Raw genomic sequence first — 144,179 nt, 5'->3', positions numbered from 1 at the left:
AATGGATTTTATGATGTTAATATACAGTTGGGGAAGAACAGCTGTTAATGCAAACAATTGGTAGTCTTTGCCACAAAATTCCAAAAACACTGCATTCTCAGCACTACCTAGTCTTTAAAGCGACATTTAATTTCTTCTTCCAGGTTTTTAAAATGAAAATATAATTGTTAATAAATAAAGACACCATAGATATCATCCTTTAAATTAAATTTCTGAATTATTTTTAGTGATAGCCGGTAAGCTACCAAAAGAGAAGGGGAGAGGGAATGAAGTTTCTATCATGTCTATTTAATCTCAAAGGGGTTATCTACATCTATCACCTTCCAGGTTGATCCTGAAAATGAATTCCAGGGAGAACCATATTTTATCTTTTTTACTCTAATAGGTTAATTCTAGCACATGGGTTCTTGAGAGATTTGAACATTTCCTGTTATGAAGAAATGGCTCAGATTGAATTAGCCCGCAGACATGGATGGATTGCTGCTTTTTATCATGATCGTTAGCCTGTAATGAAGGTTATGCAAGATCTGTCCCCAATATACCTTTCTAGGCCTGTCACACACAATTCTTTTTCATGTATCTTTATAAAATTTATGACATTTTGCAAAATGTCAAGTGTTATATACAATTTTCTCAAAGAAACTAGATCTATTGTGCCACCCAAATATATCCTATATCTTAATTTTTTGCCTATGCTTACGCCACCTCAGTAGAGTGACCCCCATCATACCCAATCTAACTTTATCCACTCATCTAAGACTTAAAACAAAGATTTATTCCCTTTTTCTTTCTTTTTTAATTTTTCCCCCTGTCACCATTTATCCCCTAGACCCTCTTCCAGCTTCACCCACCTCCCTCCAGCACTGTAATCACCACACTGTTGTGCATGTTCATGAGTTCTTTCTCTATTTTTTCCTCTCAATCCCTCAAAAATTTACTTCCTTAAAAAAGCTTCTCTAGAATCCCACAATCACAAGTGATTTCTCTAAATCCAATATAACTGGATTCCATAGTCATTCTTTCCTTTATTAATTCCCAATACCTACTATGTGTCACTGTGCTACATTTCATTCATGGCATTGACAGCCTAGTGTGGGACATTAATCAACTAATATTTTCTTATGTATATACCACGTTGTATTTCTATTGTTCATCTTGATAAACTTGCTTTCAGTGCTTTAAGCACTGAAAAAAACAACAACCTATAAAATTGTGTCTGGTTATCTGTATATCCTTTTGACACCTAATACTGTGCCTCGCACTGTTAGTTATATGTTCAGCAAAAATATTTGATGAGTGAATATTCTTGGTGTGTTTTAGTTACTGCCTCCCCCCTTCCTCCAGAGAAGCAATTCCAAGCAAGTACGTTACCATTAAGTTAACTGCTGTAGAAAAATTCATTTAAAATCGAAGCACACCCTTTAAAATATGTGCGTGTATCTTCATTACTGGAGTGGTGAGGATGGAGAAGAATCTACAAGATGAAAATCCAGCCTTTGCCTTATTAGAAATGCAAAGTGTTCGAATATAAGATTATGTGAATTTCAGGAGACAGTGTCAGGTGTCCAGACTTGCAAAAAAACCCAAACAAACACATAGATAAAGCAAAAGTCTGTCTACTCTGTATCTGCCTTCTGTGATTAAGAGACAGAAAGAACAAACCATAAAGTGATATATCCAGGCATTTCTGGCAATACTTGCAGCCTGCTATAATCACTGTATAATATGTTTTCTGGCTCAGCAGCCTTTTCCTTGTTTCTTATTTATTCAGGCTCCAGACCTGTGGAGAGGATCATAATTAGGAGTCTGGTCATTCTTTTCCCAACTCGGATTCAATTAGCCATATGTTACAGGCAGCACACACAGTGGCTGGCAAACGTCAGCAATTACCAAAGGGAAAAGAAGGTTGTGGGGTCAAAACCGTGGACTTATAAAAAGCTGTTGAAGTACAGGCGACTCCTAGTTATGGAGCATTAATCAGAGTTTTGTCTGGTCATTCATCAGTCATCTCTGTGGACCAGCTCTGGAAATCACAGCCTCTCCCACACGTAGGACAGAAGTGTAGAGCTCTTGGAGCAAAGGTATCAGAAAATGAAACGAGTAAATATGCCATTCTGTTTACATTCTTTATCTCAACAATGAAGAAAAATCAATAGACATTTAGAAAATGGCAACTGCACTTTAATTTTATTTATTTTTTAAATACATTTTTATCAATTTTAGAGAAGAAGGGAGAGAAAGAGAGAGATAGAAGCATCAACGATGAGAGAGAATCAGTGATCGGCTGCCTCTTGCATGCCCCACACTGGGCATCGAGCCCCAACCCAGTCATGTGTCCTGAGCAGGAATCAAACCGTGACCTCCTGGTTCATAGGTTGATGCTCAACCACTGAGTCATGCTGGTGGAGCTGGCAATTGCACTTTTAAATGAAGGCAGGAGGTAGTTTTTTGTTTTGTTTTGTTTTTAACTCATAAGGGCTGATTCCAAACAAATAAATGATTTACTTACTACTCATTGTGGAACTCTTTATGCTTAATTGGGGCCGTGCTGGGTCAACCCTGCAACGGGAAAGCCTTACCGTGGAGGGTCACCGTTAACTTCATGTTAGTTGGAAAAGTGGAATTGAATTTAAGCATTTGGAATTCAAAGCTGTGTCACTTCAGAATTTTTCTTCTCTGTTACACGCTGATTTGTTAGAGAAAGGGGATTGGAAGCCCTGAGGGTAGATACATTTTTCAAAAATAGTTAAAAGAAAATGAGTATTGAAACATGTCCTTGAGGAAAAACTCACATAATTAGAGAGGCTTTGTGAAGAAATCCACTGCTTTTTAAAAATACCTATTAATTTTTGGCTAACCTAACCATTTATGCTCTTCTCCACAGAAGGAGGAACCGAGTTACAATACAGCCACACTCCACTTAAAATAACACTTATTCCACAGCAGGTCTGCCTCCTCGGCTCACCTCCTCCTAGAAAAGGCCAATCACAAATCCCAGTAGTAGTTCCATGAGTTCTACAGAGAGTGTTTCTTCATGGTGGGCTTGAGTATTTTACACACTATAATTTAAATGTTTCATATGATGTCACTTTCAGCGGTTCTCAACCTGTGGGTCGCGAACAATGAAAATACATCATGCATATCAGATATTTACATTATGATTCATAACAGTAGCAAAAGTACAGCTATGAAGTAGCAATGAAGATAATTTTATAGTTGGGGGTCACCACAACATGAGGAACTGTATTAAACGGTCGCAGCATCAGGAAGGTTGAGAACCACTGGAGTGGTATCTCTGGAGTTTGCTCTAGTCTGGAAATTATCTTCATTAAGAAAGCTCTGTAGTATTTAAGCAGGAAATTTAAAAAAATTGCTTAAAATATGTTTTCATTGATTTGAGTGAGAGAGGTAGGAGAGGGAGAGAGAGAGAGAAACATCAATTGGTGGCAACCCGACCCAGGGACTGGACCTGCAACCTGGGTACATGCCCTGACCAGGAATCAAACCAGCAACCTTTTTTTTGCCCAGGACAACACACAACCAATTGAGCCACACCGGGTAATTGGTTAATCTGGAATTTTGTTATTCTGTCTTACCTGGCATAAAAAATATGTCCTTTTCCCACAACCATGATCACTGAACTTTATTCAAGGAGCCAATTTGCTCTAGCATGGTAAAGATGGTTGCCATTTCTTCATCAAACAAGTGAATTTTAGCTCAATTTACTGAGCACATAAAAATTCCCTTTCGATTTCTTTCGCTCTAAGTTTGTGTCCTTGTCTAGATACTAGTTTTGAGAATTTGCTCAAGGAAAAGTTGAGGTTTAGTTGGGGGAGGGAGAGGACCAGTGAAGAGGCTTTTTAAATATAGATTTTTATTTTCTCCTATCAAATAGAGATTTTTTTAAACATTGAGAGGTTAAACTTTAATCTGGTAGAATGGAAATTGAGGAAACTAATAAAGCTACAAAAATAGAGGTGTGAAACTTTAGAATTTTTTCTCTTTGAGGTAAAAAAATTGGGAAAGCATCTTGCTAAGAAGTCAGGGCACAGATTTCTGAGCCCTTTAAGAACTACCAAATGCCTTAGCTTTAAGCACTTTAATTTTCATAACTTAATTGGAATGACAAAGGAGGTGAGGGTTGCCAAAACCAATACATTAAATGCCTGTCAGGACAGCAGGCTGCTCAGCGGTAACAGATAATTCACTCAGCAATGGTGCTCCCTCCTGTGATGCTGGCCACAGGGATGCGTCCTTGCTGTTGGCCCTCGTTGGTTTTAAATGTGCATATTGACAGTTAGTTTCCAGAAAGCAGAGCCTCCAGTGGAGGTCCTAGAGGGCCCGTAGATGGAGTAGCAGAAGAGAATTTTTTTTTCTACTAGGAGAGTTTAATTAAAACTACATGTGGTTCGAATGGTTGCTGTTCTTTTTCTTCTGATAATCCTTGCAAATCGCCTTTCACAAAGAGAAAACTCTTACTTATGTCCTTTATTTAAATCTGTGAGATGATAGCTTTAGTAAGTATTGTTGTGCTGGGCTTTAATATAACATTACTGAGGGTACAACACCAAGGCCAGGGCTGAATTTAACAGGTCATTGGCTGCAAGTAGCAGTGTCATTGACACGAGCAACTGGTTCATGTGGCCAGTTTCCTTAAGTTTTAAAATTTTGAAATTTAAAACACATGCAATGACATCCTGCCATTTGTGACAACATGGATGGATCTTAAAGACATTATGCTAAGTGAAATGAGTCATACAGAGAAGAACAAATACTGTATGATCTCACTTATATGTGGAATCTTAAACACACACACACACACACACACACACACACACGAAAAATAAACAAACAAACCCCAACCCATAGATACAGAGAACAGATTGGTGTTTGCTGGGGAGTGGACTGGGCAAAAGTACAAACTTCCAGTTTTAAGATAAATAAGTCTGGGGATGAAATGTATAACATGGTGACTACTGTATTGTATATTTGAAAGTTGCTAAGACAGTGGATCTTAAAAAGTTCTCATCACAGAAAAAAAAATTGAAATGTCTGAGGTGATGGATGATAACTGAACTATTGTGGTATTCATCTCTCAAAATATACGTAAGGGTTTTAGGAGCTCTCTGCCAGGAACTAGGTGCAGAAACCAAATATATATTTTTTATTATGTTATAGTAGTGTTATCTCATTTAGTATTAGTTTACGTTTCCCTGGGTTTATATTAACTCATGAGTTGAGTGCTTTTCATGTGTTTTCTTTAAATAAATATATATATATATATACACACACACACACACACACACACACACACACATAAAAGAGAAACATGCAAATTGGTGTCACTCCGCTACGCCCACCAGCCAATCAGAGTGACTATGCAAATTAACCCAACAAAGATGGCAATTAATTTGCATATGCAGGTGAGGAGTGAAGACTGAAGATTGGAGGCTTCTCCGCTGCAGCCGGACCAAAGGCCTGGGTCCTGGGTGCCGGAGGAAAACCGGTGCCAGCAGCAAGGGGACGGAAGTCCTATTGTGTGAATCTCTTCATGCAACGGGCCTCTAGTATAAATATATATTTGGCTTCAGAGATGAAGGGAGAGGGAGAGAGATAGAAACATCAATGGTGAGAGAGAATCATTGTTCAGCTGCTTCCTGCATGCCCCCCACTGGAGATCCAGCTCACAACCTGGGCATGTGCCCTGATTAGGAATTGAACTGTGACCTCCTGGTTCATAGGTCAACACTCAACCACTGAGCAACACTGGCTGGGCTATGTAGTCATTGGCTATTTGGATATCTTTTGTAAAGTGGCTGTTTAAGTCTCTTGTCCATTTTCCTATTTGGTTATCAGCCTTGATTATTTTTATTTCTTCTTCTTCTCACTCTTCTTCTTCTTATTATTAATTTGTAGAATTGTTTATGTGTGTCAAAATATTGTGTTCCACTCTGTGGCTTACTTTCTACTATCATACTGGTTTCTTGAGAAACATAATATAAATTTTAATATAAATATAGTAAAATTTAATATAAATGTTTCTCTTATGATTATGCCTTTAGTGTCTTGTTTATGAAGACTTTCCCTGCTCTAGGTCATGAGAATCGATTCCTATATTATCTTCTAGAAGCTTCAGAATTTTGTTTTGCACATCTAAATTTGTAATCCATTTGAAGCTGTTTTTTTCTGAATTGTACATGACTGGGCTCAAGGTCAATTCTGCCCCTTTCTCCCCAGGATATCCAATATGCTCAGCAACATTTATTGTAAAATTCTTCTTTCCCTTCTGAAGTCCCATCTGAGTCATTCAGGAATCTTTATATGCATAGGTCAATTTCTGCAATCTTGTTTTTATCCCATTGTTTTGTCTGTCCTTTTAACATTACCATAATGTCTTAATTGCACATTAAGGGGAATATCAATGTCCTGTAGAATAAGTCCTCTTGCCATGAACTTCTTCGAGAGTGTTCTCACTATTATTAGTCCATTGCATTTCTATTTTGGAACCAGGCCAACCCATTACATTTTAATATATTTTCTAGAATCAGCTTTCTGAATTGCATAAAACAACAAAAAACAAACACGCATACACATAAACATGCACAGTATACATAAACATACACATAAAATAAATGTAAAAACATGGAATTTTAGCTCAGAAGCACTGAATGTATAGCACAGTTTGAAGAAAATTGGCATCTTCACTTGGTCTTCACACTCATCACCAGGGTATGTCTCCATTTAATGTGGTCTTCTTTAATGTGTCTCAGTAATATTTTATAGTTTTCTTCATAGAGATTCTGTGTATATTTTGTGAGATTTGATAATCTTATATTTTCTGCTTTGTTATAAATGGTATTATTTAAAATTCTTTTTTCCTGTTAATTGGTGATATAAAGAAGTGCATTTTAGTGCATTTGTAGCTTCTAAAAATGAACAGGGGAATATTCTTCATGACCTTGGGGAGGAAAAAAATATGCTCTCTGTATTTTTATGTAACAACCTTACTAAACTCTCTTGTTAATGCTAACTATTTATAATTCTTTTGGAATTTCTTTTTTTCCCAACATTACTGAGATGTAGTTGACATATAACATTTTGTAAATTTAAGGTGTACAATGTCATAATTTGATAGATGTGTATATATACATTTTTTTTATCCATTTGTCTATTGACAGACACTTAGGTTGTTTCCATATCTTGGTTATTATGAATAATGCTGCAATGAACCGAGGGGTGCAGATATCTCTTTCAGAGAATGATTTTATTTCCTTCAGATAAATATCCAGAAGAGGAATTGCTAGATCATATGGTAGTTCTATTTATAATTTTTTTGAGGAACCCCCATACTGGTTTCTACAGTGGCTGCAAAATTTACCTTTTTCTTTTGGAATTTAATAAACACACGCATATATAATCTATGAATAATGAAGGTTTTACTGGTTTATGTCTTTCTTTCCAATGTTTTCTTCCTCTATGTTTTCTTTTTTCTGTATTAGCTGTGTTCCCTTTCCGCACTGGCTGGGACCTTCAATTCACTGTTGAATGGGAGTGATGATAGTAGACATACTCATCTTGTTTCAAGTCTCAGTAGCAAAACTTCATTATTGCACCACTAAGCTTAATGCTTGCTGTGTATTTTCTGTTGATACTTTTCCAAAATAAAGAAATTCCCCTTTTTCCTGGTGTGCTAAGAATTTTTATTATTAATAGATGGTGAATTTTATTCCAATGTATTCTCCATTTATTAAGATGGTCATATCATTTTGCTCTTTTATTCTAGTAAGGTGATACATTCCATTGATTAATTTTTATAAGTTCAACCAGTCTTGCATTTCTGGAATAAACCCCAAATTTTATATTTTGGTAAATTTGATTTGTTAATACTTTTTGTAGGATTTTTCTATCTGTATTCTTGGTAATATTGGCTTGGAGTTTTTCTTTCTCATAATGTTTTTGTCATGTTTTGATTTCAAGGTTATGAAGCTCCCTCAAAAATGATGGGAAATAGTCCCTCATTTACTGTTCTGTAGAAAAGTCTGTTTAAATGTTTGGTAGAATTCACCAGCAAAGCCATCTGGGCCTGTTGTTTTTCTCTGTGGGAAGGAATTAAACTGAGAATCCAGCTTCTTAATAGTTATGAAAAATTTTCAATTTTCTATTACTATGTTAGATGTGGAAAATTATGTTTTTGTTCATACATCTAAATTTTAAAGATTATCACATGAAGCTTTTCATAACATCCTATTGAGATCATTTTAATGTCTGTAGGATCTAAGGCAGGGGCCAGGAAACCATAGATCTCAGGTCAAATTTGGCCCATGGCCTGCTTTTGTTTGAACCCATGATCTATGAATGATTTTTATATTTTAAAGGGCTATTAAAAACAAACAACAACAACAACAACACACACACAAATATTTGACAAAGGCCTTAATTCCTGCTCTAATAGTTCCTGCCCTTTTATTTCTTTGATTTAATTTCCTATTCTCAATTATCTTCTTGAGAGGCCAATTTTTGTAAATAGTTATGTATATTGGAAGAGATTAAATTTACTCTCATGTTATTGGAAATGTTCTATATCTTTACTGATTTTTTGTTTCCTTATTCTATTAGTAAGAATTGTGTTAAAAATCTGTTTTATTGTGGGTTTGAATACTTCTCTTTGTAGTTCTGATAGTGCTTTTCTCTATGTACTAGTACTTTGAGACTATGTTATTAGATTTATATAAATTTAGAATTGTCATACCTTTTTGATAAGTTGAATCTTTTATCATTATTAATTGGGATGATGAAGTGCCTTCTAAGTAGTGGAACACTAAACAAAGCACAGATAAAAGAAAATGTGAAATATATTTTGGGATAGGAAATAATACCACTTAATTGTATTGTAAGGTCCACTTAAAAGGGGAAAGGAAGCTGTAAAATTACAAGAGACCATCAGTCAACTGAATACAATTGACATCTACAGATTATTTCATCTAGCAAAAAAATACACATTCTTCACAAGCTCCCATGAACCATTCACTAAATCAGACCATAAAACAAACCTTAAATAATTCAAAGAATAAAAATAATACAATATTTTCTCTGAGACTCTAATGGAATTAAACTAGAAATCAATAACAGAAAGATAACAAAAAAATCCTAAAATATGTGGAGATTAAGCAACACACTTTTATTTTTAAATATATTTTTATTGATTTCAGAGAGGAAGGAAGAGGTAGAAATATCAACAATGAGAGAGAATGATTGATTGGCTGCCACTTGCACATCCCACACTGGGAATTGAGCCTGCAACCTGGGCATGTGCCCTGACTGGGAATTGAACTGTGACCTCCTGGTTCATAGGTCGATGCTCAACCACTGAGCATCACCGGCCAGGCTAAGCAACACACTTAATCCGTAGATCAAGCAAGAAATCTTAAGAGAAATAAAAAATTAGTTTGAACTAAGAAAAAATGAAAATACAACTTATCAAAATTTATGGGATGCAGAGATAAGCACCACTTAGAAAGAACTTTATAGTATTGAATGCATGTATTAGGAAAGAAGAAAGATATAAAATCAATTATTGGAGCTTCTATTTTAGGTAACTAGAAAAAGATGAGCAAATTAAATCCAAAGTAAGCAGAAGGGGAAAAAGAATTAGAGAAGAAATCAATGAAATTAGAAACAGGACATCAATAAAGAAAAATCAATGAAACCAAAGCTGCTTATTTGAAAAGATCAATAAAATTGGTATGTCTGTAGCCAGGCTAACTAAGAAAAAAAGAGAGAGCACAAATTACTAATATTAGAAATGAAAGAGAGGATATTAACACAGATCCTATGAACATTACAACAATAATAAATACTACAAACAATTCTATACCCACAAATTTGATAATTTGGATGAAATGGACCAATTCCTTGAAATGTAACAATTTGCTAAAATTCTCACAAGAAGAAGTAGATTATCTGAATAAGTCTATAACTATTAAATAAATTGAATCAATTATTAATAACCTTCCAAAGAGTAAGCACCAGTCCCAGGTGGGTTCACTGGTAAATTCTACCACATATTTAAGGAAGAAATTATACCAATTCTCTACAATATCTCCCAGAATATATAAGCAGAGAGTACTTCTTAACAAATTCTATGAGGCCAGCATGATCTAATTACCTAAACCAGACAAAAGCATTACAAGAAAAGAAAACTACAGACCAGTATCTCTCATGAATATAGATGCAAAAATCTTCAACAAGCTATGAGCGAATCAAATCCAACAATGTATAAAAAAGACTTACACACCACCACCAAGTGCAATTTATCCCAGGTATGCAAGGCTGATTCACCATTCAAAGCTCAATGCAATCCATTACAATAGGCTGAAATAAAATAAAAAATCACATGATCTTATCACTAGATGCAGAAAAACCAAACACCCATTCATGATAAAAACTTTCCTAACTTTATAAATAACATCTACAAAATACCTACAACTAACCCTATATTTAATAGTAAGAAACCTGAAGCTTTCCCAGTAAAATCAGGTTCAAGGCAAGGATGTCCACTCTCACTACTTTTCCCCCCAATATTTTACTGGGAGTTTTAGTTAATATAATAATTGAAGAAAATAAAATAAAATACAGGCTGAGAAGAAGGAAATAAAACTGTCCTTGTTCACAGATGACATGATCATCTATGTAGAAAATCTGAAATAATTGACCAAAAAACTCCTGAACCTGATAACTGGTTATAGCAGTATTATAGGATGAAAGGTTAATACACAAAAATTAATTGCTTTCTTATATACAAGCAATGAATAAGTAGAATTTGAAATGAAAAACACAATGCCATTTATATTATCACCCCCACAATAAAATAGGTATAAACAACAAAATATGTACAATATCTATGAGGGAAACAACAAAAGAAAAATTAAAGAAATGGATAGGTATTCCCTGTTCATAGATAGGAAGACTCAATATTGCTAAGATGCCACTCCTTCCCAATTTGATCTAGAGATTCAGTGCAATCCCAATCAATAGCCAAGTAAATTATTTTATGGATATTAACAAAATGATTCTGAAGTTTGTATGCAGAAACAAAAGACCCAAACTAGCCAACACAATATTGAAGGAGAAGAACAAAGTCAGAGGAATGACATTACCCGACTTTAAGACTTATTATAAAACTACAATGAGCAAGACAGTGTGCTGTTGATGAAAGAATACTCAAATGGATCAATGGAATAGAATTGGGAGCCTAGAAAGAGATCCACATAAATGTAGTCAGCTGGTCTTTGACAAGGGAGGAAAGGCAATACAATTGAACAAAAATAGTCTTTTCAACAAATGGTCCTGGAACAAGTGGACATCCTCATGCAAAAAAATAAAATAAAAAAGAATTTAGATACATATCTTATACCTTTCATAAGAATTAATTCAAAATGGATCATGGACCTAAATGCTAAATGTAAAATTTTAAAACTCCTAGAAGATGACATAGGAGAAAATCTATATGACCTTGTGTATGTGATGCCTTTTTACATACAACACCAGAACAAAATAATTTATAAGCTGAGCTTCATCAAAATGAAAAGACTGCCCTATGTAGGACACTGTCAAGAGAATGAGAAGACAAACCACAGACTAAGAGAAGACAAACTCTTAAAATTCAACAATATGAAAAACAACCAGATTTAAAAATGGGCAAAAGTCCTAAACAGAGACCTCACCAAGAAGATATTCAGATGGTAAATAAGCATATGACAAGATCTCCAGATCACATGTCATTAGGGAAATGAAAATTAAAATGATGAGATATTACTATTAGAATGGCCAAAATCCAAAACACTTACAACCCAAATGCTGGTGAGAATGAGAGTCCTTGGTGAAGCAACAGGGACTCCCACTCATTGTTAGTGGGAATGCAGAATGTGACAGCCACTTTGGAAAAACAGTTTAGTGGTTTCTTACAAAACTAAACATACTCTTACCATATAATCCAGCTATTGTGCTCCTTTGTATTTACCAAAGGAGTGGGAAACATATGTCCACACAAAACATGCACATGGTTGTTCATTCATAATCGCCAAAAGTTGGAAGCAACCATGATGTCTTTCAGTAGGTGAATGGATAAATGAACTGTGGTCCATCCAGATAATAGAACATGATTCAGCACTACAAAGAAAGGAGCTATCAAGCCATGCAAAGAGATGACAGGAGCTTAAATACATATTACTAAGTGAAAGAGGCCAATCTGAAAAGGCTACATCCTGTATGATTTCAACTATTCAAGATCCCGGAAAATGGGTTTTGCCAGGGGTTGGAGTATAGGGATGGATGAAAGGCCGAGTACAGAGAATATTTAGGGCAGTGAAAATATTCTGTGTGATACCATAAGAAGATTACAGGTTAATATACATTTGTCCAAACTCACAGAATGTCCACCACTGTAAGTGAATGGTAATGTAAACTATGGGCTTTGGGTGCTTATGATGTATCAGTGGAGGTTCATCAGTTTTGCTAAATGTGTCACATTGATGGGGATGTTGATAATGGGGGAGGTTATGCATATGGGAAATCTCGGTACATTTCCTTCAATATTGCTGTGAATCTAAAATTGTTCGAAAAGATAGTCTTAATTTTTTAAAAAAAGATGGAAACTTTATTTTGGTTGGCTTTAAGCATTAGAGGGAAGTGTTTGCATTTAAGCCATTCAGAGAATTTTGAACCTAGTTTTTCTTTCCTAAACTCAAGCTGGTCATAATCACAAGCAATAAGGGAGACTTTAAGGCTTTAGACATCTTTTTTACACATTTAACCACAATAAGTGATCTTAAGCATTTAATCTTAAACATTCAGTTTTAATGTTTATTCTACCCTCTCATCTCATTTTTCTCAAGAAGCCAGGGAGGTAGTAGAAATTTTTAAACAAAAATAATGAATGAGAGCCTGTTTATCATCCTTTTGTGAAAATACTCATGCTAGGGTTTCCTTTGTTTTCTTCTAAACAATGACCTTTGAAATGAAAAAAAAAAAAAACTGATGGAAAAACCAAGTGAAAGTCTTGCATCAGAACTGACTCAGTGCAGAGCTGCCTGTGTTCTAATCTTTAAGAACGGCTGTGGTGTGATTCTGGTTTGGTGGGTGGAGATGCTACATTAAGATTCAAGATGCATTTAGCTCTGCCAGAGTTGCAAAGTGACTTGCTCAACAACGCTAGGGTGGAAGCTAATTAAAGGAGGGTATGGTGCAAGGGCAGCAGAGGAGGGTCCCCGAAGGCTTTATACACAGTTCACAGATGCTCATCTAACGAACAGAAAGATGCTCGGGGCTTTAGACTAGTCTCCACTCCCGTCTCAGCTAACAGCCACCAAATCCACAGCAACCATCACTGCAATGATTTGTCTGAATGACTGAACTCTTCATTTTTTACTTCTCTTAATGGGACCCCATCTTCCCAGCCTTCCATCACTCAGTGCTAAGGGTTCAGAAGAGAGCAGGTTCCAGCTGGGATGGGATGCTGGTGTCCTTATCTGACAGGAGAGATATCTATTATATAACCAGTTCTATTCCCTTACGTGTAATGAGACCACAGATAAGTGCTTTATCTGCCTCTGCTTTCTTTTCTGTATCTGTCATCTGAAGATAATAGAGTTATACCTCCTCCTTACACACTTTAGTGACACACTCGTGAAGACAAATTGAGGCTGAATGGTAATGTATCTGCAAAGTGCCAAGAGCTCTGGGAATAAAGGCTATGTATAAATAAAATTTATTATGAATGCCCGAATATTAATAAAGGCCTTTATATTTTACCCTGATGACACTCTACAAAGTCACAACTGTTGAATCTCAAGCAGACCTCGCTACCCGCCCAAATAACACTTTCCAAATTCTAAGTTAGTCCCTAGGAAATAGCCATGAAGAAGATAAAATCTGTCTCTGTGCTCCCAGGTCCCCCTTTTCCTTCTCAGGAGGATGCACCTGTGCCAGCAAATAAGTTCAGGGGTTTCATGGACTTTCTACTGAATACCCTCTCAGCCAAGGATTTCATAAATGTTTCCACTGAGGTAGAAGTGATGGACACAAGCCTAATGTGTTCTCTTTCAGTATTTTTTAAATTTTGAAATAGTAGACAGTCTTTAGCCAAGTGGTTTGATCTAAAATGAGATTTATCAGGTTTCAATCTAAGTATCAGGAGGAGGTGTCTCTTTCTTCTTCTTTCTTTCTGATGGTGGTAGGGGTGAGGAAAGAAGGGAAAGAGCAAGTTGGAGCTTCTGAAATCTTACTGCGTAGGTGCAGGTATTAAAAAATAACTGCAGTATTGAGCACTTTATCAACCACATTTATATACTATTCAATGTAACTCTCAGGTAGGTAGGACTTTCTTCATTTTATAGAAAAGAGTACAATAGTCCTCCCTTATCCATGGGGGATATGTCAAAACCCCCAGAGGATGCCTGAAACCATGGGTAGTATTGAACCCTATGGATACTATGTTTTTCCTCCCACATGCATACATACCTATAATAAAGTTTAATTTATAAGTCAAGCACAGGGAGAGATTAAAAACAAAAACAATAATAAAATAGAACAATTATAACAACATACCGTAATACAAATTATGTGAATGTGGTCTCTCTCGCTGTCTCAAAATATCTTATTGTACGGTACTCACTGTACATACTTTTCACTGAAAGGAAGCACTTTACAGCTTCTCTTTGGCAGCACCACTACTCCGGCACTTTGGGCTCATTATTAAGTAACATAGGGGTGACTTGAACACAAGCACTGAGGTGATACCGCCACACTCAGTCTGATAACCTAGATGGCTACTAAGTGATTCACAGGCAGGGACTGTACACGTGTAGATACTGGACAAAGGGATGAGTCACATCCCAGGCGGGATGCAAACAGACAGCATGAGATTTCATCATCTCATTCAGAACTGCACACAGTGTAAAACTTATGAATTGTTTATTTCTGAATTTTTCCATTTCATATTTTTGGACCTTGGTTGGCTATGTATAACTGAAATCTCAGAAAGGGAAACCGTGGGCAAGGGGGGACTACTGTACTGAAGCTTGAAGAGATTAAATAATTATCTGAAGTCACACAGCCAGAAAAGACTTGAGTTGAGCTCAAATTTGAACCCAAGCTTGGTTGACTCCAAAGGTGCTTTTCTTTAAAAAAAATAAATAAATTTTTTAAAAATTGACTTCAGAGAGGAAGAGGAAGAGAGAGAAACATCAGTGATGAGAATCATTGATCAGCTGCTTCCTGCCCGCCCCCTACTGGGCATGCAGGAGGCATGTGAGCCCTAGGCATGTGCCCTGATTGGGAATTGAACCGTGACCTCCTGGTTCATAGGTCAATGCTCAACCGCTGAGCCATGCCAAAGTGCTTTTTTTAAAAAACAAATCCTAATTATGTAAAACTTCCCCTAGGATGAACTTTGGACTCACCTCCTTCCGTTTTGTTCTTACTGGTTGAGCACAGATCTTTTGATCCTAACAGGTCTCTGTGTTCCTGACTCTGCAGTTCTTGTAACTAAAATAGACATGTGTATACTCAGCATGTTCTCCAGAAATAATTATGTTGTGGTGAAATGTCATCAATACATCTTTGGTATCTCCCAAATGCTTTTCAGTATTTCATCAAATTTAATGATGAATATGTTTCATTATAAATCAGAAAAAAATTAATGCTGCTATAATACATTTATGTATGACTCAATCTGAAGTCCTTTTCTTCATCAGCAATTTTCTTGACACTGTGCAGCATTTATCATGAATCTCTCTTTACTTCCATTATAGTGTATGTTTTTACTTCTCTTGCTCCTTCTTAGTGTTTCCTCGTGTTATTTTTTGCTTGCTCTTCTCTCTTTAACATGTATTCCTCCCAAAGCTCTTATGTAAGAATTCTGTTATGTTTTTCTTTCCCAATTTTCCTTAAGTGTTTGCAATCTTTATGTAGGCTTTTATTTCTTTACAGCATGAACCTGGATTCAGGCAATGTAGACTTGAATTTCCATCCATTCTCTCCCCTTGTTTTTCTGTATACTTATGCCTGTCTCTCATACACACATAAACACATACACCCCATTCAGTCCAATCTCTGTGTTTCCCATAGTATGGTAAATTACTATATCAAAGAATTCATAACTTCATACTTTTTTCCTATAACTTTTAAAAAATTAAAGTGAGTCCTGGCAGGATAGCTCAATTAGTTAGAATGTTGTCCTGATATGCCAAGTTTGCAGGTTTGATTCCTGTCAGGGTACATACAAGAAACAATCAATGAATGCATAAATAAGTGGAACAACAAATTGACGTTTCTCTCTCTCTTTCTCTCTCTCTCTCAAATCAATCAATAAAAAGTAAAATAAAGTGATAGGGATATATGAAAGTTAGATTCCTAATAAAATCAGTGATACATAGTAAAGTTTATTAGTAAAATTAATAACTAGTATTAATTTATTAGAGCCATTATCAAACTTTGTGAGTGTACAGTTTCGTTTTCTTATGTTTGATTTTTCAGAAATGCAGACTGCTACATGCAGCTCCTCATTTGCATGTGTCCGGAGCCTTGGAAGCTTGACTACCCTACGTTCTCCTACAACTGAACATGGAGAGCTTGTTTGGAGGTTCTAGTAGGGAAGCACAGCTGCTTGTATACCCTTGACTGAAGAAGACCCTCTCCTCTATTGGGTAAGGTCATCCTCTACCACCAAGCTTGCAGCCTGAAGCTTCAGAAGGGATGCACATGGAGCAGTGAGGGAGGAAGGGGACACCTGCCTAGCCAGCCAGAGTGGCTGAATCAACCATGGCCATCAATGGGGTGACAGATGTCACAGCCAGATCACTCTCACATTCTTCTTATGTGATCCTCTCTCATCCATAGGCTTCTTTCTACTTTTTTACAGTTATTCACTGACTGTCATTTCATGGCTCAGCTGCCTGTCAACAAAAGGATTAATTGGGGCCATTGATGACATGTCCTCTTGTCACATCCACTCAGTCCACTGCCATTACTCTGATTGTTTGGTCTTTTATCCAGAGCTCTCCCTCACTTAGAAAAATTTAAAAATTTTTTTAGGCTTCACAATATGTCAAGTGTAAAACCCTTGATTTTATCTATTAATATCCTTCTCACTAGCTCTGTCCTAAAGGGAAGTCTCTCACATCAATAACTATATATTCTTTTCTTTTAAAAATTGGCTACCATTTTCCAAGAACACCCTATTTAAAAGAGAAAATAGTTTAAAAATGTTTCTTTACAAGTTCTGTGGTCTATTTCTCCATGTAGCAGAGAAACACCCTATTAACTTTTCCTTTCCCATGTAGTTCCATTGAAAATTATCTTGTGAAGACTCGCTTTTATCTCTAGGGTATTCTTTCAACTACACTAATTATGATAAATAGAACTTGCACATTCTAAGACTGTAAAATAGAGTGTTAAGACCCAACAACTATTTGCCATAGGTAGTTGTTGTTTTTTAATTTTTTAAATTTGATTTTTAGAGAGGAAGGAAAGAAGAGAGACAGGGGGAGAGAGAAATATTGATCTAAGAGAGATACATTGTTCCACTGCCACTCACACATGCCCTGACTGGGGATCAAACCTGCAATTTAGGTATGTGCCCTGATGGGGAATCGAACCCCGGTGCATGGGCCGAATATCTGAGCTTCTTCACCTATTCAACTGAGCCACATCAGCGATAATATGTATATATATGATAATATGTATATATATATATATATTTACCATTTCACACAAAATGCTATAAACTACTCTTGTATTCATAGATTATCCTGCAAGATACATGACCTCCATCCAAAGTACCAGAAAGAAAACTTACTGCTTCTTCCCTTTGATGTTCTTCCCTCTTCCTACACACACTTAATGAAGACATCTGCCTGACAATATTCAGCTTGTCAAATTAGACAAAAAACAGCCCAATCTTCCTTGTCATTTGCAAAAAGAGTAAACCAAAAAAAGGATGTCAGAAATATATACACTCTATCGTGCCCTTAGCCCATTCCTTGCTAATTATAAGAAGATTGATGGATGCTGAATGGTTTTTACAGTTCTCTTAATTTTGATGCTCCCTCCTGAAGAATGGATTTTTTATTACTAATGAAATGCATGTGCAACATGCAAAAAATGAAGAGAAATTGCTAGAGAGGAAAGTGGATGATAAAAATATCTGGGCTTCTCCACCTATTCAAATGCTTGATCCACTATGCAGAAAACTCTACCAGTGGTTCTCAACTTTCTGGCCCTTGAAATACAGTTCCTCATGTTGTGACCCAACCATAAAATTATTTTCGTTGCTACTTCATAACTGTAATGTTGCTACTGTTATGAATCATAATGTAAATATCTGATATGCAGGATGGTCTTAGGCGACCCCTGTGAAAGGGTCGTTCGACCACCAAAGGGGTCGCAACTCACAGGTTGAGAACTGCTGTAAGAGTAAAAGAAGGAAGTTGAATAGAGAAAAGAAAGCATGTTCCCTAAAGGGCTTAAAATTAATTCCAAATATCTATAAATAACTAGACCTGCAAATTACATATATAAAATGCTGACACACTCATATCTGTTCTCTATGTAGCCTCTCTTGTCTTTATCCCCTACCCAGTGGTCGGCAAACTCATTAGTCAACAGAGCCAAATATTAACAGTACAACGATTGAAATTTCTTTTGAGAGCCAAATTTTTTAAACTTAAACTATATAGGTAGGTACATTGTTATTAACTTAATTAGGGTACTCCTAAGGCTTAGGAAGAGCCACACTCAAGGGACCAAAGAGCCGCATGTGGCTCGTGAGCCGCAGTTTGCCAACCACTGCTACCCCATTCAAATTTATTCCCTCTCTTCTCTCCTTCTCCACAACATTTTCCACAGCAGCCTACATGTACTGTAGAACAGAAACCATCTCTTGTGCACACTTGGGAATTACTTGTTTGTGTGGACCAGTGATTTCAACTGCTTTGCTGCAAGAATTTTTAAAACATGCATTACTTGACTATTTAGTTAGGGGCACTGACCTCTTTTCCCTTAGATTGTCAAATGGAAAAAAAAAGACCACAGCCAACACAACAATAGTTGTCCAGTGTGAATGACGTGTCTTGAACCATAAATATATAGGTCATATAACAGAGTTGCATCTTATTGGTCACTTTGCATAATAAGGTTGCATCTGATACCAGAAATCGTTATATACAAGTATAGGCCCCTGATTTTTTAGAACAGTGTTTTATTTTCAATTACAGTTGACATACATTATTATATTAGTTTCAGGTGTACACCCCAGTGATTTGACATTACATAACTTACTAAGTGACCATCCTGATAAGTCTTGGACTCATCTGACACCATACATAGTTATTAGAATATTATTAACTATATTCTCTATGCTGTACTTTACATCCCCATGACTATTCTGTAACAACCAATTTGTACTTCTTAGTCCCTTCAGAAAGCAATAACAATTGAGACAGAATTTCATTTTTAGGTATTTTAGGCAATAAGGTGATATTAATCAAAGGTGAGGAAAACTGAAAATGAGCTGGAATAACATCCTCACCTACAGCAAGACTTGATATAAAAAACATCTACCAGTTGAATAATTTCTGTAAGGAGTATCTATTCAGTATCAGCCTTGTCCATTTCAATTTAAGAAAATAACTACCCAAATGAGAGTCCTTTTTCCATTTAGTGTTCCTCATTTCACTTTCTCTTTCTCCATTTCTCGTTGGAAGATCAAGTAATCTTCCCTTTATAATTTCTTAGATTTGCTTCTATGTTCCTAAAAGTTTGTCAGATATCCTTTCTCAGGATTTATTCTTACAGTTGATTCTTTGGTCTTTTCAAGTTATTTCACAACCTTCACATTGGTTGTATTATAAGTATTTTTTAAATATATTTTTTATTGATTCCAGAGAGGAAGGGAGAGGGAGAGAGAGATAGAAACATCAACGATGAGAGAGAATCATTGATTGGCTGCCTCCTGCATGCTCCACACTGGGGATTGAGCCCACAACCCAGGCATGTGCCCCAGCTGGGAATCAAACTGTGACCTCCTGGTTCCTAAGTTGATGCCAAACCATTGAGCACACCGGCCAGGCTATAAATATTATTTTTAAAACAGCAAATAATCTCATCTACTCCTGAGGCAGCTTCCCTTCAGTAATAACTAAGTTATCTCAGCAGGATGGAGTGAAAAATGGCATCATAGCAAGAAGCTTATATTGCGCTAGTTAAGTACCAGGAATGACCGGTACTTAACTACTAGTAGTACATAATCAGAGATAGGAGACTAAACAACAGTGGTAGCTATATGGGAAAAATTCCTGCTCTATTAATTGTTATACATTTTGATAGCAACTATACATCCCTAATAATAAACTACAAGTGATCAAATTATGCCTCTCAATCATCATGATAACACAGGAGGACACTGTGAAAGCAGCAGCTATAAAATGCCCCATACTATCTGAGTAACCAAAGAATTAGGGTTAAGAAATCAGTGATGATGGAAAGAGCCTTTTTTTTTTCTTTCTTCCTTGCCTCTACTTTCAAAAATTTCTGTTTCCTTCCCAAACCACTAGGAAAATGCCTACTAGATCTGATTTTTTTTCCTAACCCAGGTAGTACAAGTCTTGAGAAATGAAGTAAAAAAAAAAAGCATAAAAAATAGCATTGATTTTAGAGAGACAGATGAAGAGAAAGAGAAAGAGAGAGAGAAAAACAGATTTGTTGTTCCACTTATTTCATGCATTCATTGGTTGATTCTTGTATGTGCTCTGACTGGAGATCGAACCCACAACCTTGGTGTATTGGGATAACTCTATAACCAACTGAGTTACCCAGCCTAGGCCAATGAGAAATCACTTTAAAACAAAGCACATAAAAATAAGGCACAAAATAAATTTAATGTAAGGTTCTCATTGAAAATTACTTCCTGTATGTCAGGAAACCATTATCAATTTATAGATGTCAAACAAATGATTAAACATAATGCAATTATACTATGAACACATCCAATCAATAAGAACTTACTGAATGACCACCTGCCAGGTATTGCTCTGGTGGCTGGAAAACATAGCCATAAACAAAGCAAATACCTTGCTCTTAGGAGCTTATGTTCTACTGGTGATGAGAACATAGAGAAAATCACTAAACAAATACATATACAATGTATTGGATGGTGGGAGTACTACAAAGAAAAATAAATTGGGAAGAGTGAGAGAAATGATGGTAGTGGGTAGGAGCCAGCTATTTATACAGAACTAGAGGCCCGGTGCACAAAATTGGTTCACTTGGGGGGGGGGGTGTCCCTCAGCCCAGCCTGCACCCTCTCCAATCTGGGACCCCTCGGGGGATGTTGGACATTGGACATCCCTCTCACAATCCGGGACTGCTGGCTCCCAACTGCTTGCCTGCCTGCCAGCCTGATTACCCCCTAACTGCTCCCCTGCCAGCCTGATTGACGCCTAACTGCTCCCCTGCCAGCCCGATTGCCCCCAACTCTCCTCCCCTGCTGACCCGGTCACCCCTAACTGCCCTCCCCTGTTGGCCTGATTGCCCACAACTGCCCTCCCCTGCCGGCCATCTTGTGACCATAGGGGGCGGTCATCTTGTGCGAGGACATGATGGTCAATTTGCATATTACCTCTTTATTATATAGGATTACCCAAGAGGATCCTCGGTAAGAATATGGCTTTTGAGCTGTGACATGAAAGAAGTAAGGGAGTGGAGTCATCTATGTGGATATTTGCGCAAAGGGTGTCCAGGCAGAGGAAACAGCAAGTGCAAAATCTCTGAGGAATAAGCACGCTTAGTGTTTGAGAGGAAAAGAAAGGAGTTCATGTGGCTGGACCCGAGTAATAAATAGAAAAGTGGTAGGAGATGAAGTAAGATAGATAGGTAAGTGGGTGGGGCAGGCAGGTCAGTACTCATGTAGGAATTAAAGCTTTAAAAGATCACCTGGCTGCTATGTTGGGAATACACTGTTGGGGCTAGGGACAGAGAAGTAGGGAGACCAATGACAGGGTGTGTGTCTTGGTTCCATAGACTGAGTGGCTTATAAACCACCAAAATGTATTTCCCACAGCTCTTGAGGCTGGAAGTCTGAGGGCACCAGCATTGTTAGGTTCTGGTGGGGCCCTCTTCTGGGTTACAGAGTGCTTGCTGTCTTGCTGTATCTTCAAATGGCAGAAAGAGGGACAGGGAGCTCTCTGGGGTCCCTTTTATAAGACCACTAATTCCATTCAAGTGGACTCCACCCTCATGACCTAATGACCTCTCCAAAGGTTCCACTTCCAAGAACCATCACATCAGGCGTTAGGATTCTAACATATGAATTTTGGGGGGACATAAATATTTAGTCCACTGCAGGGAGGATTATAATAAAGCTGGAAAAATGTGACTTGGACTGGATTTTTTTGAAGTGGTTGGCTGTTACAAATGAAACTTCTATGAATATTCATGCACAAGTTTTGTATGAACATATGCTTACATTTCTCTTTGGTATAAATACATTGGAAAGGAATGGCTGGGTCACATGGTAAGTGCACATTTAACATTTTAAGAAACTGCTAAACTCTTCCAAAGTGGTTGGTCCATTTTTGCATTTCCAACAGTAGTGTGTGAACCCTCCAGTTGTTCCACATCCTTGCTAATGTTTTTTATACTCTTTAATTTTAGCGATTCTATCTAGTAGATATTTAATGACATCTCATTGTGGTTTTAATTGACGTTTTTCTAATAACTAGTAATGTGTCTTTTTATGTGCTTATTTGCCACCCATATTTCTTCTTTAGTGAAGTATCAGTTCAAATCATTTGGCCTCTTTAAAAAAAAATCAGATTGGCTGTTTTATTGTTGAGTTTTGAGAGTTCTGTATATAATCTGTATTCAAGTCCTGTATCAAATATGTGATTAGTAAATATTTTCTCCCAGTGTGTTGCCTGTCTTTTATTCTCTTAATATCTTTTGAGGAGCTAAAGTTCTTTATTTAAATTTAAAAAATGAAAAAAGAAAGAAAAGAAAAAAATTGGGTCCAATATTTAATCCAGGATACAGATTCTAGGTTGGTGGGTTTTGTTTTCTTTCAATGCTTTCCTTACCTTTTATTTTCTGGTTTTAATATAATATGCCTATGTATATATAGTTTTTTGTTCTTTTAAAAAATATTTACCTTGTTGGTGCTCTCTGAGCTCCCTGGACCTATGGTTTGGTGTTTGACATTAATTTAGGACAATTCTCTGTCTTCATTGCTTAAAATTGTTTGTGTTCCTTTCTCTCTTGCTTTTCTTTCTAGTATTCCCATTATGAACACCTTTTGTAGTTGTTTCACATTTCTTAGATATTCTGTTCTGTTTTTTCCAGTCTTTTGCTCTTTGTTTTTTCAGTTTTGGAAGTTTCTGTTGTCATATCTTCAAGCACAGAGATTCTTTCTTCAGCCATGTCCACCCTATTAAATCATTCTTCATTTCTTTCTTTTTTTAAAAAAAATATTTTATTGATTTTTTACAGAGCGGAAGGGAGAGGGATAGAAAGTTAGAAACATCGATGAGAGAGAAACATCGATCAGCTGCCTCCTGCACACTCCCTACTGGGGATGTGCCCACAACCCAGGTACATGCCCTTGACTGGAATAGAACCTGGGACCTTTCAGTCCGCAGGCCGATGCTCTATTCACTGAGCCAAACCGGTTAGGCAATCATTCTTCATTTCTGTTACAATGTTTTTGATCTCTAGTGTTTCTTTTTTTTATTGTTTTTTTTTTTTTTTTTTTAGAATTTCTATTTCTCGGCTTACATTATCCATTTGTTTTTATACATTGTCTACTTTTTCCATGAAAGCCCTTAGTATATTAATCTTAGTTATTAAAATTCTTAGTCTGATAATTGCAATATTCCTGCCGTATCTGACTCTAGTTCTGATATGGTTCAGTCTCTTCAAACTGTGTTGTTTGCTTTTTAGTATGTCTTGAAAGTTTTTGTTGAAAGTTGAACATGATGTACTTAATAAAAGGAACTGTGGCATACAGACTTTGAGTAATGTAGCCATAAGGTGTGGGGAGAGGGGAAGTGCTCTCTGTGAATAGGTCTCAGTCTTTTGGGGAGCCTGAGCCCTGGACTGTAAACTTCACTACTGCTTCTCCTTCCCCCTCCCCTGCATCCTTAGATGAGATAGGATGGCTAGAGGGGGCTGGAGTTGTGTGTTTCCCTTCCCTCAGGTCAGGTAGGCTCTGATAAAATCCAATAGTTAGGCTTTGGTAAAACGTCCTTTCTTGAGGGCAGACCTTATTAAAAAAACAGATTACTTGGGTGTATTTCAAATGGTTCCTTTCCCCTTCCCCCTGCTAGAAGCACAAGGGGGCCTTTTTCCTCTTATGCACTGTGAGGACCTGGTAGAGCTCCTGAAGGTAAAACTCATAAAAGTGTGCCCTTCCCTTGACCCCCGTTATTGGGTCTTGTGAAATTTTAAACTGTTAGCCTTGTGAATTACTGTACAGGTTTTCTTCTGTTTTCTGTGGAGGTTTGTGTTGAGGGTTTCTGATCTGTTAAGTTATGATTCTTGGTATCTCAACCTGTTGTTTCCCAGCAGCAGTTTGCTCTGTACTTCATTTCAATGACTGATCTAAGCAGAGTTGATTTTTTTTTCAAGTTTGTTTAGCTTTTTACTTGTTGTCGGGATAGAGTAGCAATTTCTAAGCTGTTTATGTGTTAGAAATGGGAAGTCTAACCATTCTGTTTTAAAAGATCAGTAAGTTAGATGATGGCCCTGGCTGGTGTGGCTCGGTTGGAGCCTCATCCTGTGCACAGAAAGCCGGTGGTTAGATCCGTGGCCAGTTGGGGCACGTACAGGGGACAATTAATTGATGTTTCTCTCTCTCTTCCTTCCCTTCCTCTAAAATCAATAAATAAATCCTCAGGTGAGGATTTAAACAAATAATAATAAGTTAGATGATGAAGCAACTTATTGTGAAGCTAACGGAGCTTACACATCAAGGCCCTTCCTTGCACGGCTCCTTCCAAGGTCCTGGGTATGGCCCTAGCAATGTGCTCACATGGTCAGATGGTTTTGTAAGATCAGCAAACGTTTACCTTGGTTAAGACTCCTGTCTTTACTCAGGCTCTCTCTCCCTCACACTTCCTCTGATGTCAGGCATTTTAGGGATGCAATAACTGACCAGGAAACTTCTGCTGCCCACATGACACTGTGACACAAACGCGTAAGATCAGTCCCATTGTGATATAAAATGTGTCCTAATGTGGACAGTGGGAATGGAAAGGCTTTTAAGAATAAGAATACTAGTCTATGGAAGATACTTTTACTCATCAGATTTGTAGAATTGTAAGCAGAGCATCCGCTTCTCATCATCACCTAATCAAAATAGTTGTTTTCTCCTGTCAGGAATATAATTAATGTTTAATGTAGTGCCTACAATTATAAAGTACCACAGTTTTTTCTTTTTTTTGGAGGAGATCACACAAAATAAAATTTATCCAATCATTTCTGTATTTATAGGTCATAAACGTTAGCAATATTACAAGTAAGTCTCTAGACATACTGCATATAGCATTCTAACATGCCAGGTCACTTCTTAGGGTATCTGAAATACCTTGTCTTTAGAAAGTTAGGTAGTTCCAGATGAAATAGTACATAAAATTGCCAACCATGGAAATACAGACTGAAAAAAAATAAGTGCTCTGATGACAAAATACCTGTATGTAGTATGGGAATACTTTGAGTATACATTTATGCAGCCCAATATAATGTTGCAACAACTTAATACTATATTTTAATTACTTTTTGTATACTTTTTCAAAGAAGCCAAAAAAATAGAAAATGTTTATTAGAGAAGTTTATCAGGCAATTAATAAATAAAATATTATGTTATTTTTCTATGTTGTGTGATGTTTAATTTATTTATTCATTTTAAAATTGTATATTGTATTTTGTTGTCATTTATTTTCTCTTTCTAAACATATATTCACTTTTGTTCCTAATCTTACATTTTTGATTTTCTTAAAAAGTGCCCCTTTTAGTTGAAAAACTTGAGGACCCACAAAAACTTGATCTTCTTAAGGTTAGATAAGCTAAAAATGTTTCTGTCCAACAAAAGTCAGGTGTTTTACTGTTAATCATACAGATAATTAAACAAAAACACATACTGCCCTTTCTCAACGATATTCTCCAATATTTATGAGGTAACCATTCAGCTTTCGTTTATGTTGTATATGTTTGGATTATGAATTCACAGAAATTGGGCCAATGGAGAACTTGTAATCCTTCCCCCTTTCTTTTTCCTTGGTGAAGGTAGGCAGCATCCAGTGAAAGGTGAGTCGTGGTTTGAGCCAGTCAGAATAACAGAGGGAAATGGGGTTGGATGAAGCACTAAATTTTAAAAAGTGAACATAGCTAGAATTCTGCTATTGAAAGGTATTAAAAATATAGCTAGGCCAGTGATGGCGAACCTTTTGAGCTCGGTGTGTCAGCATTTTGAAAAACCCTAACTTAACTCTGGTGCCATGTCACATATAGAAATTTTTTGATATTTGCAACCATAGTAAAACAAAGACTTATATTTTTGATATTTATTTTATATATTTAAATGCCATTTAACAAAGAAAAATCAACCAAAAAAATGAGTTCGCATGTCACCCTTACACGCGTGTCATAGGTTCGCCATCACTGAGCTAGGCCCTAGCTGCTTTGGCTCAGTGGATAGAGCGTCGGCCTGTAAACTGAAAGGTCCCAGGTTTGATTCCGGTCAAGGGCACATGCCTGGGTTGTGGGCTTGACCCCCAATGCGGGGCGTGCAGGGGGCAGCTGATCAATGGTTCTTTCTCATCATTGATGTTTCTGTCTCTTTCCCTCTCCCTTCCTCTCTGAAATCAATAAAAATATATTGAAAAAAAAATTTAAAAATATAGCTAGAAGAAGTGCAATAAGTCAGAGAAAGACAAATATTACATGCTTTCACTTATATGTTGAACCTAAAGAAAATAAACAAACAAAATTGTAATAGACTCATAGATACAGGGAACCGACTGATGGTTGCCATAGGAGAGGGGGTGGTTGCAGGACTGGGTGAAAGTGGGAAAGGGATGAAAAAGTACAAATTGGCAGTTACAAAATAGTGATGGGGATCTAAAGCACAGCATGGGGAATATAATCAATAATCTATAATAATAAAAGGGTAGTATGCTAATTAGACCGGACGTCCTTCCGGACGTCATTCCGGATGTCCTTCCAGGATGAAGCCTGGGTCCTGGGTGCCGGAGGGAAGCCAGTGCTGGCAGCCAGGGGAAGGAAGGCCTACTCTTGCACGAATTTTCATGCATCGGGCCTCTAGTGGTGTAATAACTATGTATGGTGTCAAGAGGGTACAGGAAGTATCAGGGGAACACTTTGTAACATATATGATTATCTAACCAATATACTGTACATCTGAAACTAATACAAAACAATATTGAATGTAAACTATAATTGAAAAATAAAATTCAAAAAGAAAGAACATGGAACTTAGAAGAAAGAAAAAAATTACTCATCTAAATATATGCAGATATGATAATAGATGCCAGGAATAACAACTGAATACAAAGAATCAAAAAAAGTTGGAGTTTTAGAAATTATGACAGGCAAAAGCTAAGCATCTATGTAAACAAAACAAAATAAACAAAACACCCCACAAGAAATAAAGGGTGTAGAAGACAAAAGATGAACTGAATGGAGGGTGTATCATTAGGTAGGAAGGTCTCTTGGAAATTATTTGAAAAGAACAATTGGTTCCCTCCTGCCCAGTTTCCATACGAGGATTCAAGGCCCCTGGTACTTGTTTTTGTCGAGCCTTAGATTTGGTCTCCCTTTCACTGTACTCACATGTCCAGTGAGCAGAATAACATTGTTCTCCCGTAATTCCCACAGAGGCTTTGCCACTGGATCTCTTTGAAGCTCCTACTCACCTTTCCTTTTGGGGCTTATTTATTTCTGCTTAGGTGGAGCTAGAAGTTGTATTTTCCAACGGGCAGCTCAAGTGTCTAAAGCTCTTTGATGTTTTCATTATTGCAGAACAATCACACTAATCTACAGATTATGAAATATGCACCACAAGAGTACATGGTAGAAAGGATTCAAAAATGTCCCCAATTGGAGGATAGGATACCAAGTGCTAAGGTAGGCAAGTTAATAGTCTGATTGGGATCACCAAAATAGCATAAACAGCTAATAGACTAAAACATCAGAAGCTGCATCATTCACTGTTATGTCTTTTTACAGTCCTTCCTATCTTAAGCAATAATAAGACTTATTTGAAATGTTGACAGCAATCAAGTTAATAAAAAAGTGTAAAACTAGTACCTAAAAAATTGAGAATTCTGAGCTTCATTAAGAAATTCGGTAATGGGTCAGGCCTGGCTGGTGTGGCTCAGTTGTTGAGTGTCGCTCTATGAACCAGGAGGTCATGGTTCAATTCCCGGTCAGGACACATGATTGGGTTTCGAACTCGCTCCTGAGTGTGGGGTGTGCAGGAGGCAGCCAATGAATGATTCTCTCTCATCATTGGTGCTTCTATCTCTCTCCCTTCCCTTCCTCTCTGAAATCCATAAAAATATATTTTTAAAAATGGGTCAATTTTTAGCAAAATATCCAAAAGTCTCTATACATCAAATTACCTCCTCTGGAGAGCTGTAACAATCTGCCTACTGTCACATAATGCTTCTTTTGAAAATATTTTGCATTTCTCTTAGATGAAGGGCACACTTTAACACTTCAGTTTACAATAACATGGACTTACATTTCAGCTACTTTAATTCACATCAATCTCACAATTTGGCAGAAACATTTTCACCCAATCTGTATTTGTTCTGGTCACATTGAAAGTTCTATTTTTAGAAAAAGGTGTTTAAAAAAGTACCACAACACAGATTTTAAAATATGCTATCTTGAAACTTATCAATGTTTTTAGATTTCAGTCTCAGGAAATGAGATGCTAATTAATTTCTGTGGAAAAAGTCCTATCTTGCCCGGACTTTGGGGGGGGGGGAATTAAAAGCACTGTATCCTAGAAAATTTAGGGAAAACTTGTTCCTCTAACTCTTTTCTTTTAGGGGCAGAGAAAATATAAGGGTAGAGAATTATTTACTGTATCCTGTTAGGATTATAGTTCATATATTGAATTAAATTTTGCTCATGTGCTTAGAAGCCTCTTCATAAAGAAAGATAAAAACCCCAAATACCGAGAAATGCTTATTAAAAATTCTAACAGCACATCTGCTATGGATTAAATGCTAGTGGCTCCTTGACTCAAGACACTTCTTTTCACATCCCAATATCTCTCTTAACTGAGGTGCATCTTTTTTACTGCAGGAAATCCAGAGAAATATGGGTGTTAGATGTGGAGACCAGTTAAAAGCAAAGAAACCTAGACAATTAAACATTTTGAAGAAAAGATTTGAGCTTGCAAAGCTTATGATACTTGTTGCCATAAAACATGATCCTGATGCTTTTGATAACCACGTGTATCAATGCCTCAACAACACTAGAACTTTCAGTGGAATTGTTAGAAAAAATAAATCTTACCTTGCCATCTCATGAGAATAAGAAATGAGGCTCTCTTTTGCTAAAGGGAAGATCTTCTAGATAAATACCTCACTACGGTAAGTTATTCATTGCAGGTTCTTTTTATAATCCTGGCAGACTCACCGTAGAGGCACTTCGGGAGAGGGGAGGGAAGGGACCAGGTGAGGACCCTGACCTAAGACAGAGCTGAAACCAGTGAGGTAATCAACGGCTGAGGTGGAAGCAGCTGGGAGAAAATTGGTCTCTCTGGGAAGATAGTGCTATCCTGGGAAGCCAATCTAATGTATAGCAACCTACAGAATTTAGGGACTGGTGAAGCTAGGCAGAGGTCAGAAGAAGGTTTTAGGAAAAGGTTCCTGGGTAGCAAAGGAGGGAAAAACCAAAACAACCCAGAAACAGGAGCTGACACATGGCCCAGGTTAACACAGCTGTGGTTGGGGAGGCTGTGGCCTAGTGGTTTGGGACATGCAAGGCACAGGACATCAAACTTAGCAGCCAGATACATTTTAGGCTCTGCTACCTGGGGTCCAAGTCTGTATGCAGTCTGCTCTGATAAGGAGTATCCCTGGAACTCAAGTTATTGGGTCAGGGTCTGCCACTGAGAAATTTGGTGACGTTTCTGATAAGGACCATTTATGTGGTCTCCTTGTAGTCGCTTCTGGACCATTCCAATCTATAGGGTGTCCCCCCAAATGTATGCACACTTTGAATAATTATTGATTCCAATGTTTCCTTTTTTTCAGACTTAACCCATTGGAATGAATAATTAATCAAAGTGTGCATACATTTTGGGGGGACACCCTGTATTTTTCACCAAGAAGTCAGGAAATCGTTAAAAATGTGTCTGATAATTTTACCCCATTTGAATTCCATAGCAGTGTTGTTCCTTTTGGCCTTCGGGCTAAAAGCAAACTGATCATGGCCTACCTATCTCTACATGAGCGCACTTTATGGATTCATCTAGCCATTTTCCCTGTTGATTTCTGCCCTCCAGCCACCGATAAAAGCATCTCCAGCTGTTTGTTCAGCACCCGTGCTCCTGCTTACAGTGCCTACTCTACCAGAATTTCTCTTCCCCATTTATTTGAAGAAGCAGCAGCTTGTCCTCTAACTTGCAAGCCAAAGGTCACTTCCTCATGGAAGTGGGGACTAGGTGAGGTCCCCAGATCTCAACTCTCATGTAGCTTTTCTTTCATCTTCAAAGCAGTTACCCCAATAGTGAGCAAATAATTCTGTGCAATTGGTTGTTTGCCTCCACTAGCGTCCAAAACTTTCCTAGACGAAGACTACATCTGTGTTTTATTTCATTGTGCCAACCTAACATAAGACCTCTTTGCAAAGTCAGTGCTTACTGAATAGTGACTAAATGATTGGGTACTTGGAATGAGGGTTGAGTATCTCATCCGCAGGTCGTAAATCACAATAGAATTAATAGTCTACTGCACTTGCTGATGTGGCCAGTCCACCTTAATGAAGGATAGGTCTTAGTAAAGCATCATGTCACATGATATTACTTCAAACAGTACAACATAACAACAACAAAATGGACCATATCTATGACTCACTTTATTTACCACTAAAGTAATGTTTTTAAATTTCCATTTTTTTTGAGTTGGAAAAAACACACATTACCTATAGAAAATGAAAGAAAGAGAAGAGACAACAAAATACCACATCAGTATTCTTCAATTGATAAGTCAAATGGACATGCTGTATTGGTGACTTTTTCCATGTTCATCCATAAGCCACTATGTTTTCCACAAAGTCACATCAGTCAATAAACTGTTTTATCCTCAATAGTCTAGTAACTTTGGAATGTTATAAGAGGCCCTTATCTCACCTCCTTGGAGTTGAGGTGAAGCAACTGATATTACACCTGTTCACCAATGGAAGAGTAAAATATATATAGGATTTCCTGCTTGCTATGCCCAAACACTGTTAAAAACTGCTACATGTGTAGTAGTAGTTGAAAGTGGCTGTTCATTCAATTTCTAAAATGTCTCTAAAATCTGTTCTCTCTTCCTACTTCCATTCATATTCTACTATCACTACCATGGTTTGGACCCTTTGTCATCCCTTGCCTGAGCTATTATCACAATCTAATGAATGTCTTTCTTGTCTTTTATGTATCCCTTCTCTAATCTTTCCTCCCACCCTATTGTCAGAATTAACTTTCTGAAATATGGTCATTTAACTTCCCCACTTAAAGATCTTTTATGACTTCCAGTTGCTTATATTAATAAGTTTAAAACTTAAAAATAACAGCTGGGTCCTACTTTTAAACTAAAAATATAAATGAGACATAGAACAGAAGTGGGGTGAGGTAGGGTGGAGGGGGCTAGAGATTTGATCTTTTGACCCATCCTGAGCTCTCATTAAGGCACCTCTTTAGAACACGTAAATCTACTGGATGACCTGGTTGACCTCATAAAGATCAATCTTTTCAGAAAAGCATTCATGAGTCTTTACAGTCTGACCATATGTTACCTTTCTAGCATAACACCTTGCTAGCCCACCCATATACTTTCTAGCCCTGAGACTTGTCACCATTCTCCAATACCCCATGCTTTGTCATTCACTTTTACCTTGGCATGTTCTGTTAATGCTGAGTAGAAAGGCCATTCTCTGCTGGTGAAATTGAGGATGCAATTTGCATGTCATCTCTTCTGGAAGGCTTATCAGACTCCCCCAATCAGAGCCCAGCTCTTTCCATCCCCCAATATTGACTCTGTACTTAAGCCTATGATAGCACTTAGCACATTGTATTGTCAGTTTCCTTACTTGATGTCAGAAAATATTTTATTCATTTTGGGGAAACTAGTGTGTTCCCAACACAATAGCTGTCTTATAATTAGGTGTTTGCTGGGTGCAAGATGATTTTATCTGCTTCTCCCAGGAGTAAAATTCCTAGGGGTGAATTCAACTTATTCCTCACCACAACTTCTCTCCCGACTGCAATATAGAATGAATGTCTGTGCCCCTACCCCCCAAAATTCAAATGTTGAAGTCTTAACTCCCAATGTGATGATATTTGGAGATATACGGCTTTGGGAGGCAATTAGGTCATGGGGGTGGAGCCCTCATGAATGGGATCAGTACTTTTATAAGAGAGATGTAAGAGAGATGATGTTTCTCTCTGCCACGTGAGGATGCCGTAAGAAGGTAGCTGTCTATAAGCCAGGAAGCAACTTCTCACCAGACACTGAATCTGTGGGCACCTCAGTATTGGACTTCCTAGGTTCTAGAACTGTAAAAAAATAAATGTTCGTTGTTTAAGCTATCCAGTCTCCGGTGTTTGTCATAGAAGTCAAGCTGACTAAGACACATACCTACATAATCAAGATGCTGCCTTTCTTTTGTCCTTAATTTAAATAGACATTTCAGCAAGGCGTGACTATCCCTCTCTTGGGCTTTGGAGCAGACTTTGAATCACTAAGAAGAGTCTAGGGGGACAGTGGGTCACTCCTAAAGAGCTACTGGAGGAGAAAATGTGACAGAGAATGTCAAGCCTTAAAATAAAAGTCTTGGAGAGAAAAATTGAGAGACCCAGAATTGTTCTTTTTCTTGTGGCATATAGTAAATGGCTTTCTCAAAATCCCAAACTCAGATGTACAAGAAAGGAAAAGTTTTAGATTTTTTTTTCTATATTCCAATTTATTATCTATTTAGAGACCCTATTCTTCCTGATGGCGGTAACCACCTTAGTCAATTCTTAGCAAACTCATCACTTCAATTTTTAACTCAGGCAATTCCCTGGTTGCATTTAGGTAGCCTCACACCTGATTGGTAATTTTCCTGGGTTAGAATTCTAAGTTGAAATGATTTTATTTTTGACTGCATTGTAGCTGCCAGAGTTGTTGAACAGTCAATATTATTTTCATTCCTGATCACTTTGTATGTGATCTGCATTTTCTCTCTGGGAACTTTTAGGACTTCTTTATTCTCAATATTCTGGAGTTTTTCTATAATATGCCTTGGTGTGTGAATGTGTGTTTTATTGGGCTGGGTGTGCATTGGGCTTCTAGGCTCTTTCAACCTGAAAACTCACCTCCTTTAGTTCTGGGAACTTTTGGTGTTTTCTCTTTGATAATGTCCTCTTACCCACTTTTTTTGTTCTCTCATTCTGGAACTTCTGTCCCTTGAATGTTGAACTTTCTTACCGATTTTCTCAACTTCTTTTTATATTTTTTACTTATTGGTGGTTTTATTTTCTTTTGGACAACTTCAACTTTATCTTCCAACACTTTTACTGACAGTTTTATTTCTACCATATTTTAATTCTAAGAGTTCATCTTCTCTAAGTATTACCTTTTAAAAAGCATCCTGTTCTTATTTAATGGGTGCAATAATTTCTCCTCTCTACCTGGAGATACTAGTATCTTGTTTATGAGATTTTCTTTTACCTCTTGTGTTGTATGTCATCAACTTTTCATTTTTTCTGTTTTGGCCTCTACTTCCATATTAAAAGCCTTCGTCATGCCCAATGATCCTTCACTATCTTTTTATATTTTACAGTAAGGCACTGAAATGCTGACTGAAAGCTCTGTGTGCACTGGAGGGGCTTGTCCAGGGCTGTCTTCACTGTTGGACGATTAAGATGAAACCTGGCTCTTTCAATGGGGAATGTCTAACTGTTAGCCTCTGTGTTTTTGTTGTTTGTTTGTTTTTTACCTTGGGTTGGTAAGTTTCTCTAGACTCTCCTATCTCTCCCTTGAGGATTATAGTCAAGGCTACCACCTTCTGGGAAGAAATGGGGAAAAGGCACTGAAGATTTTGCCATCCAGACTGAAGATTTTTCACCTAGTCCTAGTCTTCCTTATGGCATACATCTCCTGCCCCAACTCTGCTTGTTGTCCTCAAGTCTATATTCCCTTTGATTTAGTTTCTCCAAAGAGAAAAATCTCCAGTCTTCTCTTGGAGTTGCTGACAGGAGTTCATTTAGAGATTTAACTGATTTTTGCATCAGCCTTTCAAGAAATAGTCCTGCTTTCTGCCTCACTTGAACATATCCCCCTTCCTTTCAAGATAACTGTTTCTCCAATTGCTAAACCCTTCTGGGGTTTTGTGAAATAATTTATTTACTTGATTTTCTGTTTTCCTTTGATTTATCACGTAGCTATCTGCTTTTGTCAGTGGAGGGGAGAGGTCCTTGTCTCCCCTGAGAAAAGGAGTGATTTTTATTTCGGAGGAATTAAAACCCTGAGTTTCCAAAGTCCCATTTCCCTTGGTCCAGTCATAGAAGAAGTGTAGGTGGGGCTTCAGCAGAGCTAAAATCAGAGCCAGTGTCCAGGGTTCCTTTCCATGGTGGCAGAGTTCAGTTCAGCATCAGTTCAGCAACAGTTTGTGTTCCCCGCTCTAGCCTATCAATCCATGTGGGGTCTGCAGGGCTACATGGTTAAGGAGGAAACATGGGAAAATGCAAGGAAGCCAAGAGCCAAGTGCAACAAGAGCAACAAGAGCAACAAGGGAGAACTCCTTTGTTCAGGAGATTATGTATTCCCAAATTTTCATGCGCTTGCAGTGGCCATGCCCATTCTGGCCAATGATCTTTGTTCCCAGGCATGACTGACAGACAAGTACCTTCTCTATGTCACCCCAACTTTACTGAGCATGTGGCTGTCTTCCCTTTATTGGTTCCCTGGGGAGTTTAAAGTTGAAGCTCCCTGGTGAAACTGCTCAAATGATATGCCTATAATGTCTGGTTTCACCCTTTGCTCCTTTCCTATCTATAATAATAAAAGCGTAATATGTTAATTAGACTGGACATCCAAACAACCTTCTGGATGTCCTTCCTGCAGCGGGTGGGGCTGAGGTAGAGATGGTTAGGGGCGATGAGGCAGGCAGGCAGAGTGGTTAGGGGTGATCAGGCAGGCAGGTAGGTGAGCGGTTAGGAGCCAGCGGTCTCGGCCTAAACAGCAGTCGGACATTTCCCGAGGGCTCCGGATTTCGAGAGCGTGCAGGCCGGGCTGAGGGACCCCCCACCCCACCCCCATGCAGGAATTTTGTGCACCAGGCCTCTAGTTATTAATAACTAGCTAAGTACAATGGTATCATTTCCAATTCTCAAACTGTTTCAAATGAAGTCACTGATCTTGAAGTGTTATAATTCTTTTCCTCTCTTTCCCAACCAAGTTTAAGGGAAAATTGATCCTATTACAATGGGATTATTTGTTTATCTTTCTCTTTCACAGTAAACTCCAAGACTCTTCAAGGGAGCCTAGTGTATAGAACGTATTGCCATAAATATTTATTTCATTGATTACTAGAACTGTACCTGGTATTCCTTCTGCATTTCTTATTGCAACTGGAAGGTGAATACAAAAAATAAGTGAATTCATTGCAATTGAACTTTAATTTCAGTTCCGCATATCGCAGCTGTCATGGCAAAAGAGTAAAGCTCTTATTATAGTTTAATTTTTCTCCCTCCCTGCGCCACCCCCATTAGATCCCACCACTTTGTTCTTTGACTCCTGATTTAGTGTCCTAATTGCTTGTGTATTCAGCTTCTGTTGTGTGAATGCCTCCACCTTTTTTTAAATTGGTGGTTTATAAATAATAAATAGCATAGCCTAAATAGCATATTGCTTATTTTCCTAAAAGATTTTACTAGTAAAACATTGCCTTTTTGAGTGAGACTAAATACTGTGTGTGTGTTTTTTTAAAGGACAACGAAAGTATTTAAAATAAAGAGGATACAAATGAACTACCACCCCCTTTTGTCTTCCCTGGATCCTCCCTCTCCTCTTGACAGGGTCACATTCTAAGGGGGATGCCAGAAGTTAGAGGAAATAATATCAGACAGGCACTTTCTTGACGTTATCCCTCAGTAGGCCCTAGCTTTTCATAGTGAGAACCAAATGGATCTCCAGTTTCAGAACTCTGAAAAAAATTGCTGCCTTGTCCATCGCACAGCCCCAGGCAATGGATTTCTCCCTGCTGTAGAGCCAGCATCACACCAGTGACTGTGCCTGATGGGAGCTTTCAGAGCTCCGCCTCCCGGCCTTATATCAGACTCGAGTACTCAGCAGAAAGAGGAGTTTCCTTGGTGCTCACTGGAAGTTTAGCCTTTAGGTTATTCTTCTTCCTGATCTCACAGACTTTCTAGCTTCTTTGTTGACTTCTGTGATACTTGATTTTTTTTTCCCGGTCAGTTGACTCCCTGCTTCCCCTCTCAACCCAAATTCAATTTAAAGTTTCAGCCCTTTGTTATTCAGTTCTTAGGGCAACAGCTGTGCAAACGAGGCTTTTCTTTGTTGCCAGTGACTGAGCCTGGAAAAGAGGGGGAGAAGCTGTCAACTTCTTTATTAAGGCAGATCCTCCTTTATTTATTTTAGAGAACCATGCCATTTCTCTTAATACGTGATTTTTTTCTTTTAAAGTTCTCAGGTTATTGGATTCAGTGAGCTTTAAAATTGTTTAATCCCACCATCTTTCTCCTAATTGCTTCTGTGGACATAAGAAACATTCAAACCTGTAGAGAATTTTTATGAGTTTATTTGAGCCAAACCGATGCAAAATCTCAATGGATTGAGAAAATGCTCCAGAGAATGGCAGCTTTGCACCTTTTTTATACATTAGAATCAAAGGGGAACACGTAAGGGGGGCACATGAAATCCATTGGTGGTAGATTAGAGAGGTGGAAGAAAGCAAAGAGGGGAAATCTCTGAAATTGGAATAAAGGCAAAACAGATAGACACACACTTATGTTACATTGGTGGGTATAGGACAGTTAACAATCCACATGTACAGCACAGAGAGATGGGATTCAGGGAACAAGATCATAATGAGAGGCTTTGCTGTCTAATGCTCCTGTGGGAGAGTGTGCCCTGAGGGGTCTGGAAAATGCGGATTGCTCTGACATTCAAAAGGCATATTATCGTAGATGCAGAAAGACAATAGACAAGTTCAGTTAAGGTCAAGATTGAACTTTGTCAAGGAAGATGGACGAGGACATGACACTGCCATGGCTCGTCTTTAGTTAGGATGTTTTAATGTCAGGCAGTTCTCCGTGGTTACTTTAGGTCTTGGTTTGTAAGGCCCGCCATGCAGGCCTCGCCTGAGCTTGTCAGGGTTAGTATGTGGCCCCTTTTTCATCCACACTTAAAAAACTCTGTTATGAGGGATTGAGGAACTGGGACGAATGTAAACCTATAGCAAGCACCTCCACAGAATCACTCTTTTGTCTAGGGCAGCGGTTCTCAGCCTGTGGGTCGCGACCCCTTTGGGGGTGGAACGACCCTTTCACAGGAGTCACCTAAGACTATTGGAAAACACATATATCATTACATATTGTTTTTGTGATTAATCACTATGCTTTAACTACATTCAATTTGTAACAATGAAAATACATCCTGCATATCAGATATTTACATTGCGATTCATAACAGTAGCAAAATTACAGTTATGAAGTAGCAACGAAAATAATTTTATGGTTGGGGGTCACCACAACATGAGGAACTGTATTAAAGGGTCGCGGCATCAGGAAGGTTGAGAACCACTGGTCTAGGGCTTCTAAGACCTTTTTCTTTGTTAATCATAGGTATATGAGACAAAGCTTTTCTCCTCAGACAAGGTGGAATGGAAGCCATACAAACTACCTAACACAGCAAAACAGCAGCAACACAAAAGATTTCTTTTCATAGTTTCCAGAAAAACAAAGTCAAAGCTTCCGAAAGAATATTGGAATCTGTTATTTAACATCTGTTGTGGTCAGAGTTGATAGCAACCAGTTTCTCTCCTTCGCTTGAGTGCACAATATCTCTATTTAGGATCATCCCATGGAACAATGAAAAGCGGCCTCATGGCTGGGAGAATAGTAACCAAAGGGAACTTGACATTTAGTATGTTTTTGATTAATTAATACTCTAAAATAAAACATGCCTTAAAAATTTTGGTTCGCCCTAGCTGGTTTGGCTCAGTGGATAGAGCATCGGCCTGGGAACTAAAGGGTCCCAGGTTTGATTCCGGCCAAGGGCACATGCCTGGGTTGCGGGCTCGATGCCCCCCAGTAGGGGGTGTGCAGGAGGCAGCCAATCAATGATTCTCATCATTGATGTTTCTCTCTATCTCACTCCCTTCCTCTCTGAAATCCCTTCCTCTCTAAAATCACTTGGTTCAAGTTTTGTTTTCTTCCCACCCTGCCCTTCACCTCCCCAGTCAGGCTCTGCTCTGATCATTGTACCAGCTGCTTGGTATCAGTGAGCTGACATTTAAGTCCTTAAAAGCAATCAACTTAATGTAACACCCCTGTAAGTGGTAATTTTATTGGATGTAAGTGAAGTTGGTAAATAGTTTCATGCCTCTTTTATTGTTATGCACTCTAGATGCTGAGAAAAAAAGATTGTTTTGGTCAGAACTATGTAAAACTTATTTTTCTCTTGCTCTAAGAAGACTCAGTAGGTAGAGAAACAAGTCCTGCAGATGGCCCCATGCAGAGGCCAAGCCAGATGGAGGGCAAGGTGCAGAAATAACTCAGAGTGATGAAGGTGGCAGGGCTGAGGGAGGGGGTACTCTGGAAGGTGAAGTATAAGGATACAGCTGTTTTCTGGCCAGGTATCTGGCTACCCTCTAACTCATTCTTTTAAAAAATAAGAGAGAGAAGGAAAAGTTTATATAGAAGATGAAAAGTTCATGCATATAATAAGAATATGCTACTTTGCCTCAGAATCAGACCTGTGTCACCAAGTAGAATAAACTTTTCCTTTCACTCAAGTAAAATGATTATTACCATCTAATGGGTATTTACTATTGCTGGGTACATGCTAGGCACAATGTGTGCATTATCTAATTTAATTTTTATCATTATATTGGTTGCATTTTATAAGGGAGAAAATGACCTCAGTGAAGTTAGAAAACTTGCTCAGTAGGAATCAGCTGAGTGTTCACATCTCTTTGATTGAAACACCCCTTTATATGAACTCAACAATTTAGCAAAAGCTCTATATTCACTTCTTTTGAGAATCAGTTGTTTAAGAGAGCAGGCATTTTAAAACAAGGGATACATGTAATCCTTGTTACAGGCAAACAATTCTTTCAATTTAATCATTGTTTGTTGAATGTCTATTACCCAATATTCTATTAAAATAGGTGCTGGGGACATAGTAAAAGGGAGCAGAATAGGCCATCCCAAAATGTCCTATTTTGGCATATGGCTTATTTTCAACTGAAGACAATCAAGGCCCAAATGGCTCAGAAAGAGCTTTTAACCCCCCTTAGCTGCCTAAAAGGGAGCCTGATCCAGGAAGAGAACTGTCACAGAGATATGGTGGGCTGGGGGAGCTCAGCTGAGCCTGTTTATTCAAAGCCCTCTCTGTGTCCTATTGTCTTTACCAAATATTTGCTCTCCCCATATTTCTGTGAATTTTCTTCCTTTCCTTTGAAGCCCCCAAACTTTCCCCTCTTCTCCTTAGCTCAGGATGATAAAAAAGCCTCAAGAACCTGACTGTCTGAGAGCCTCTCATGTTTATTTGAGGCTCTCATAACTAAAAAATGAAATTTGGTTTTCTCTTGTTAATTTGTCTTACGTCAATTTCATTATTACACCAGCCAAAAGAACCTAAAAGGGTAGAGGAAAAAATCCCCCCTCCCCCCGTAATAGTGGTTAACAATAGCTAATCAATTCTACCGTTTTGTTATATAAACCTACAAAATTATTGCACCATGCACACTGGACAGATATTTGACTTTTTACACTTACTTTTACAGAGTCATACATACAAAGGATCTTCAAATAGTCTTCTACCCAATTTCATTTCAGGTTACATACCAATCCCAGGATGTATAAGAATCATAACATCTGAGAAAGGTATTGGATATTTCTAACTCAGATTATGTCCACATTTCCACGAGATTTCTTTTCATGGAATTTAGTATTAGATTATCAAAGTAAGAATATGGGAAATTGGTTTCTTCTAAAAATTAAAAGCATTTATGTTAATCACCTTGTAGGAACTACTTTAATTAATTTTCTTTGTAAAGGATTTTCAAAAGCAGATAGGTACTTACTTATTAGCAAATTCAGTCTAATGATAGGTAAATTTTTGTTTTGTAATGATAAGATTTTAAGCTTAAATGGAGAGGGAAAAAATTTTAATGAATTTCTTACAGCTCTGCTAGTGCCCTTTTCCTTCATTGCTACCACTATACAAAAAAGATGACCTTTTCTAGTGATGTTTTGCATCAGCAAGAAACACCAAATCTTTGGGAAGCGAGATTTTTTTTTTATTATGTAAAAGATTTTTGAATTACTGCAGAATGCAAGGACTGGAGCAGAGAGAAGTTCTTAATTGATAATGTTCCCAGTGGGGAACTTATCCATTTAAGAATAACATTTCAGAAGCCACAGGGGAGAGGGGGAGTTTGGAGAAGAAAGAATGCTTTTGAAACTTTGAGTACTTAACAGGTGAAAAGCGATGCCATATATTTGGCTATGTCTCATGTCTCTTCTTGGGTCTGCTTTTAAAAAAGGGAACAATGGCCTGGCTGGCATGGCTCAGTGGTTGAGCATCATCTATGTACCAGGGTTATGGTTCGATTCCCGATCAGGCCACATGTCCAGGTTGTGGGTTCAATCCCCAGTAGGGGTCGTGCAGGAGGCAGCCAACCAATGATTTTTTCTCATCATTGATGTTTCTATCTCTCTTCCTCTCTGAAATCAATAAAATATGTATTTTTTTAGAAAAGGGAATAATCTATACATATAGATTATAAGTCATACATTAAAAAAAAAAAAGAAAAACCACCAGAGGGACTATCCAAAGAATTAAAACCATAAACCTATTTTTTTTTTCTAGGCTAGGTAACTTCTCCAAAATGTACTTGAAAATCATTAGGAACTCAACTGACACAGTGAATTCAATATCCAGTGAATCAAAGAGGCTTCACTGATCACTTTTAACCAATTCTTTGTTTTAAATTAAATTGAATAAACAGCCTTCCTAGGTGGTTTTGATATTGGACTTTTTTTTTTCACTTACTGGAACATAGACTAATCAATACCTATTATCTAAGTTATTAGGGCTGCTTGAGACACTTAAATAATTAAAGGAAAGACCTTTGGAATTCAAAGAGCTGTGTCACTAACAATAGACATGCATGGAGCTGTTTCTCTGGCCAGGTACACTACACGGGTGCTCCCGTTCAGAGCCTTTGATGAGTGCATTACATTGTCTCACACAAGCAATACGTGTTATGTGGTGATTAGTTAGTTCTCTTAAATACCCCTGGTTAAACTTCTATATCGTCCTATGTCCACACCTCCAACAAAGAAGGTTTTACTGCCTTTAAGGCCATTTGAATTGAATAGTGGAACATTATATCATTTTAGTGACTTTCTAAGAGCCTCAGTAATACCACAAATGTGAACATTAGCATCTATTATTATAATTTTTTCTTTATTGATTAAAGTATTACATATGTGTCCTTATCCCCCTATTGCCCCCCCAGCATATATTATTATACAGAAATAAGTGCACGCAGTCACACTTTTTTAATGTTCCAATGCTAGACGAATGGAAAGTTTTAAATTCATTTCAGGAGCTGAAATAGAATTCTTTTCCTATGTGAGTACTTAACACCCTAAGGGAGTTCTGCATTTAAGATAATCTCATAGTTGAAGACAATGCTTGACAGGTTGACCATGATGCCAAAAACACACATAAACTTTCCTGTTTTCAGCAACTAGTATTTGTATTCATTAGGGTACTAGCTAAGCGGTTATAACCTGGAGACTTCAAAATAAAGTGGCACAGCTAGGTCAAAGCTTATTTCTTTTTTTCCTACTATTCTGGAGGTAGGTGAGCTGACCAGGGCAAGTAGATGGGTAGGTTCCACAAAGTCATCCAGGGGCCGACGTTTCCCACCCTTAGGTTAGACCTCTCCTTACGGTGCCTCATCACCACCAGGCCTATGTTCCTAGAGGTAAAAGGGGAAGTACAGGGCAAGCAGTTTCATTTAAGGTTCTGACAATGTTAAACTTCCCCTGAGCCCTGTGATACTGGAAAACAGCAATGGTTAAAGAAATCCCCCCACACTCTGTGTTCTGGGAAACAGCTTACTGCACAGAACCACCCTTACCCATGATTCAGATAAGACTCAAGGATACCCCTTTTGTATACGAATGACAAGGCCAGACACAGACCCTCCAAATTCCCATTCTTTGCCTCCTAAATGATTAGTTGAACTGGTTTGTCTCAAGTGATCGATGGGAACAAAATGCTTATTAACCAAGCTTTGATGAAGATTTCCTCCTTCCCCTAGGCCCCTCAACTTTGGCCTGCCCTCAGCCTGAGCCAGCACACAGCCCTCCTTTTTGGTCTCTCCCAGAAAATAGACTGGACTCAGGGTAAAACATTGCTTGATCCACTATCCAACCTCACCACCCTTTCATCCCACTTCCCTACGCCTGCTTTTTTCTAGTCTTGCTTATTCCTCTCTATGGAAGAAAGCCCTTTCTGCCTAAGACTTGCAGATCTTATGGTCAGAATGTCCTCCTTATTGCAACAGTTCTTCCTTCATTGCAATAGTCCCTCCCCTCCCCGCCCCTCCCCTTTGCAATTATCCTTTCACATAAAGTTCAGATATGTTTTTAATCTCTCTCCTTCTCTCTGAAGTAAATAAAAACATATGTATGTAAAAGAATATAAAGTGAATAAAATTACTGGAAAATAAGGAACAATAGTAGTAATAGTACTTTGCTTCAACTTTATAAACTACTTGGCATTTGAAACATATTTATGGATGAAATTACCAGGTGATATTTGTCAGGCAGCTTGGAATGCAGCACAGTACTGCCGTGTGCTATAGAGAGGGATTGCCGAGTAGAGATCCCCGAGTGTGCAGTGATTGACGGGCGCAGGCTCGCCATGGAGAAGTGGAGGGCGTGGCTTGGAGGAGCCTCTGACTGAGCTTGTTCTGCTATGAGAGGGGGGACAAAGGCCATCTTAACAAATGACAAGGCTTCTTCCAGTGTGACAGGAGCAGGGCTAAAGTCAGGTTTTCAATCTGCTTTTGTGGGAACTAATGGTAATGTTTACCTTATAAATGTTTGTAGCCTCTGAGGAGAAAATGTCCTTTTGAGCCATTTGAAAATGTTCCATAGATGTATGTTGTTATGGCAATGCAATGAGGCAGCTGTAGAATAAGATTTGTGAAGGGAAAACAAAATCCAATCCTAATGCTCACAGCCTGTTCTATCAGTCTCATTTATTTCTCTTCGAAAACCTGGAGGGGTTCCTGGGAAGGGGGAACATTCAAAACCATGGAGAGGTTGCTCTAGCCTTTGGATATTCATGGGGTCAAATAGCCTGGTATATAATGAAATTAAAGCATGAAGATCCCTTCTAAGTGTATTGGTATTAAAGCAGCAACTTGAGAGATTTCCTTTAAGAAAGACTCACAAACTAATTAAACAGCAGAGTTCTGTTTGATCAAAAGGTCAAGATGCTTATATATGTCTTTTAAAATATCCCTGTACTTATAAAAATCCCAGAAAATTGTTTTTGTCATTTGTTTATTTGCTTTGAAATTCCAATTATTGCACTTAGGCCGAGAAATGCTTTGTACAAAAACACATTTCAATTAAATTATTTTAACACCTCCACTTAGGCGTTTATTTGTAGACAGAAATAAGACATTTCAGACGCTGATTGGCCTGATTAATGGCGTTCATCAGGAAGAACCAAGGGATCATAATTAAACACCAAAACTACATGGTCTGTTGGTTTTATGTTGTGTAAATTATGTATGAGTTTGGCATTTATATTTCATGAAAAAAATTACAGTGCTGTTTTCTCAAGGCATTGTCTACATAAAGAATATTATATGTGTGTGTCGCTGAATATTAATTCACAGTCCCTGATGTACTATCCTTTTTTTTAATAAGCAAAAATTTCAAACAAATAGTCTCAGCTTGAAGACACAAGAGGCGCCACCTCTTCTTTCTGCTGGCTGTTCTGTACTACTGCCAGCTATCTATAGTAATAAAAGGGTAATATGCTAATTAGACTGGACGTCCTTCTGGACAAAGCCGGGGTCCGAGCAGGTCCCAGGTGCTGGCAGGCGGCCAGAGAAAAGCTGTCCATGTCCCGGGTGCCTGCCAGTGGCCAGAGGGAAGCAGCACAGGTCCCGGGTGCCAGAGGGAAGCCAGTGCTGGCAGCCGGGGGAAGGAAGGCCTACTCTTACATGAATTTTCATGCATCAGGCCTCTAGTTTAAGATAAGAACGAATCTAGACACTGTTACCCTGTGAGGCCTTCTTCCTAGACTTGTGATTTCACAGACTACAAAGGGATGCTCCAAAGTCAGGTGGAAAACAGCTACTTTTTCAGTGTAATCGAGTAGAGACCTTTTGATCTTTCTAGGTAAAGGCATTGAAAATAAAACCAACTATCATCACTATTATTTCAAGCTAGTAAGAGCATAATTATAAAATTCAAAATCAAATGTGTTTATCTTCATAAACAACTCTCTCTATTGTCCTTATTTTTCTTACCTCACCTCCAAACACTTATTTATTCACAGCTTGGTACCCACCTGTGGATCGGCTTTTAGAAACTAATTGCTTTATGGGTCATTAAACTTTACCTTCCTAGGTAGTATTTGTGCATTGTTGGCAAATGGTAACTCCGGGGGCCCAGTCTAGCTATTAATAAAAACACGAAGCTTAACTCCCAGTCTCTATGATGGGGCTCTCCTGCTTGCTGCCCAGGCCCATGCCACAGCGACCTTCTTTCAGCTCTTAGAATTTGCAAGTCCTCTCCTGCTTCAGGGTATCATGATGCTGTTCCTCTGTTCCTAGCGTTCTCTCTAGCATTCTTCACCTGCTCAGTCCCTCCTGATCTCTTAGGCTTCAGTTTCAATGTTTATCAAAGAAACCATCCCACATCATCCATCTCAACTAGGTCTCCTTGTTAGGCTTTCTCACAAAACCTGTAGCTTTCCTTTGCTGAACTTAATGCACTTCAAAGAGTATAAGATCCTTGGAAGTACAGTGCAGAGATATGCTTATCTCCATATTCTCACCACCTGACATGTGCTGATCACATAGCTTATGCTCCATAAACATTTGATGAATAATTACTAATTACAGTAGTTCTCTGTTATCCGTGGTTTCACTTTCCACTGTTTCAGTTACCTGTGGTAGGTTAACCATGGTCCAAAATATTAAATGCAGAAGTCCAGAAATAAACAGTTCACAAGTTATAAATTCTGCTCCGTCCTGCCCGGGAAATGAATCATTCCTCTGCTCACCATATCCACGTGGTATACACTACCCACTGGTTAGCCACTTAGTAACGATCTTAATTATCAGGCTGACTGTCATGCTATCGCAGTGCTTGTGTCCAAGTAACCCTTATTTTACTTAATAAGGGCCCCCAAGTGGCAGAGTAGTGAAGCTGGCAACTCGGATATGCTAAAGAGAAGCCATAAAGTGCTTCCTTTAAGTGAAAAGGTGAATACAGCACGATGAGATATTTTGAGAGAGACCACATTCACGTAACTTTTATTAGAGTATATTGTTATGTTTGTCCTGTTTTATTATTAGTTATTGCTGTTAATATCTTACTGTGCCTAATCTGCAAATTAAACTTTATTGTAGGTATGTACTAGTATGTATAGGAAAAAACACAGTATATGTAGGAGTTGGTACTGAGGTTTCAGATATCTACTGGGGGCCTTGAAACATAGCCCCTGTGAATAAGGGGTGGACTACTGTATGAAAAAATGATAATAACAATTAAAATGACCATTTATTGAGTACAGACCCAATAAAGATAGTGATTATCTTTAATCTTTAGAATAAGCCTGGGAGGTAGTTGTGTGGATGAAAAATTGAAGTTCACAGGTTGCTGTTTTTTGTCCCTAATAAATGACAGAGCCAGAGTTTAACCCAATCTGTCCTGTTTCAGAGCTCATGATCTTGGCTCTATAATGCTAAGATATCCTTTTACTGAAGAACAAGGAATTATTAATATGCAGAAATTTCTTATGTTTAATTTGTCAACTAATCATCATAAAAAACCATTTATTGATTGTTTCAGTTATCTGTTGTTGAATAAAATAAAACTCCAAACCCTTAGTGTATTAAAACAACAGTTATTTATTTGTTAGTATTAAAGAGCTTCCTATATTTTTAATTTGAGACTTTGAAGTTGTTTGCAACTCTCTCTTTCTTTTTTTTTTTTGCTCGTATTTAGGGCCAATTTCTGAAAATATTCCCCCACAATGTTGTTTGTTCTTATTTCCCCCTCTCTTTTGTAGTCTAAACTGTGTTGCCTCTTGCATACCAAAGTGGTAGGTTTCTACTTCATTTCTTAAGTCTGGCCCTGCTTCTATTCACTTTACACATAATTTTCAGAATAGCCTACTTTGATCACAAATCGCTATATATCATTTCTCTACTTGGTCTAACATGTCCTATTATTTCCTAGCCTAGATTTTACATGTCTGGACTTATTACCTCCTTTCCTCTCTTCCTCGATAACCTCTTTCTCAATTTTCATTATGATTAGGTGTCGCCTGTCTGATCCAGCAGAATATAGCTAATAGATGCCCATTACTATACTCCGCTTGGTAATTTTGCCTCAGTGCTTTTGTCTGACATTTCTACATGGAATGTTCTCCCTGATAATTCATGTCTTCCTTTAATGGTTACCTCAGAAATCACCTGTCTAGGGGAGCTTAATAGATAACACTATCCATACTACTTAACTTTCTCAGCAGTTATTTAGTTTATATTATTATGATTCTTACAATGATCTATGCATTGTGCTAACTGGTCTATATGAATTATTTAATGTAATTCTCTTGCCAGTATAGTGGATAGTATTATTCATATTTTTTGATAAAGTTTCAGTGAGGTTAAAACCTATTGAATTTTTAAAATATATATTTTATTGATTTTTTACAGAGAGGAAGGGAGAGAGATAGAGAGTTAGAAACATCGATGGGAGAGAAACATCGATCAGCTGCCTCCTGCACACCTCCTACTAGGGATGTGCCGGCAACCAAGGTACATGCCCTTGATTGGAATTGAACCCGGGACCTCTCAGTCTGCAGGCCAACGCTCTATCCACTGAGCCAAACCGGTTAGGGCTTATTGAATTTTTATAGTACAGTTTGATGAGCTTTGATGTGTGTGTGTGTGTGTGTGTGTGTGTGTGTGTGTGTATTTTCTGTAATTATCATGCCAAACAAGATATAATGAATTTGCCTGCTACAATTTCATGGATGCTAGCAGAAGACACAAGATTCTTGTGTCAGAGATGTTGGGTAATTTATTATTCACAGAAACAGCAGTAATCAGAGTATTAGCATTTCTTCACCAGTTCCCCAGATTCTAGCACCATAGGGGGACATGCAGAAGGCCAGATAATACCCACACATGCAGTGGGTTGTACTACAGAAGAAGAATAAGTTTAGGGAACCCCAATTTTTTCACTGAGCAGTAATCATATCTGCCCTTTGTTCCAGAGGGAGTCACTATCTATATTTTCCAAGACTGTAAGCAAGCCTCATATCACTATCAGAATCTTCATCAGAGAGTTCCCGAATTAGCATAGATTAGCATAACATTTAATATATTGAATAAGTATTCATATAGCACTTATTATTTGCCAGAAACTGGTCTTAGCACTTTGTAAATATCAACTCATTTAATTTTCATGATTTTATAATGTAGACATAATTAGCATTTCTATTTTGCTGATGAGGGAAAAGAGGTACTGAGAGTTTAAATAACTTGCTCAAGGATATGTGGCTAGTAATGGCACAGTCAGATCTGAATCTCAAGTAGTCAAACTCCAGAGCCTATATTCTTTTTAAAATTATTATTATTATTTAGATATGCCAAAGAGAAACTGAAAAGTGCTTCAAGTGAAAAGAGTACAATACAATAAGATATTTGAGAGAAAGACCATATTCATATTACTTTTATTACAGTATATTGTTATAATTGTTCTATTCTATTATTAGTTATTCTTGTTGATCTCTTACTGTGCCTAAAGTTCATCATAAGTATGTATATAGGTAGAGCCATAATATAATAAGATTTGGTATTTATCTGCAGTTTCAGGCATCCATTGGCAGGTCTTTGAATGTATCCCCTGTGGATAAGGAGGGGCTACTATAATAACAGTTAGGGAGCCCATTAGCCTGAAAGTCTTTGGAAGCACTCTGGCCAAGGATTCCATTTGGCCCAGCATTCTACCACTTAATGGAAGAGTCTGTTTTCCGATCTAAGCAGAAGATGAGCTGATTCAACTGCTAAAATATTTTCACATCTGACATTCTTTCAAGCTACATGCTTGAGTGCCTAAATTAGGTCTTCACCAAGCTCAATGGTTGTATGGCATTTTTAGTGCGTGCTTACTAATAAAAATTTATACGTGTCACAATATTTGGCCTTATATTTGCTTTTATTTTAACAGCTCACATATTAGTAGGACTATGGATAGAGTTCTCATCTACTATTAATTGCCAGAGATCAAAGACATCTGCTAAAAAGAACTAGAGAATTCCAAAAAGCTTAATTGGTGTAGGTCAGTTAGCAATGTCAGGTTTGTCTGACTCTGAACACGTCTGCTTTTGTTCAGATTGTAACTAAATTGTAATTCTTCATTCTGCACTTCCTTTAGAAAAAGACAACTCAATTATTTTGCTTCTGAAAGGGTAATACAAACACCTGGCAAAAATGTTCAAATTTACAAATAGGTAACAGTTTAAGAGAAGGTACGCCATTCACCCCTGTCTTTCAGTCCTCCCCTGCAGGAGAAATCACTGGCCTTATATATTCTTCCAGAAATATTCTATGTATATTGTAGCATATAGTCTTGATACTTAATGTGTCACTTCATGTCCCCAAATACATTTTGTGTTCATTAAGGAAGACTGTTAATTTCTTTTAAAAGAAATTCTTTCACACTGCTTACTGTAGTTTCTCAAAAAGAAAACTCTCCACAAAAACCTATTACTATTTTCCATTTGGATAGGATGAATAATCAAGAGAAGAGGGAGTTGGATTAAGTTAGGGTGGGTGATATCTTGGTGACCAAATATCTGAAAACTTTAGGCTCTTAAGTAAAATCACACACACACACACACACACACACACACACACGAATGATTAACTTTGAATAAGAACATAGATTGACACATTTATGATTATACTAGAGGCCTGGTGCATGGATTTGTGCACTGGTGGGGAGTGTGGCCTGTGGGGATCGACCTGTGTTGCAGCACCGCTCATCCCAGTCAGCTGAGCAGCTGTGGACCCGCCCTCTGAGCAGACTAGTGAGGAAATTAGTCTAAGCTAATATTTCAGGGTAATATCTTGAGTAAAGGCCTGGAGGAACCTGGCGGAGAGCTTTGCACCCCAAAGCCACTCAGTGAATGTCCTTGATGTGTGATGCCAGGTCGGTGACACCATCGGGGATGTTCAGGGCAGCCATGCTCCAGGATCCTCAGCTATCAGGACAGCCTCCCCGGGGGATCCACAGTCATGTCCCCTCTTGCCATCCGCCTATGCCAGCTCCCCACAATCTTTCTAGAACACATTTTAAAGGGCCTGCATCAGCTGGTGGGGTCAGGCCAGAGTCTGGATTGTCTCAGGTATTTGATAGGTACAGAGACTCAGCCTCAACCCAGGCCTGCTAGTGGCTGCTCCTGCTGTGGGAGCAGCTGCTCATCCCAGTCAGCCGAGCGGCGCTCCCACTGTGGGAACGCACTGACCACAAGGAAGCAGCTCCTGCATTGAGCGTCTGTCTCCTGGTGGTCAGTGTGTGTCATAGCGACTGGTCGACAGGTCGTTCTGCTTGTTCTGCTGTTTGGTTGCTGGGCTTTTATATATATAGATGCCAAATATCCTCAGATTTCAGTAGCTTTGGTTTCAAATGAGGCCATGATAGCTTATAGATTTATTTTGTTAGCTGGTTAACTCACACCTGCATAACCTCTAAGACTTCCCAGTTATTCCTGGGATTCACATGTGTTCATACCATCCCTTTCATGCTATTTCATTTATGTCTGCTTATTGAGTGCTGCTGACAGCAAGGTGCTTTCAAGTGGCCTCTGTGGGAACTCTGCTTCTCTATATAGCACACTTTCTTGTAATGCTCGCAAATCTGCAAAATCTCCAATGTACCAAATATTCCTGGGTTGCTCTGCATTTTTATTCTCACATTGGAGCCATGCTGTGTTATTTGCAGAAATGATAAAATGCCCTTTCTTCAGTTCTGCCTTGGACTGTTAACCGGGGTACCAAGCTCATGAGGCCCTTATGTAAACAGCTAGTTCGACCCTTCTCTGTAGCCCTTTTGTCTGTGATAGTTCAGATGGAGTCCCTGTGGCAGGCTGCAAAATGGACTAGATACCGTCCTTTGCATTTGTTCCTCTCTGGACTCAGGAATCCACATATAAAATTGTTCTTTTTTGTCTCCAATGTCCCATTGGGCTCCTACAAATGCATGTTGAAGCTGGGCAGTGCAGGGATGGGTGTTGGCAACCAAACAACTCCTTCTCAGCTAGGTAACATTATTGGTTTATTTAGTGGAAATATAGAACATGGCTTACCAAAATAGCTGGCATAATGTAAGGCTTACATCTTATTTGATGTTATTTAGAACTTTATAATTTGGAGTATCTTTATAACATCAGCATATTTCTTAATCTTTTTAAGTGAAGTATCTTTGAGCACTGGGTTGTAACTAACTGTGGTTTTCTGGTTAACATATTAAGTACTATGCTGAGATCAATGGAGACATAGTCTGAATACTGATTTGATAGAAATGCTTCACCGATTTTCCTAGAGCTGAGCCAAATTCATTAGCGGCCTAGATTCATTAGGAAGGCCCCATTAATTCAAGGACAATAAAATAAAGATTAAATTCTTTAATTGTATTTTATAAAGCATTACCCATTAATCAGAATTTGGTGTATTTGGTTTTAAGATTACTTCTCTTTAAACCATGAATCTCTTCAGAGAACACATTTGTTAGTTTACTTACCAAATATTTATTTGTGCTAGTGATTGTATTGAGAGTTTTGGGACTATGTGAATTGCAGGATGGGTTTTAAAAATCATTACCCTTTCCTAGGTAAAGTGCGTACCCTCTCCTCCCACAGTTCTGCCTTATTCTAAAGCAGGATAATAGAAAATGGTACAATGGGAAGAGAAGGAAATTCCTTAGACAAAGCCTCAGAGCTATGCAGTTAGATGAAGATGCTTCCTCTGGTCCTGGTAGAGAGAGGCAGTGTCCATTTTTTTCTGCTTTCTGCACACAAGACAGGCTGGAGGGGATAGAGAAGTGGAATTAGAAAGGATGGGCAAGTGGGTGAGAAATAATGGGGGAAAGAGAGAAAGGAAGGAGGAGACCAGAAAGAGAGACCTGCTGACATCCCTCTGAACTAGACTCAAAGGAACTGGCGGTGACTCCAGGAAATGTAAAAGGCTGTTTTCCCCATCGCTACAAGCTGGGTTTATCCTTGTTGTTCTCTTAATATATTTATCTGTGTGCAGTGTGCTTATCAGCTGAGGCAGTGCTCAGGCATCTTCAGGTCTTCATAACCCTCACAATCCCCACCAGAATGTTGAAGCCACTTAAGCAGCCTACGTGAAACCAGGGAAATAACACTTTAAACAAAGTCACCCATGTTCTCCCTGCCCCTACAGCCAGATTTCTCAACCCCTTCTTTGTAAAAAATTCTATAGCTTACTTCTTCCGCCCTGCAAACACTTAATGGCGCACCTAAAGGGTTATACCACATGAATAAAACACAGTGTCTTCCTTTTGAATGATACAATTTAGAAAAAAGAAATGACATTACACAAATAGCTAAAAATCAGAAAATAACCCTTGTTAACTACTGCTATATGCTGGGAACAGTGTTAAAAGAAACGTGAAGATTTGAAAGATATTGTAAGCTTGACTCATTTGAAGTATGTATGGGTCAAGGGAAAGGAAGAATTAAAAATACGATGGGTTAAATTCCAGAGGTCATGTTTAAAATGGTGGTGTAGAAAAAGACCCTGAGCTAGTCTCCTCCTATGGACACAGTAAAACTACAATTACATATAAAACAAATCTCTCTCTGAAAAAGACCCGAAGACTAGCAGAACAGCCATTCCACAATGAAGACAAGCAATACTGAGATGGATAGGAAGGGCATACCCATACCCTCTGTGTGGTGACCTGCAAGCAGGAGAGAGATAAATATTATGCAGTTCCTCCCCAATGAGTGAAGGGTTTGAGCCCCACAGCAGGCATCCCAGGCTAGAGGACCTCCACCAGTGGGATTTACGTATGTCTGGGAGGACCAAAGGGTTTTAGGAACCTGAGACTCCACTCTTAAAGGGTTCATGCACAAACTCACTCATTCTTGAGTCCCAGAGCAGAGGCAGCAGTTTAAAAAGTGCCTGGGCCCATATGTGAAGGAGTGTCATTGACTGATCCTAGTGTGTGTGATAGGGGCGGGGTCTTGGAATCTTCCGGGAAAGGAGGCATTGATGGGTGTCAGTTTTTAACTCTCTTTCTACCTTGTTAGCCTGGCGTTGGCAATCAATTATAAAAAGAAAACTGGAAAATCACGATATGCGAGACTAAACTATTGAACAACAAATGAGTCAATGAAGAAATCAAGGCGGAAGTAAAAAATACTTCAAGATTAAATATAAATGGGAACTACAACATTCCTAAATCTATGGTATGCAGCAAAATTAGTTATGAGGGAATTTCATGGTGATCCAGGCCTACCTCAAAAAAAGAGAAAGATTCAAATAGTCTATCTCTACCTAAAGGAACTAGAGAAAGAAGAACAAACCCTAAAGTTAGTGGAAGAAAGGGAATAATAAAGATCAGATCTGAAATAAATGAAATAGAGACTAAAAACAAATTTGAAAAGATTAATGAATCAAGAGCTGGTTCTTTGAAAAGATACATAAAATCAACAAAGTCAACAAAAAACAGAGGGCTCAAAGAAATAAAATTAGAAATAAAAGAGAAATTGCAACTGATACCACAGAAATACAAAATATCATAAGAGGCTATTATGAACAACTAGAGCAGTGATGGCGAACCTATGACATGCATGTCAGAGGTGACACATGAACTCATTTTTTTGGTTGATTATTCTTTGTTAAATGGCATTTCAATATATAAAATAAATGTCAAAAATATAAGTCTTTGTTTTACTATGGTTGCAAATATCAAAAAATTTCTATATGTGACACGGCACCAGAGTTAAGTTAGAGTTTTTCAAAAAGCTGGCACGCCGAGCTCAAAAGGTTCACCATCACTGAACTAGAGGCCTAGTGCATGAAATTCGTGCACAGTAGGGTCCTTAGTGGCTGCTGGCTGGAGGTGCCTCCCTTCCCCCCGGCTGCCTGCTGACGCCACTGTGGCCGCCTGCTGCCGCCAGCGGCCCCACCCCCTGATCGAACTCCTGGTCAAGGGGACAATTTGCATATTAGGCTTTTATTATATAGGACTAGAGGCCCGGTGCACAAAAATTTGTGCATTCAGGGGGGTCCCTCAGCCCGCCTATGCTCTCTTGCAGTCTGGGACCCCTTGGAGGATGTCCACCTGCTGGCTTAGGCCCGCTCCCTGGGGGATCAGGCTGCAGTCAGACATCCTTAGCGCTGCTGAAGAGGCAGGAGAGGCTCCCACTACCACCGCTGTACTGGCAGCCATCAGCCTGGCTTGTGGCTGAGCAGAGCTACCCCTGTGGGAGCATACTAACCACCAGGGGGAAGCTCCTGCATTGAGCATCTGCCCCCTGGTGGTCAGTGTGTGTCATAGTGACCAGTCATTCCCAGTCTTTCTGCTGTTAGGGTCAGTTTGCATATTACCCTTTTATTATATAGATAGAGGCCTGGTGCATGGGTGGGGCCGGCTGGTTTTCCCTGAAAGGTGTCCCGGATCAGGGTGGGGGTCCCGCTGGGGTGCCTGGCCAGCGTGGGTGAGGGGCTGATGGCTGTTTGCAGCTGGTTACACCCCCTTTAGGGTGGGGGTCCCCACTGGGGTGCCTGGCCAGTCTGGGTGAGGGGCTGAGGGCCGTGTTCAGGCTAGCCAAGCCCCTCGGCGACCGAAGTTCCCAGCCTCTCCTTTTTTTCTTTTTATTTTTTTTATATTCTGGGATTTATTTACCTTCTATAATTGAAACTTTGTAGCCTTTGAGCTCAGAGCCGGCCAGGGTGGGCGGGAGGGAAGCCCCCTGCTCGCTCCAGCTCCGTGGCCATGGCCGGCTGAAAGCAGGTATCTGGGATTTATTTAGCTTCTGTAATTGAAACTTAGTTGCTTTGAGTGGAGCTCAGAGCTGGCCTCAGCAGGTGGGAAGCTTGGCTTCCTCCATCATTGGGGCAACCAAGCCTCCTGCTTGCTCCAGCTCTGTGGCTGCTGGCGGCCATCTTGGTTGGGTTAATTTGCATATAGTTGCTCTGATTGGCTGGTGGGCATGGCTTAAGGCATAGCGAAGGTACGATCAATTTGCATGTTTGTCTTTTATTAGTGTAGATTATACACCAACAAATTGAACAACCTAGAAGAACTGGATACATTCCAATAAATATCTTCTAAGATTGAACCATAAAGAAGTACTAAGTCTGAATAGACTGATTACGAGTAAGGAGATTAAATCAGTAATTAAAAACCTCTCAGCAGGCAGAAGTCCAGGACTAGATGTCTTCATTGGTGAATTCTACCCAACATTGAAAGATGATTAAATACCTATCCTTCTCAAGCTATTCTAAAATATTGGAGAAGAGGGAGTGCCTCCAAACTCAAGGATACCACAAAAAAGAAAATTACAGGCCTATTTCCCTGATGAACATAGATGCAAAAAATCTTCAACAAAGTGTTAGCAATCTGCATTCAATAATACATTAAAAGGATCATAGACCATTATCAAGTGGGATTTATCCCAGGGATGCAAGGATGGTTCAAAATCTGCAAATCAATCAACATGATATACTCCATTAACAAAACAAAAGGTAAAAATCATAGGCTCCTCAACTGGTGCAGCCACTATTGAAAACTGTATGGAGGGATTCCTCAAAAAATTAAGAATAGAACTACCATATGACTCAGCCATACCACTTCTGAGTATTTATCCAAAGAATTCCAAAGAATACAGAAATAATAAATAAAAAAGATGTATGCACCCCTACATTCAATACAGCATTATTTACCATAGCCAAATATGGAAAAAACAAACGTAAGTGCCCATTGAAGGATAAATGGATAAAGAAGAAGTGGTACAAAAAAAGGAGTGATATACACACACATACACAATGGAATATTACTCAGCCATAAAAAGAAGGAAATCTTGAGTAATATATGTTAGACCAAGATAGACAAATACTGTATGCTTTCATTTATATGTGAAATATTTTTTTAAATGACCCAAAACAAAACCCAAATAAAACAAAACCATAGATACTGATGAGTGGCTACCTGAGGGAAAAGAGATTGGGTGGAGGCCAAAATAGATGAAGGGGATCAATTGCATGGTGATGGATGGTAATTAGACTTACAGTGGTAAACACTATGTAGTGTATACAATATTGAATTATAATGTTGGACACCTAAAATATATATAATCTTGTATGCAGATTTTATCACAATAAAAAAATAATTCCTAGGCTGCACCCCTAGAGGTTCTGCACCCCAAGCATGTTGTGAGCCCTGGTGATCTTATTGTGCAGCCAGGGTCGAGAAATAACTCATTACTAAGTGCAAACTCCAAGCCAACACATTCTTGTTAATTTACTGATTAACATGCTTATGGACTATCTGAAGCCTCTTAGTCTCCTCGTCTCTATATTGATAAACCCCCTTTTCTCTGGGAAACAACAATAGCAGCAGCAGCGGCAGCAGCAACACAACCTTAAAGTTTTGTGTCAGGTTGATCTGAAAGTTAGTTATATCAGTAATAGAAGTAGGTCATGTGGAGTGGTTGTCTGGGGGAAGAATAAGAGGATCTTCATTAGTGATGTGTTAAGTCGGAGGAGCGAAGGGACATTTTGCTGTAGATATAGAGTGGACATCTAAATGTTCGGGGCTGGAGATGATAAGAATGTTCTAAGATAGAGCCACAGATTTGGTGTCACCGGACATGGGTGAAACCTGCCCTTCTGATAGGATGGTAGATGGTGTGACAAGCCAGACAGCAGAGAAGGGGTGGAACATCGAAGCATTTGTCTGGCAGATTAGGGGAGGAAGAAAAGATACAAAGGAAACAAAAGAACAAGGATAGTAACGTTTTTACTCAAGGCAAATGCGAAAGGAGAGAACAAAGAGGGAAGGAACCAACTGTGAGAAATGTGGCTGGAAAGTAAAAAAGGATGAGTCCTGAGTAACGACCATTAGTTTGAGGATAAGGAAGTTATTGGTGCTGGAAGAGTGGATGGGAGAATGGAGCCAGATTGTATCGGATGAAGGAGTGATGAGTAGAGAGGAAGTAGAAGCTATGAGTGCAAATTTCAAAAGGATTGTTGCTAGAGCATATATGTTGCATGAGTGAGTAGATTTAAGCTTTGTATTATTGCATGTCAAAGCTCACCAATGATGAGCAAGATGAACAATTAAAATGGTTTTCAGGTTCTGTGAAACAGTAATTATTTAAAATGTTTTGGTTGCTGTGAAACACTAATTTGTCTATCAGAAGAGAATTGGTGTTAGAATTGTTTTTGTGGAGAAATGCTAAATCACCTGTAAATGGTATGTAGAACATTTTTTTTTTTTTAAAAAATGAGGCTGTAATACCTTAATCAATAAAGAATTTTTTTAAAGAAATGAGGCAATGGTGTATGTTTTTAAATCCTGTATGTGCCTTACCTGAATTGCTCTGAGATATCAAAGGCATGTGTTATAGCTTAGGGGGAAGTAATTTTATATTATTTTATAATAGGAATAAAAAGGTAGCTTTGATTTCAAGTTCCTTAACCCCAAAATCAGATAATTAAACTTCCCATTTTCCAGTGTTATTTTTTAGAGACTAGGTTTCCAAGGTCTGCAAACTTATTAAGAAATAGACCTTTGATATGATTTTTTTTCAAATACATTCGATTTCTGGAAATAATTAGAAGACTAATGTAAAAGAAACTTAATTTCAAAAGGATAAAAGTTCTAAATGTTTAGTTGCTCTTGTGAATCTTCAAGCTGAATTGAGAATATAATGATGAGAAAAATCTAATTTGTCATAATTAGTTAGAAGACACTTAGCATAGCTCTAGGAAAAATACAAACTAATTTAAAACATGGGAATATATATCAGCCTTGTGCACAGGGAATCTTGATTTTAGTGAACTAGTTTTGGGATCTTTACAATCCTCCTCTTGAATCTATAATACTGCAATCAAAAGCATGCCAAGAATAGTAGGGGACAGGGCTACTTTTCTAGACAGACATCACATGGAGAGAGAAACCTAGCTGGAAACAGCCTGAGAATTCTTCAAGGCAAATTTTGAAGCAAAATTAGCCTCACTCTTGAGCTCTATAGCATATAAGAAAGCTAGGGTACTCATCTTAATCTTTTTTGTTCTCTAAGGAATAATCCAAAGTACTGAACAAAAAATAAATAGGTAAATGTTCTGGTATATAAATTATACCTCAATAAAGCACACAAACAAACAAAAAACCCAACAAAGTACTGAACAGATATGAAAATTGTCATTCCCCATGGATGCACAATATATCATCTACAGGAAACATTTGCATTGCCATATCACACATAGATGACAGATACCTTAAATTATCTATTACTTATTTTTACAAGGAGGCAAGGGTTGACTTTCTCCACTGTGGGCAGGAAGCAATTAGTAAGGGTGTCAGGTACCTGGGTTTGCATCCAGCTACTCTCTTTACTACTGTGTGACCTGGCAAGATTCTTTTTTGACCATCAGTTTCCACAGGTGAAAAATGAGGAAATAGGTGTCTCACAGGATTGTAGTGAAGATTAAATGAGACAACAGAGATGCAGCTCCTGACTGAAGGATCACCTCTTTGGTGATCTTCCATGCATTTGTTTTCTTTTAAGATGCATAACTAAAACCAGGAAGTTTTCAGTTATTTACTTCACTTAGCAGAAGCTTTAATTAAACAGCCTCCTTTATGTGGGTACTGAAACCTTATTCTTGCATATCTACTCCCAATGTGCCTATTGCTACAGAACCCATACTTTCTTTTTCACATGTAGAAGAGACTTAGGTTGAATCATATGAAATTGCTGATATTTAATATTTTTTTGGCCTATGAAAATGACAGTTTCATATGATTCAATCTAATAAAGCCTACTCAATTTATAAAGTCTGAGACACAGTGGTCTTTTCCTGCCACATTCCCTAGGCCATTTTTTTGGGGGGTCATTCATGTATATTGTTTTATATTGTTGGTGATATTTTCATGTTGAATGTGTCTTGTTTTCTTAACTACTTTGTATATTCCTTGAGGTTGTTCATTGTCTATTTTCCATTATGGTAACTGGCATAATGTGTTCTGTATAATAGTTGCCGAGTAAATTTTTTATGATGCTAATAATAATAAATAATTTATAATAATAGACCTGACTGCTCTGAGGATAAAAAGTTTATACTGTGCTCTCTTCCAACATTTAACCTGTTCATCTATGTGTCTCCCATCAAAGAAAAATATTTCTTTGGTTTTGATAATATATGTAATAATAATGCTGTCCTTGATGCATAAAAATGATGCTAGTGATCACTAGTTCAGCTTGAGTCTTAGGCTTTGTCCCACTAAAAGTCCTTTGGTTCATTAATTATTATGCTCTCTTTTTAGGTTCCACTTGCTTAGAGAGTTAGGAGAGTTAGAAGGTTAGCCAAGATGAGGCGAAACAAAGTTAAATGAGCTAATCCCATGTGGGAATTGATCACTTGTATTTCACATGATTTATATTGTACTTTAATCAGCAGATAAACATGAGCTCCAAATAAAGCTTATTTAAGACACGAAAATTGTATTTTTTTTAAAGATTCGAATCTTGTATTTTCAGTAAGAATGTGAAGGAGGAATCAGGGTTGTATGTCCCACAGGGCTGGAGCTGGCAGAAAAATTCTCTCGTATGAAGTCAGGTTTGATAAAACTGAGGAAATGGGAAAATCAAGAGCTGAGCCTTAAAGTTAAAGGAAAGGGTCTAAGTGAGTCACCAAAATGAGCAGCAGGGCTTAAGCGAGGGTATGGCTGAAGTTTGGGGGAGTCAATGAATCACACAACTTTCTACCCTGGGTTCAATTTTATTAGTAAACTAGAAGCCCGGTGCACAAATTCGTGCATGAGTGGGTTCCCGCTGGTCTGCCCCTATTGGGGTTGGGGGGGGTTGGGGGTGGGGTCAAACAAGGGAGGGGCTACGGGTGGTTGGCCAGCCCGCCCTGCCCCCTCGTTGAACTCCTGGTCGAGGGGGCAATTTGCATATTAGCCTTTTATTATATAGGATATGAATGTGAAATGTGCCTTGTGCCCAAGGCATAGTAGTTCCTGCTCTTTCTCCCAACGAATCAGCCTGATTTGGCCCATGGCAGGCAGAGCAGCTGGGCACCTGCAGGGTGAGCCCTGCGCCTCGTGGAGGAGAGAAGGCTGGCAGCCCGAATGACTAAGAGAACAGAAAGCACAGAGGATGGGCCACCTCCTTAGAACAGCTCGAGCCTCTCTCGGTCTGAGCCACGAGTTACACAAGTTTTCTTCCCCCGTGGAGAAGCCAGTGAGAAGTAGAGGGAAGGGAAGCAGCTCCTCCTTAAAATTCAGTCAATATAACAGATCCAAAAATTCACAGCTAAGGAGAGAACCCCCCCCTCCAACCCTAAGAATGAATTTGAAGCATTGAGGAATGAGGTTAAGTGTCAAACTGGCAAGCAGTCTGGATAAATGCCAGAGAGGGGCTCGGCTGAAGCCAGCACTTACGGTTTTTCTGAAGAATGAATGTGGATAGCTGGCCTCAGAGTAAGGATCTGAGACAAGGCAGATGTCAGAAGTCTATTGAATTTTCCCTTTGTTGTTTCAGTATCCCCTTATGGTTAATGTCTTCAGTCTCTGCCTCTGGCTATGAAAGAGTTCCTGGTACAAGGCATGTCTCAGGCCGTAAACAACCATGAAACTGGACAAGACATATGTGGCATGCTTTTCAGTTGTGGACAACAGGTGTGAGACTGTGCTCACTGAAAGAAGGGACACTCACAAGATGAGTCCCAGGACTGATCCAGATGTTTGCCTGGGAAACATTTCCTAAGCATAGTACAGGTTGCTGGAATTCCCAGTAGTGATGCTTTGCTGAAGAAACAGAGGTTGGAGTTCAAGAGAGCAGAAACAGTCTGAATATGTGAACACTGGAGAGGCGAAACCCTGTGCAGAGGGGGAAACTCAGAAGTCCATGGGGGTTCCTCACCGATCTTGGCTGAGGACTGGGCTGCATATGTGTCACGTGAGACTACGGAAGACGATATTAGAGGTCAAGCAGTGTTGGGGTTCCAGCCCAGCCATAGTAAGAAATCTGGTTAACATCTCATCAGTATTTGTTAAAGTTCAGCTAAGACACCAGAAATGCATGTAAGGACCACACTCCAGAGTAAAGCTTACAGCACACCTGCATAGGGAAGCTGAAGACCACGCCTCAATGAGATAGACAAGGGAGATAGGGTTTGGAAGTCGAATGCTGTGAAGTTAGGGGGGCTTGGGAAACACCTTGTGCTTTCCATAGATCCTCCCTAAGGAAGCATGAGCCAAGCATGCAGGTCTTCATACAAGGTTCAAGGTAATCATCAAGCAATGGAGCTGCCTACGGAAACGAGGCTGCTCTTCAAAGGAAGGGAACAGATTTCAGGCTTTACAATGACATAGTCATAATATCCAGGGTAAATAAAAGCTCTTATAAACTTTCAAAAACTCCATAATTAAGAAAAAGTTTGTGATTGAAAAAATAAGATAAAAATGTTTTAAAAGTTTAATAAAAGCCAACACTTTGAATCGACTATTATGAATATGTTCAAAGAATAAAAGGAAAACATCACCTTAGTAAGAACAGATAGAAAATTTCAGCAGGGCCCTAGCCAGTTTGGCTCAGTGGCTAGAGCAGCGGTTCTCAACCTGTGGGTCGTAACCCCTTTCACAGGGGTCGCCTAAGACCGTCAGAAAACACATATATAATTACGTATTGTTTTTGTGATTAATCACTATGCTTTAATTATGTTCAATTTGTAACAATGAAATTGGGGGTCACCACAACATGAGGAACTGTATTAAAGGGTCGCGACATTAGGAAGGTTGAGAACCACTGGGCTAGAGTGTCGGCCTGCGGACTGAGTAGGGGGCTTCCAGGGGGCAGCCGATCAGTGATTCTCTCTCATCATTGATGTTCCTATCTCTCCCTTCCTTTTTCTGAAATCAATAAAAACATATTTTTTAAAAAAGAAAATTTCAGCAGAGAATTTTAAACTGTAAAGGAGAACCAAATGGAAGTTCTAGAACTGAAAACTAAATTTTCAATGGAAAATTCACTGGAAGATCTTAACACTGATTGGAGATTGGGAGAAGAAAGTTTAAAGTCTTCAAAATGAAAATTCACCCAAATCAGCTTTGATCTAAATTTCCTCAGGGATCTATGCTGAAATTTCTGCAGTCATTTTGGAGACAATTTCCTCTTTTATTAGTCAGACTCAGTCACTAGGGCCTATTGATCTTTCTTCAATGTATTTTTCATATTGGTGCTTTTCTCTCTATTTCTACTTCCCTGGTTCCAGGTGTCATTCCCTTGTGCTTGATTATTGCTGCAACCTAACATTACAGCCTCTAATCCTTTCGACACATTTTCCAATCCATCTAGTCTTACTGCTCTAATTGTTTATTTATTCAACAAATCTTTATGAGTCACTTACTCTATTTCTAATACATATTTTTATTCGGTTCTGAAATTTTTAATAGTCCCAATTTTTCTTCAGTAGGAAACCAAACTCTTCTGTATGGACTTCAAGTCCTCTATATTTATTTCTTCTGTCCTTTGATAATTATTTTGGTCATATTTCTGTTTGCCGTAGATGCTATGGTAGACTTTTGGCCACCAACAATGTAACCTTCTTCTTACATATGGGGAATCCCCTGCCTTATAAAACAGAGGTACACCCCTGTTGTAGAGGCAGTGAACACCGGACAATCACTTTTCCTGCTTCCCTTGCAGTGCCAGCATATGTCACATCACAAGATCTAGGCTCTCTCCCTTGACATACTTCTCTCAGACTTAGAGCCATAAGATAGTCATACGGAGTGACAGGACCCTGACAGAATGCACAGAGATAAGCAGCAGCAGTGGCAACACCTGCCCACTTTCCAGAGGCATCAGGACTGGGGCCAACAGTACAAACTGAGGTGTCTGTGCCCATCAATGGCTGCAGTAAAAACTTCTGGATTGGTCTCACACGACAATTTTGGTCATTGACTCTGGCTGCTTAGCCTGTAACCCTGGCTCAGTGCTTCGCATGAGGCTTCTGTGAGCTATCTGAATCCTTAAATTAGCTAGAGTTGTTTTCTAATGTACGCAGCTAAGAATTCTGACAGAACACACACACACACACACACACACACACACACACACACATCCTGCTCCAGACAGGTCATTCTTTCCATTCCAGCAGCATGCCACGCTCATCCTGGGTGCCTACTTGGCCAGGGTCATTGTCATCACAAGGAATTCCTTCATTTTCCTGTCTCTTTTCAAATCTTGCATATCTTCCATTCTGCTGTTTTAAAGTCATTTTTTTCCTGACCTTTTTAGACCTGAATAATCATTCTCTCCTCTATACTTTACAACTGAACACTGGGTTATAGAAAGTTTTCTGCTCTTTGTTAATTTAAAATACATATTAATTATGATAGGTTTACTGAAGATATCACAGTGCACACCCAAGACACCTGTATCTCTCATCTTGCTTAGCACGGTGCTCAGAGCATTGTAGCCATTCATTATGTACTAAATGCAGGACACATGTTATGAAAGACTTTGCTTTATTTAGTATTTCATGAGAAACAATGATATCTGGGCAATATTAAGACATGAGAGCCTTTGTGTAGGAAGATGACAGTATTGACTGGAAGAAGCCATCTGACATGAGCTCTTTCAGTTTCTTCCCTTCCCATCTTAAGATTCCTTAAGGCTAATCTTTCTTCTACTCATTTCTCCTGTCTCAGAGGAAGGAGTGAGACTCTTTTAACCTTAACTCTATTTTAACTCATTTGAAATCTTATTTAATCTTTTCCCCTCTCATATTTATTTTCTGTCATGGGAGTGCTTCCCTATACAGAAACAACAAAAGCTCTCACAATTTATTTGTCTTCTGTTATTTTTAAAGTTGCTGAGTTCTTTCTGTGTTTTTAAAAAAATATATTTTATTGATTTTTTATAGAGAGGAAAGGAGAGGGATAGAGAGTTAGAAACATCGATGAGAGAGACACATCGATCAGCTGCCTCCTGCACACCCCCTACTGGGGATGTGCCCACCACCAAGGTACATGCCCTTGACCAGAAGGGAACCTGGGATTCTTCAGTCCACAGGCTGATGCTCTATCCACTGAGCCAAACCGGCTAGGGCATCTTTCTGTGTTTTAATGACCAGATTTACTCACACGGTGATCTTGTGGAACACTTCACTTTTCCCCATCCTGTCACTTCTTAGCACTTTGCAAGACAGACTTTTCCTCACCACTTTAGGGAAGCTGCTTTCTTGATGGTTACCCAAAATCCTGCTTTATTGGTCAGTTTGGGATCAATCTGAGCCACTTAAAACTGCAGAGCTTTGCCCAGCTGGTGTGGCTCAGTGGTTGAGCATAGACCTATGAACGAGGAGATCACAGTTTGATTTCCAGTCAGGGCACATGCCCGGGTTGCGGGCTCGATCCCCAGTGGGGGCGTGCAGGAGGCAGCCAATCAATGATTCTCTCTCATCATTGATGTTTCTATCTCTTTCTCCCTCTCCTTCCCTCTCTGAAATTAATGAAGACATGTTTAAAAAACACAAAAAACTGCAGAGCTTTGCCTCTCATGCATACAATACAAATGATCACTGCGACATTTGGGGGGTACTGGGGTGCTGCTCCATGGCATGGTCACTGAGATCCAGGCTGATGAGGCAGCGCACATTTGGAACATCGCAGGTTGCCTGGGCAAAGGAAAAGAGGTTTTGCTCTAGCAAGGTACATGTTCTGGCCTGGAAATGTGTGACATGCCACTTTTGCTCAAACTCATTGGCTTAACCAAATCTAGTCACATGGCCCCATCTAACATAAAGGGGTCAGTTGAGAAAGTACAAACCCACCGTGTGCCCAGAAGGAGGAAGAATGGAAATAAATTCAGCGAACTATCAGGTTTCCTTATTACCAAGTCAAATACATTTTTCTGTCTCTTCATTCTCCTTTATTCTTCTGTAGCATTTGGTATTATTGACTCACTCCTTCCCACAGCTAAGAGCCTGCTGCATGACTCCAGCTGAGTGTTTTGCCAATACCTCAAACTAGTGTATACAGAAAAAAAAATCATCATCATCATCGGCCTTCCTGACTCCTCCTTGCTCATTCCTACCCCTTCATTTCTATTATTTATTTCTGCTTATGGTACCATTTTTCTTATCACTGAATTTTGAATCCTGATGTATTTTTAATTTCCCTTCCTTCAATAGGTAATTTCTTCCAACATATCCATTGCCAAATCCTGGTTATGTCCATTTTCCTGAATGTGTTTCAAATCTCACTGAAGTCTTGTATACAAGCTATCATATCACATTTTGGCTGCTTTTATCCAGATTCCCTATTGGCAGTGGGTCCCATGCCACTGCCTGTTTTAGGCCCTCAGAGTTTGAATCAGGTTATTGCTGTATTAAAAAAAATTCTAATAATTCCCTATTTCTTAGAAGATAAAGATTCAATTATTTATTTAGTATTCCTGGCCCTCTCTTATCCAGTTTTGACCTATCTTTCTGGAATTTTCTCCCAATTTTACCTGTAAGCTCCAGACCAAATGTCACTTTTTCCATAAAATCACTTTTGATCATACGAACTGAACATGAACTCTCTGTCCTTTGTAAGACCACGAAGCTTTTGAAATTTCATTATGCTTAGGATCCATCTTATTAGGCCTACGAATGACTTCTTATTGATATTGTGGCTTCTTTTCATATGTCTCAACCTCAGTACATCATATGCTACACAGCAATGTTTTGGTCAATGACAGACCGACCGCATATACCACGGGGGTCCCATCAGATTATAATGCAGCTGTAAAATTCCTGTCGCCTAGTGATGCTGTGGCTGTCATAATGTCATAGCACAATGCATTACTCAGTTATTAAGATTTTTGCAGAGCTGTACAACGTGTTTGTGTTCTAAGCTAAGTGTTATTACAAAAGAGTGAACAAGTTAAAAATATTAAAGTTTATAAAGCAAAATGTAATAGTAAGCTAAGGTTAATTTATTGTTGAAGAAAGAAAAATATTTTTAATACATGTAATGTAGCCTATGTGTACAGCACTAATAAAGTCTACAGCAGTGTGCACACTAATGTCCTAGGCCTTCCATTCACCCACTCTCCACTCACTGACCCCACCCAGGGCAACTTCCAGTCCTAAAAGAGCCACTCATCAGTGCCCCATACAGTTGTACCATTTCATAAATCTTTTATGCTGCATTTTTACTATACCTTCCCTATGTCTAGATATGTTTAAATACACAAATACTTACCATTGTCTTATAATTACCTACAGTATCCAGTGCAATCACATGCTGTTCAGGCTTGTAGCCTAGGAGTAATAGGCTATACCATCTAGGATTGCCTAAGAGCACTCTATGTTGTTTGCACATTGACAAAATTGACCAATGACACATTTCTTAGAACATATCCCTGACCTTAAGTGATGCATGTCTATATTAGACTTTCTTTTTTAAAAAAAGTATGTTTTCTATTGATTTCAGAGAGGAAGGGAGTGGAAGAGAGAGAGATGGAAATATCAATGATGAGAGAAAATCATTGATGGGCTGCTCCCTGCATGCCCACTACTGGGGTTCAAGCCCACAACCTGGGCATGTGCCCTTGACTGGAATCGAACCTGGGACCCTTTAGTCCACAGGCTGACACTCTATCCACTGAGCCAAACCAGCTAGGGCTAGATTTTATTTCTTTGTTAGGCAGGACATCTCTTGAAATTGGATGCCAGACTGTGAACTGCTCTACCCACCTTAGCTTTCCCCCCACCCACCACTTACCTGGCACCTTATATTGCACACTGCAGATATGGGGTGTTTATTGCTGAATGAGTGACCCACCCATTTTCCTCTTTTCTCTAAGCCATGATGGTGACTTGTCCTGAGCTAACACACCTTTTCTCTTAATAGTCTCTTGAGCTCACTGGCCTGTTTTTGCATGGCCACCTGGGTTTAGGAGTTTAAACTGCATCTGTGGAATGGTGGTTTGTCTAAATGAAGTTAATTGGCTCATGCAGAGATTGAATCCACAACCTTAGCCTCATTAGCACCTTGTTCTAATCTGTTGGCTTTCTGGCCCCATGCTAGAAAATATTCACAAAAAGTATAAATATAGATATGTTTTAACCAGGCTCATTTTTTCCCTATGTACTGCGGCAGAGGTGAAAATTAGTTGCCCATTGAGCTTGAACACGGATTTAAATTTAATAGTGGAATTAATAAATGCAATTTTTAATGAATAAATGAATTTAATTGGGTCAGGGCAGGCTAATTAAAAACAATGGAACAGATTGAGTCTTTGAAATACATAAGAAAGACAATTTCATATGATGTTTTGCAACTTGCCTCCTCCTGAAAAGTGCCAGACAACTACTCAGTGGGGCTTTCGTAATTTTGAAGAAATGTGACTGAATGCCAAAAAGTGTTCCAGCGCAGCAAGCAACTTCTCCAAAGCCCTAACTTGCCAGCTTTTTGTTGGAGCAAACTTGAAAGCAGCTACAGCTTGGTCATGTCGGGTTGGGGCCAGGCTAGAGCCACAACTATGAAGAACAGTTTTGATAGGGTTCTTTGTTAAACTAATACTAGAGGCTTGGTGCACGAATTCATGCACGGGTGGGGTCAGGCCAGCAGGCCCCAATGGGGGCTGAATGGGGTGGGGCCGGCCCAACCCCGATCGGGGTGTGGGGGTGCTGATCGGGGTCCCCATTGGGCCGGTTGGCTGCTGCAGTGTGCGTCATAGCGACTGGTCATTCCAGTCGTTCCGGTCGTTTTGCCATTCCAGTCGCTTGGCTTTTATATATATACTAGTAGCCCGGTGCATGAAATTCATGGACATTGAAAGGGAATTAATTAGAGGAATGTAATTTGGACTCACTATCTAATATCAATAATATGTGAGCGTGAGGCAGTCCGCATTTCTGAAATTCAATGACATGAATTTTAGCTATTACTTTGCCAAATAAATAGAATGTACAGATATAATTTAAAAGAGCATTCAGCTTAATATTAAAAACTCTGGCTACCAAGTCAGGTCTGTTTTCAACTTTTTGCCAGCGTTGTAAATTGTTTGCAATATCTGCCCATTTGTGGTTGCATGTCATGGTTACGAATAAATCGGGCTTGCCATACTTCATTACAATTGCCATAGCATCCTGATATCACTGCTGCATATTTCTGGGACTACCCTCAAAAGATGATGGAAGTATTATCATTTTACCAATTGGCACATTGTCATTTTCAGATCTAGATTTGAGATAATCCTTCCAACCACTATATTTTTCAACTCTCAACTTAGATTGGTTTGCTTTGATGAAATTTATCCAATTGGCCTCCATTTTTGAATACGAATCCACGATAAACTGTTGAGTTAATTTTTCTGCATTTAAAATAGGATTGAACGTGTCCCATACAGAGAGATGAAATCCATAATACTGCATTTGTGTGACTCGTGTCCTTACATTTTGTCTAGTATTATTGTCAATTACACTGTTGTCTCTGAGTCTTAATGCAATATCTGTGGAAAAAGAATAGGATATGTCATTGCATCTAATGTAGGAAACAGGATATTGATTTGTTTCATTTTAGTGGCATTTGAATTATTGGGATCTGGTTTACAATGAATGAGCAAGTCCCTTTCAAAAGGAGGTTCTCCATCTTCATTTCTGAATATGACAGCAACCTCGGTTACACGGGGAGAATTATATCTACCTGGGTCACTGTTGCGATCCTATTTAATCGCCATTGTTACTTCTGTGGGAGCAATACCTTTTGCTGCTGCTTCAGATTGGGCTTCCTTTTCTACCTCATGTAGCATCTTGTATGATTTTGTTAATTCACTTATTTCATGCATGAGGTTGTTGATGTTGATGGTTTCTGGCAGTGCTAATCTTTTACTTGTAGCTTCAGCTGTATCCAAAATATAGTGTTGAGCAAACTTCCGAGAAACACCATCCGAAGAATGTAAAGTTCCAGTACGGTGATAAACTTGTCCGTGTATTCTAAAACAGTATGGCCCATATCTGGATGGCAATGCAATATTTGCACCCATGGAAGCAAAAGCAAAAGAACTATTTATGGAACAAATATTTTCCATGAAATTTTTACTGTCAGAATCTTCGTTTGTCATTAATCTTTTTAAATATGCCGGGTAATCTGGAAAATGTATATCATTTGGACAGACTTTTTCTTTGCTACAACATCGAGTAAATTTCCCATCAGATGGTTTTTCATCAGAGAAATTTAGTGATAGGCAAAATTCACATCGAACAGTCATTCCACCACAACTATGTTCGAGAATTGCATCCTCATGTACTCCATTTTCGCTGAGAAGGCAGTTCCTACCGGTATTGGTAGTACTTGTTGATGACTGTTCTCTAGACATATTCTGTCATCGCCACCACCTTCTTTCAACTTCAAAGGCACATTGGTCTTTAGACATTTTCTGTAGATAACGCTGGTGTTTTTCGGCATCAGAGCGATGTTTTTCCAGTAGCTGGTGTTCAGATACATTCTGTCGCAGGCACCGCCTTCTTTCAAGATCAGACACACGCTGCTCTGCAGACACTTTCTGTCGATAATGCCGGCATCTTTTGGCTGCAGAGCTACTTTGTATCAACAGTTGTTCTTTAGACATAGTCCCACCTCTCTCCTGTCAGGTCTGAGATGCAGGTGAATGAGAGTCCTGGCTATCAGACCGCTGAGAGCTGTCTGACCAAAGGCTGATTCTGGCTGATTCTGTGGGGGTGGGACTTTCTCCTCCAGGCTGTCAGATTCCACAGCTGTGATGAGGAAGCTGGGGTGACAGAGGGAGCTTTGCCCTCCAAGCCGCCCTCTCCCTCACTCTGCTCTATGTCCAGCGGTCTCCTGCTCTGCCAAGTCCTCCAATCCTCCTGCTTTCCGCCCGCTCCTCTCCTGCTCTGCTCTCCACCGGCAAGGTCCCCAGAGCCCGCGGGCATGGCTAGGTGCGGGCGGCCTCGCCTCCCGGACCTGTGAAGGTCCTGGGAGCCCGAGGCTGCGGCCACCGTCGCCTCCTGGGGCTCCTGACACCTGTGTATGCAAATTAACTGCTATCTTTGTTGGGTTAATTTGCATAGTCACTCTGATTGGCTGGTCGGCGTGGCTTGAGCATAGCAGAGGGATGGCTAATTTGCATGTTTCTCTTTTATTATATAGGAATAGATGGCAGTGCTTTAAAGGTAACATGCTCAGCTCTGGGCTAGGAAAGGTATCTGATGGGGAGGACCATGGCTGACTTGTCTATAAACTCTTGCTTTGTCTATTCACAGCAGGTAGTCCAAGGCCATCAAAGGGCTAGATCCCAATTTCAGTCTGAAATTAGATAGTAGGAGCCCACAGAAGGGACCAGGAACCTCTACAGTCACTTATTTGCCTATTAAATGTTTAAAGCTCTATTTATGTCATAGCTTCCTGAAAACAGCTCACTAAGATCTCAAGTTGAAATTTTAAGTATTTATCATGGATACAGTAATTTGTTTATTTATATGCCACCTTGTTACAGATTTAGGGTGGAATTGGGAATACTTGTCCAAATTTGATACAGCTTTAGGACAATAATTGCCAGTTTTCCCTTCATGTACTTGAAATACTGAGAATTGATATACTGAAAGTAATTTTATTCTGAATATGGAGCTCTGAGGGCAGCATCACTATCTCTGAAGTATAAACTTATGCATTTGAGGGCACTCTTAATAAATCTGAGAGGTTTGTGATAGGAAAATGTTCATTAAACCCAGGCTCTGGGGGGAAAGGTCAGTCTAGGTTATTCAGAGAAATTGTTTACAAGGGATCATGAAATCTTAATGAAATAAAAATAATTGGCAGAAAATATATTTAAAAAGGATGAAGTTTTGTTGGAAATTTTGAAATATAGCAAGAAAGATGAATTTCTTTCCTTTGTTAGAAAAGAAACAACAGTAAAAAATGTAGTCACTTTTGCTAAGCCACATCATCAAACCACAATTTAGTAACTAACCTTATTGTAGTTTCAGCTTCTCCCAGGAGTGGAATTTTAAACCAATCAGTCTGGAATTTCCTGATCAATACTAGTGAGGTAATCTGCATGATAAAGAAAATTCTTGGCTTGTAACAACCTTTTCCTTTCTTTTGTTAATAGCCCCTTGCCCCACCCTTCTTCTATAAAAAAAACCTTCCATTTTGTAGATCCTCTCAGATGCCTTCTAGTTGCCAGATAGGATGCTTCCTGATTCATGAAGTCCTTAATAAAGCCAATTAGATATCCAAATTTAATCAGTTGAATTTTGTTTTTAAATATCTTATTTCCTATGATAAAGAGTTTAAATTACTAGCAACAGTTTGGTAAACTCACTGCCTCAAATATAATTTCTTTTGTCAACCTTTCTCATCTCATGGCACACAAACTACTAAAATTCTGCGGCACACCAAAAAATGCATTTTTTGCTGAACTGCCAAAAAAAAAAAAGGTATAATTTTGATTCATTCACACCCGATGGCTATTATTGTGTTGGTTGTTGCCACCCTTTTTTTTTTTTTTTCTTTTTTTTTTTTTTGTATGTGATATATTTTATTGATTTTTTACAGAGAGGAAAGGAGAGGGATAGAGAGTTAGAAACATCGATGAGAGAGAAACATCGACCAGCTGCCTCCTGCACATCTCCTACTGGGGATGTGCCCGCAACCAACGTACATGCCCTTGACCGGAATCGAACCCGGGACCTTTCAGTCCGCAGGCCGACGCTCTATCCACTGAGCCAAACCGGTTTCGGCTGCCATCTTTTTATTTGACAATCTAAGGCAGTGGTCGGCAAACTGCAGCTCGGCAAACTGCAGCTCGGCAAACCGCGGCTCGCAAGCCACATGCGGCTCTTTGGCCCCTTGAGTGTGGCTCTTCCACAAAATACCGGCTCTTCCACAAAATACTGTCTTCTGTACGTGTGCGCCCACACGTGGTATTCCTTAGATTCTAAGGGAAAAGAGGTTAGTGCCCTGACTAAATAGGCAGGTATTGCATGTTTTAAAAACTCTTGCAGCACAATGGTTGAAAGTCACTGGTTTAAGGGGAAAGAGTCAAAATGGGTCCTTACCTTGTGAAATCTCTACTGACTAGTATTGATTCAGCTGAGAAGTGGGGAATAACAACCGCAGTTAGCTGGGATTGAGAACTAATTTGTGGACATCAGCTTTCTGTCTTCCTGTGATTCTGACAAGAACCTCTTTTCTTTTTTCAGCTGCTCTGGATTATTCTTTCCAGGTGAAGGCAAGCAAAACTCTGCACTCTCCGCGGCCAGGGTTCCCTATGCAGAGACCGCAGCATCATCCACTTCATGGGCACTTCAATCTTCCCTTTCAAGAGAACCAAGCAGTCATTGCTTTCCAGTTGGGCCCATTGTCCTCTAACTACAACACAGTATGCTTTTCTTCTGAGCTGTGCCATCTGATAGACTAATTTTATTTTTAAATCTACCCAGTGGACTAGATGCTGTAAAGAAGAAGCAAAGCAGTCTCTATCCAATAAACACAGGTGTAAACTAATAACCTACATAGCAATAGGAGAGGATGAACAAACTGATTTTCATTGAACTATAAATAATAGGAAGCCTTGGAAAGGACTAGGAGTCAGGCTGAGAGATTTTCAAGTGCGGTGTTTTTAGGACTGGTAGGTATTTTGTTAAAAGTCTTTCTCCCTGACAATCTAATTATGACTTAATTGAGACTAAAATGATTTTCAGTTGTAAAAGGGTTTTGACTAAAAGGCTTCACTGGAACAGTATTTCTCACTGAAAGTAGTGGGGTCTTTGTTTTTCCGTAGAAGTTCCTTCTAAATTGCAGTGAAACACTGCTAATATCCCTGTATTTGCCATGAGGTAATACAGGTCAGTGTCAGAAGAGTTAGATAAAATAAGAATAATAGTTGTGTGGGTAACAAGTGCAAATGAACGAGTTTGTTACCTAATGAATGTTGTTTAAGAGAATGTCAGGAGTGAATTGTTCCTGTGACTTTAATGGTAATTCATCTTGAGGCGCTTTCAAGTAGTGAAACTATGACTTCTTTGTATAGTGATCAAAACAAAACCAAGACATGCGGGTGCAATGTAGCATGTAGTTAGACTTTGCTTTATCTCGTAAAGGAGAGGAGCTTCTGAACATTTTCTCTTTTCCTTAAGGTAGCTTTTGTAAGTATTTGGAAGTTTAAAACTTTGTGACGAAGGGAACACTTTACACGATGAAATGTTGGTTCTGGAGTCATCCTATTAGCAAGACTTCTTTACATACTCAGAAACTCTTACATTAGAGCTTGGGCCTGCTGAAGTTTAAATGTCATTAGTCCTATCCTGGAAGCTACCTTAAGGGGCTGAGCCAGGTGTGGTTGATGATTTACCTTTTTCTAAATAAATGTTGAACAAATATCATCCTTGACCTGGGAACTGAGATTGGATAGATGCCAGGCATCTATCCAGATTGTAATCAATTTCCTGACCTTTGTATTAAGGAAGAAGCTTTTTTCTTTTTTTTAAAATTAACCACCCCCCCCTTTTTTTTTAAACCTAAGTAGCTGGCTTCCTGTTTATAGAAGGCCAACTTTTCAAGCTATACTTGTATCTGGCTAAATTTTATTTGGATGAAATACAATGTGTCTACCTAATAAATAATCTGTTGTGGAACAAACAAGATAATTGGCGTTTGATGATTAGTTCCCAAATTGATTTTCATAAATGTAGTAATAGTGTAACCGAAAATGCAGGTTCAGCTGCCTGCCACCACAAAAGCCAAACTCGTCAGACAGGTGCGGGTACAAAAGGAAAGAGGTTTTATTCAGGTGCCACCTGGGAGAATGGTGAACTCCCCTTTCAAAGACCATCTCCCCTTCTTGCTCAAGGCCTGAGTTCTTATTTGGATAGGAAAGGGAGGGCTTTTTTTCTATCCAATTTTGTCTCCCTCGGGTCCTGTCCATTCGTCTTTCTAGCTTTTGGCTCACTTGGTGTAAGAACATCCCCCCTGCACCATCTTGGCCAATCGGGGAGACTTCCTGGCACTCTCTGGTGCTCCCTGACCAGAGGTTGGTGCTGCGGGACCATCAGGAAGCCTGGAGATGCCCCAGACCTCAGTCGGCTTCCTGAGGCTAGAACAGTACCTGCACATCAGGAGAGCATGTGGCCAGCCAGGCCCCTGCTCTGACACGGCCAGTGGTGAACCTGAGGAGGGGCGGTGAAGGATTAAAGAAAACAGACAAGAGAATATAGTTGGGGCCAGGTGGATCACTGCACCTGGAAGAGGAAACAGTGACACAGCCTGTAGCGGAATCTTTGTTTTATAGTCAGATCACACAAAGCAAAACAAGGGAGTGGTCAAGATGTTTACAATGTTCTTGCGAGTTTCAAATCTACTTCTTTCCTGTTGTTACAATTCTCTGAACTCTATCAAGCTTTGTTTTGGCAGCACTTGCTGCCCCTCCCGCAGCCCACATCCCTCAGCTACTTAGGACTACAAGGTCGGACTATAAGGTCAAGCTTACATACAACCACAGCCTTTGGCTGTAACTGTGCTGGGAGGGCTTTGCCCTCCAAGCTGGGACTTGTATGTGGCTTTGCCACAAGAGGACCATGCCCTCTCATCAGTCTGAGACTTGAACCTGTCCAAACGCTGTAGCCGCTCTCCACAGAAAGATATCTGGATTACTGCTTTAATAGTCATGCAATAATTCAGGAGGTAAATGTATATCCAAAGCACTCTCCTATGCTTTTGGCTATTTAGCTATAGCCTCTGACAACACTAAAAAAGAAAACATTGATTCTCCCTTCCCCGCTCCCTCTTAAGGGATGAAGGAGAGAGGAAGCAAGTGGACTTTTGAAACCAGTTCAGTCAGTGAAGACTTAAGGGAGCTAGGCTTTTCCTCCCTGCTTTTAAGCCTTCTCATATAATATTCTAATATTCCCTCTTAGAGGGGGAGGAAGAGATGACTTGGAATTCTGTTACAGTTGCAAGGAAAGCTAGTGGAAAAGGCCAAAAAGAAAAGGCACAGCCATCTTTTCTTCATGCCCTTTAACACTGTAAAAACGGACAACAATGTCCTATCCTGTATTTGCAGGGCCAGTTCTTTCCAAAGCACTTTGCCTTATAGTATCCGATCTTCACAGGAAGGTTAGGACAATTCATATGATGCATTTCATTAGTCAAAGTAATACATTTTACTGGTTGTCTTTCCTCAAGCACAAATGAAGATAAAATTCTAAGGTTCTTTCCAGTTCAAAGGTGCATAAATCTACAAGGAAGGATTGAAGGGAGGCTCATTTTCAGTTGTCTCCAACTCAATAACAGCTTTATTGAGATATCATTCACATACCATAAATTCACCCTTTTAAATTACATAGTTCAGTGGTTTTCAGTGTATTCACAAAGTTGTGCTTCTACTATGTAATTTTAGAACACACTCATCACCCCTCACAAAGGAGCACTTGACCCATTAGCAGTCATCCCACTTTTGGACCCTCCTGTTCTATTTGTCACGTCTGCATGGGACACGTGTCCCTGTGGAGACCGCTGTTCTGTGGGGACCCATTTCATCAAGGAAGGTGCTCAGAGTTCTGCACAAAATCACTTTAAAAACCTGTTAGAAAGGTTTTGCTATTTCAAAATTCTTTTTGCATTTCGAAACATTGTTTTAACATCTCTTGAAAAAGTATTACTTACCTTTTAATAAAACTGGATGACTGTTTCTTGGACCTCAACTCTTTTTTTCTCCTTAAACCTAAAGAAACCTGTCAATCTAAAAGCCTGGGGGCCTTCTGGAGGCGATTTGAATTCAGCTTTGTTTTGGGAACAATCTCTTGACTGAGGTTTTAAGATATGCACATGAAAGCCTTCTTTCCAAAGTTGTTCTCTACCCCTCTCTCCCCATTATAGTTGGGGAAGGCCTAAAGGTGGTGCTGTCACTGAAACTGGATGTTTCATGGAGGTGGTGAGAGTTATGAATAGTCAAGAAAACTGAGTATCCTTGATGTTTTCTTTAGAGATTCCCGCCCCCCCCCTAAATGTAGATCCTTGAAAATTATTGTTTTTGTGGGGACTGAGTGTATATTCTCACTCATGTCCTTGTCCAAGCATTTGCCAAAGATTAGAGGTCAGACACCATTATAGTACAGAGGATACAGATGGGCAACTCAAACTGGGAGAGGGGACCCTAAAATGATTTAACTGAGGTTGTTGAAGCTTATTTTTCTGGACTGTTCTGTTGAAGCCCTACAAAGGATGTTATTAAAAATTCAATAACTTAGACTTTAGAAAATGTGCAATTATTTAATTGTAATGAACTAGAGGCCTGGTGCACAAATTTGTGCACCAGTGGGGTCCCTTGGCCTGGCCTGAGGGATCAGGCTGAAACCAGCTCTCTGACATCCCCCGAGGGGTCCTGGATTGTGAGAGGGCACAGGCCAGGCCGAGGGACCCCACCAGTGCATGATCGGGGCCGGGGAGAGAGACGCGGGAGGTTGACCAGCCGGGGAGGGCTCTAGGGTGTGTCTGGCCCCTCTCGCTTAGTCCCAATTGGCCTTTACAATGTTAACAAAAAGATAATAAAATAGAAATAGAAAATCAGACCTATGGAAAAACAAAGAGTGCAAAATGCCATAGGGGTTAATTTATTATCACATTGAACTTCATGCTTGTGAGATTCCTGGAAGTCAAAGCAAAAGGGGAAATATAATAAGCTACATAGCTTTTCTTATTTAAAAACAAGAAGGACAGGTCTTAGAAAAGACAATGTTTTTCTGGCCGCGATTTCTGGAATAAATGTTGTCCGAGGGGCTTTTCTCTATAGGAGACATTGAGTGATAGATTTGATAATCTACCCAACTATTTTTCAAACAGCAAATGCAAAGGCAAATTTCTTTTGACTGTTTCTTAAAGCCATATTTCATGACACTGAAGGCACTGTTAAAGCATAACTCAGTCAAACGCAATGCTGTGAGGTGCTGAACTCCTTTGGTCCAAGTATATATCATTTTGGTAATTTAATTAAGTAAGGTATAACTCTGTTTAATTTTTTGCAGAAAAAATGTTTGCAGAGAAAATGTTCACATTTATCTTCCGGGATGAATGACTGGTGTAATATTTCTTAATGAGATGATCATGATATATAATGTATCTACTGCTCTGATCCACTCGTTTAGTTCATGCATCCCACATTATGTTGCTTTCCTTATAAAAGGATCAGCAAATACTGTATGTGGATCCTGGCTGGTTGTGGCTTTTGTGTTTTAGATTGTTGTTCTGCTCACCACATGGATTAAAAACTTTTAATTCAAGCCGTAGAACTTTAGGGCACCCTGGCACTATTATTATTTGTGCTTGTGCTGTATGCTTTGAACACGTCATTCATCACACAGTCCCCTCAGGCACTGCATAAAAATAACCATCTCGACTATAAGACATTATGTTAGCCAACTGTGACTAAAATGGTGTTAGATACTAGTTGTTAGCATGGTTTGAAACTCCCACCTAAACATGGAAATTGCAGCAACAGCAAAAAATCCAACATGCCTCTCAACACAGCGTTAAAGAAACAACGGCTGCCAATATCAGTCAAACAGAACAATTTTAGAGAGAGAAGAACCAGCGAATAAAAATTTGCAATAAGTGAAAGAAATATGTAGGCATTTGTCTTTGTAAGTATCCTGCTTAACTTGGAAATGGACAAATGGTTACACAGAACTTTGTGATGTGTTACATTAAGATAAACAGTTTCTCCTAGTTTCAGATTTTTTATTGCTGGGGCAGAGGTAAACTCTTCTGTACATAGGAAACATTTTTGTTGTTGGAATGTGAATTTTTCTTTATAAGTTCCTATAGTTTGCTCAATGCTTACCAAACAACCTCCTTCTTAGGGCATGGGGCTTTTTTCCAGATAGAACAATATTTGTGTTTTTAGCTGGAGAGCCAGCACAAAATATCTCTTATTTCCACTTAAGTAAGGTTTTCTGTTTATCTTGATATGCTTTTTAGCATTCACCAGCAAGGAGCATAGCAACCAAGATAATTATATAAACACTCTATGTAAAAATATTCTATCTAAATCTGTGTAATTATATAATAACAATATAGTAAGCTATATGTTTAGACTACCTCTCAGAGAGAGATTTCAAAGCTCTCATACAGATGTGCTCTGGGACATATAGGAATCCTTAGACAAGAAGTGATTTAAAAATTGACAGCAGGCTTGAAAACAGTTTACATGTCCAGATTTCTCCATTGCTGCCTTGAACATTAAAGTGTATAGCAACAAAAATAAATTATTTTCTACTTCTCAAGAAAATTTTATCTACCTTCTTATAATGATAATATGAATCAAATGGTTAAACATTGTCCTCATAAATTCTTACCCTTTGAGTAGAGTAGGTATTTTTCAGAATGCTTGACTGGGCATTAAATAACCATTTGGGGCTGGCATGGTGAGCAAAATAGGGACTACGGAGGTGATGAGCAAGTCTTCCAGTAGCTCAGACAAGCCTGCTAATTCTTGTAAGCCAGGCCAACAGGAAAAGAGCCACAGTTGGCCAGAGGAAGTAGAGAATCAAAGTAATCCTGTATAATATGCAAATCAACCAAACGGTGGAACGACTAGTTGGCTGGGGGATGGGGGTGGGGGCTGGTGAGCAGGTGGTGCTAAGCCAGCCAAGGTGTGTGCCAGTGGGCAGAGGGAGGGGACAGCAATAGGGGGGGTGGCGGTGACCAGTGGCGGTGGAGGGGCGATGGGGGTGGTGGGGCCGCCTGCTCGCCTGCCAGTGCCGTCCCCTGATCGGCCCACCTGTTCGCCTCCTGTAGAGGGAGGCCAGACTGTGGCTTAGGCCCGCTCCCACCCCTCCCCCCCCCCCCGGGACATCCCCTGAGAGCTCCGGGACTGCGATAGGGCACAGGTCAGGCTGAGGGACCCCACCCCCACCCCCTCAGTGCATGAATTTTCATGCACCCGGCCTCTAGTTAATAAGATAAACAAAATGGTTTTGTAGGTGACTCTGACTGAGTGATAGATAAAAGCCCATATAGCAGGTAAAAAGCAATCTGCTTTTCTTCAGTTTTTGAAATTTATGGATCTTATCATTAGTTTATGGTTCATGAAGTAAGAAAGAAAAGAGCGAAATTGGAAATAAAAAAGCTCTTCCTATTTTACTAGGAAACTCAATTAGGAAGATTAATGACCCAGTTTGATTTTCCTTCCTTTGACAGCTTGTTATTAACTTTGTTTTTGTCTGTGGGCTTTGTATGAAAGTAAATCAGAGCTCTTTAAAGCCAAATTACATTTAAAAATAAGTGAAGCAACAAGCAACTATTTATTGAGCATTACTATTTCTTTTTAATGAGGGCAGCATCATAAATTATCTTGAAATTTTACTTGAGCAAAGTTTTCTATGTTACCTTGATTTGCTTTTCCCCATTCTTAAAAGCTAAGAAGAATATCAAAAGCTCTACTATGTAAAAATAAAGTACTAAGCAAGAGTGTTTATTCGACTCTGTTTTCTGTTATCAGTGTGGTGTAGGCATTCTACCTGTGCCATGCGCCAAGTTTATAGATTAACAAAATTAATTGAGGGTAAGTGGATTTAAGAAATTTACTCAAATTCCTGTGGTTATTAAATCTATAGTAGAAACTCATACCCAGGTTTATCTAAATGGGGCATTTAAACCCAGGTTGACCTAATTCCACGGCTGGAGTTCTTTCCACGAATTTCCTAAGTAATGAGCTCACACAGCTTTAGCTTGATTGATTATATTGGAATCAGCTAAGTAGAAAAACTTGCACTACAGAGCGCTTATTAAAAAAATAGTCAAAGAGACCCGCTTCGTCAGAGGTGTCCAGAACACAGATTTACTCCAGAGGAGAGTTCAAAGGGTTCACAAGTTCAAAGACCCGTGGGAAGGAGGCTTTCTTTCCAAAGGAAGGATTTCAGTTTAGGACAAATGTTGCTGTGGGGCAGCAATTTCTAAATTTGCCTTTTAGGCTCACTTGTAATGGTTATTTTAAAAAATACGGATTGTTATCCCCTTCTTTAGAGATTTGATTCAGCAGGCTTCATGTGGTGGGACCCAGAAATTCGGATTTTAACAAGGACCCCTCCTTGCCAGGTTGTTTTATCAGGCAAGCTTAGAAAACATTGCTATAAAGGATGGATTAGTATTCTGAACTCCCTGAATCTAGCCAGATGTGTATCTGAAATAGACGTTAGAAGAAGAGTCTAACAAAAAAATCATCAAGGAGATTTTGTTTAAAAGTATCTGTGAACAGCAGACTATGTGAAAAAAAAATCAGAGTAAATGGGGTTTAAGCAAATTCAAAGATGGTTCACATATTATGCAGGACCCTTTCAGATGCATGTGACCAGGTTACCCTGGTTTAAACGAAAGGAACAGTTTGGGGGAGATTTACTGGCTCACAAATACAGGAAAGGTTAAAGGGCTTAAATAATATGTGGTTTTCACTTCCCTGATTGCTGCTTCATTCTCAGGAAAGGCTGTGATTGGTCAGTGTGAGTCACCTGCCTGCCTGCTGGTGGGTTACAGATAGTGATTAAAAGTCACATTAACGTGATTGAGAGTCACATGCACAGCGTGGAGAGGAGCAGGGTTACTCAAAGAAAAGCCAGGTGACATAAGAGAAGGGCATGGGGAAAGAGACCTAGGGTTGGGGGTGAAAGTGATTTTAGGTCAGTCACTACAGTACCCTCACACACTGTCATTATTATTTTCCCTTTATTCAGTGCCATATTTAAGAATTTGCATAAATTATAACATTAGCTGCTTAAATCATTGTAAACAAAATTAAGTATTGTAATTAAAAATGTATAACTAACCCTGAGGAGGCATCTTCTGTAAATTTCTTATAAAATGACACCGTGAAATCCAAGCTTGAATTGGCCATGTGACTCATTTTTCCATTGGGATTGACTAGAGAAAGCATGTAATTTACAGGAAAACGAACAAGCCTTTTCAGGGCTTCCCCAACTCCTAGATAATGGGCACATCATTATTTTATTTCCTTTTACACTCAACACTTCCCTAAAGGACCTCTTTGAAGTGATGAGTTATTTTTGCAAATGGATTTCTTTCAAAACTTTAAAAGCATCAATTTCATTAGAGTTTTCCAGTGATGTTTCCAATATACATTTTGAGACTTTACTTCCTTGCCTATGCATTAACCTCCCTCCCGGCACAGGTCTTATTCTCAGTAGTTGCAGTGATAAAGCAATAAAATAATATTGGAGCACCTCTTACTAAAAAGTCGCAAAGATTTTAACATATTTTTAGCAGACTGAAAAATATTGGCTATCTTGGTAGTTTTTTAAAGCAACATGTCCTTTAAGATCAAAAGAGACAATGAAAGAGAAACCATTCATCCATTCAAAAAATCTTAAATAAAGAAGCCTACTATTTGGCACATTATAATAAGTACTTTGGGAGTCCTGGTGTGTGTTGTTCATTATCTAGGGTAAGATTAGTGTTTCTAAAATATTAGCTCTCTAAGTCTCTCAGAAATCTGTTAAGCTGTTGCTTAACAGCTTTTGCTCAATGGAATTCATAGACTTTTGGGGTTGCTGCCATCACCAGAAACATGGGTGGGCAAAGCTGGGCATTGGTACCTGCTCAGTTCCCTTTTGTCACTCCCTCTGTGCCTGCTGTTCCTGCTCCCTGTAGTTGAGTCCCTGCATACCCCATACTCCCCTGATTACTGTCCCTTCAAAGGGCCTCACTACTGTCTCCTTGTCCAGCTCTGCTCCCTAACAGTGTGTTATCTTCCAGAATCACCCCTTTTAACCATTCTGATGAGTTTTTATTGTTGTGAAGATGGTTTTGTGGTTAGGGACACAGTAAGACTTGACTCCTGCCAGGCTTTCGGGCACCCTTTTTCTCCAAGTTCCCAAGGAGTATGCAAACATTGTAAAATGAAGCAAGGAAGTGAGCAATAAAGCTCACGGTGCTAGGAGAGAACCTGGCGAACAAGGCTGGACTTGGTGGCTTAAGCTAGAGGAGCAAGGAGCTTCCTCTTCCTTAGACCTAAACGAGAACCTTGAGTCTTACTGCTTTATAATAAAAGGCCCATCTAACGGGGCCTTTTACTCACAACTCTGGGAAGATGGAGAGAGAGCGGGACACCTGGCAAGGGAAATATCAGCTTCCCTACTCTTCCAGGGGGCCCTGGCCTGGCTACCTTGTAGGATAGCAAATCCTTAAACATGCCTCTAAGATTTGTCTCCCCTCCAAGAGCACATTTGGGGGATGGTTTTGAACAATGAGTTTCTCCTATTAACCATGAATTGTTCTGCACTAGCTTTTTCTTTATACTCTGCACAAACTGATATTTGTGGGTTCGACCCACCTTCTGAAACGCTGGTCACAGGCATTCGTATGACACTTTTAAAGAAAGCCCTGGTATAGCACAGAGAGGATGAAACCGGAGGGCGAGCAATCTATTCCAGTTCCCCTTCTGCTACTCGACTTCAGGCAATTCACTCGCATTCTCTGAACCTCAGTGGCCTCATCTTTAATCTAAGGATATTCCTGATATCCTTATTTTTTTTATTCGGATGTATTTCTTAAGGCAAGAGAAGCCCTTGCCATGTCTGCCATCTCCAAATTCCTAAACCTCTTATTTATGCTCCTGAAGCCCCCAAAGTGTAAGGCTTTCTTTCTTTACTTAAAAGAGAGTGGAAATAAAGGTGGAGGACTCATCTGCTTCTACGATTTCAGAACAGGTCACGCTGAGAGGCTTGCTTGCATCTAAGTCTCCAGACCTCTGGGGAGGACAGATACAAAGAGGTCATAGGCCTGCTGGCATGCCCTTGAGACAAAGGGATGAAGACGTTCTAACAAATTGGTAGTTACAAAATGGTCACGGGGATGTAACTAAAGCACAGGGAATACAGTCAATAATATTGGTGGTAATGACTAGGTATGGTGCCAGGTGGGCTACTGGAAATACTGCGGGGTACACTATGTAACCTGTATGATCTTCTAACTACTAAGCTGTGCACCTGAAAGTAATAATAATAATAATAATAATAATAATAAAAGAACAGAACACAGTTTCCCTGTGTCTGAGAGCAGTGCCTCCTGTGTCAAGAAGCTGCAAGGAAGGGCCAGAGTGCTCAGTTCAACCTCTGGCTCCAGCTGCCAAGATTTTGAGGATGGTTTTCTCAGGAGATAAAAGACAGACAGATGAAGGATAGTCGAATAAATTCCTTTCCGCTTGAAAGTTCACGTGGTATAACATTCTAGAAGATATAACCTCTTTCTGGATGCTTTCTTGATAACCTGAATTTGTTGGGAGCATGGAGAGTTAAGAACCCTTGCTCATAAAATCATTTAATCTTTGGAGAAAGGAAAGTTATAGAAGGAAACGTTATCACTAAGAATAAGCTGTAGCCTAGAGAGATCCTTATTAGTTTCTAACAAGCAAAGAGTTGGTAATAGAGCTGGGAAGGACAGCCCTGTAACCACGCTCCCCGGGCCTCCCCATCTGTGCATGCACAGGGGGTCATACTGGTGGTCATGCCCACGTTTCTCTGGCTCTTACCTTCACCTGGTCATGGGCAGCTCCCTAGCACTCCGTTAGTTCTCATCCACTCACTTCTGGCCGTATCTGGTATGTGTCTCTTTTGGGATGAAGAGCGATTCTATTGGCTAAAGATGATGCCAAATCTTTCGGTCATTGTGACTACAATGGGGGTCACTGCTGAAGGCTGCTGAGGCTAGTATCAGTGCTCCAAGTGTGGTCAGCGAGGCTCATCCAGTGCTCCCAAAGGGCCGCCTCTGAAGTTTCCAAGCAGCAAGGTTAGAAGTGTGGGGAGGCTTCTTTCCCCACCCCCGGGTCACATTGGTACCCAGTGTTACCTGTTACCTGGATACCAAATGCCGTGTGGGACTTACACCCTGTGATTTGTAGCATCTCTCATTTAGCCTGGGGCTTACAGTCTATCTCTATAAAATGGCTCAGGGTGAGTCCCTGGGGCTAGGCCTGGGAATTAGACAGATGGCAAGTGACAGATGCTGTACTCTTCTCCTTTCCTCTTCCTCTCCTCGTTCTCTTTCTTCCTCTCCTCCTCCCTTTTAGTATGTGCCTCCCCGCCCCCCACACACACTGTGTAAATAAAATGTTGCAAGTAGATGTTCGCTGGCTACCTGCCCCTTTTCTTTTTTAAAAAAATTACCTTTATTGTTGAAAGTATTACAGATGTTCCCCCTTCCCCCACCCCCATTAACCCCCCTGCACCTCTACCCCCACCCTAGGTCTTCACCACACTATTGTCTGTGTCCATGGATTATGCATACATGTATGCCTTGACCAGCAACATCCTAGAATTTGGGACCCCTGCTATGTTAGTTTAATGTTTCATGGCTATATTCATTCATATATGTTGTCTTGATTTAGAGTTGTCAGATAAAATATTGGCTGCCCAGTTAAATTTGAATTTCAGATAAACAGTGAATAATTTTTTAAAAATTGATTTTTAGAGAGAGAGAGAGAGAGAGAGAGAGAGAGAGAGAGAGAGAGGAAGGGAGAGGGAAAGAGAAAAATGGATGGGAGAGTAAAACATTGATCGGCTGCCTCCCAGGCATGTGTCCTGACAGGGAATCAAGCCAGCACCCATTCCGTGCATGGGATGATGCCCAACCAACTGAGCCACACCAGCCAGGGCTAGATTGAATAATTTTTAAAGGATAAGTATGTCCCTTACATGCAACATACTTATACTAAAAGTGTTTTTGCTGTTTATCTGAAATTCAAATTGAACTAGGTGTTCTGTATTTTTATTTGCTAAATCTGACAACTCTAGGCTGGGAAGACTGGCTTCCCAACAGGAGAAGGCAGGTGATCTGAGGAACCTGGAGATCTCAGATATTTTCCAACTGAGGTTTTGGGAATCAGAGACCCCTGTGATATCACTAATGTCCTTGGTTATTGCTCAAAGCAGGTCTGACACAGAAAACCTGTGAGAAGAGTGCCCTGGCCCTTTGATGTTAACAGTCATCTCTCCTGAGTTTTAATGTTCTGTGTTGAAAAATTCTGAACTAAGACTCTGAATTTATATAAAATGACAGAAACCACTTTTCCCTTTGAGAGATATGAATATAGAAATAGTGCTTTAAAAACTTTAGCCTTAGAAATATAGTCTCTATTGATCTGAATTGCTAATGCAAAAATACTGTTTTTATTTTTAAATCTATATGTCTCTGCCTTAAAGTTTTCATAAATATTGTAGCAGAGTATTAACTTTTATTATTTATGAATCTATTGAACTTTGCAAGGATTTGCTGACAGTTAAAATATAACAATTTTAAGGTAGTTCATTTTACATCATAAATAACCTAAAAGGTCAGTCAGTGTCTTACAATAGCATTCAAAGAGAGTAGATATTGAGAGTATTAGATGTTAGAAGAGTTGACAGTTACCTTTGAAAAGATCCATTAATTAAAAAAAAAATTGGAAATAAAAAATAGAAATTCAATCGGGGTTAAAATGTTTTGACAAGTGATTGTTTTTGTTGATATCTTTTATATATTTTTTAAAATTCTTCCTTTATTTGGTAGTATCTTCCTTTATTCAAGCTTGTTGTTTTTTGGCTTGTGGTATTAATTAGGATATAGGCTAGGCTGATCTAACAAAGAAACTCTAAGTGGCTTAAGCAAAATATGAGTCTCTCTCTCTCTCTCTCTCTCTCTCTCCCTCTCTCTCTCTCTCCCCCCTACCTCCCTCTCACACATGTACACACAGCACGGATGAAAGCCTACCCTATGTCCTGGCAGCTTTCCTTTTCTCAGCCTGTAGCCTTCAATGACTTGGTCCAAGCTGGCTGCTTCTCCCACCAGTGGGAAGAGGTGAAGGAACCAAGGGACTCATGTTCTAATGTGCTCAGAGTGAGACCCAGAAGTGACACATTATTTTTGCTGACATTCCACTGAATGGAACTTAATCAAATGGTCAGAACTAGCTATATGGGGCCCTGGGAAATATCTGGGACCATCTCAACATGCTATTTTTTGCTTTATTTAGTGGTGTTGACAAAATAAGCAATGAGATTCTTTAAGCAAAAATCCATTTTTCTTTTTCTTTTTATTGAGTTTAGTGGGGTGACATTCATTAACAAAATTATATCGATTTCAGATGCACAATTCCACTATACATCATCTGTACACTGTATTGTGTGTTCATTGCCCCAAGCCAAGTCTCCTTCCATCACCATTTATCCCCTCTCTAGCAAAAATTCATTTAAAAATGTCTTTTACTTTCTAGTAAAATAATTATAACTTGATTTACTTTCATTTAAGATAATAAAATTAATATATCTATATATACAAAATTAATATATCTATATATACAAAAGCCTAAGCGACCAGCCCACCAGACAGTAGCTATGATGTGCACTGACCACCAGGGAGTAGATGCTCAATGCAGGAACTGCCGAGCCATGGTCACTTGGCAGCAGCAGTTCTCGGGTGACGCACCCGGAACCAGAGAGGAGGGAGCCCGATTCCGATTCTGGGGTCCATCTCCCGAGAACCGCCCTCTCACAATCCGGGACCCCTTGGGGAATGTCAGAGAGCTGGTTTCGGCCCAATCTCCACAGGCCGGGCCAAGGGACCCCACCAGTGCACCGAGCCTCTAGTGTAACATAATAATAGTATCTATCCATCAGGATATTTTAATAATAATTATGATCTCCATGTATTTGGTTAGAAAAATATAATGGAAAATTATACTTGTGTACAAAATAAGTTAATATCTAAGTTTAATCCTTGTATGGAAAATAAATTAATATCTAGGTTTAATTCTTGATGGAGGTTTTACATGTTTATGTTTCTACTAGAGGCCCAATGCACGAAATTCATGCAAGGGGCTCAGCCCTTGCAGCCCCAGCTGCCTCATGGCCCCATGGCCCTGCCCACTGGTCCTTCCAGAAGGTCGTTCTGCCGTCTGGTCGAATTAGCATATTAGCTCTTTATTATGCAGGATTGGATTTACAATTTGATGAAGAATTTTTATTAATTTTTATTTTTCATAAACGTATACTGAAAGTAATTTTCAAATATTATGTTAATTAAAACATTTGTTTTAACGTTCTACTCTGAGAGACTTAATGGAAACAACTGCTCTAATGAACCACTGTTTCTTTCAATACTGCCTAATTGTGTCGTTTGGTTTATATTATTTATATTATAGACATTCCATTATTTGGTGACACGGATGTGGTGGCTGTTATGAAGGGTTCTTGATACCTCCGGAAGCGTGCTACCTTGTTGGTTAGAGCCCAGAAGGTTCAAGAAGAATTACGAACAAGGACTCATAGTTCTTCTGTACTTTCTGTACTTTCCGCTGGCCTTTTTGAAAATGAGAATCTCCTGGGCACTTATTAAATATTTAACTTTCTGGGCCTCCATCTGGAGGTTCTGATTCAGTGGTTTTAGGTGGGGTTTTGGAAAGATGTGCATTTAATAAGTACCCCAGATGATTCTTTTCATCAGGGATGTTTGAACAACACTGCACAGTGCTAGACTTCATCCACTGTGCTAAAGATCAAAGACAGCATCCTCATTCCGGGTGGGCTGCCAATCATGACCAAGAGCTTTTTAAGGGTCTTTCTCTGCCATGGAAGAGATGAGATGACCATAGCAGCTGTCTATTGTATGCACCCGAGGGGCATACCTTTGTTCTTTGATGGTGAGTCACAAAATGGCATATATTTTCTCTCTGGTCCCAGGCTCACTATCTGGTGGCACCTATTCTCATTTGAGAGGAAATAGTTTAATGATCATGGACCTGGGCCTAGAAACCCTTCCTCACACTCCAATCCCCAAGTAATGGAATTGACAGAGTCAGCAGTAATGATTACCTGAAGATCATAGATTAATCAGTCTCCCAGTGATGGCTTTTTATTCTTTGTAATCCTTTAGTCTCTAGATTCTTGGTATCCAGAATATTTTCCTTTTCTTTCTTTTTCACTCACGAAAGAAGGAAAAGTAACAGTTTATGTAATGAAACTCTCTAGCCTTTCTCTGGGCTTGGAATAGCTAAAGCTAAAGCCCATAATAGGATAAAAATAGCAAGGACCTTTGATAAGCAGACTTTTTTTTATTATTAGGCATCTGAACTGAAAAGCTCTTTTTATTCGAAGATTCTGTTTCTTTGATCACCAAAATGAAGCACCATTTAGAATCTAATTCTGCACAGGGGTTATTACATAAGTATTCCCACCTTCACTCTGCAAGTTGCAGGGCATCTATGTTCTGTTTAGTTTTGGGTACAGTTCCATAGAGTGGGATAGCCATACACTTCCTAGTTAATTCTACGTGGAATTGTGCAACTGTGTCATGAGTAAAGAGTATTGAGGCAATAGTGAGAAATTTTAAAAAAATAACATCTTTTGGTAATGGTCTGTAGTTGCCTTGAACAGTTAGTGGGCAAGAGAATTCTTTTCTGATATGGGATAATAAGTGGCTCTAACAGCACACCTCTGTTTTTAGAATATCTGCTTGAGGCAATCCAGTTGAGGCAGTTTACATTCAGTGTGGGGTAAGTACCAAGCTGACCTGATGTAATCGCTCACTAAACATCAGAAGACACAGAAGGAGTCATCCTGAAATCCCCTTATAGTCCTAAGAAAGCACTCATTTATATATATAAAAGCCTAATATGCAAAGTGTCCCCTCGGGAGTTCAATCGGGAGACCAGGAGTTTGATCACTTGCTATGATGTGCGCTGACCACCAGGAGGCAGCGCGGAATGAAGGCAGGCCCTGGCCGGCAGCCGGGGAAGGGAGGCCTCGGTTGGCAGCCGGAAGGCCCTGATCAGCCCTGATCGGCCCTGATCACTGCCCAGGCCTAGGGACCCTACCCATGCATGAATTTCATGCACTGGGCCTCTAGTTTGTAATAAAATACTGGAAACAACAGAGTATATTTTTACAAACTGCAACTATGTTTTTTACAACTATGTTTCTGGTTTGCAGGGCCTGTACCGATTGTGTTCATTGTTGTACCCCTAGTTCCTCATCCATAACTCATGCTCAATAAATATTTCTTGCATAAATCAAGAAACGAATGAATATTTCATTCTTGTTATCTGAGAGGTTTGTACATAAAGACTGTCCTTCAAGAGGTGCTGGAAGGGTTCTGGTTTGAAGTCCCTTTATTGACCAACCTTGAGGAGCACTGAAAATGGCCAATAATAGTGGTGATGATGACACGTTTTCAGAAGAAATAGTGACCATTAATAAGTAGGGAGCAGCAGGCTTTCTTCCTTGCTTTTCATCTCCTCCCTGCCACTCTCAAAACATGACCAAGCTGCACAGCTGATATTTATCTTTCTCCAGGGTCTAGAAGCAGCTTTCCCATCTCTTGACACAAATCATTCTCTTCTTGTATGGCTCAGATTGTTCAATAGCTTTTTCCCACACTGAGCTGAAAATTGTTTCTGAATTCTCCCTATCAGGACCATACAAAACACAACTTTCTCTCTCCCATATGGACACTCTAGATATTTGCTGGCAACATTCATAACTCCACATGAGCCTTTTAATGTGATAATGATAGCTGCCATTTACAGTATGCCAGGCCCTGTGATAAGCGCTTTATCTCCGTTAACCTTCCTAATAAACCTGCATGTTAGATGCCACTATGATCTTTGTGCCATAAATAAAACCCCAATGTTAAGTCATTGGCCTAAATCCACAAAGTTAGGAAGGTACAGCACAGAGACTTGAACATGTCTATATTGGGGTTCAGTTTCAGGTCAACTTCACAATGAATTTGCCGCTATTTGTTTAAAAAGCTCAAGTTACTCTGTTTTCGGTAGCTAACATTGGCCTAACAAATATACTCACTGGTCTGCATTTTGCAGCCTCCAGCTTCCTCTTGCATTTGAAAAAAATGTCAAATTTTTGTTTTCTGTCTCCAGTCTCACAGCCTTTCTCTTTTTCGGCAGATTCGTACAGATCACCAAACGTTGGTTTGAACGACTTCTGACAGGAGCGAACCGTGTCTACAGAGCAGAACAAGTAAATTCCCACTCTGCCCAGCCACTAGGCAGTGTTTCAGAGATAGCACATGACCATAGCTCTACCACCCCCTCCTTCACTAAATACAAAATATGTAGGTTACCCTGCTGGGGAAGGGCCAGGATGAGAAGACGGATACATTTCCTTTTGGTTTATCCTTCCACATGAATACATTGTCTAATGGGTTGGAAACAAAATAAGACTTCTTTTTTTTTTCTGAGCAAATTTTGGCGTTTGTAAGACCACTCTGAGTATTTTACAACTCTGGGTTGACTGAGAGCATCCCAGCCTCTTATCAGAGAAAGCACAATACTCCACCTGACCACTGTGTCATAAATAAAGACCGATTCCCAAGAACATGGGAAAGATAAGTGACCCTAGAGGTCGGGAAAGAGGAAATATGGTTAGCCACAAAAATGAAAAAGAAAAAAATCACACACACACATACTCACTACGGTTACATCTTTTAAAAAGTGTGTGATCCCAAACATATCTGTAATTCCACTTGTCTCAGGTTTTTCCAGCCTGGCCAGAAAGGCAGCCACAAGGTTAGATTAAGAATAATGATCTTTTCCTGCCTCTTATCCACTCAGACCCACTCCTGGAGAATCTCATGCATACTCAGATTCAGGTGCTTTCTGTTTTCATGGAGTGTTAGTTTGCTTCCTTATTTTTCACACTGGCTGCTCCCAGTAATGTGTGATGCTGAGGTCTTGGCTGGCCACCAAGCTGAATGACTGCACTGGCCAATGCTACTGGCTGCCAGGGCCCGGCATTCAGGGAACCAGAGCTACCAAAGTCACTCTGCCACCCCTTCGAGGCCCCAGTCAGGCCCAAATATTTGAGTTCTCGTAAAAAAAACACAGTTTAGACTCAAGTTTGGACACCTGCCCTTCCTCTCCCCCCAGAGAGTTATTAGTAAACAAACCATAAAAAAGGCCGATTGGGATTGAGCCAATTCTCAGGACTGCAGTGGAAGGTAGACTCCTCTGTATATCGATTATGATTCTCCTATTACTGTCATGCAACCATTTACCTGCTTATTATTGTGATCACTTGAGTTAGCAGGCTCAGGAGGAGAAATTGGAAATCCAATTAATTTTATTAGCAAATTTGGTGGAATGTTTGGTGAAGGAAAAAGTCCTAAAAATGTAATACTGGCTACAAAGTGATTTGAGGATTATTCATGGGCTTTGCTTATATCTGTGCCCGTCCAATCATGCACTACCCCAGATAATTGGAAACGTGCCATATATGCAAAACCATGTCAGTGCGCAAGATGACAGTGTGAAACAGCAGATCTGGGTGTTGCTGCTAGCTCGGTCTACCACACTGTGATAAAATCAGCTAAAAACGAATTTGAAAACAAAAAGATAAAGTTACTGAACAAGACAGTATGCAACATTAGTTTGGAAATAGAAATCCATGGGTTTAATATTCAGTGTACAGACCCATAAAAAGTCAATTAAAGGTTTAATATTTTCATGCTGATTCATATGTGTATGCATGTTTCCTTAAGCCCTGGTGCAGAAATAAGCATTTCTAATAATAAATAAGCCTTTACTCATGAGGCCCCTTAGGCCTACCATGCTCACGAGTTGGAGTATGTTGGTCTGGAAAAAAGAACTGTTAGAAATATTAAAATATCCCCCCAGATCTGAGAGATGAAACATGAAAAAGGGCTGGGCTGGGGGCTGGGTAGAGAGGGTCAATGGGGAATAAAAAGGGGACATCTGTAATACTTTCTACAATAAAAATACATTTTAAAAATTTATTATAGTTGCTACCATTGTTACAATTATTTTCAGCTTCAATTATGGGCTTTTTTTTTTTACCGTGCTTTATTTTCAGCCTCCTGAGATAGTAACCTGTAATTTTATTCATTAGTTTTTTACCCTCCCGAAGGGAAAAGAAGAAGATAAATGCGAGGGAGCTGATGTGATAAAAATGGCAAGGAGGTAAGAGGGTTCTAAACTCAGGAATTCTCTGCAGGAAGCAGTCTTGTATTAGGCAGGTGCATGCCAAACGATTTCAACTCTAATTTTTGATTCTGTAAATAAAATAAAATAAAAATGACCTGATTTTATTAGATCTTCCTTCCCCTGGGGAGTAGAGAGCTAATGACTGTTCAACATAGTTGCATCCAGGCAATGAAAGCAGAGCTGGAAGGCTTTGTCCTCTCCTGGGGGTGGGGTGGGGGGAGGAGGGGCTGTGGCTGGGCAGGCTGGGACAGTTTAGAGAGCTAAAACCCTTGAAAACTCCCGTTTGCTGTTCCTTCTCTGCCTCTCCTGGCCATGTGCCAAGGCAGAAAAGGGGACAGGGGTAGCTGTGCTAATAATACCTTACTTCTCAAAATTCAAACATTATTGACCCATGATTTCCAGGACCTATGGGTCCCTGTCTTTACCCTGGTTCTTGGCCTTCTCAGGAGAAAGGAGAGGAATAGCAGTGACACTTGAAGTCATCCCTGGTTACCGGAATGCAAAACAACCTGAGAGGCTTCTGAGCAGCAGTTAATGGAGTCACCTTTCAGGAAATCTGCAGCAGTAATTATTTTAAAAAGGGGAGCAGGGTGGTGGAACGCAGAAGGAGACCAACGTGGGATGATGAGGGATTGAGAGAGCAGGTAAGGTCAGCTCATCCTAATATATAAAAACCCAGAGTCCGTAACATCCAAAACGACCGAAGGCTCGACCAACCAGAAGTCAGTGCTGGGTTGCCGTGGCGATCCAGCACTGACTCAACCCAGCACTGACAGCTGAGGGGGCTATGAATCAGGCCCCAAGAGAGAGACGAAGGATCTGATCCATAGCCTCCATGGCAGTTATTGATCAGCCCTTGCCTCTCTCTTTCGCTCCAGGCCTGGCCAGCAGCCACACCTCTCTTTCTCTGGGGCCTCTGCTGCTGCTGATCAGCCTTGCCTCTCTGATCAGGCCTGTTGTAAGCCCGGAGATGCTGACTGGCATAGAAACTGACCAATCAGAATTAAATCTGGGTGAAGTGCAAGGAGCTAATGGTTGCCTAGGAGGTGGAGCTTTTGACACTGACTAGCATAGAAACCAACCAATCAGAACCAAATCTGGGTGAAGTTTGAGGAGCCAATGGCTGCCTAGGAGGCAGAGCTTTTGATGCTGACTGGCATAGAAACTGACCAACCAGAACCTAATCTGGGTGGAATGTGAAGGCAGAACCTAAGGTGGGGGTTGAGGAGGGGTTTTAAGGGCAACAGCTGTTTGGTGTAAGGTATAAGAAAGCGGTTCAATTTTTTAATGACCGGTTTGGCAGTATAGTGCATATGGCTGGCTATCAGTCCAGATATAGGGATTATGTATTTTTGTCTGCCAAGAGCATCTCCTCCTGATGAAAAAGGCTTTCCCTCCTCATTTAAGCAATCCTTTCCTATATAATATATCTATACTAATAAAAGGGTAATATGCTAATTATACTGGGTCGACTGGCCATCTTCTAGACATCTGACTTTCTTCTGGACAAAGCCATGGTGGTGGGGGCTGAGGCAGAGGCCTTTAGGGGTGATCAGGTCGGCAGGGAAGGGCCATTGGGGGCGAGATCAGGCTGGCAGGGGAGTGCAATTAGGGGCAGTCAGGCAGGCAGAGGCAGTTAGGGGCAATCAGGCCTGCAGGGGAGAGCAGTTGGGGATGAGATCAGGTCGGCAGGGGAGGGCAGTTAGGGGCGATCAGGCAGGTAGGCATAGGGGTTAGTGGAAATCAGGCAGGCAGGCAGAGGCAGTTAGGGGCAATCAGGCAGGCAGGCAGGTGAGCGATTAGGAGCCAGTGGTCCCAGACTGTGAGAGGGATGTCTGACTGCCAGTTTAGGCCTGATCCCACATGCTTGCTTTTCCAGGGTGTTAGCTCTCTAACTGGCAGTTGGACATCCCCCAAGGAGTCCCCGATTGGAGAGGGTGCAGGCTGGGCTGAGGTACCCCCCTTCCTCTATACATGAATTTTGTGCACCAGGCCACTAGTGGGATTATAACAGGACAGGGTTGATAAGATAAGGGGGAGGCAACTTTAAGAGCTTTTTTTTGTTTTTTTTTTATTCCAGATGAAAGGCCTGAGGTTCATGAAGGCTATGCTTTTTAAGGTTTCAGAAAATAAGACTGGACATTTTCATATAGATGTTGATGTTATGCAACAGGGGCCAGCACTGCTATCTACAGTGTGGGCTACAGGCAGGAATGAGTGCCAACAGGAGGATGGGGCGGAGCAACATTTCCCTTCACCTTGGAGGAGTCTTGATACACTGTTACAGTGCCTCCGATCAGGGCACCACCCTGGGGCTAGATGTCATCCAACTAATAAGCTCTCTACTACCCAGATCTTTAATTTCAGAGCAGACGAAAAAGAAACTTTGTGAACTTCCATGCCAATGTGCATTTGTGCTCTACTTACTAGAGATGCGTGCGGCAGGCATAGTGTGGAGGGGAGAAAATGCTACCTCCCGAACAGTTAGATCTCTCTGCTTTTCTGCATTCTCTTCCCCTAGTTCCCCAGGCAAGATTGAGGGGTGGGTGGTGGAAAAGGCATTAAGATCCATCTTTTTAAAATGCCAGTTTTCTCTTGGTCTCATGATTCTTTGAGTAACTGGAAGGGTTCCTAGAGCAAACGAAAGCTGTGGTTGTAACTCAGTCATCCCTGAATTGTATTAGCCAGACCATTACAGTTCTGTCCGTCATGCTGAGATTACAAACCTCCAGGGCATGGACCCGTTCTTCTCCATTTTATATTACATCCAACTCAAGATTGGCCCTTGAGAAATCACAAATACAAATAAAATGAATATGATTTCACATAAATGCTATCTCAACTACTATATATGAAAAAATAATGGAAAATGTCAGGAAACTCCTAGTAAAATTGGTAAGTGAAATTAAGATAGAAACAGAAAAATAAAACACATTCTATGGACCCCCCCATTTTTTTTTATTATTTTTTAAGCAATTTCTTGTCTTCAGAACTATTTTTTAAATGTATTTTATTGGTTTTTTACAGAGAGGAAGGGAGAGGAATAGAGAGTTAGAAACATCAATGAGAGAGAAACATCAATCAGCTGCCTCCTGCACACCCCCTACTGGGGATGTGCTGCAACCAAGGTACATGCTGCAACCAAGGTACAATTCCTTGACTGGAATTGAACCTGGGACCTTTCAGTCTGCAGGCCAACGCTCTATCCATTGAGCCAAACCGGTTAGGGCTAGACACCCCATTTTAAATTAGTGTGACATTCCAGTAGAATACTGCTTAGCTCAGTTTAAAATGTGGCAATGGCTTCTAGAATTTGACCTACACCTATCATTTGACACCTGTATCCAATTGGTTTTCAAAGCCTATAGCTTCTTACATAGTTCTGCTGGTATCTACTTCCTCCTATTAAAAAAAAAATAACTGATCATAGTCACCATATAGAATTCTAGTATCTGGCAGGTGTAAGAATTCATAAACATCATTTAAAATTCATAATTATTTTAAATATTATATTGATTATATTAAACTAAAAGCCCCGTGCATGGATTTGTGCACTGGTGGGGTCTCTCGGCCTGGCCTGTGCCCTCTCATAATCTGGGACCCCTTGGGGGATGTTGGATAGTCGATTTTGGCCCGATCGCCGCAGGTCCAATCCAGACAGGAGGGAGCCTGATCCTGTGCATTGAGCATCTGTCCCCTGGTGGTCAGTGCGCATCATAGCGACCGGTTGACTGGTCGTTTGGTTGTTCGGTCGTTCGGTTGCTTAGGCTTTTATATATATAGATAGAATTTACAACTGTACCATTAATCTATTTTTTCCTATATGAAACTGGTTTTGTCTCTACATCACATTGTAATATAAAGTCTTGCAATGGATATGATACTTTTAATCACAGTAGGGTAGTATTTTCATTCATGCTTGCTTTTCCAGTTGTGTTTGAAACCCTGGAGAGTTTCTCCTGGCTTTAGGGCCATTTATTGGGTGCCAAAGTGATCTAGATAGTGGTGCTTGTCCTTAATCACCCTTTACTTGTCACATTTGATTGTCTCAGTGTTGTTAGACTTCCATAAAGATGGTTAACCACCCCTCCTCATTCTCCTTAGTTACTTCTCTTTCTTTTACTTGACCCTTTTCCCTCCTATGTCCAACTGGAGCCATTCATGAACTCTTTTGTAAATGCTTCATTAGTGGCCATACTTAGGAAGGCATCTTTCTTAGTTACGGCAGTTTCCCACTACTGAATTGCTAAACTCCCTGTGCCCTCTGCCAGTATGTGAGCCTTGACCCATTTCTTGATATACTTGAGACTCCATTCATCTCTAAAGATCTTCAGTAGTTAGTTCTAATGTGTGCCTCTCATTCAGGCAAAGCCACATGACAGAATGAATATTTACATAGTGCTGAGAGCAGCACCTGTTGTGCAGTATATGCTATGCAATGGTTAAATGCATAAATAAGTGAATTGTGCCCTCTACGTACTGGAATGGGCTGTGGTTTGCATATACTTCCTTTTTACCGTTATTAAGGCCTTTGTTGTTGTCCATAGTCAGTGATGTGCTGGAGCTGGCTTGCATGGGCTTACAGTTACTTGCTAAATTTTCAGGAGTTTGGTGATCTGGCTGTTGAACACAGCCATAATGAAAAATTAAATTATAAGAACTTAAAAAGTAATTTATTTTAAAAATAGAGGTAGTAAATACTCAAAACTCAATAACTTTTTTACATTTTGATGTTATCTATGTGTTGAGGTTACTTATGTCTGCCAAATCTGTATGTAGGTGGCTCACAGCCATGGACAGCACATGGCTATGGTTGCTCCCTTTAGTGAATGTTTGCCTTCAGTGGATAGAAGGGGAAGCCTCATGCTGTTTCAGATATTGCTCTTACCTGAAACTGTCTTCCAGCCGTTCTCATGAAAACTTTTTCTATTAAAATTGTTTAATATATAGCATTCATACATAAAATATGCACATATAGTATATATGACATAAATGTATAGTTCAACAACTAATTTGTAATAAATACTCATGAAACCACTACCCAGGTCAATAAATGGAAAGTGACCAGCACCTCTGAACCCTTAGATGCCTTTTATAAGAGAGAGAAAACCACTTTCCTCATGTAAACTTCATTCTCCTTTATAGTTTCACCACTTCTTTTCATATAACTTCACATCATTTGTTTGTTTCTAACTTGGAATTTGATATCTATGAAATCATACAGTATGTATATGTCTGGCTTTTTTTTATTCCTTTTCAATATTATTGTTGTGTTCTTCAGACATGATATCATTGCTAAAAAAAATAAAAATAAAAATCAATGCTTATAACCCTAAGACAAGCAAGCACTTGGTGACTTTTAATGAACTTATCCTGCTAAATGGAGCTGAAATTCAACTAAAGTAGTGAAAAGGGGAACCTTCCTGGCCCCAACTGCCCTGGGGCTCTTTCTATTTTCTTCTCTTGAAGTCAGGCCACCAGAGTCGGCCTCATTCCACACATATTTGCTCTCTCTGTGCTATCAGAACCAACATCCTAGAAGTGCAGGGCCCACAGCAATCTTCTAAGCACAACACCTGGCTAGTGGCAGGTGACCACCACTTTGGGAGCCCAGGTGGCATTTGACATTGACTGGAAGGGTGCTGTCTCCTTTGACCCTGTGTTAGGGATCCAGGCCTGCTCTGGTTGGGGCAGAGGTGGCTTCCTTGTGGTGCCAATCTTGAACTCATGGGGGCTAGGCAGAGGGTATGATGGGGTGAAGCCAACCTTCTGCAGTCCTTGAAGGGAATCTGTGTGCAGGAGGTGGAAATTTGGGAAGCGATGCGCTTAGGTGCTCAGTAATGAAGAACTTCTCCATTAGCATTACAGCAGAGTTCTGGATTCCATCTGCTGTTCCAGAAACAAACCTTTAGCTTCTGAATTGAGGAAAGTTTATGATGTTCCAAGGGGAAGTTCTGAGGCAGCTTCAGGGAAGCTGACATAGTGTAGCATTCAAAGGAAACGTGGCAGTGGCCTTTACCAGTGTAAGGAAGTAGCATGATATTTAACATTGCTACAACTGTACTGGTGTGCAGTGCCTTGGGTATGCGTGTGTGGTGGGGAACAGAGTTCTTAGCCTCTAAGGACTCTCAGTTCATCTTGCTGACTTTAATAAAATGCAGGGATCTCTCTTATTGTGTAGGAAAAAAAGATCAAAAAAATCAAAACAAAGCAAATTAACTTGACTGTGTTATAATCTCTAGATACCTCTTAGTTTTGTACCATTATTCACAGCAAAACTACTCAAATGAAAGATCTATATCAATAGTCTTGATCTCTTTTAATCTGGTCACTTTCCCAGAGTCAAGAAGAGGCTGAAACGAAGAACAAGCTACGTTGGGAAAAGAGCTACTGGAGAACAAGTACAAGTTCCTGGTACTCACAAATGCGATTGCTGAAGTTGGTACCGATTAAGACAAATGGAGAATCCATCATGAGCTCCAACAAACAGCTAATAGAATTTCCAATAATGGAGAATAGAGAAAAAGAAGAGATGGAGAAAACAAAATAATTTTTTTTCTCAGAATGATCACATTGAAAGGGCCTATAAAATGCCATGCTGAATAATAGTTTTTAGCATCTTACACCAACTACATTCCCGGTAAATTTCAGAACATGGGAAATAAAAAAAATGACTAAAAAATTTTCAGAGGAAAAACTGTTTACCTACAAAGGCAAAGGAATTAACTTTTATTTCAGTCTTTTCATCAAAAGCACTAGGTGTGAGAAGATAACTACAACTCTTGAAAGGAAAGATTTTAATCTAGAATTTCAGATCTGGCCAAAAAGACATTTTCAGAAAAGCAAAAATTTTATCTCTCAACTTTTTCTAAAAAAAAATTTTAGGATATATCAAGAAAAGTGAAAATGAATCCAAGAGAAAAGTGGATATGGAATCCAAGCAACATCAAAACTAATCTAATCTATCTATCTATCTATATAAAACCCTAATATGCAAATAGACTGAACGGCGGAACAACCGAACAACTGGTTGCTATGATGTGCGCTGATCACCAGGGGGCGTGCACAGAACATGGCGGGCATTGGCAGCAGGTGGCAGAGCACGGGACATCGACCATGGTAGGATGGGGGAGCAGATGAGCAAGGGCACCAGACCAAGGCAGGGTGCCGGTTGCTGTCATAGGGATGAGCCTCTGGTGGTTACTGAAAATTCTTTGCACCTGCGTGCCATGGTCCTGCCAGGTGCTTGCACCTGCTGCTGGTGCCAGCCCCATTCGAACCTGCAGCTGGCACTGCCACTTGTGCCTGCTGCTGGTGCCCCGCACCAGTCCCGATCGCTTGGTGCCGTCAGTGGGTGTGAGTGGCGGCTGCTGGCCCCAATCACCCCTGAGGGCTTCTCCACCTCCCCCTGCTCCTGAGGGGTGATTGGGGCAGCAGCTGCCACTTGCACCCACTGCTGGCACCGGCCCCAATTGTTCCCCACCAGCAGTGCATGGGAGCGGTGGTGGCGGGAGTGGGGCTGCCAGCAGACAGGGGACCGGGGGCTGCAGCAGGAGGGGCCCGGTGGGGGCATGGATGATGGGCCAAGACCCTCCCCTGTGCCCACTGCAACCTCATGGCCCACAGTTCCTTTCAAGGTGCACAAATTCGTGCACTGGGCCCCTAGTAATATGATAAAATCCTAGGGTGATCCAAAATATAACATGAAGCCCAAGGTTCCAGAAAGAATATCTTCAAAGAGAAAATGAATAATATCACAAAATTTTATCATCAAGAAGGTGTGTCATCTTACTGGTAAGATAATGATTTGTTTTACCAATCACAAGAAAGACTGACAATTAGAAGCTCTGGGAAAAGAAACTGTGTTTTAAAAAAAATAATCTAAATATTGAGCCAACTAAAATGTGACAGTTTTGAGTACTTGACAAATTATAAGAAAAGTGTATATGTTTGGATTTGATGTTTGGAATATTTTCCTTCTACACAATAAGATTAGCTGAGATTGAGGGTTGATGGGAAGTTTAAATAGGATAATATTTGAAGGCACCCAATACAATACCTACTATACACAACTGCTCAAACATGAGTTCCTTCTTCATTATTCCTCCCCCAGCTCCTAGCACTTCTTGGAAAAATTGTGTTTTAAATAAGCATATCAAACTTTGCAGGTGTATAAATGAGATTTCAATCATTAAAAAAAATTATTAAATTTCCCTTTGGGAAGAAATGAAAGCAGTTTGGCCAGATATGTAATTAACTGACTGCATTGGGTTGCCACAAAGTTTCAAAGCATAAATAATATTTACAGAGAAGAGTTTTTTTGGTGGGGATTGTTAATGCTCTTAATACTTTAAAGGATTAATGTAGTAACTGAAAATACAATACTGGACATAAGTATGTGTTCTCTCTGAAGAAACAGCAGTATATCATAACAGACCCAAGTGATACATTTATGATTGCTTTACTCTCCCCCCCCCCTTTCTTTATAGCAAAGCATATATTCCCACTGCTCTGTTGCCATAGACATTTCAAGGAGATTGGTGTGTTTCAATAGGTTTCCTGTCCTTCCTTTAAAAGAAGCAGAGTGTATGAAAAATCCTAGGCAGATCATTAAAATTGTAATAGTACCCCAATGTGGAAGATGAAAGAGAAGACCTCTGCTTCATGCGGGATTTATTTTTAGTACTCAGTGGTGTGTTTTTTGTACGGTACTTGGATCAGGTCATCCCAGAAGGAAAGGATCACATTAACATTGGTGTTTGTGGTGAAATATAATGTTATTTAGTGGGACTCTAGTCTTTGAAACATAGATGAAAACCAATGGAGATGATCCTAGATCAAATCCCATTTATTGAAACCAGCTATTTTGGCCAGTGATGTGTCTGACAATTCAATGTAAACTCATCCCCCTCTCTCTCTCTTTTTATAAAACAATTTATTGCCCAATTTCAGAAAGCAATCTATTGTCTGATGCATGCCAGACCACATGCAAAGTATCTGTCAGATTCACCGGGGAGTCTTAAAGTCATAATGTATTTGCTTCCACATCAATATAGCCCCAGTATCTCCCCAGTGTTTTCTAAAAATGCAAAGTCAATAAGGATAGATGCCTGATATACTAATAAGAGGTAGTTCAGTTATTTATTTTAATATATTTTTATTGATTTCAGAGAGAGAGAGAGATAGAAACATCAATGATGAGAGAGAAGCATTGATCGGCTGCCTCCTTCATGCCCCCACTGGGGATTGAGCCCTCAACCTGTGCATGTGCCCTAACTGGGAATGGAATTGGACTGTGATCTCCTGGGTCGACGCTCAACCACTGAGCCATCCCAACCGGGCTGGTAGGTAGCTCAATGATTGATGGCTCTGTTACTTCAAGTCAGTCCTGGAGCACTGTCCCTCCTCTTTGTTTCTGCCTGATGTTTCCAGTTCTTGCCTTTCATTAGAGCCTCAGCAGGGTGGGGTTTCAAGAACAGGTGGGTGGCAAGATGAAAGCAAGCTAATTTTAATATTTTGGGAGCTTTGGCAAAAGGTTGATGAGGAGGCAATTTTAGAATGATTTAGAAACTAGAAAATTCCATTTGCTTTTGCCTACCGCTGGCATTGTATGATTAGCTCTGAATGTTCATGCAAAAACAGTATTTTCACAATGACCATTAAGAAAATCACACTACTCAAAATGTTCATAGACAATGTCCTTTCTGCTAACTTTGTGATTTTGGTGTCAACTTAAAAAAGAAAATAGCCAGTTATTCTACTAGCAACATGAGATTTTTGGGGAATAGAGTAGAGAATTGCAGTTTAGGACAAGTAAGCTCTGGTGAATTATAGGCAAGTCCAAAGAGACAAAGGGGAGATTAGCTTCCATTAGGATTCGGAAGGATATTGGGGAGGACTGCTGTGAATAAAAGTTCACTGGAGAAGAACAAGAGTTTGAGGTTGTGGTGGTTTCTCATTGGCTGCAATCGGTGGCTACTATGTTGTTGCTGGGGCAGGGAGAAAATCTTCCAGTTTTCTTTTTAAAACAGGAGGTAACATTTCTATATGAAAAATGTTTTATTAATTGTGCTCACTATATTACTTTTTCAAAGTTACCAAGGAATTAAAAATTTTCAAAATTCAAAGAAAGGTTATACAACTGGTAAGAGCTGGAATTCAAATCCAACACCAAAACTCACATATTTAAGCACTTGGCTAAAGACATCTTGTTAAACGTAATCTCCCCATTCTCCAGGCATATACATCATTTTACATGAGGAAACAGGAACAACACATATGGAGGAGTATTATGTAAACCTGCTGAAAAAGCCTCATTCTCTTCTGGCCTCAATTGACTATTTTTAAAGATTATACTTAATTTGGGCCTTTGGAGCAGCTGATTTGTTAACCCTATTTTGTATCTTTTTTTCTGAAATGTGCTCAATTAGACTGATTGATTTGTCATTCAACAGTATTTATTCATCTCCTACTACATACTCAGCCATGTGGTAGATGTAGCTAATGTAGAAAAGTTAAGTTAAAAATATCTTTCTACTGGAGAGAACCAAGATGGCGGCATAGGTAAACACCTATACTTGCTGCCTCTCACAACTACATCAAAATTACAACTAAAAGGCAGAATAACTACCACCCAGAACTGCAGGAAAGCTGGCTGAGTGGAAGTTCCACAACTAGAGAGGTGAAGAAAGTGCATTGAGACTGGTAGGAGGTGTGGAGGCACGGAAAGTGCTGGCACCTGGATGTGCTGCTCTTTTAATCAGGAGGGAGATACAAGCGCCCACTTGCTCTGAACTCCAGTTCCGGGTGAGACTCTGGGGGACCCAGACACATACGGGGAGAAACTGGACTGTCTGGTATCGGGACAGGAACACGAGGGTGGCTTTCTCTCAGAGGTGCTTGCAGCAATCATTGTTCCTGCACAGGGGCACGGAAGGCGGAGACCTGGGGACCTCTCTGGTGCAGGGCTGACTGGTAGCATTGCTGTTTGCTCCACCCTAGGAATTCCCAGAGACCCCGCCCCACGCAATTTACAACCCCACCCAAGCTGTGAGCATCAGCTTTTGCATATGAATGGTCTGTCCTTTCTCCACCTAAAACCTGTCAAACTGCAACTGGGTCAGAGAGCCCCTGAGCTTCCAAAAGAAGGCCCAAGGCCTGGCAGCAGCAGCCTGCCTTGCTTCACAGCTGGGCCTCGTCTGGGCATTTCCAAACCCCATACAAAGAGGAGGAATCTGCAGATGCCTCTGTAGCTCCTGCTGGGCAGCCCCAGACAGTGGTTGACCTTGCACCTCCTTGGAGATCCAAGAGCTTGTGTACCCAGTGGTCAGAGTGAAACCATACTGGATTACAACTCTTCACATCCATAAGAGACACACTCAAGGGGCAGACTCAGTGAGCACCAAAGCCCCACTGAAGCAAGTCCTGCCCCATAAGGGTGTCTCTGGCGCAACAGATCTTCCAGTGTAGACACAGCTGGTCACCACAGCCAATTGGCCTGGAAGTCAATTCCTCCCAGTGATACCAACAGCAATCAAGGGTTAACTACAACAAGACTCTGAAAACAGCCCACAAAGGGGTGCGCCAAGAGCATCCACCTCAGGTGACTGGGGAGGCTGAGCTACTGGGCCCTATAGGACACCTATCACACAAGGCCACTCTATCAATTCAAGGAGACTTAGCAGCTACCCAGTACATAGAAACAAACACAGGGAAGCAACCAAAATGTGGAGACAAAGAAACAAGTCACAAGTCACAAATGAAAGAAATGGATGAAAGCAAAATACTGGATATAGAGTTCAAAACCAGGGTTATAAGGTTACTGAAGAATCTTCTAGAAACCTCTGAGAAATTTAGTGAGACCCTCAAGGATATGAAAAAGGACCAATCAGAAATTAAGCATACACTACTGAAATAAAGAATAATATACAGAGATTCAACAGCAGACTAGAGGATCCCAAGAATCAAGTCAAAGATTTGAAATACGAAGAAGCAAAAAAACACCCAACCAGAAAAGAAAAAAGAATCCAAAAATATGAAGATAGTGTAAGGAGCTTCTGGGACAACTTCAAGCGTACCAACATCTAAATTATGGGGGTGCCAGAAAAAGAGAGAGCAAGATATTGAAAACCTATTTGAAGAAATAATGACAGAAAACTTCCCCTACCTGGGGAAAGAAATAGACTTACAAGTCCAGGAAGCTCAGAGAACCCCAAACAAGAGGAATCCAAAGAGGACCACACCAAGACACATCATAATTAAAATGCCAAGGGCAAAAGACAAAGAGAGAATCTTAAAGGCAGCAAGAGAAAAACAGTTAATTACCTACAAGGGAGTACCCATACGACTGTCAGCTGATTTCTCAACAGAAACTATGTGGCCAGAAGGGAGTGGCAAGAAATATACAAAGTGATGAATAGCAAGAACCTACAACCAAGATTACTCTACCCAGCAAAGCTATTATTTAGAATTGAAGGTCAGATAAAGAGCTTCACAGATAAGAAAAAGCTAAAGGAGTTCATCACAACCAAACCAGTATTATATGAAATGCTGAAGTGTATTCTCTAAGAAGAGGAAGAAGAAAAAGGTAAAGATAAAAAATTATGAACAACAAAGTGACAACAAATACATATCTATCAAAAAGTGAACCTAAAAATCAAATGAATAAAAAACCTGATGAACAGAACAGACTGGTGAATGTAATAGAATCAGGGGCATGGAAAGGGAGCAGACTGACAATTCTCGGGGGGAAGAGGTTGTGGGGGGTGCAGGAAGAGATTGGAAAAAGAGCTTACACCTATGGATGAGGTCAGTGTGAGGGGGCGGGGGGAGGCCTGGAGTCGGGTGGGAACTGGGTGGAGGGGAGCTATCAGGGGAAAAAAGAGGAACATCTGTAATAATCTGAACAATAAAGATTTAAAAAAAAATTTTCTACCTTTGAAAGAATTTAGAGTCTGGTTAACAAGTAAACATGAGAATACATGTAAAACAAGAATGAACAACACCAACACAAATATATGAGCAGAATTTTGATATAAACTCTTAGTGCTCTAAAAAGACAGAAATCAGTGCTGTCTGGAATAACCAGGGAATGCTTCATGAAGAAGGAATCTTAGAATTTCTTTGAAATATGATTGATATTTGAAAGCATTAAAAATAATATTTCAGCCGAAACCGGTTTGGCTCAGTGGATAGAGCGTCGGCCTGTGGATTGAAAGGTTAGGTTCGATTCCGGTCAAGGGCATGTACCTTGGTTGCGGGCACATTCCCAGTGGGAGATGTGCAGGAGGCAGCTGATCGATGTTCTTTCTCATCGATGTTTCTAACTCTCTATTCCTCTCCCTTCCTCTCTGTAAAAAATCAATAAAATATATTAAAAAAAAAGAATATTCCAGGTGGGAACAACATAAACAATGACACACAGGTAGCTTGTGTTTATGGAACAGTGATGCAACCTAATAGAAAGGGTATATACAGAAAGGTATAAAATAGTGAGATGAGTTGGATTGGAAGATATTAATTCTAAGGAGAGTAGTTTATTCTTGTTATCACAGAAAAACACACACAATTGTAGGCTGTATTTATTGGAAGAAAGCACGATGGAGCTTTCTTTTTGGAAATCTGAATTCTCTAATTTTATTGTTGGGGCCTCAGTCAGCATTACTTTCAATGAGTTAGGTTTTTATGTTACCATCACAGCTTTCAATAAGAAATATCTTCACAAATCAGTCTAAGTAAACTCCTTACTGCATTCACTGCAGAGATGTTGTCAAATGTGGAGGAGGCTGCCAAGTATAACACTCCTTACATCTCTTTGCCCCTTCCTTGCCCCTCCCTTGGAGAGGAGTGAATGACTCAGATTGGTAATTTTGGAAGGAAAAACTGGGCAATGGTAGGATGGTAGCTCATTCCCTTTCTCACTTCTTTTTGAGAGTGAGTCTGTCCACAATGTGCCCTCTGTTATTCTGGAAGCTGAGTAGTAAAGATACAGATCTTGCCTCCATTGGGGGCCCCTGGGCAGTGACTGACAGAGTCCACCTAATTTTGGGTTCATGTTTAAGCCCATTTGTTTACAGATGTAAGTCACATTCTCAGACATCAGTAATAATCTTATTTTAGTTTCATTGGCTTACTCCTTTACTCCTCCTTCTAATTTCTTAATTGATAGAAAACTTGGATAGGAAAAAGGGTCGCTATTTGTTGAGTCTCTCCATCATCTTTTTAAAAAAAAGCAGTAGTCATATTTTGCACATTAAGAACTATGATATGTACATCTTTCATTTCACTTTCTTCTTTGGATTGTTGAAAACCAAATTTTTACTAAATCAGAACAATTGTATATGCTTTTACTAGTATAGTCTACATATCTGTGTTTTATTTCTCCCTGATATTATACTTGTATTCGAATATATATTTTCTGTAATTCCGTTTTTAAGTTTACAATGAACTATTTTGTGCTTTCTATATGCCACCTCATATAGTTCTGTGGAAATAGGCCAAGCTTAAGTCATATGATATTTCATGATATATTGACAGGCTGGAGAAACAGGCTGGCTATAGAAAATGAAGGAGTCAAGTTAATTAGAAATGATTCAGGTTTTACATGTGACTATAAAAATGTGGCCTCATTGTGAAGCATCATCATCTTACTGATGGCAGGTGATGATTTTCAAATAAACGAGGGACCTCTGAGTGACATACCTCAAAAATGGGGCACTAGAAGGGAGCTCATGCATTGAAAGAAAGAGCAAATTGCTAAAGAAATGGGGGTGGGGAGAGAGAGAGAGAGAGAGAGAGAGAGAGAGAGAGAGATTATATACTTTGGTGGAATTTCAACAGTTGATGTGGAGAAAGAGGAAGCAAGATTAGAGAATGAAATGAAAAAGAATCAGACAAAGGAGGAGAAAATGATGTTTCTGAAACCATGGGAAGGAGCAGGTAGTAAACATGCAAATGCTGCATGTTCTGTCAACTGCAAAATAAAGTTTTAGGAGAATTATGTTTCCTTGAAGCATTTACTTTATCTTTCATTAATCTGTCTACCCATTCCAGGAATAGTTATACAGTGCTCAGTATAAAACTATGTAATTTGCGCTTTGTATATGATAAACACTAAGTAGAGGATTCGATGGAGGAGTTTAGGTTGCTGGTGTGTTATGTAGGGTAGTTTTTCCCACAAGGCTCTCTCTTAAATTGAAAGGCTGACTGTGATTATACAGTATGTGGGGGTGTGTGTGTCAGCTGGAGTGTGTGAGCAGGAAGCATGTAGTCAAGCTGGCCCCTCTCCTGGCTGATTAAATAAGAAGCAACTAATTCTGTGGCATCCACATCCTGGCTAGGAGCCCTGTCCTTTCCAGGCATATTGTCCAATTAGTTTAGAAAGCTGGCCTTTGATTGTAGTCTGGGGGAAAATGCTCCTGCTCCAAGTCCCTTTGTGCATGTGGGAGTGGAGGCGAGTGGGTGCGAGTGGAGGCGAGTGGGTGGGAGTGGAGGCGAGTGGGTGGGAGTGGGGCTGGCTGGTGCAGCTGCTCTTAGACAGTCTTGTGATGGATCAACTGATTTCTGCCCCCTTCCCACTCTGATTCCAAGTTTGGAGCTTCTCTGGAGCTGGGTTGGGAAATAAGGGCTTCTGCTTCCACTACAGCCTTCTTCTTTGCATGTTCTTAACTGCAGTCTGTACCCCAGTACCCACTCCATCTATCTGCACAATTCCACCTACTTTCTTTACTCTAGAAATTTTTCAAATCCTTGTTCTGTGGATGTCACTCCTTCCTCTTGGGACTGTTATAAATTTACTAGAGGCCCATTGCACGAAGAGATTCATGCAATAGGCTTTCCTTCCCCTGGCTGCTGGCACCAGTTTTCCTCCAGCACCTGGGACCCAGGCCTTCGCTCTGACCTCAGTGGAGAAGCCAAGCCTCTTCAGTCTTCAGTCATCTTCAGTCTTCAGTTGTCTTCAGTCTTCAGTCATCTTCAGTCTTCAGTCTTCGCTCCACGCCTGCATATGCAAATTGACTGCCATCTTCGTTGGGTTAATTTACATACACATCCTGATTGGCTTGTGGGTGTAGCGGAGTGACACCAATTTGCATGTTTCTCTTTTATTAGTGTAGATTCTCTTTTTTGCATAAATTATTGTCATTTCAGTTGGCTCTTTGCAGGGAGGGGTCATAAATGTATGTGTTCAATTTAATATCTTGAACTGGAAGTCAATTCTCAACGTAAAAATAAATTGCTAAGACCCTCACTTTGTTATTGTTTTTCTTACGAACATTTGAAAGCTCTTTACTTCTTAAACTGCATTTATGATAATTAATGAATTATGATGATAAACAAATACATGTTCCTTTAAAAAATTCATTATTTCTAAGGATCAAACAGAGCTTCTGATCACCAAAAGTAAACTGTGACATCAAACTGAATTGATACAATTCCAAGCAAGGACAAGAAATTTGATATTGTTATTTTCTAACACAGCTATTGTGTAGAAAAATATATTATTAATGCCAAGAGCTGTTTCAGATATTCCAAATATTTATCAAACAATAGTTATGTTTTATGCACTCTGCTAGACTCTGGGTGTTTTCGTGAACAAAATAGATGCCTACCCTCCAGACAGACTATAGTCAGAGAGCAAGATATTAAATACACACAAGTATAAATACAACTGTGATGTCTTTTAAAGAAAAATGTGGGTTATTATGAGGAAGAATAAGAGGGGAGATCAGAAAAAATCCTCCTGGGAAGTGACATTTATGCAGAAGACTAAGATATTAGCTAGAAAGTATTGGAGGGACAGACAGCAGGTAGGATGGCCAGTGTGGGAGGAGTGGACCAAGATAAGGCTGGAGAGAAGGGCAGAGGCCAAATCAAAATCCTGCAAGGTCCTGGATTATATCCTAAGAGCTGTTAAATGTTTTTACCATTGACATTGATTAATCTGCTTTGTACCTTTAACACTTTGGTCTTTTCAGCTTTGTGGAGAACACATTGGTAAGGTAGCGCCACTGCAGTAGTATGAGTGAGAGGTGATGGTGGCATGGTTAGAGAATGGCAATGAACGTTAAAAGAGGTGGATGAATTTGAGACATAAATTGTGTGTTGAATTGACAAGACTTTGTGATTGTTGTGGTGGGTTTAGCAGGGGCGTAATCATGGATTAATGGTGAGATTGAAGTGCCATTTATTGGGATGAAGAATAGAGAATAAAGATGACTTTTGGGAGAAAAATGAGTTCAGCTTCTAATTTTTACTTGGGTGGGAGACATAGCCAAGAAGAAACGTTATGAAGGCAGTTGGATGTATGGATCAGGGTCTCAGAAGAGATGTTGGCTAGTGATATAAATTTGGAAATTGTAATTATGCAACTGTTATTTATTCCCCTGGAGTGGAAAATATCAGGGAGAGAGAGGAGAAAAAAGAGGAAATCCCAAGACTAAGCCCTGAATAAGCTCAACACTCAGAAGTTGGACAGAGAAGGAGAAGCTGCTCTGAGAATTTGATAAGAGTTAGAGAGGTAGAAGGTATACCAGGTGAGTTGAGGTCAAGGTTTTCAAGAGAAGAAAGTATTTTAAGAAGGAAGAAATAAGTGGTAAACCCTTAAAATACTCTAAAAAAAACACCTTCTAAGTTGAAGGATCCACATTACCTTTTTTTTTAAATTAAATCTTTATTGTTCAGATTATTACATTGGTTCCTCTTTTTTCCCACCATAACTCCCCTCCACCCAGTTCCCACCCCACCCTCCGCCCTCACTCCCCACCCACTGTCCTCATCCATAGGTGCACGATTATTGTCCAATCTCTTCCCGCATCCTCCTACCTTTTTTCTATAAAGCAGTGGTTCTCAACCTTCCTAATGCTGCGACCCTTTAATACAGTTCCTTAAGTTGTGGTGACCCCCAAACATAACATTATTTTCGTTGCTACTTCATAACTGTAATTTTGCAACTGTTATGAATTGTAATGTAAACATCTGATATGCAGGATGTATTTTCATTGTTAAAATTGAACATAATTAAAGCATAGTGATTAATCACAAAACAATATGTAATTATATATGTGTTTTCCGATGGTCTTAGGCGACCACTGTGAAAGGGTCGTTCGACCCCCAAAGGTTGAGAACTGCTGCTATAAAGGTTTTAGACAGAGGCAAAGCCACATTTTCACACCAGAAAGAGAGATTCAGGGGGTTGAGCTGGGTTAGCAGGCTGGTGGTCTTGGTAGAGAGCAAGCAAAGAAAATGTCTCAAGGATCTGGCTTACCTAGTGCTTTCCCGGATCCCTCCCTCCTGTTTTGCATCATAATCTCAACAACTATTATGCTAACATGGTACTTGAAAATTTATTGTGAAGGCAATGCCATTGGAGAATTTCTCAAAGAGAATAATTTCTCCTCCTATGATGCTCTGGACCAGGTTGAGAACAATGTAAATAGTTAATACAAGTAGTTTTTTTGGGAAAAAAGTTCATTTTTAACTCAAGTTTTCTGACTGGTTGTCTATATTATGCGAATAATTTGTTTGACCACAAGAAAATGAAGATTAGTTGAAAACTGAGTGTGAACTTCGGAACAATTGTGTAATTAATTTATCATTGGTTGGGAGTATGTTATTTCTTTATTGGCTTATTAAGAGACATTATCCCGTATGCCATTGGCTTGTGAAATTATTAGAATTCCCACAGTGAAGCTGTGTTCAATAAACTATTGTCAAAGACAAAACCACCCCCCACAAAACTTCTGTTGAGTCCCTCCTCCTCCTACCAGTTTAACATACTTATGAAGATGAGATTATAAAGCATTATGACAGGTTTTTGCATGTGTTTTTTCAGATCAACATTATGAGCAAAGATTATATTCCTAAGTGTTTTGTAGTTATGCAAGTGTGAGAGAAAATACTAGGTTGAATCAGGTCAAATTCTCATTTGTTTGGTAAAAGAAATGGCCAAACATAGGCAATTTCATATGGTTCAACTTAATACTTGATATGTGACCAGCAGTTTATTTCAGAAATGGCTTTTGGTTGTTGTTACAGTAACGACACAACAAAGTCTCGCTTAGTTACCCCGTGAACTGTGGTAAGTTAACTTGCACTAAATTTAATTTTACTTTCTTGTACTGAGCATGATGTTTAAAACTTTTGTTTCCTTACGTACTTCCTTTGTTAAATGCTTTCAGACAGCTCTATGGAAGGAACTTAATCTGGAATATAGTGAAAAGTTTTCAAGGTTTATTTGTCCTCTTCCCAGTCTTTTCCTTATACCTACGCTGTAGATCAGTGGTTCTCAACCTTCCTAATGCCGTGACCCTTTAATACAGTTCCTCATGTTGTGGTGACCCCAATTTCATTGTTACAAATTGAACATAATTAAAGCGTAGTGATTAATCACAAAAACAATGTGTAATTATATATGTGTTTTCCGATGGTCTTAGGCGACCCCTGTGAAAGGGTCTTTCGACCCCCAGAGTTTTGTCTAGTTTAGTTCTTAGGCGACCCACAGGTTGAGAACCGCTGCTGTAGATGGATAGGATTTCCTGTGCCTCCGAGCTATTTTTGGGTCTGTTCTTGAGAAGTGGAAGAAGCATTCCCTTGGCTGTCTTGAAAGATAGTAGCTGTCCTAGCTATCCTTTTATTATACTTCTCAGGCCGTTTTACCCAGCTGTGTATGAGGAAGTTCACAAGAGAGCAAATTTCCAGTGCTTAATGATGGTCGATTACAATAAAATATTTCATTCTTGGCCACAATCTGCTCTCATGGAGTTGAATTTATCTTGAAACTTAACTGAAGCTGGATTTTTTTTTTGGCTACCAGGGTTAGTAATTTTTAACAATTGAGAATAAATTTAATATATATAGAGATTAGATATTGATTTTATATATCTGTGTATACTCAAAAAATAACTTAGAGATTTGTTATTGCTGTAAATGAGTGGTATTCTAATTCACAAAGTTTGAGCTAAGTTTGAGCTATTTTTACTTGTGTGAACATGTTTTCAATTTGAAAAACTGCTATTAAGAAATAAATTGAAATTGGAGTTAGTGAGGGCCTAGTAGTTCCTTGCTTTTAATATAGATAAAACATTTGAAAAAACATAGATTTAGTGTTCACAATCTGTGGACCCTGAAATGATATACACAGTTGCGTTTTCTTGAGGTTGGGGTAACTGAAATTCACTGAGGAACCCCAGGAAGCTGTGCAGAACAAGTACCTCAGTTAATCCTCCTAAGGAACTGTGGCATTTATACCCAAATTATCTTCAGTCCTTGGTTGAATGCTGCTCTTGGGGTGGTGATGGAAGTAGTTCATTTTTTGATCCTTCTGACCTGCCATCTGTGCAGAAAGAGAGACTCTGGCCACCAGAGAGAGCCATTGGACAGTGGGAAGTCAGCTTCAGGTACTACATTGGTACTACATTGGTAACATGTAAGGGTACATGAGTAGGGTACCAACAACATCTGCTACAGTCTAGACCCACCATGCTTCACTCCCCATAAGTTCATTCCATTCTGTCATTGATTCTTCTAGGTGGTGGCTAGTTACAAATTCTATAAAAAGGGGGAAAAACTCAACAGGTGCCCTATAAATTCTCTGAGTTCCAAATGTATTCTTGTCCCTATTATGTGGAAGAAATTCTAACTCCTCATGAGAGTCATTACCCTTGCTGGTATAATAACTCTTTTGTCTGTTGGTCTCTCAGCATTAACAGTGAAATTGTATTTTGTACTTTACTGTATTTCCACTCACTCAGGAATCAGGATCTCTAGTCCAGCTGATCTGCACCTGCTGGAGCCCAGTCCTGAATATATTGTTCCCTTCATATAATGGATAGTGACTGTACCCACTTGAATTTGTGATTTGGAGACTTAGACAATATGCAGCTTAAGATAGGTAGCATGGGTTGCATACATGCACTTGATGCATCATGAATAGGAATCCAGTTTCTATGCAGGCCCAGAAGCATGCTAGAAGCTACTTTCAAAAGAATGAGTTATCTGTTGTGAAGTTCTTTTGTCTAGTTTCAGGATCCAAAGTGGTCAGCCTTGTGAATCTTTACAGGGCTTGCCAAGGTGAGTGTTATGGCAGCTGCTAAATGTATCTACCCAGGAACGGGGAAAATGACCACATGAGGCTCCATGACCTGTGATAAAGACTGAGTTCAGACCTCCATTTATTACTTTGCCTCTGTAAGCTCCCCTTCTAACAGTGAGACTATCATGATATTTTAAGTCTCTTAATATCCTAATAGTGTCAGCTCAGACCTTGTAGCCAACCACCCTCAAATAGTCTGGGCATTGTCGTTATTCTAATAAATAGCCATAAGTCCCCTTGGAGAAGGATTAGGGAATTTGCTGCTATTTATACTTGCTATGGTGTCACAGTGGCCTTGCACAGACTCTTCTTCAATCATTAGGCTTTGGGTCTGAGAATTGGCTCAGGTCTGAAAATGATCTCACTTCAAGGAACACCATAATCTATTAGCTGTTGCCATTGATCTTTGTGGGCTAGGGTTCTCTGGTGCCATTTTAGCCTTGTTACTGTTATGGTTATTACATCTACCTTGCCTCTGATGGCGAGATGTAGTTACCTCTGTAATTCCGGAATCCAATAATCCCCATTGATACTAGGGAGCCCAGTTGTATGGCATAATCCCTACCATACATCTTGGTTTACAGAGAACAGCCAGGACTGAAATTTTCCATAATGTCTTGTGCTCCTCAGTAGCACATTCTTATTTCTTTAGCAAAGGGAGTGTCCTCTGGCCTCCTGGGGAGCATAAACCACTGGTGGGTTCTCTGTTGTTATATACACATTCTAGCATGTCCACTTTTGTGAACCTTGGACTCCTTTCTCAATATTCTGCCAAAGAATTTCTGGTATTCTATCATCATCTCCCTCGCCCCCCCCAGCTTCAAGTAGCTATTCTAGCAAGGCATTACAACCAGTTATGGATGTCTTTTCCAGATGTTCAATCCTGGGTCACAGGAGAGCACCCCCATAAAATTTCATTTACCCAATATTATATATCACCTCCTTCAGTTCAGGACCATCAAGATCCATTCCAAGCATGTTCGCCTATTCCTGCCAATACATAGTAGCTGGGTTCTGCATTTCTTTTCACGGATAATTCCTTTCTTCCGATAGCAGGGACCCAAGTCTGATCATGCTGAAACTTGACCCAGTTATTCACCTGGAGCAATCAGAGGAGGCGGGGCACATCTTGAGGAGGCAAACATTACATTGTGAGACATCTGCCAAAGGTGGCGGATTGGCATGATCTGTAGACAAGAATCAGCTGCTCTGTTAGCAGGAAGATTGGACAGTTTGTGCCAACCCAGAAGGTTTAAGGGAACCAGGAGTTCAAGTTTCTCAAGTGCATCTAAACAGATGTCCCTGTCCCAGTTTTCTGAATCACACTTCTTCTATATCCAGAGTCTTGTCTAGACTTGCTGGGATTCAGAATTAAGTCTTTCTCTGTAATGGATAAGGTCACATTCAGGTTCTGAGCTTCATATCAGGAGTTGATTTTAAGCTGCAAGAATTACCTTTGAGCTGTGAGATTTAAGTGTCTCTAAAGGCCATCATGGTAGACATCTCTTTGTTTCCACAGTGTGCTCTGATTGGCTGAACTGGGGCTGTCAGTATTTTTCTTTTAGTGATCGAGGAAATTTAACAGCAATCAACTAATCAACAAGCCTCACAGTTCCTTTTTTAAAAACATTATGACAGAATTATTCCTTTAAGGGTAGTTTACTTAAAGGAAGAATTGGTTGGAGCAGATAGACAACCCAGCACTCTGTATAGATTATTCTCTGCTACCAGACAGCTGTTGTAGTAAATATTTTATTGTATAGTTGAACTAATGACTGACAAGACAGAAGGGCAAAGAATGCAGTATGAGCCAGGAACCATACCTCCTGGTGGTTAGAATTGACACCAACACCTAGTTTGATATTTATCTTGGTTACTGTGCCCTTCTGGCCGTTTACTGGCAGGAATCTTTATGGTTACATTGTGTAAGCTTACAGCACACAGCTAATCATGGACAATGAAGCTTTGGTGCTGGCTGAGACTAGTTAGGTCAGAGTTTTGAGCATGGAAAACAAAGATGGAGTCAGTTATGTTCACACCAATGTCTATACAGGCATTATTGTACCTTCCACACATAGTTTATATAATTACTTTCTTTTTAAAAAAAATAAATTTTTATTGATTTCAGAGAGGAAGGGAGAGGAAGAGAGAGGTAGAAACATCAACGATGAGAGAGAATCATTGACCAGCTGCCTCCTGCACACCCCACATTGGGGATCGAACCCACAATCTGGGCATGTGCCCTGATTGGGAATCGGACCGTGATTTCCTGGTTCATAGGTTGATGCTCACCCACTGAGCCACATCGGCCAGGCTATAATTATTTTCTTATGAATAGGCATGTAGGTTGTTTCCAATATTTTGCAATGACAAACAATGCTGCAATGTGCATATATATTTTCCTATTGATGGAAGTATATCTTCAGGGTGGACTGCTAGAAATAGGATTGCTTAAACCTCACAGTTTTCATAATATCTCTCAAGTTCTATGACTATTACATAAACTAGTGCACTGCCTTGTACTTTAACCTCATCCCAGTTCACCAGAGTTGAGAGTGTTCACAATGATGATGCCACAGCTAACCCCACAGCTGGCCACTCTCCAATTCCAGAATCCATTATAAGGCCCTGCTTCTTAGAACTATTTCTGTTACCATCTGAGTTTGGGTTTGCCCAGAAGTATATCCTAAGATGGTTAGGTACAATCTTTGGGGGTAATCTTAGGAAACCCCAGTAATGGTGGAGTTATCAAACCAGTTAGCGTTGTGGGTAATGAGTTTAATCCTGAGGAAAGAACATAGGAGTCAGGCACACGAACATGTGTGTCAGAGTGGTCTCACTGGGGGAGGGGTTAGAGAGAGCAGGATTATTTATACAACTACTGTATAGTCAGTCATCGGTAGGGATGGAGGGTGTTAACTATTGGACACTTTCAGCCTGTGGTAGATGTGGACAGAGCAGACTCTGGAAGGCAGAGAAAGCCCCGAGGCAGGTGGGAGCCAAGCGAAATACCCTGACATATAACACCTGAGGAAATATGGTGGGGCCCCGACCACATCTGCTTTAGGACCCAGTAACTCAGCCAAGGACCCTGGGCACCTAGTGAGTCACATGTATACGCTGGGGGTGTCTGAACTCAACATGTTTGAGATCCCTAAGCTGGGACATGGCTGGATGCATCACAAATACATGCTGCATGTACAATTTTGTACCCTTTCTCTTCCCACTTAACATTAGAGAGTGAATATGGTCATATTACATGAAATAGTATAAAAAACATGTTTTGTGGGTCCCATCAGGACTTTATTTTCCAACTAGAAGGCAATTCATACTTTCTTAGGACAATTTTTGGAAATTAGAAAGCACTACAAAGTGTTGACAAATATTTGTGGCTATACATGGATATCGTTGTGAACCTATAAGCTTATAGTGTGTTCCATATTTTAAAAATGCAAAATGCAAGCCAAAGTCCAGGTCTACTGTGCACGCACTTCATCATGAGGAGCCCGCTGCTGCTCCCTGCTCGTTCTCTGGCTGCTGCCGAAGCGCCATCTGCGTAAGTGCTCCTGATAGACAAATTGCTTCCTACCCCGGGCCTCCGTCGCTTGTAAGGAGCAGTGCTTAAGAAATAATTGCTTCGGGGGATCTCAAAGTACTCACACTTAATGAATTCTTCTGGCACCTTCTGAAGCAGTCACCGGATTTGTGACTAAGTCACCAAAAGATGGATTTAAAATGCAGGAACTAAAAACGTGTAACTAGGGCAGGACCAAGAAATGCAAAAGGAGTTTTGTGACACCCAGCGCAATGTCACAGGTTAAAAACTCACTGGCTGCCCTGATCGGTTTGGCTCAGTGGATAGAGCGTCAGCCTGCGGATTGAAGGGTCCGAGGTTTGATTCCGGTCAAGGGCATGTGGCTGGTTGCGGGCACATCCCCAGTGGGGGGTGTGCAGGAGGCGGCTGATTGATGTTTCTCTCTCATCGATGTTTCTGGCTCCCTATCCCTCTCCCTTCCTCTCTGTGAAAAATCAATAAAATATATTAAAAAAAAACACCAAAACTCACTGGCTGTACATACCGAGGTGTTTCTATTTTCTCCTGTGGAGAAGTGGGATGGGGTGGGATTGCCAGATATCCATGGACAAGGTGAGGGAGGGCTGGAGGGTAAACAGTGCACAGCCTATGTGACACGGCAGACCTTTAGAAACTTAATTTCTCAAAAGGGTAGGCCAATGAAGAGGGCGTTTCATCATGCACATGAGGCAGCCTTGTGTGTGTGTGTGTGTGTGTGTGTGTGTGTGTAAAAGCTGCCCACTGAATGAGCTGGACTCAGAGGGGCTGAAAAGCATAAAATCACTTTTATTTGTTTTAGAAATACCTATTGTATAGGCTCCGTGGTGCTTCCCTCTCCCTGGTTCCTGCAGGACATTTCAAGCAGGTCTTACAGTTTTTAGGTAAGTCAATAATCTCCTTATTTTAGCACTAAAAGCCCAGCTTGGTCTAATAATCACATAATTCCCATGTAGTTGATTATTGTATAGAAATAAAAAATAAACCCAAATTATTTCAAATTCATTTACCCAGCTCAAGCCTGCAGCAGGCTTGTAAGCCTGCAGGGGGAGAGAGGGCTGTGGCCAGCTTCTTGCTGCTGTTGATGTATTTCCTTCCCCCCATGAAGCAGCTGCCTGGGGACCTCTCCCGGGCTGGCCCAGCCAGATAGCAGATCAGGAGGAGAGGGGCTGCTGTGTGCAGCTCGTGCAGTTGCAGTTTAGTGGTGGGTCCCTCTGGATTTTGTGCATGGGTGGCTGCCGCTTCTTTCTGTCCTCCAGCTGTGGCTCAACTTCTTTAAAAATTGTCCCAGGTCTGGTCCCTGTAGCGTAGTCCACATCCAGTCCCCAGAAAAACCTACCTTTTTCCTGCATCGGTAACAGAGCAGTTCACTCCCAATAGAGCCCCCGCTCTTCGAACTGCTATCTTTTTCCTTTAGTTTTTCCAGGTGAAAATAAGTTTTTTTTATTTTTCCAAGTTGAGGGGACACATGCCAACCTTTTCTAGCGTCCCTGTGACATTCCTCTCAATTGGTGTCAGGTAACAGAGATTCGCCTTCATCCTCGTTCCCTAGGAAAGGAGCCGAGAGATGCCAAGGGGGCCCGACAGCTCTCTCTGTAGGAAGCGTGTTCTCTGCAAGCCTTGAGGTGTGAGGTGGCCGGATGCTGACAGGACTGGATTTATACCTCCTCAGCGTGCCCTGTATGTATCGGTGCTCTAGAATCTCAGTTGAGGATCTGGGCAGTACTTGGCTCTTCTATTGTCCCGGGGAACTCAGCTGCAACTGAGGAGTGTCTCATTTGACCACCCTACTTCTTGTGCTTGGAGTCACATGGGCACAGTTTTGCATGCGGCCCTCCTGCTTGCAACTGAGCAACCTTGGACCAATAATCTCCTTCAGTTTCATGTGAAAAGGGGAAACTAGCCCGGCCTGTGTGGCTCCGTGCTTGAGCACCGACCTAGGAACCAAGAGGTCACGGTTTGATTTGATTCCTGGTCAGGGCACATGCCCAGGTTGTGAGCTCTATCCCCAGTATGGGGTATGCAGGAGGCAACCAATCCATGTTATTATTTCTCTCACTGATGTTTCTATCTCTCTATCCCTTTACCACCCTTTCTCTAAACATCAATAAAAACATACTTAAAAAAAGGGGGTGGGGGAAACTAATACGTCTCAGATGTGAGTTTGCTGTGAAGAATTCATAGTCGCACGAGCTCAGTATGAAGGGGCTCTTAAGATGATGAAAATGATGATGAAGGTGGCTAGGTTCCCTTAGGGTCCTGAGTATCTGCCCACTTCCACCTACTAACAAGAGAAAGCAGTAGTCACTGATTAGATTTCCTACCTGCAGTAATTCGCTAGCCTTTCACTTTCAGAGTGGTGGGAATGCCTGGGCAAAGGCAGGGTGGCACTCCTAAACATCTCCATTCCTCTACAGAGACTTGGGAGGAGATGAAAAGAAGTAGGAGATGCTCAGAGTCTCTTATTCTTTTCTCTAGTTAGTCCTGCCACATGCCCATTGGAACTGAAGTGTTGGAGGAGTCAGCTCTCCTGTCTCATCTCCTTGGTCATTCATTCTCTCTCCAGCCTCCCCTACCAATCAGGAAGGGGGTTCAGGGAGAGCCTGGTTAGTGGCAGGGTGCCAGGTCGTCTCCGCTTTGCTGGGAAATTTGATGTGGCAGCTATAACTTATTGTCCTTGCAGCTACCCTGTATATGCCAGAGAAAAGAGCTTTGTAAATAAGTGCAAGGAGCTGATAGCAAAAATTTGAGACCGCACTGCAGTGCTTCTAACACCATTATAGGCACGGATTTAGTGCTGGCTCACAGAAAGGAAAGCTACCATGGGGACAGAATTACCATGTCCCCAGGGCATTCTTTGGCATTCTACCCAGGCCGCTAACCAAGTCCTCCATGCTTCGTTTATGGGATCTGACACTATCACAGACTCCAGCAGTATAGCTGCAGGCTCTGGTAAACTCCTAAATTAAAAGTCAGCCCAGTCAAGGATATTTTGATGTCCGGGGACTTGTATGCAAGCTCTCATTAGGATTAGTGCCCAAGTAACTTCTGACTTATTGAAATAAATGCTGATCCTTCCATCTTAGCTCTATGATTGTACACAGGCATTTTAAAAAGCTGAGATGAGATTTTCATGTATGTAAGTCACTCTAAGAATGCTTCATATTTGCTCAGGAGGCATATTATATATAGAAGGCACTAGTCTGCAGAAAGCACAAAAATGCTATATTGAAAATGAATGATTCTCTTTGGTTTTATGCTTTATGCTGCACATTCTAACAGAGTCCACCTAACATACAGCCATTGAGGAGAAGGGAGAGGAAAAGTCTGTAAATCAAACAGTCATAAATAGAATTGAGAAAGATAAATATCACATGATCTTACTCATTTGTGGAATATAATGAGCAACATTAACCGATGAACAAAAACAGAACCAAAGTCATAGAAGCATCAAATAGACTGTTCAACCTATGAGGGAAGGCGAGGGGTGAGGGGGTAAGAGATCAAGCAAAGGACTTGTATGCATGCATATGAGCATGACCAATGGACACAGATGTGGGGGGTGGGTGAGGGAATGTGCTGGGGGTTGGGGACGGCTGGGGAGAGGTCAATGGGGGAAAAAGGAGACTTATGTAATACATTAAACAATAAAGAACTTAAATTCAGAATCGAGGATGCCAGAGAGGTGCTCTTTTCAGCTTCTTAGTTCATGGATCTTGGTGGTTCAGAGATCAGGTGGTTGATCTGAAGCCACCAAACATTTAATTGCAGTCGTGTTCTGGTGGCCCAAATTGGTATCATGCCAACCTGTTGGCAAGGTTTTTAAAAACAATGTACTTTTCAGGGCAATGCAACCAACTAAAGTTTTTATTGGCTCATTTTTTCCCCCTCGTCCATGACATGCAGTTTAGAGTGGAGTATTGCCCCAGTTACTCAGCGGTGATGTGTAATCAATGTGCTCAGCAGCCACTCGGTCATGTGGGAGAAAACAACGCTGAGAGTCTTTGATCTTACAATGTTGGGTCAGCTAGCACTTTACAGAAATGATGAAAAGAAAAAAAAAAAAGCAAAAACAAAAATAGAAGCAGACCTTCTGAAGTTTTTGTTTTTTGTTGGTACTTTCCCTACGCCAGATTTTTTTTTGCTGATGTATTGGACTTAGAAAAGGTAAATGGTTTAGAAAACATGACTTACCAGAAGTTCTACTGCTGACATTTTGATACATAAGAGAAACAGTCATTTTTTTTCAGTCTTTTCCTCTACTGAAAATTGTCATGTGATTAAAAAAATTCCAGTTGTTTGTAACATAAAATCACAAAATAGGCATTTTTATGAGATATTGGCACACTGCTAATTAAGACTCCCAAAAAGAGATTTGACATTGACTGGAAACTTTAAATTGGAAGGATCTTAGAGACATCTATGTAAAACTTCTTATCTTTGTCCCCATTCTGTCAAGGAGAAAACTGAGACCTTAGGAGGGGTGATGACTGTCCTAGATCACAGCGCAAGATCATTGTCTGATGCTTATGGCTTTCAGATTCGTTTTATCTAACGGTAGAATTTTAGGGTTGTGATAAGACGAGCCAGTATGAAAATATTTTGGAGGGCAAGGTAGGATGAAGAGAGGCACACCTTTTCTAAAATACTTGTGTAGCACTAAATAAAATAGTCAAGAAAACCCTCTAAAACAGCGGTTCTCAACCTGTGGGTCGCGACCCCTTTGGGGATCGAACGACCCTTTCACAGGGGTCGCCTAAGACCATCGGAAAACACATATATAATTACATATTGTTTTTGTGATTAATCACTCTGCTTTAATTATGTTCAATTTGTAACAATGAAATTGGGGGTCACCACAACATGAGGAACTGTATTAAAGGGTGGCGGCATTAGGAAGGTTGAGAACCACTGTTAAAAGAAGAACAATGGTGGGGGTGGAGGGAGGTGGGGAAGAACTAACTCCACTAGATATTAAAATATATTGTAAGAAGAGAAAGAAGGAGGAGGAGGAGGAGGAGGAGGAGGAGGAGGAGGAGGAGGAGGAGGAGGAGAAGGAGGAGGAGGAGAAGAGAAGAAGAAGAAGAAGAAGAAGAAGAAGAAGAAGAAGAAGAAGAAGAAGAAGAAGAAATAAATAATAAAATGGCAATAAATACGTATCTATCAACACTTGCCTCTAAAAATCAAAATAGATGAACAAGGAATCTGATGAACATAGGTAACTGATGAATAGAATAGAACCAGAAGCATGAAAACATGGAACAGGCTGACGAATCTCAGAAGGAAGCAAGAGGAGGGAAGGAAGAGATTAATCAAAGAACTTACATGCATACATGCATTACCTAATGGATACAGACAATAGGGTGGTGAAGGCCTGGGGTGGAGTGGGATCCGCGTGAAAGGGGGAAATGGGGAACATCTGTAATACTCTGAACAATAAAGATGTTTTAAAAAAATGATAAAAATAATATATTGTAAAGTTTTACTAATTAAAACATGTGGTACTGGTTCATAGACATATAAACCATGGAACATACTAGATCCAAATACATATAGAAGTTTAGTATATGACAATGGCATTTCACATAAGTAGGGAAAAGGTAGCCTACCTAATAAATGGTGTTGGAACCACTGGCCATCCATTTTAAACATAATAAAGAATTGAATGTTAAAAAAGAAACTTTAAAATTCTACAAAAAAAAATAGTGAATGCCTTTAGACCTTGGTGTGGAGAAAGCCTTTCTAAGTATAATACAAAATCTGGAAGCTGTAAAAGAAGAGATTAAAAAGTAAAACTACATAAAAAGGAAGAATTTTTTTTATGGAGGCACCATCTAGAGGGCTAAATGATAAAAGATAAATTGGTGAAAATATTATCAGAGTAATATACCTAATATGGAAGAACTCCTAGATGATATATATTAAAAAAACTCAATAGAAAAATAGTCAGAAGATATGAACAGAGATTATACAACAAAGACAATAAAAGGACCAAATATATTAAAAAGATATTCTATGTCACTCACATTAATTAAAATATAAATTATAAATTTACTGAAACATACTTTTATAATTTATAGAGTTGACAAAAATTCCAAAGTTCAATGACACACTTGTGTTAGTGAGTCTTTGGGAAACAAGCACTTTTCAAGCAAATACTTCATTTGATACTGAGAAAGTTAGGACAATTTAGAAAGTTTTCTCAAAATTGCAAATGCATTTATCCTCTGCCCTTTTGAGCAATTCTTGTGGGCTCTTCTATATATAGCCTCACTCAGAATACACAATGCCTATATATACTTGAGTCATTATTATAGCTACATTTTCCTATTTGTATATTTAACAAATTTTAAATATTTGTGGACAATAGTAAAAGTGTTGAAATAAGTTGACTGATTAAATAAACCATGGGATAGACATGAAATAGAATATTATGCAGCCATGAAAAAAATCTGAAGAAACTCTTTGTATACTGAAATGGAACAACCTTTAAGAAATATTGATAAGAAAAGAAGCAGAGTGCAGAACATTGTGTTTGGTTGGCTGCCTTTCTTTTTGTAAATTGGTGGGAGGTGGGGGAGAATATATATCTACATTTATTTGCTTAAGGATACAAAAAATTTAGACTTACAAGGAAGTCATTATAATGGATACTTGTGATGGGTAGTAGTAGATTAGGAACTGGGAGGATGGGGGAATAGGAAGAAATCTTTTAAATGTGTACTTTTGTAAAAATATAAGGAACAGAGAAATGTATTACCTTCTCAAATAATTAAATGACCAAAAGAGGGAAAATAGACCACTGACCCTCTGCACCAGTCAGGGTCCCAATAGAGAAACCAAATTGTAGAATACATATATAAAGTGTTTTAATGCAGGAAATTGGCTTACGTGACTGTGGGAACTGGTTGGGCAAGTCTGAAGTCTGCACATGAGGCCATCAGGAAGGGCTGGCTGGAAACTCTGGCAGGCGTCAATGTGCAGAATTACTTCTTTCTCAGGGAAACCTCATTTCTACTCACTGTTTCAATTTACTCAATCGGCCAATCCAGATTATGGAGGATAATCTCCTTTATTTGAAGTCAGCGGATTGTAGATGTAAACCACATCTATAAAATATCTTCACCGCAATACTTAGCTTAGTGCTTGATCGAATAACTGGGGACTGGAGCCTCGCCAAGTTGACACATACAACTGACCATCACACTCTTCCTCTGAAATGCAGTTTGGGATTAACGTGACAAAGTTTGAACATATATATTGAACATGACAGAAAAATAGATTGCTTTTTCTGGATTTTCTGGGGCCATCCCAGAGTCAAATATCATTTATCAAACCTAAGACACTATTGATTGTAAGACACACCATTGTTTTTTCTATCACTAGTAAAGAAAAAACCCTGCCACCAGTTTAACTGATATTCCATTGATAGACTGCATGACATCCTCATTTCAGCGATGTTAAAATAATAAAACTGTGTATATTAGAATGGATGGAAACAGTCTATTCTGTGCTCTTGTTAGACCATGTGCAGCTAGAACCATGTGTCAGACCAGTTTCCATTTTGATTCAGAAAATATGATCATATTACACATAACACATGTTTTTGGATTGTTTGCACCGCTGTCTGGCCCAAGAACTGAAATTTAGCCCTGTGTCGAGTTTATAGAAGTGTCTCCAAAGGTTGGGTGGGGTTGGAAAACTTTCTGAATGGAGAGTAGAGGTTGAGAGAGTAGTTCATTTCCCCGGCTCCTTCTTGCCCTCCTTCCTCCACTTCCACCTGAAGCAGGCAGGATGACAACAGTCGTCTATACCATTGTTGGTCCCTCATGCTGAGAATACTTCTAGCTGGTCCCTGGCATGTTGGCTTTTCCTACTTTCTTTTCTTCCTCTTTGATAATCAGAGAGTTCAGGGGGAGGCCAACCTGAGATATTTCATAGGCTGAGCTTAAATATTAAGAGATTGCTTTTATTTCATGATAACTACAGGAGCGTCCAGTTTTTATTCAACCGCTTTTGAAGTATACTAGCTTGTAATTTAGTTTTACTTTAGGCCATCAGGGTGACAAAGCCTGCCTGCTGTCCAATTTAGAGTTACAGAGAAAAAATTGGGTGCCATGATTCTGATCCAGTGAGAGGAAAAATGACATCTGGATCCCAGCTGTGTCATCATAATCGGTGAGAGTGACCTACATGCTCCGAGGGAGTGGGTGGCCAGTCCTTCTATTTGCCAGAGCTGAAATTTCAATTGCCATTATGAGTTGGAACTCTTATGTGTAGCAAATGTTTAAACAACATTGGGTGTAGCCTACTGTTTGTAGAAAACTGGCTCTGATTCCTAACTTCAAAGGGACCAAAAAGCCACATGAGAACCATGCTTTGTTCAGCATAATTCACTAATCTTGCTGTACCCTGTTTTATCATATTTTATGGAGTCCACAAAGGAATCTTGATTTTGATACAATGAGCTCAATGAAATAAGACATAGTACAAATTGCCTTAAGACTCCATTAGTGGGAATATAGTGCTGAAAAAAGATCAGCCCAATTTTATTCAAACTGATAGCAAAAATACAAAGAAAGACAAAAATGCAAAAACAACTGAATCACTTTTATCTCTAAATATCTAGGAAATAATTTAGGGTATATTACTTGTACTGTTTAAAAAACGACACCATAAGCTCTTTGTGTTTTGAAATTTGCCTCTTTATTGGTTTTCTTTTTTCTGAAAAACAAACTATAAACAATTTTAATGCTAGATTTCCTACCTAATTTGTCAACCACTAGAGATATTAGTGTAGATACAATGTCAAAAGAAGAAAACAAAATCCTTAAAGGAGCAGGAATAAGTACACCTCAAACAGTAGTGCTTCTGAGAACAGCTGTTAATATCTATTGTGTTGAAAATCTACTTAAAATGTACAGGTGTATACAATAGCCTCATAGCAGCTCAAGGAGCTCTTTTGTGTCCAACATACAAAGTCATCTGAATGCATAAAGGGCAATATTGTTTTTCAAAAATATTTTTCATATTGAAGGTACTAGAAAAAATAGAACAAAATAATAGCTAAAGGTCCAAGGCTTTTCCATATAAAAGAGTAAAAGGTAATTTATAAGAGAACCTAGGAGCTGATGAACTTTGACACATTTTCATTATTTTTGACAAAATCCTCCCATGATGCCTCTGATTTTATTGTGAACTCTTATTTCACCCTTACCTTCAAAAGTATAGTTCTGAAATGTGCACAAGTTAGGAGATACAATTATGAGTGGGCTACTTAAAGTAAGTCTGTTACTTGAAAAGGAAGGGTGCTTAGTCAATGAAAGTATACATTGAGCATATTCTATGTATAAGACATTGTCTTTGGGCTGTGCAAGGTGCAAAGATGAATAAGATATAGTTTGGGTCCTTGGGAAGCTTACAGAAGACAAAAGAGGGAAAACAGTAAAAGTAATTACTCAATGTAAAAATAATTGCTCAAAGATAAAAAGCAAGTCATGAAAATGAATGCAGTGGATGTAATTCTTCCTTATGAATTCAGCTTCTTTCTCTTTTCAGAGTTGAAAACTGGGCACAACCCTGCCTCCTCCCTCACATTGTCAATATCACGTTCTTTATTTTGGAGCCTTCCATTAGCCAAGTCTGGATTCTAAGTAATAACTTGCTGTTTCTTCCAGTTTTCAGCAGTGCTCAGAGAACAAATGAGCAGACTTCTAATTAAATGAATGTGTTAGGATCTTTTTCATATCTTCCCACTTAAGCCATTCTTTTCAGCAAAAGCTAGGAGTACTGTCTTGTCTAATAAGAATTTATGTCAATGCATTGCATCAGTTACAATTTGATTATTATCTATAGTTGTAGAGACCCCATTAGGTTTTGATTCTAGAAAGCTTTTAAAAAATATAAAACTGAGGAAGAGATGGGTAATCAGTTTACTGGAGATGATTCAGCTAGCTGTCTGCTGTTGGTTATGGAATCAGACACACAACGGCTAAATGTTGACCTGAGAACCAGAGGGACGTGGTTGTAGTGAGGCTAGGGGAGGAGGAGGGCCAGCAGGCACAGGGCAGCAGGAGGGCTTCAGTTACCTGCAGGATGTATCATGGCCTCGTGGGGAGGATACAGGCTCTGGAGTCAGACACACTGGGCTTGAAGCTAGTTTGTTGTACCACCTCAGACACCCAAGTTCTCTAAGCTTCAGTTTAATAATATGTAAAATTGGGTTAACACCCCAGAGTTGTTGAGAGTGTTAAGTGAGACAACAAATGACTTAGCGTGGATTACTTATGATGTCATGGTGTCTGTGCATAATGAGTACTCCATAAATGTCACTACCTCCCCCAGGGCAGAGGGAGAGCACTGGAAAGAAAAAGGGCAAAGGAAATGCTAAGGGGGAAAAAGAATGGAAAATGGAGTCTGTAATGTGGCTGGAGGTGGGGCTGAATTTGAGTATTTGTTAACTACGGAAACATGGTATTGTCTAGGAAAATAATGACCTTTTTGCCCAGGCTTGCAGGTAAGTGGGTGGAAGGTCTAATGGATTGAGGTTTAGGAAACTCAGATTTTAGGATCAGGTCCCCCACCAAGTAGCATGACCTTGGAAAAAATCCCTGACCCTCATTGAGCCCCCGTCCTACCATTTGTTAAATAAAGATTTCATTTAAACAATCTCTTCCAGTTCTAAAATTCTTGATGGAGTATTTAAGATGAAAATAACTGAGAACCAATTTAATGTATTTCATCTAAATGGTGACCTTGAACAGTCAGCAATGAGTTTGAGAAAGGTTTATTTACAAAGGTTTATTATAAAAACCGAGGCAGTTACTATCCTTGAAGTGAGATAACAATCATTGTAGTTTTTTCTTAATTCTAGGAGTTGGGCTAGTAAGACTCCTTGGGCACACTTTTCTTATTACGGGAAACATTTGGAAATATAAGACCTGTTGCTGTCTCTTGCTCTGGGAGAGCGGGTTAAAGGGGAATTTATATAGGGAGCCCAGTGGGCTTTCTTGAAGGAAGGAGTTTGAGAACTCTTCCTTCAGAGACTTGAAATTAGGGAAATGAGTCTTCAAGCTTAGTTATCAAGAAAAGGCCCTATAGTGGTTGGACAGTGTCCCTCTAAATTCATGTGCATTGGAACCTGTGAATGTGACCTTATTTGGAAAAAGGGTCTTTGCAGGTGTAATTAGTTAAGATGAAGTCATACTCATCTCATGGGTGGGCCTTTAAATCCAGCGACTGGTGTCCATGTAAGAAGAGGAGAGAGTTCAGGGATGCACAGAATGAAGAGAACATGTGAAGATGCAGGGAGAGATGGAGTGGTTCAGCTATAAACCAAGGGAATGCCAAAGACAGATGGGAACCACCACAAGCTCAGAGGCATGAGACAGTGTCTCCCTCTCAGCCTCCAGAAGGAACCAATGCTGCTGATTCATTTATTTTATACTTCTGGCCTCTTGAACGGCGAGGGAATACATTTCTGTTGTTTTAAGCCACCCAGTCTATAGTAATTTGTTATGACAACCCCAGGAAAATAATATAAGCCCCACGGCCTTGAAAAGGAGCTTCAGGGGAAACAGGATAGTTGTGTTAGTGTCCAGGACCCAGTGCAAGAGCCTAAAGAAGGATTGGTTGCAATAGAATAACCTGAAAGCCCAAGAATGAAGCATCATTTGTCCTGGGCAGACTTTGGAGTCAGCGTGGCCATTACTGAGACAGTGAACAACATCCATCAGCGAGCCTTCGAGCCACATTTTGTGGCAGAAACTGGGATCTGCAGCTTAGCTCTCTCTGACTAATGTAGATTTGACCCCTTTGGGCTGAATAATTCCATGAAAGTCATGGATTATTTGCCATTGTGGTTGGGTTGAGCCTGAAGAGGGAGATATTGAGTGTCCTGTTAATTAGAGCACCTGGATGCTTTAGTTATTCATTGTAAGTGAAGCCCTAGCTGGTTTGGTTCAGTGGATAGAATGTTGGCCTGTGGACTGAAGGGTCCTGGGTTTGATTGTGGTCAAGGGCACATGCCTGGGTTGCAGGCTCGATCCCCAGCAGGGGCTTTGCAGGAGGCAGCCAATCAATGATTCTTTCTCATCATTGATGTTTCTGTCTCTTTCTCCCTCTCCCTTCCTCTCTGAAATCAATAAAAATATTTTTTAAAAAATTGTAAGTGAAAGGAGACTTGGTGATGGGTTTATTCTGAGTTGGTAAAGCCAATTGTGCTTCTCATACCTGTATAAGTTATGGGGTAGGTTAGATGTATTTATCACCTTTAAATATGTTTGGACCTTGAAGCTTGGAGAGATTAGGCAATTTGCTTACTGTCACACAGTGTAGATTTGAATTTGGGCCTGAATTCAAAGCCTACTCTTTTAATGGCTGTACTTTTTCTCCTCCTAGACCCATTGGGAAGCTACTGGATCTCCATCATCTCACGTAGAAAATGTGTGCAGCAGACCTGTGTTGGAATTGGCCAGGAGGGGGCAGTCTGTACTCCCAGCCAGAAGCAGGGGTCCGAATGTGGACATGAGCAGGGTGGAAATCAGGAAGGGTTGCTTGGAGCTGGAAGCTAGGTGTGGGGTGGGTCAGACTGAAACTGGGCAAGTTGAAACCATAGGGTGGGGTACCATGGGTGAGTCCAGATGTAGGAGCCAGATAGCAAGCATGGCCCAAATAGGACTGGGTTGTCATAGAAACAGAGACAGCTTCAAAGGCCAGAACCTGGAATCCAAACCAGGTCAGAGCGAGACGATGTCTGAAGCCACAGTTGGAGCAGAGGGGTGCCCACGCGGGGACTGGGTTCACAGGTTTCCTTTGAAGGTCTGGCTGTCACTTTGGCTGCTTTTGTGCCTGTTCACTGCACAGGAGAGCTCTCTGGCCCCAGTGTGCCTCAACTGCATTTTCATTCTTCTGAGAAGCAAAAACACCACCCATATCCTCTCTTTAACTAGTTTACTAGCCTCTGATTGAATACATTCAGTGACAGGTGTCCAGGTAATGGTTCTGTCTTTAAACAAACTGTGATGTTTTTTCCCTTGTATGGTACTAAAACCTGGTCCTGAATCAACAGAGTGCTTCTCTTTCTCTAGGGTACCGGCCCTTAAATGTTTAGTCACAGACACTGTGTGGAGGAATCTGCAAATTCTCAGGGTTTAAACAGCAGAAATTCTGATTCACTAAGTCTGAGGCAGGGCCAGAGGAACTGCATTTGGAAAAACTCCGGAGGCGCCTCCTCTGTGCAGCGAGGGTTGGAAACCACTCATTTAGCTTCCTTCATTATAAACCTGTTGATTCTACCTGCTGAATATTTCCACAAACAACTGGGAAGGCTTGCCCCTCCTCACCATGCTTGCTATTTTAATGGAAGAGTTCATCAATAGCTTCTTGTATTACCACTGATCTTCCCATCTCTAGTCTTTTATCTTTTTTCTTTTTTATTGAATTTATTGGGGTGACATTGGTTAATCAAATTATATAAATCTCAGGTGTATAATTCTATAATACTATGGGGGTATGTTCTCTCTTCCCGCAACCAGCGCCGAAAGAGAGAATGTAGGGGTTCATGAAATCTTAAGTAGAAAGCGACAAGGGTTAAGGAAGAATGAAAAACAAGACAGACAGAAATAGAGGGCAAAGCTGGGCCTGGGTGTGGCGTCTGCCCTCTGATAGATGAACAGAGCCCCTCCCACACCCGTGGGATGTTTATTTATACTCGAAGTAACAGGAAGTTACATCACATCTGGGTGGGCCTTGAGTTCCTGGCGACATAATGGGATCCACCCTCCTAGCACCTGGGCTGGAAAGGTCAGACTGAGTGGCCTCCTTGCCTCTTGGCTAGGACCGCCTCCAGGCGTGCTTTGCCTGCACCCTGGGTTCAGCTGACATTTAAAAACACCCGATGTGCTTGCCAGTGGCCCCCCACATAATACATAATCTGTATATTGGACTGTGTGTTCACCACCCCAAGTCAAGTCTCCTTCCATCACCATTTATTCCCCCTTTACCATCTTCTACCTCACCCTACCCTCCCTTCCCTCTAGTGACTGCCATACCATTGTCTGTGTCTGTGAGTGTTTTTCCCCCCTTAATCCCTTTACCCTTTTTCACCAGCTCCACAACCCCCCTTCCCTCTGAGAGCTGTCAGTCTGTTCTCTATCTATGAGTCTGTTTCTATTTTGTTTGTTAGTTTATTTTGTTCCTGAGTGAGATCATATGGTGCTTGTCTTTCTCTGACTGGCTTCTTTCACTTAGCATAATGCTCTCCATAGTCTTTTAGCCTTTTAATCCGTCCTTCTCATGATTGCCAAAGTGATCTTTTAAAACTGCTCATATGAGCATGGCACATCTTGCTTCCAATCCTCTGAGTACTCTCCAGTGTAATAACAAATGAAATAATAATAAAATAAACAGATATCCAGTGGTGTATTGGGCCTGTGGCAGTAGGCCCTGCCTGCCTCCTTCACTCCCTGTGCCCTGGTCATGCCTCATCACTTGAGATTCTCTGATGCTTCCTACTTTCTCAGCATGTGCCTATGTATTTGCTTTTCCTTTGACCAAGAATGTTCCTCTTCTTGCCTAATGAATTTCCTATTCGTCCTTCTACACTCAGCTCTAGTATGGCCTTCACAATAAAACTACAAGATTGTCTGCACCACATAATTTGTTATGTGATATTTTGACTTCGCTGTTTTGGTCATTTTTACCCTGAGGATATTTTGATTCTAGGAACATTTTTATACACCATCATTTGATTAGAATTTCACTTTGATGGAGCCTAAAAAAAGGAACCATTAACTTTTGAACTTGAAAATTTTTTTAAGGAATTAGTAAAACATTTATTCTTATTCCATTACTGACCTTTAGGGCATTGCTGACCCTCCTTTCTATGGCTGGGTGGAGAGGGGATATGATTTTGGGTTCGGGTAATGATGAGAATGTAGACTTCAGTCAGTAAGTCAGAGATGAAGGAAGGGTCCATGACGGAGTGAGGATTAAGGTCAGAAGGGAGGGTCAGAGACTTTTGCTAATATGGGAGTTTAACTTTTGTGACACTGCTGCTAATATATTTATAAAAAGAAAAAACATATTTTGACATGCTTCTTTCAAGTTAGCCATGTGTTATGGGTTGAACTGTGTGTCCTTCTGTGTCCTCCAAAAAGGTGTTGAAGTCCTAACCCCCAGTACTTGAGAATGTGACTTTATTTGGAAACTAGAGGCCCAATGCACGAAATTCATGCAAGGGCCTTGGCTGTGGCCCCTGCCCGCTGCTGCCGCAGCCAGGGGCCTCTGCCTCCTCTTCCTCTACCCCCCGCCTGCTGCGGCTTTGTCCAAAGGGAAGGACATCCAGAAGGACGTCTGGTCTAATTAGCATATTATGCTTTTATTATTATAGACAGTCTTTGCAGAGATCAAGTTAAGATGAGCTCATTAGCATGGGATCTAATTCAGTAGGACTCTGTCCTTATAAAAAAGGGAAATTTGGCCCTAGCTGGTTTGGCTCAGTGGATAGAGTGTTGGCCTGCAGACTAAAGTGTCCCAGGTTCTATTCCGGTCAAGGGCACATGCCCTGGCTGTGGGTTTGATCCCCAGTAGGGGGCGTGCAGGAGGCAACTGGTCAATGATTCTGTCTCATCATTGATGTTTCTATCTCTCTCTCCCTCTCCCTTCTTCTCCCTTCTTCTTCTATAAAAAAGGGAAATTTGGCTGCAGAGACAGCCATACAAAGAGGAGAGACTATGGGAAGAGACACAGGGAGATGCACTGTGAAGATGAAGACAGAGATTAGGGTGATGTATCTACAAGCCAAGGAACACCAAAGATTGCCAGCACACCACCAAAAGGTAGGAGAGAGCCATGGAGCAGATTCTCCTTCACAGCCCTTAGAATGAACCAGTGGCCACCTTGATCTTGGATTTCTAACTTCTAGAACTGTGAGACAGTAATTTTTTGTTGTTTAAGCTGCCCAGTTTGTGGTGCTTTGTTTTAGCAGCCCCAGTAAACTAACACACCATGTAAAACAGTTGTATCCAGAAGGCCTACTTAAAATGTCCCATCTTAATGTCCCTTTTTGTTTCCTGACGTCCACACTCGTGTCCTCCGGGCTTCTGAGCCCGTCCGCTCAGCCATCTGCAGTCATTTGCTTTGTCCAGTGCTGTATTTCTACCCCATGTTTCCTCAGTGGAGCCTGGTTATTTTAAACATTCTGTTCTCATGCCAATCAATGAAGATAAACACAGTCTTGATTCTGGATGAAAATAAATGTCTTGTTTCAAGGTGAGTTGCCTGTCCTCCGAACTCCCAGGATATCATTAATCTGTATGTGAATAGACTGAAACTTGTCTAACTTGGGCAGAAGACAGCCTGCTAAGGCCAAAAGCTTGCTTTTTAGTCTATGTTTTCAGTCCCCAACATGTTAAGCCCAGATAATTTAGGAATAAACAAACCAGATGGGCTGAGGATGCTGAGTTTGACAGTTAAGCAATTGTCCTGGTTCTCAGAGTTCTGTGGCTGGGATTGAACTCTGCTTTGGTCTTCAGGCCATGTGCTTCCTGTTACACCATGAAGAACTCTAGCAAATGCACTTGGAGTGCTTTTCTCTGCAGGCTAAATTCCTCTGTTCCTCTGTAGCTGCCACATGCACAGGTTTTCATTATACTGGTCACTCTCCTTTGGGTAGACTTGATCTTTAATAGCGGCATCTAAACTGAACACAATCTTCCATCACCATCACTGTCCTTGATACAGGCCTTAGGCTGGTATCCATGCCACTTAAATCTGTTGGCACATTCTGGCTTATCAGGGACCACAACCTACCTCCTGTGCAATGCTTTTTCACACAGAAAGTTCATTCAAGTCTCCCTCACTCTCTATTCAATTTCTATAAGTTTTGAACTCAACCACACGACTTTCTAATAATCCCTGTTAAATCTGACTCTTTTCTTTAGTGTTCTGGTTTGTTAAGATAATTTTATATCTCAGTGTATTGTCTTCATGATATTAGTTCTCTCATTCAGTTTTGGGGTGTCTGAAAAATATGGTAAGAGTATTGTTTATGTTTTCAAGTCACTGCTAAAAACGTTGCATAGTTGGATGTTTATCCAGCACAGAATAGTAGGGTAATCATCAACTCTCCATTTTACTTGTTTTCCATGTAGCCTTGGCCCAAATCAGCACAGAACTGGAAAGCAGAACAAAGCCTTTTCGATCTGATGCCAGGCAAGCAGCTATTTGCACAGACTTGGGTAGTTGACAGTGAGATTTTGGAGGGTTACAGACTTCTTCCTCACACAGCTGTGTGTCCAGTCTCAGTTGACTGTGTTCCATTATGGCAGTCTGGCATGAACCCCTCCTTATCCAGCTGTTATAATGGAATCTGCCAGATTGATGGCTATTCATTGTCAGATTTTCCAGTTGCAGAAAAATTTGCCTAAACTGCCCATTTATTTCTTCATTTAAAATCCCACTGATAAGGATTTTTTTGTTAAAAAAGTATATTTTTATTGATTTCAGAGAGGAAAGGAGAGGGAGAGAGGGATAGAAACATCCATGATGAGAGAGAATCATAGATCGGCTGCCTCCTGCATGCCCCCTACTGGGGATTGAGCCCGCAACCCAGGGGGAATTGAACCGTGACCTCCTGGTTCATAGGCCGATGCTCAACCACTGAGCCAGGCCAGCAGGGCCTGATTAGGATTTTTAAATAGTAAGTTGGCAGACTTTTTTCAAATTTTGCTACCATTTTAGGTGACAACTAATTGGTAAGGGATTTAGTTAACTTGGGGTGGGAACACAGGTCTTTCTTGGCTAGGGGCTGTACCCCCGTGGATGCTGGATATTAGATGGAGAAGATATGAGCATTCGTAGGCATATAGGAGAGTCTTCATTGTAGGCCAAGTAACCATTGCTAACAAGGAGCCATCAGACAAAACAGTTCTTCAAAGTAACCTCATAAAGCAAACATAGGAGCCATTGCTAGCAAAGCAGCCCAACTAAGCAGCTAGCCATCGACCGCTCAGCAACATATTTTATACTAGCTCAGACAAAAGAGGCTTCTTGCCAAAGAGTGACTTCGATATTTGGGTTACAGAAAAGTACGCCTGCGCAGTAATATCCCTGTGTTCTTGCTTTTGCACCTGCGTAAGGCAATTTGGCTTTGAACATCCGGCGTACTCTGATTAGGGTTCCCACACTTGGGATATAATATAGTAAACAGTGGAGTATATGGGATTTCTTTTGGGTCTATGTTCAGTTCTGCTTACTTGCCTGTGTGGCCTTAGCTAAGTTATTTAACCTCACTGTGCTTCAGTGTTCTCATCTGTGAAAAGAGAGTATTAATACCTGTTATTATTTAAAGTATTGATTAATTTGTGGTAAGTATTTATCATAGGGGCTGGCACATAGTAGGTAATTAATAAACATTATTATTACCATTATTTAAGCATAAAGCATTTACATCTTTTAGAAGTGCTAAGACTGGAGATTATATATGAAATACTTCAATTATACATACCATTGCTAACATAGAGCTCTATGTCTCTATAAATCTTTGGGCTTTATTGATATTATTTCACACATTTAAGCAATCTTTCCAAATAAATTGAGTGGTTCATCTAATTATCCAAGTCCTTTCACTCTAAGCAGGATTAATTCACTCTTGAAGTATGCCTTGGAGATCCGTGAAATCCAAAGGAGGAAGCAATCTCAACAGAAAGCAGCCAAAACTTTCTGAAACTGGAGCTAAAAATACTCTGCAAAGTCCTCAAAAGAATAAAGACTAATTCTGATGAGGTCTACCATGCACTATTAACTAAATAGGAATGTTTCTTCATCTGTACATTTGGCCAACATACTCATTTAAGGAGAGTAAGGAAATTGTCCTTCCGTGGACTTTTTATGTTTATGGTCCAGTTTTTTATTGTCTCACCCTTTTATCTTCTAAAAACAGTTTTTCTTGTCAGATTAAGGAAGGGTAGCAGTATAGGTTGGTAAACTATTCTTTGTCTTGTAATATGAAGATTACTATAATAATGATTGAAATCAGTAACCAGAATTTAGTTCTACTGACTAAGCATTCTATACAGATGCCATGCTAGGGCCTGCAGGGGATTCAAGGAACGCCAAGTGTTGGTTTCCAGCCTCAAAGCAATTAAAAGCAAAGAGAGACAATTTTAGGAGAAATTGCCTGAGCAGGATGTGGGGGAGGCAGTGAGGATTTGTAAGATGCTCAGAGAATAGTGCTGGAGGCAATGATTTGTTTTGGGATGAAGGAAGTTGGAAAAGGAAGGCAAGGGCCTGACTGTGAGGGCTTGACTGTAATTATTTTGTACGTTATTTTCTATTTGATAATTGATCTAATATACCAAGTGTCAGTTTTCATTTCACAAAACACTGAAATAGTGGCACTCAAATCAGATAAAGTCAGTTAAATAGCTTTTGGTATGTGCATCTGTTAGTTTTCTCAATATTAAATTTGCGTGTCTGACATTACTATTTATTAATTTAGGATGAAAGCACGCTAAAACTTATAGAGAAAAGTTTCACAGACAGACAACTCAAAAGTGAGTCATGTCCTCATCTCTAAATTTTAAGTGCTTTTCTCCTCTGTACCATTTGATTCACATTGGAAAATCTTCAACAAACTCAAATAGCTGTATTATGTCACATTATTTCAGTTGAATGGGATCTAGAAGAAGTGATTGAAACCATAGAAAGTATATAAAGATAACATTGAGCCCTGACTTTTAGGACTAATATTTTGCCTTTGGTAGTTACTAAAATTTTCAGATATGGCTATCTCATCTCTGAGAAAGGCATCCCAACTGTAGAATCAGCATGTCACCTACCATCTTCTATCTAGAAGTTTAACATTTATGTTGCATTATCTAGCTCATGCTACTGACACAATCCTCTTTAGGAGTAGATTAGCTGTTATAGATTTTTTTAGAGTGGAGCATCTAAAATATATAAAAGAAACACTTTTCACCAACTCTGATTTTGAAGAAATTTATGATGTCTTCATATCTTTCCTTGATCTTTCAAAAATCTCTTTTTATCTGAGCAACTGTGGATGAAAAGAAAAGAATAGATTGAGATTTTTGTCACAATAGGTCTTGGGACCAGTAGTCTCCATTTTTTTCACAGCTTCATATTTCTCAAATGATCCATACATAACAAACACCTGTACTTTATTTCTCTTTTTTTAAAAGTCACTCAATTATTCCAAGATTGAAATGTCAGGAATTACAATGATCCAAGAGCAAAAAGAAAGATAGCATTTTTTCTGCAAATTTTCAAGGAACTCAAAAGGAAGATAAACAATCCAACAACAACAACAAAAATGGGCAAAGGACCTAAGTAGACACTTTTTGAAAGAGGACATTCAGAAAGCCAAGAGACATATGAAAACATGCTCAAAGTCACTAATCATCCGAGAGATGCAAATCAAAACGACAATGAGGTACCATCTCACACCTGTCAGAATGGCTATCATCAACAAATCAACAAACGACAAGTGCTGGCGTGGATGTGGAGAAAAAGGAACCCCGGTGCACTGCTGGTGGGAATGCAGACTGGTGCAGTCAATGTGGGAAACAGTATGGAGATTCCTCAAAAATTAAAAATAGAACTCCCATTTGATCCAGTAATCCCACTTCTTGGAATATATCCCAGGAAATCAGAAATACCAATCAGAAAGGATATATGCACCCTTATGTTTATAACAGCACGATTTACAATAGCTAAGATTTGGAAACAGCCTAAGTGCCCATCAACAGATAAGTGGATTAAAAAACAGTGGTACATCTCCCCAAATGGAATACCATACTGCTGTAAAAAAGAAGGAACTCTTACCATTTGCAACAGCATGGATGGAACTGGAGAGCATTATGCTAAGTGAAATAAGCCAGTTGGAGAAAGATAAATATCATATGATCTCATGCATTTGTGGAATATAATGAACAACATAAACTGATGAACAAAAATAGAGCCGAAGTCATAGAAGCTTTGAGCAGACTGTCCAGCCTAAGAGGGAAGGCAGGGGAGAGGGAGGGTAAGAGATCAACAAAAGGACTTGTATGCATGCATACAAGCATAACCAATGGACACAGACAGTAGCGGGGTGAGGGCATGTCCTGGGGGGTGGGAGTGGCTGGGGAGAGGTCAATGGGGGAAAAAGGAGACTTATGTAATACTTTAAACAGTAAATAATTTAAATAAAAATATATGGACAATCAAAAAAAAAGAAAAGAAAAAATATAGCATTTTTTTTCATACCAATGTGGTTGCTCCATGTTAAACAGAAACTTCATGTCTTGCACAGGCACATGCTCATTTTATTCAAGTTTATAAAGTTGTTAGTGATGGCCTACTATGTACCAGGGACATTGCTAATTATAATCAGTGATAAGTGTTGTGGATAAAAATTGCAGGCTAATAGAAAGGCATATATCAGTGAGAACCAATCTATTGAGGAAGGTGTTCTTAAGGAAACAACATTTGGGTTGAGAGCTGAAAGATGAGTTGCAGTTGGCCAGAATAATGATGGGAAAGGGTGGGGAGCCAAGAGTTTCTGCAGAGTAAATATTGCTAGATTTGCAAGGAATCTGAGGTTAGAGGAAGCTTGACATGTTAGAGAAAGAAAAAGAAGGCTTGTGAAAGCTGGAGCACAGAAGTTAGCAGATGGTATATGATGAGACTAAACAAACAGCCAGGGCCAGACTTAATAGGACTTTGTAGGCCAAGTTGAAGATTTGGCTATTATTTTAAGAGTTATGGGAATCCATTGAAAGATGGATACTTTAGGATGGCTATTGATACCACATATTTGGGTTCATGACTAGATTTAAGTTCATTCATTCATTCATTCATTCAGTGTTCACATGGGAATTATATAATAGGGCATTGTATTAGCTGGGGTTACCTTTACAAAGGTCATAGGCAGGGAAATTTTCTAAAACAAAAATAATTGTAGCTTGCTTTGTTGTGGCAGCCAAAGTATAGGGCTTGGGGAAGGGTGGGACTATCTAACTTTATTGGATAAAAGCTAGGACAGTCTATAGTAGGCCTGTCTTTTTAATATATTCCCCCAGGGACAGGCTACATCTTGAAATACAGGTTCAATAAGCCAGAATAAGGCAGGGATTTATAACACACACACACACACACACACACACACACACACACACACTTCAAGTTTTTACTAGCCTAAAGCCAATTGCAAGCAGAAAATATGTTTAGATGTGTATAGGTAGTACAGTTAAAAGATGAAGGCCACCAGTTAATTTATTTATTTATTCCAGTTTCATTGAGATATAAGTGATATATAACATTGTAAACTTTAAGGTGTACAATGCAGTGATTTGATATATGTAGATATTGCGAAATGATTACCACAATAAGTGCAGTTAACATTTATCACCCAACATAGCTACAATTTATTTTTTTACTTCTGATGAGATCTTTTAAGATCTACTCTCTTGGCAACTTTCAAATATGCAATATGGTACTGTTAAGGGTAGTCAAGCCACCAGTTTATATTGAAGTATATTGCCCAGGACTCACACAAGAGCTTCTTGACATTCGGTCACAGCTGAATCATATTTTAAAATAGTCTGGACTCAACCTCTGAGGTTTTATGGTAGGAAGCAATTCCACATTGGCAGGAAGCTGAATTGAATGCCCTATAGATCATTTCCACATATGCGTTTCCATTGTACAAAACGAATCCATTTTCATTCCAATGATTTCTCCTTCATTTTATTTCAAGCTCTGAAAGCAGAAAAAGATAAACATTTTCTCTTATAAATCACACAGTTTTAACTCAGTAAATTTGCATAAGCCCCAAACACCAAACTTCCTAAAAATAGTTGAAAACATATAGCATTTATGTATCACATCTATTAATAGATTTTCAAGTGATAAATTATGTAGCTTTTGTAGAATGTAACTACGAGAAAGGTCAGCTTTAATCCCCACAGCAAAGGCAGAGCCAGAGGAGTTGTGCACCTTAATGATCCTGAGACCCATGAATTAGAGCTCAGAAAGGATCAGGGGAGTTGGGGAATAAAACAGAATCCCAAATTCTATTTTAGAGGAGCCAAATTTGAAGCAAAACAACTCTTTGGAGTAGTGTCTTCACATGAAGGCTTGTGTTAAGCACAAGATCCAAGCCATCAGTCCATGTTCACTTTATCCTAAGCCTGCTATTTGATACTCTGAATTGATGATAAATGCTTCTAAGGGACTCTAGGGAGATTGGGCCTGGCAGAATGAAGACATGTTTATGGTTCCCATTCTCTTACCTTTATTTTATTGCCCTTCACTCCATTGCTTCTGCCCATCAAGTGTTCTCATCTCTCTCCTTGTGCTCGCTCTCATTTCCTCCATCAAATTTAAAGTAATGGCCTTATTGCCTTTATTCATTCAGCTTCCATCTTCTGAAATGATGTCTCTCCTGCTCTTCTAACCAGACTGTAAGTCTCCTAGGAATATAGCAAACACATTCTAAATTTTATAGATCACCAGTTTCCTGAGTATTCATGGCCCTTATGTAAAATCACATCAGTTACTAAAATAATAATAACAATATATTTTTCAGGGTACAGGTGATTTTTATGTCTATTTTAACAGTGCTGGTTAAGAGTGCTGATATAATTTATTATAAGTAGAGAAATATTCTACATTAATAAATTGTACCTTATAAAAGAAAAATCACATCAGTTACTAAAATAATAATAACAATATATTTTTCAGGGTACAGGTGATTTTCATGTCTATTTTAACAGTGCTGGTTAAGAGTGCTGATATAATTTATTATAAGTAGAGAAATATTCTACATTAAAAAATTATACCTTATAAAAGAAATTGAAAGAAGATAAAGTCTTAGTTCTGTACCAAATTTAGGTTTTAAAATATTAAGGTATACTTATCATGAATACTGAATTGATAAATGATTTTTACTGTTTCAACATGTACTATAATATTTTCCAGTTTATATTGATACGTTTCATGAAATTATTGACTTATGTTAAGCAAAATATTGGTCTGTTGACCATTGCCAGAAAAATTAGATTTTCCTAAAATTCCTGATGGTACGAATTTGGGGATGTGAAAATATGAATATTAATTTATTCCTTTAAAATAAAATGACAAATATTTGGTTACTTCAAATGCCCTAAAACATATTTTTAAAATAATATAGGTTCATGTAGAAAATTAAAAAAACACTAAAAAATATGTAAAAGTGTAAAATAAAAATCATCAATGACTAATCTCTAAGATAGCTACTGCTAACATTTTAGTGTTTCTAGTTTTTAAAAACTCAGTATTTGACCATTGACATGAAATATATTTGAGATTTTGTCCTTAAATACATGGAAATAAAGGGAAATGGGAAAATGTATACAATTTTTAAAGTTGTGAAAATGTGAGTACATTTTAAATATAAATTTTTGGTCTGATGAGTTACAGTAAAAAGTCAAGCTTCTAGCTTGAGTTGTAAAGTTTTAATTTTTAACATTCTATTTAGATGCAAAGCCACTGACCTTGAGGATGATTGTTTTAAAAAATATTTTGAAGCCTTCTGGATAAATGGCTTAGCATAGGCTAGAACATATGCTCTAGTTAGAATTAGGATGCAGTAATTTTTCCCTTCAAATTTTCAGTGAATTTTAAATGTTAGAAAAACATGCCAGATTGACAGATGATATTAATTTAGAAAACAGCATAAACACTGATAAGTACAGAGAAATCTATCTGCTTTAAGCACACTCAGAAATACACATACAAGAATTACAAAGCTCAAAACACATATGGGGGAAGTATATCAGGAAAAGATATTCAGCAAACAACAGAGATTATAGCAAGTCAATTATATAAAAATTGTGCTATATTGGATTGTTAGTAACTGTATATACATTGGCAATAAACCACAGAAATCATTCTCACTTTTGGAATTTTGGAATGCTCTACTTGTGTAGTTTTGAGTAATTAGCCCTGTTTTTTTGAAATATATACACATGTTGGAGGTGATTTAGAAACAAATGCCAAATATTAACATCACCAGAAGAATTAACATCAGTGTCCAAGTACAAATTCATTTAGAATCATGTATACATATCTACAGCATTTCATCATTTAAGTGAATTGCATGGAGTTCAACCCCAGAGTATAAGTTAAGGCAACTCAAAATCCAAACCATGTTGATATTATAAAGTGAGTCTCCAGAATAATATTTGTTGAATACGTCCTTAAACTAGGTGGAGCTAATGTATTATAAAAAGACATTTTGCAGAAGTATGTTTCCGAATTTCATGTTTTCCTGATGCTAGTCTTGTCTGGTAGACCCTGTATCCATGTTGGTTCCAGAACTAAGGGGAGAGATTCACTCTATCATTGGCCACAAAATCACAAAATAATTTTTTTTAACAAATGTGGTTGAATGAATGAATAAATGAGGAAAGTAAACTCTTTAGATTATAGTAGAGTCATGCATATGAAGGGAAATACTGTGCCCAACCAGAAATAAAGCTTTGGCTGTGAAGGCCATGGATCTGTTCAAGAAACATCCAAAAGTAGGTCTTGAGAAAATGTTAAAGGCAACTGGACAAATTAGTAAGCAACACAATACAGAGTGCAATTGTGTATGGGGAAACGGGCAGGATGATTTGATGTGTTAATTATAACCCAGCCCAGAGAAAAAAGTCTTTTAGAAATTCAGATTACAAGAAGAGCAGATGCAGAAAGTAGGGGTTTATTTTTGCAACCCTACTGCAATTCACCCTTCATTTGGATCAAGCTTGGCTTGGACTCTACATGTAGCCCAGCTGTGTCTCCACCCACTGGGGGAAGAAGGGAGTCAAGATGATTATCCTGCTAATTTGTCTAAAATAGACAAAATTGCAGAAACAGTGTTCTCATTTCCCCCTGAATTATCCAGGTAGGGGGTCCAGCATGATTAAGTTTCTGAGGGAATCTTCCCTCCTCTCCATTTTGCATCTGTGGGCGCAGACTCTTTCCTCCATCTCTGCAGCTAACATTTGCCTGCTGCTACCTACCTTGAATTCTGTACCTTTACAATTTGGCCATATAGTCACTAGATATGGATATGAGAAATTCTGTATCTCAAACACCTGAACATGAATACCCACAAAATGGAGATCCATTCCCACAATAATTCTGCTTTGATAAACTCCATATTTTATAAGAGTTCATAAGAGCAGAGTTTCTATAAGCTGGCCCAAGATATTAATTTAATCTTGTTTTGCTAAGTAGACTCTGTGCTCTCTGATGGGAAGAACCATGCCATACATTTCTCATTGTAACGTCCATAACTCTTCACATGGTACTAGTCACATAGCTGTTTTCAAAAAAGTACTTTTGAAATGGAAATCTAGTTTAATTCTTATTTAATGTGGTATAAGCCTTTTAAGCAGAGTTTTGTAGAGTGCCTAACGTGGGAAAGTGATGCAGGGACGGCGGCATGTTGGAGGCTTATACACAACGGGCATTCATTTCTCACAGTTCTAGAGGCTTATACACAACGAGCATCCATTTCTCACAGTTCTAGAGGCTTATACACAACGGGCATCCATTTCTCACAGTTCTAGAGGCTTATACACAACGGGCATTCATTTCTCACAGTTCTAGAGGCTTATACACAACGGGCATTCATTTCTCACAGTTCTAGAGGCTGGGCATCCAAGATCAGGGTGCGAGCAGGGTTGGGTTCTGGTTAGAGCCCTCTGCTGGATTGTAGACTGCCAACATCTTGCTGTGTCCTCATATGGTGAAAGGGTCCCCGGAGCTCGGTGGGGTTTCTTTCATAAGGGTTCCACCCTCATGACCGAAGCACTGAATTTGGGGGGAGGGGCCACACACATTCAATCTATACCACATGTTTTATAGGGAACTACTTTTCTCATCCTAATCTCTTCATGCTGTGTTGAGGACAGCAAAGGTAGAGCCAGGCCAGGAATGGGCTTCTTGGATGGCTATAATAATTTAATGATTCTTCAAATTGCTGTTGTTTAAATATTTCTTCAATATTTACTTTGAGGGGTTACTGAAAAAGATGCAAGGGAAGGATAAAGAAGGAGAACCAGTTGTGGCAATACCCAGCTTTTGAGAAAATCACTAGAAAGTCAGTGTTGGCCTAAAACTTGTATTCCCCTCTTCTAAACACACACACACACACACACACACACACACACACACACCCATCTGTGATCAATTAGATGTAGCTTCATTAGATGGAAGGGGGTGTCAGCAGACCATTACCATGTCTGACTTCCTCTAACCTCCCACCTTCCGAGTTTATTTCTTCTGCCTAAAACCAGCCTTTTCTGAGAAGAGTTCAAGTACAAACAAGTTTCTTCATCTCATTCCTGTCCGGGGATGACACATAGTGACTCTTTAGAAATGGTCACTATGTGCAGCTGGCCAGCCACCCTGT

This window comes from Myotis lucifugus, unplaced genomic scaffold, assembly GCF_000147115.1.
Source record: "Myotis lucifugus unplaced genomic scaffold, Myoluc2.0 scaffold_10, whole genome shotgun sequence".
In the NCBI taxonomy this organism is placed as follows: domain Eukaryota; kingdom Metazoa; phylum Chordata; class Mammalia; order Chiroptera; family Vespertilionidae; genus Myotis; species Myotis lucifugus.
This window is presented reverse-complemented; position numbering follows the sequence as displayed.